Raw genomic sequence first — 144,179 nt, forward strand, 5'->3', positions numbered from 1 at the left:
CTCCATCTCAAGTTTGCAACCGTTTGATGAAATGTTACAAAAACACAAAAAAGGCACGCTTACCTCTCAAGTGGTTCGGGCAGTTTTAATCACTCGTAATTAAGATATTTGATTATATAGTGTGGGCTATAATATTAAATGGTTTGAGTCTATGGTGGGAGATCAATACCTTTGATCAATATTTGTATCAATAAGATTTATTTTTAATAAAACTATTTGAACTTGTCTTTTGCCCAATAAATAAATAATGCCAGACCTAAACCATAAATGGAATGATCAATATACTCTATTGTAAACTGATTGAACATATTTCTCCAGATAAACATTATTCATTGTATGTTCCCCTCGTCTTTGGAGAGCCTTTTCCTGTTTGTTACAGTGAAAAAAAATGTGACTGTCCGCAGGTTGCAAAGAGTCACTTGCATGTTTTTAAATCGGGAACTGAATATCAAATCAAAAACTTCATCTGATTGCCTTAAAATTCTGTCTGTAGCATCTTAAGACCTGGGACAAACACTGGGGCTAAAATTTTTTGTTTCCAAAATACTATATGACGGGGGCCGCTTGGCACCGTCTGTGCTGCTTATAAAATGACCAAGTCTAGCGACTTTTTTAAATCAGCGTCAAAAACACATTAAAGGACACAAAAAAAATCATGTGAACAATTTCGAGAAGATGGATCATCTGAATCATTTTGCAGGAACTTTTGTTGCCACGGAGAATAATCAGACTCTGCGGCACCGTAATAGCCACGCCCTTCGAAGGAAAGTCACAAAAATAGAGCTCCGGCCGGCGTGCGTGGCAGTTAAGCCGTAGAGGAGAATTTTATCTTTATCTTTAAACATTTGCAACGCACATACAGTCTTTTCAGCACTCGTCTCATAAACTAGGTAAGAATTTAGGTGGGTTACCATCTGTGGGAATGCAGTCTGCTGACCTGTACAAGTTCATTTCAGCCTCTGCCTTTAAACATGCTCGAATGCAGTAGCACAAGTACAAACTCTATCAAACATATATCTTCTTTAATTGTAACAGCTTGCTGTTATCAAAACCACTCTTGACTGTGTTTGCTTTGTTCTTGCTTGGTACTTTCAATGGGCTCTGTCTGAGGCGGGATTCGAACCCACGCCTCCAGGAGAGACTGCGACCACGTACTGCACGGTGCCCTTCTGACGAATCAGCGTGGGCGAAGAGGAGAGGAAACGAATCGGTTACTTTACTTTTTTGAGATACTTAGAAATCTATATATGTACATACATACAAGTATATGTATGCGTTTGCTCACAAAATCAACCGGTGAGAAGTTATTGTTCAGCTGTGGTGCCTCCGTGGAAATGCGCTTGTGTAAGGTGTAGCTCAGCTCATTTAGCTTATTATCGTCATTCATTACTTGAATGGGGCAGTGTTTGGAGCGTTAATTTAAAAAGATCGAATAGACCGTTAAATTGTGATGAGTGGTGTCTCGTGCGAGTGTCATCCTAACTGTACAACTAAAGCTAAACCGCTAGTGTGACGTCATTTGCTAGTAGCTAATTGTGACAGCGGTCTGTTTTCCACTCGTATGCATAGCTAGGCATGACATGGAGCGATCTAGGTGTCAACAAAAACACCATAGTAGTGAATGTGTGTGCGTGTGCGTGTGTTAAGCTATTTACTGCGCCAGCTTTCCGTTTGCCAACCTGTGATTGAGGGCTTTACCTGCAAATCAACTTATCCTCATTCTTAATTGAAGGGTTTGTCTCAGGGCCCCAGCTTCAACTTACAGCCCTTCCACACAACCAAACAGGAAGTGTCGTGGGTAAAGACACATTTATTTGAAACAATGCGTCTCCGCTTCCGATATGGCCGTATTTTTTTCTTTTTTTTAGATGGATATTTGGGAAAAACACGCAATGAATTGAAGCCGCAACACGATGCTACGCTTCGCAGGCTGCACAATACGGTCGTGAAAGGGGCAAGAGCGTGACGAACAACCATCTGGGCTCACAATCACACCTAGGTCTGTTGGTCAGAAAGTCCTTAATCCAGATGCGTGTGAGGGCAGGGAGGCCGAGAATAACTATCATCAAGGAGAAACTAATGGATTTTGCCAGTTCTGCAGAAGCTCACAGTATGAGGCCGACTATATAAAGGTGGAAATTTACATTGGAAACGTTTGGTTTAGCTGTTAGATCCGCTCGGCCCTATTGTTTTTCTAGAAAATATTATTACTTTTTTTATTATTATTATTATTATTATTATTAGGGCCTGAGCAGCGACCGCTGCGAAGTCCCTGTTGTTTTTGTAGAAATTATTATTATTATTATTTTTCCGATTGTCATTGACTATGATTGTCTTAGTGTCACACTATTTTAAAAAGATATTTATAACAATTCAAAATGTTTCAAGATGATTATATTTTGGATAATGGTAAGCATCAAGGCGATGGAGACGCTTTGGTTGAGAGGATGACGCTTCGATATATATATATATATACATATATATATATAAGGGACCAAAGGAAGCTTGTGTTCTTGCTAATAATCGACACATTTTTTTACATATATATCTATTTTTTTTTTCAGTTTGACCTTTAAATGCTTGCACATATATATATATATATATATATATATATATATATATATATATATATATATATATGTATATATATATATATATATATATATGTATATATATATATATATATATATATGTATATACATATATTGAATTTTTAGTATGCTGAATAACGTGGTTAAAAAAAGAGTGAAAATTTTTTTAAAAAAAGCACAAGCCAGCATGGGCTTGTTATCAATACAAACCAGCACTGGTACAATGTAAACCACACTGCCATAGTCATGACACACACACACCCACACACACACATAAACGCGGTCATGCACATGCACATGGGCAGACGGACACACGCATACACACACATGCGTGTTACATTGAATCAGTGGTGGGCCGTCAAGGCCTTCTCTGCTAGCCTAACTAATGTAGTTGTTTAATTTATTTAAATTTATTTTATATTAAATTATTTAAAATTTAATTTAAACAATTTTATTTAAATTTATTTTATATTAAATTATTTAAAATTGAATTAAAATAATTTTATTTAAATGCAGTATATATATATATATCTTTTTGTTCTAATTTGAACGACCCACTCGTTTGCGGTACAGTCACATTGACGCCGACACGTGTGTGGATGATCAAGCACACCACCTCGCTCTGAGCTTCTCTCCTCCTCTTCATCGGGTGGGGATTGTTTTTTTAAATTATTTTTGACACGGGCGGATAAAAATCTGATGTCTTGATTGCATCTCTGCCGAGCCTGGCTGGTATTTTGAGAGGAATTCCCGGCAATGCTGGTAAGAATTCGTCATTTATAATTCGTGATGTGAAAAATGTGACACGGTCATGTATGAAGCAATTGGCTGGTGTAAGGTCAATCTCTTTCCTGCTGGGTTAGCTATCTTACCAGTGACTTAGATGTGTATAAAAAAAAAAATAATGATTAATAGAAAATAGTTTAGTGTTGACAAAAGTAGTACTACAGTCAGCTGTGATTTTTTTTTTCCCTTTTGTCCGGAATTGGAGCGTATGTTTTTTTTTTGTTTGTTTGTTTTTGCTTGGCCTGCACATGTTTGCATGTCAGGAGGTTGTTTTTCGGCACTGCGAGGTCCCTATTGTTTTTCTAGAAATTGGACTATTTAACCATTTAAGAGCATTGCGATGCCAGTAAATGGAATACTTCTATTGCTGTTTCCAATTGGTCCACTTTGGGTCACATGGACTACAGTACCCAGCAATTGCTCAGCTTTTGTTTCGTTCGCAGGCTGGCAAGCAAAACATGTCCCGGTATCGTGAAAGATGCAAAGTCCTCTACCTGGATCCACCAGGATGTTAGTGTAGAAAGGCATCCTGAAGCCTGTAAAGTCATTAATTTGATTGTCCAGTATTTCCTTCATGAGATATTGCAACACTTAGAAAAAGTGTACAGCGCCGCATGGCCATATCGCCGGATATCCGGTTCACTGACTCAGTGACTGTAGAAGAAGACACTGTGAGTCAACCGCCCCCTAAAGAACCCTCAGAGTACATTACCACTAGATCAGGCCGCTTAGTAAAGCCTAGAGTCATCACTGATCTATAATATATATATATATATATGTTTGATCAAGTCCAAGCTCATGCGGCGGAAAACGGCAAATCTTAAATTCAATATTCCTTCGGAACATTCCACCTTCAATATTTTATACGTTAGTTGTGCAGCCAAACTAAGACACATGAAGGTCAAATTTTGAGACTCCCTGCTCGGGCACTGTTCGCTAATCAAACGCAATCGGAGTCGGGTTGTTTGGGCTGAACAAAGACATAAAAAAGTGTACTTGGTTGTTTATTTAATGGGCGGGGCTTCGAAGTTTTCACTTAAGATTTCCTTCATGCGACACTCTGAAGAAGGCGAAAGAAAATGTAGTTGTAGCCACATAGCCATCCTAAAATGGCGGAGGGCGTGCCCACTGGTCATCTATTTTACCTGAACCAGGATTCAAATACTGCACTCATCAGAGGTGCCAATTTGGTTTAAGACCAGGCTCGCGCTGTACAATCGCATGGGCTTGTTATCCGTCCACTGCCAACCATGGTCAGGGTTCAGGACCAGCCCGCTTGTATGCTGTTCAGAGATATTTTTGGTTTTGATTTGAAAATGTGACTCTAAGGAGTGTAATGACCAGTTACAACCAATACTTGTCGTTTGCCCATTTCGCCGAGTAGGTTGCGATGAATTTTTTTCAGAACCTGGCCCAGGAGCAGCGGAAACGGAAAGAGCAGACGCAATGGGAGCTGCATGCGTGGTCTGTTACTGGCAAGGTGGGCCTCCAGCCTCCCCTTGTAGGTTGCCTTTGCTAGCTTGATGCCTTTGCATATATATATATATATATATATATATATATATATATATATATATATACGGGGAGAGAGAGAGTAATTGCACCGCACATCCAAAGAGGGTTTGCGCCGCTTTTCTCCATCACATAAATAAAATTAAAAAAAAAAAAATATATAATTTATTTTTACAGTGGAATCGCTAAATATACGCCCATCCATGAATGGTATTTTTTATGCAGGACATCCCTTTGCACTGGAAAAAAATACAGTGATTATTTTGTAGCCTATTCCCGCTATCTTTGGGCAGTAGGCGGGGGACACCATGAACTAGTTGCCAGCCAATCACAGGGCACACAAAGACGAACGACCATCCGCGCTCACACTCATACCTAAGGACAATTTAGAGGGTCCAATCAACCTGCCATGCATGTTTTGATCACCAAAAAATGCTTGGGTTCCACCACAGTATGGAACAGAACTTTAGCTGGCCTCGAGAACACACCCAACGGGGCGTTCCAATTGCGTAAACGGTAGTTACAGCCACAAAAGGCTCTTTTGCCGCGATGCGAAACCCTCCACCGTGCTTTGTCATTCCAGGGTCATCCAATAGACAAACCCTCGTTTTGCCTGTTACTTTAAAAGCATTTGCTTGGGTCTTGGAAAGGATTACACTTGACGGTAGATGAATGCTGAGAGAACCCCATTGTTTTGTTTTCTTGAACATTTTTTTTTGCAGAGGTTCGTTTTTGAAAGTTGTTGCACTTTTTTTTATGTATTTTGCTGTACTCCTGCCTGAAGCGCTTTTTATTTGAATCTGATGTGGAATTCTCGGTGGGTTATGACGCGTGTGGAACCTTACGTTAGCTTAGCATACCCACATGGAAATACAACATGGAACTACCCGATGCTGTTTTAGCGTTTAAGCTGCTGGACACAGCGTGCTTGGAGATGACAGACAGGCAGCTGGCTTTAACAGCATGCAGTGACTTAACATTTGCGAATATGAAGTCGGCGCTGAAGAGGATATTTGGCGCGAATGCGAGTGCTGCGGCGGATGCCATCAGCCAGTGCAGGGATTGCAAGTTGCATTGATTGAAAAAAAAAAAAAAAGAAAAACTACAATAAACTGTCTTTCATATTAATTCATGGTTTATTTGCCTAAAAGCCTAAATTATGAGGCCAAAATATTTATATTTAATAAATATGATGTTTATGTCATAGTTGGTATTCACTAGCAGGTGTTTTTTTCTTATTTTTCCTACAATGAGGGGACTTTGTTGGACGTTCCCAGCAAACCCGCACGGCGGCACCTCCTATATGGACTTCCTTTGCCACGTTCACCGTCATTGTGGTCTGCGTTTGTGCCAACATTAATTCTTGTGCAACTCTTTTCTTTTCAGTGGTCTTTCCGGCTGCCCAGCTGTCCAACGGGCCTGTGTTTTATTGCAGGAAAAAAGCCCCCCGTTTTTCCAAATCTATCTGGCACTTCCTGAGAAGCCACGTTTGGACTTGTTAATACTATTATTATCATTTCTCTCTCTCTTTCCCAAATAGTCATATTTCAGGCGCTTGGATCCATGACCTTGTTCGTTTGGTCACTACCCAAAGCTTGTGACCATAGCTGAGGACAGGAAAATACAATGACTGGTAAATCAGCACCTGATGCAGGGCACGGGCGGTTCCAAGCGGCTATAAGGTAGATTTTGTTCACTCATGTTGCAGCATCGTAAGGAGACTGCGACCTGAACGCAACGCCTAATACCGCTCCGCCATCCTGGCAACTGGTAATGTCCAATGAAAGATTCCACCTTTATATCGTGGAAAAAGACATAAAAGTCAGCTGCGAAATGCTCTTCATGATAAATAATATATGTGCTTTAAAAAACGCTCTGATATATATATATATATATATATAGGCTCGCCGCCGCCTTCGCCTCCACGCCGCTCTCCGCAGAAAATCGACGAGTATACAAACGCGCGCTCCATGCACAGGAAATAAAATTTTCTGCTCGGTTGCCGAGATGAGGATGGCCAGGGCGGCCACCTGGAACAACAGCGGAGCCCTTATCGAGATAATGACTGAAGTTCGAGGGCTGCCCAGCGCACCGCTCTGCCATCCTGGCACCATACTTCAATCCAAAAATACGTAACAAGAATCTGAAAAAAAAAAAAATACTGAAAGGTGATCCCACTTTTAATGTATCGTTGTCGAATTGTAGGCCTTGGAATCGACGGCGAAGGTGCTCCTCTTCGGCTTACTGTGTCGGGCACAGTCCGGTTTCTCGTTTCGACAACTTTGGCCACGAGTATTACTAGGGGGTCTTGAAGGAGGGATTTTGTGGCGATCCATGTTAAGGCCTCAGAACTCATGGTTATCACAAGAGGAGCTGACACCTTTATATAGTGTAAAAAGACATTAGACCGCTCCGCCATCCTGGCACCTAATGTCGAGTGTTTATCAGATTTAATAAGGCACTGTATAGAAATTGCAGCCTGCTCGTGGGGGGGGATCTGGATCGCTGCATTAAGGTTTGATTTGAAGCGTATATTCCTGAGTGGTGCGGGACCCCCGTAGCGGGCAGGGGTCGTCGGCAGCATCTGTTCTGGTGGAGGCCATCCACGAGCAAGGCCAGAGCGTCGCCGCTAACCAAGCGTCTCTTGGAGCAATGAGCTAGGTTTTACAGGAAGTCGGCCATTTTGAATTTACATCAATCCTTTCTATGGAACATTAATTGTTCCTTTCCCTGTTCTGTTTATGCTATGAAACTTATGGAGGCAGCACCACAGGCACTGGTCTTAAAGGAATACACAAATTTGCCACACTCATAATTTAGCAATGTTTATTTGTATTCAATTAGAAAAAAAAATAGCGGACACTCGGCCCTCTTCATTTTTGGTATTAGGTCATACAAGGTGGGAATGTGACGCCATGGAAATAGAGATTAGCCCCAGTCAGCATTTGCGAGCTGAAAATGCATTTTCAGGATCATTTTGAATTTGATCAAGATTTCTAATAATTACCCCTCTATGCCGATTGAAATGCGCCTTTGGGAGACACTAAGCAATGCACAAACATACGCACACACACGCCCACACACACACTTCTATAAGAGGAGTGTCTATGAATAATCAGCCCCAAATATTAAACTCAAAACTCATTCAATCCATAAGACATAAGCCGCTACTATTTTTCTAGATTTTGAACTGTGTGGCTAGTACAAGGGTGCGGCTTTACTGTGGATTTTTCTTTCACCAGTAGGGGGCGCTCTATAGTTTAGAAAATACGCTAAATAAATCTGGATTTATTTTTCTTGGGTCTGTTCTGTTTTAATTCGCAAAGTTGTTGCCGTGTTAAAAGGCACGGTTTTAACAATCTGTTTCTGTATCTTTATGTACATCACAGTACAAAATCGTTCTGTAAAAGCCTGTAGATAAATTGGTCAGCGCCTGGGCCGGAGATTGCTTTGATTTAATGTGCCCGGGGAGGTTGCCGTGACTCCTGTGCACCTCATTGGAACATCATTGATCCATTTCACCTTGTCCCAGATGGATTCATTTTGTGCTTTCTTTATGGCTTGCTCCCGGATCCTTCTCCAACGCTACCTCGCCCTCGGGGCCAAGTGGGCATGGGTTAGAGCTGGTCAACCATGTCTGGTTTATCCTTCATGTTATTGCAAGCAAGAAACGTCACAGGTTTAGTCAAAGGACAGCAAAAAAAACACAAAAAAACACTGCCCAAAGCACACCACTCACATCTCTCTAAACAGCCATCTGATTGGCTGAGGTTGATTGGCTCCCAGAATCCATTGCAGAGATCTTTTTGTTTTGTTATTTTTATTTCTTTTTGGGATATGAATGGCATGAGAGATGCATTTTTTGTGTTTTTCGAGCTAGCACGCGCAAGCTAGCATGTGCCTCATAGTGCTACGCACCCAGATTAGCGCCAATGTAATTGTAGTGGTGTTAAACAAATCCTAAAGCACAAACCATCGACAAACATTGAAATGTTCAGACTATTTCATATCTTTCTCATTGAACGTGTTAAGGAACCCCAAATGTATTCTATTCATTTTATTGTGGTGACCCACAAAGGAGAGATTCACATGCTTTGCCACAAACTGAGCAGGAAAAGGGTTTTTCTCCACTATGTTAAAGGCATGTGGACGACAGGAGCAAATCGACAGCAACAACAACTCAACAAGGTCGCCCTCATATATGAGCGCCGCGTCTCCAGGTAGTCCATGCCCGCCGCGATCTGGCAGGCGAAGAGCCACAAGCGCGCCATCGTGTTGTTGAGGCAGTTTCGGGAAAAAGTAGGCGCCCCCCCGGCCGCCACCCCCCTCGACTGGCTTGCCTGGAGTTGCAGATGTAAGAGTTAAGGCAACATGAAGAAGAGAGGTTAAAAAAATTAAGCACACGCAGTTCAATGAGTGCAATCAGATGAAGCCTTTAGGATCGTCTAACCGCTCCAGCGCCCCGTCGTGCCGCTCGGCGAAACTACAATGCCCCCGAATTTTTGCCTCAAAATAATTGTCTGCAAAGCAGTCTGTGCCATCCGCATCATTCTAAAAAACCAAACTTTTATAACAGCTAAACCAAACGTTTCTCACTTTCACTAGGATGAAGCATTGACCACTGACCTTGGTCTTCTTCATCTTCACTCTTCACAATGCAGAAGGGCTTTAGCTACGTTTGAAGTAAGAACCACGTTTTAGGATACAAAATGATCCATGAGGGTAGACTTAGGGGCCGCTTGGCACCTCCCGTGCCCGGGGAAGGTGCTCCTATTCGGGCTAAGTGTGACAGACGCCGGCCTATTACCCCCGGAGCGATGGAGCTGGGGGGCGGATGGATGAAAGAGAGAAAAATGTGGATTTAATTGCACGCGATGACTTGAAAAGCTTGAAAACATGTTGCAGTTTTCACAGTCTGCCCACGTAGATATTAGCAGTTTAGCCGCTAATAAGGACGGATTTATTCATTTTAATCTCTTCATGAAACGTTTGGTTTAGCTGTTATAAAAGTTTGTTTTTTATGCATAAATAAATACATAAATAAATAAATAAATAAATAAATAAAAAAGCAGTTATTTATTTATTATTTATTTATTTTAATGTGCATTTCTGTACATCAGGACTTTTGGACATGTATGTATAATGAATTAGAGTTTAGAGTTATAGTTTTATTTATTTTTTTAATGTAGTTTTAGTTGGTTTTAGTATTATTTTTAAATTTTTAAAGAAGTGTTTTACTTCTGTTGAATTAAAAAAAAAGAAACACCCTGAAAACTAATTAAATTTAAAATCAAACTATTAAAACTATAATTGAAATTCCAAAACTATAATAAGCCTTCCCCTGACACACTGCTTCTGATGTCTTTCATTCACAAAAAATTTGGCATAGGGAAAAGTGGTTGCAGGGATCGCCTCTCAGGTACATTTTGGAGACTATGTCAGAACCATAAAATATTATTTAATTATTCAATTTTTTTTTTTCTATTCTGTATCCATAAATAAATGGTAAGAAAAATCAACCAGCGTAGAAGCAAAACATTAGCTTAGCTGCCGGCTAGCTTCAACTGTGCTGGTCTTCATCAAATAATCTATGAGTCGCAAGACTACGGCGGGAAAAAAAGCATGTTTCTCAGGGTAACACGCGCCCCCAAGTTCAACCGTGTGGAGGCTCCGGACATTTCACAGGGCACACCGGACGGCGTACCAGCAGGTAAAAGTCGGAGTAATTAAATAAATACAAAAAGAATGGCTGGGGAGCCTTCATCCTCTCTACCACCTGGAGTAGCATCTTGGCGGAGTGAACGGACAGCGGGGGGCGTGACTTGCCTTCATTCTTGTGACAGGTAAGTCACGTCTTTCATGTCCGGGTTGACTTCCACTGAGTTTTCTCATAACACACATACTCACCTTCCCCGGGCACGGCGGTGCCAAGCGGCCCCTAAGTTTAACCGAATGGTCGCGGGTCTAAAAAATATTCGGGGGCATTGTAGTTTCGCCGAGCGGCATAAAAAATGATATTGATTGGCGCAAGGTGTATAACAGAATATAAACATATAGATGTCTTCAGGTACCGACTCTCCTGCACATGCTGAAGTCCACCAGGTCTTTCGTGGATTTGGTTTCTTGGACTTTGCTAATTAAAACAGAACAGACCCGAGAGAGAAAAAAATGTAGATTTATTTAGCGTATTTTCTGAACTATAGAGCGCCCCTAGTGGTGAAAGAAAAAACACAGAAAGCTGCACTGCTGTATTAGCCGCATGGTTCAAAATCGAGGGAAAAAGTAGCGGCTTATAGGCCGGAAAAAACTGTAATACAAATACAGAGTCATGAGTAGACGTTGAATGACTAAAGATTTTTTTTTTTTTGGTAGTTGACGATCTGATGAAAGTCGATCCAAAGTCAATTAATCAATGACTATAGTGTTATTTTATTTTTTATTTTTTTTAGCGACAAGTGTTCAAACATTTTTTTTTTCCTCAAATGTCATTGGCTTGTCATAAATGATGTCCAATATAGAAAATGATTGACCACCCTTAGAAAAAAATAAATAAATAGGTGTAGGGTCATTTGAAAAGTTTGCAGTTTGGTGCAATACTCACATGGGTAAATGTGTAGTCATAAACTTGAGAGAACCTCTGCAGCAGTGCGGGCCTTTTGGATTGGCTGTAGGCCATGAGGAAGGCGTTGCGTTCAGGTCGCAGTCTCCCCAGGAGGCGTGGGTTCGAATCCCGCCTCAGACAGAGCCCATTGAAAGTACCAAGCAAGAACAAAGCAAACACATTCTTCAATGTTTTACACGCGGCAGGTGTACGTCACTCCGCAACATTCGAGATAATGAAGAGAAAGACTCTGCTTTCCGTGGAATTTGCATGATGATTGGCGTAAACCCAGGCGGCGTGGTGCAGGTGATACTTCTTCACCTTTTTGTCCATGGCATCCATTGTCTTTTCCTTGAAACTCTAAATTCTCTTCTTTTATTTTTTTCAGGACTTCATCTTCTTCTGCGATATCCAAAACTTTTTATGGCCTGTAATAGGAGAGCATTTATGTGTCTCAAGGTACAATCTACGCTAATGGACCCAATAGGGCTAATTATTGGGCTCCAACTTTTTGTACCACTGCCAAAAAAGCTACACGTTTGCTCCCAATCTGTTGAAGGCGAGTCTCAAGGGTACAAAAGCAAAAGCGCTAGACCTGAACAGTGTAAAGTCTGAATCGCTATTGTGCATGACCGAAGCAGAGACCCTCGCAAAGATCGCAGCACGCTTTAAAAGAGTCATTCTGGTCGTGTGTTTTGCTGTTTCTTTGGCTTTAAGTCGGGGTCGACAGCCCGGCGGGCTTCATGCTGAGATTTCCGAGCACCGAGACGAACGAGCGCATTACAGGTACAAGTCAATATTGCAAGTATAACAGAGAGTATTAGGTAAAGGAATAATCAATGGAGTGCAGTCCAACAGAACATTCTCTCGTTCATTCGCACTCTAATGGCAATCTATTATTTACCATGACTTTTAAAATGAACTTTATCCTTATTAGTAGCCTCTTTACAGCAGCTTCTTGCTTGGCACATGCACCATTTGTCAGTTTTATGGAAATCAATTGTGTGGCCGTTCCATAATCCTTTACTGTAAAACATTACTTTTCACCTTTGCACTATTATGCTCCGCGGTAGCTCAACTTAGACTCTTGTTCTCCCCACAAGCCGTCACATAAAAAGCTGTCTAAAAAAGGCGACTTGGTAGATTAGAATTTGCCCAGTTTCTAATTTAAACTTGTATCATCATTTGTCAAAGTACAGGGTCCTTCACCTGACTACAGATGATCTTCTGGGGACTTTATTTGGTTTTAATCACTTTTGGGGTCTGTATCTATGCTCTCACTTGTTGCAACTCCTTCTTAACATTACATCGTGTCCAGATCTAATGAGACGTGGCATGGCCCCAAAAGACAAGTGAGGGTGTCGACTTGGAGGAACACTCAGTGGTGGAGACAAGACATGTTTTTGTGTTTGATACTATTTCAACTCTGCCTCGCACACACACATGCAGAGCTTCAGAACATACCAAAGCCGCACGTAGCGACACAGGCAGAAAAAGAAAATTAATTTATTTATTTATGTTTAATTAATTGATTAGGGCACGAATTGTTTTCTTCTTGGTAGGGGGGGGGCGTGACAGAAAATAATTGCGAAGAACCGTGCTAGTCACATACTGCCCTGCTCAGCTGATCAAAACAGACAGAGGCTCCATGGCCATGTCTCTATCGTTTTGGCATCCATTGAATAGTTCTACTGAGAATAGTCTTCGGGTGGTTACTATTAGCATAGCACAAAGCAAACACATTCAAGAGAGCATTACCAGTTGCCAGGATGTACACAGTCAAGAGAGCATTACCAGCTGCCAGGATGGCAGAGCGACGGTCGCCAGTTACGGCTTTCTGGTGTGTAGATGCTGCCGCCCTGATTTTTTTCAGTGCTCTAGCACCTTTAGAAAGGGAGAGCCATCTCCATACTGAACTCTACACTAAGATGTAGCTAGCACCTTCCCCGGGCACGGGCGGTGCAACGCCTTAGACCGCTCCGCCATCCTGGCGGCCTCTCTGATCCAGCGCTGTTGTTTGTTCTCTTCTGTGACCGAGTCTGCACCTCACCAGGAAAAATTGGACTTTGTTCTCATAAGGTTACATGTGCTTATCCCAACAAAATATTATTTTTTCTTGAAAAAAAACCCCAAACAATTATTCTTATAACATGCAAATGTTTCTCTCTAAAATATTGAAGATTGAATAACTTGTTATCGTCACTTAAAGTCTTTTTTTTATGTCCAGGGGGTCTTGGGCCTCAGTTGCCCATCTAATCTTGTTTCCCTTCATTCTAATTCTACTACGCATAAGAATGACTGATTATTGTCCAATATTTCCCTTATGCGCGTAACTGCACATTTACGCGACATTTTCTGCCCGCAAGATGCATGATATCTATATATATATCTATATATAGATATATATATTTATTATATATATTGTATTTTTTTTTAAGCATTTTTGAAGGTGCGCCGCTACTTCACGGATTTTAATGACCCCTGTAAACGGGCTTTGCTGCAAATAGAAGTTCATAGTTCTTAGGGCAGCTGGCAGTAAAGGCTTTGCATTAACAGTTGCCAGGATGGCAGAGCGGTCTAAGGCGTTGCGTTCAGGTCGCAGTCTCCCCAGGAGGCGTGGGTTCGAATCCCGCCTTCCACACCTTTCATTCTTCCTTCGGCCTCACTCCTTTCACCAGTAGTATGCGGAGCGACGCCAAGTTGCCCCTGGGCACTGTCTGAGGTGGGATTCAGAGTGATTTAAAGTGAAAATGATGCAATCTTTTAAGCGACAACCATTACCTCTATGACAGTAATGGAACATGTGGAAGGCCCCATACCAACCACTTTGCCCGCAGTAAGTACCAATAATTAACTGTGCATTGGCATTTCAGGTTCAGCGCTTTCGCTGTTTACACCTGTGTTGAACGTAGAAGAAGAATTTGCTACCCAATCGCTAATGAACTTCACAGTAAGCCGAAGAGGAGCACCTTCCCCGGGCACGGGCGGCAGGCCCGTTCACTCCGATGCGGGAACGTCCCGAACGCTGATTATGAGGTATTGACTTTGTTTTCTTCATGAAATTCAATTGGACGAAACCTTTTGAGGAAGCATTGAACAATCCCCCGTTTTTCTCCTGAAAAAAACCCTCTCTTTATGAATGGAGAAAATATTCTCATTAACAAGATATAATTGAAAACCTTCCCATTATTCTGCTCAGACCAAAGCTCGACCAAATTTCATGGCAACTGGTGAAGTAGTTTTTGCCTTTGAGTGTCCTTACTGACGACTAATAAACAGTTTGAACCATTTGGTGATGCGTTCCAGTCCACAAAAGGAAATCTTCTGCAGGTGTACCTAATGTTGGCTCTCATTCTCTCAATTGCAATGTTCGAGGAATTTCCCACGTCATTCCCGATCGCTGTTGTGTCAAAAACCATAAGATCGCGTAAAATTAAGTTGGCCTGGATGTGTTAAAGCGTAAAGCCTTTTTTTTTAACATGACACCTGTCTACCGCTACCAAACAGGGAATTACTGTGGGTGGTCTGCTAAAGGACTTGGAGGATGATGAGAAGACGTTTCTCAGTTTTGGTTATGACACTTGCGTCTGCTTGCATCATCAAGATTTGGAAACAAGTTTCGTTCTATTTCACAAGAGACTCTTGAAAAGAGGCCAGCGCAACACCTGTTGAGGGTGCTATTTCTGCGCGCCGCCTTGTACACCTACAGCACAACAATGCTGTGGACTTTGAACTTGTTTTAAAAGCTCAAAGTGAAGCGCCGAGGCCGAATCCCTCAAAAAAGCTAATAATGATAATAATAATAATAAATAACAAACAACCTTGTTTGTTGTGCGGATACAAACCATGCCTATGAGTGGACCCACCGAGATGCTGATCATTATATTCGGTGCTGCAGGGTCATCCTGGCCGACCGAGGCTTTTTCTGTGGCATGCAAATGAGATGCGGACCAACCGGCTTGCACGGAGCTTATCCCCTCACGTCTGTGTCGATTTGAAAGTCTGTTCTAAAGGCACAACCATCAGGACAAAACCAAAGCTTTTCTTAATTTTCCCAACATGCCATTGGGATTTTTTCTGTTGTTGTAGTATTACGCAACTTTTTCTTCCACCTTTATATAGTGTAAAAAGACATCCTGACTATTGTGAGAATCAGATTGCATGATGGGAGTACAAATTCGTTGTATGCCGTAATTCTCCGTGGCAGTGGCTGGTTGTTTGTAGAACGGCACATGCAAGAATACATTTTTAATGAGTCGCTCGTGGCGTTCAAACGTATGTTACCTCGAAAAAGGAAATAGGTGGTAGACTTCCACTCGCAGTCACCGGGCCAAATAAAAGACTGAGTCATTAGAGGATGCTGCCCCGGTTACGAATGTTGCCCAACGGACGCACTGCAGGAAGGCTGCGCTCCTCACGCAGAGCTCCGGCCACCAGCGCCACCCAAATCCTTTACCCAAGGATTTGTTCCTCATAATCGATGTCTCTGCCTTCCAGCTTGGCTTTCACTCTCTTCCACACACTGACAGCATCTGATTATCTGGGGTTATCCATGATTCACGTTCCTCCATTTGTCCTTCTCTGGCAACACAACGCTGTGCTCCCATATTGTCCTTGCTTGGATGGATTCTTGCAGATGCGTGCCGGAGCTCTGGTACGGTCCGAACCGCGCGAAACGTTCAACAAGGCCAGCGAATCCCCGGCTCGAACGGACAGGACAGCCTCGCGCTCCGCTCGTGCTCGGGCGGAAGCTGCATTGGCTCCCCGTGTGTTTCAGGATTGATTTTAAGGTGCTTAAATATTTTTACAAGTATTTCTTTTACTACTCAATATTTCAACGGTGACGCGCAGACGGAACGAACGTCGAAGCAGTTTTGAGTAAGCTTGGTGATGAAATGTCCAGTTGAGAATTTTTTTCATCTAACTTCATATGAAGAATATGTTATGAAAATTATTTCTTAAAAATATATACAGATTTTTAAGGCGCTGGAGTGGCTGGGTGGCTACATGCCGGGCGACCTGGTGATCGCAGAGCTGAAGGGCAGCTCCAACTAACAGAGACAAAAGGAGCACACAAAGGAGTCTGATGCCCGCTGCTCTTGTGTCTGTGGTGAGATTTCTCCTCGCCGCATCACCGGCTTAGTTTTTTTTGTTTTTAGTTTTTCTTAATGCTTTGTTTGAGTTTAGTTTTTCTTAGTTTTAATTTGTAAGCATTTTGTGTATTATTTGTATTCAAGATTAAAAAAAAAAAAATCGCATATCGTCATAAAATGTCAACTAAAAATATTTAAAAAGCAACCATTTCCAAATCAGCTACACATACTGTATAATAGTCCACAGACTTATTATTTCTTATACTGAGCAGACAGCGAAATGAATCAATCGGCGAAGAGCGGACATGACAACAGGTGGTCCCGCCTAGTAATTTTTACATTATCTGCTTTGGCAAACACTGGGGCTAAAATTTTTTGTTTCCGAAATACTATATGACGGGGGCGGGGCTTCAAAGTTTTCACTTAAGATTTCCTTCGCCGCAATGGACAAAATGCTTAATAACTCTCCTGCACATGCTGCTAAAAATCCAAAAACGCGCTGGAGCGGTTAGACGGCCCCTCAAACCTGCAGGATAAAATTCAGATTTTATTACATTTTCAAGCCAAGTGGAATCAAAAATCCAGGCTTCAGGATGATATGAGGGCGGCCTTGTTGAGTTGCACGGAGAAAAACATCCAAGAAAATAACTTGTATTAGCTTTTACCAGTTGGTGCACGCTACTGTGACCGTTGGACACATCAAAGCGTTGAAGTAAGAGAAGCTGACGACCTCGACAGATGACCATCAAACTTTTATAACAGCTAAACCGAGGCCGGGGCCGGCAGGGGCCCTCCGATGGCGGGTCAAACTCACCAAACTTGGGTCAGGAAGTTAAGCTTCTAAAATGAGAGCAAATAATTACTCCAAAATAAAGGGGCGGAATAAGCCAAACCAGGTGTTTTGTTTGACGGGAGGGACAAGCATTCGTTAAAAACGACTTTCAATGTTCCCTTGAAGTGAGCAGTCATTGGAATACTTAATAGAGGGCCTTGTGTTGGATCTCATCAGACCTAGCTCATTGCTCCAAGAGACTTTTTTGTAGGTCTTGGTCTTATACATACGGTGAACCCTCGCTACTTCGCGGTTCACCTTTCGCGGGTTCAAGCAGCTGTCGTGTTTCGTTTTCCTTTTTTTTCAATTAAGTTGTACCGATTGAGATAATGCCTCTCATAGCAAATGTGTACAGCGCGAGCTGTTGACCCGGTCACGCTGAACCTCATCATCCTGGTGGCCTCGTGTGGCCCCCGGGCCGTAGTTTGCCCACACCTAGAGGCATCTACTTAATATTGCAGGTCGGCTTACTGTGACGCGAGCATGCCCTCCTCCTCACGAGGCCAAAATGGCGGAAATGGAGACGCTCGCTATGGTCTTGTAACCGATTGTCACAATGAACCTCTTCCGCTTCTCCTCTTTTCTGCCCCCTCTTCCCCTGCTTGGGAATTAGGTGATGGTGACCTGCTATGAAGATTACGGCACTGACCAACCGGGGAGGGAATTCGGGGACCGTCCTTTTCAAATGCGTTCAGGAAGTAACGGCACAGGAAACAAAATTGATTTGTCACAAATGAAGAGCTTCTTTTTTTTTGCCTGTCTCTTGCCTCTGCGGAATTTAGCAATCACAGAGTGGGCACACAGTGGGTAGCCGTTCAATCTGACTACAGGGTGACCGGAGTCCCCAGAAATGGACAGGGCTCATCTTTCAAGACATTCTCGTCGCAAATGACTTCCAGAGTTTCAATAATTTCATTTTTTATATGTAGCCTATAAATACAATTTTGTTCCTCATACAATACAACAGTAATCCACTTATTTTCAGATCCTCGGAGACTTCTTTGCAATGAGGTGCCTGCTCTACTGAACTTCAATACATACCAAATTGTTCCTGGCTCACGAGCGGCACGACGGGGCGCCTGAAATGTCAGACGTTGGCTGTCTAGCATTTGCTGATCTCCCATATCCATGCTCATCTCTCTGCTAATTTCTCTGTCGACAATCAAATTAATGACTTCCCAGGCTTCAGGATGCCTTTATAGAATTTCGTATTGTGACATCCTCATGGCCGAAACAGTCATCCGAGCATATATGAGGGCGACCTTGTTGAGTTGCACGGAGAAAAACATCCACAGTGAGGACAAAGTACAGTGATTCGCTTCCCAAGCCGAGGGGCTGGGATGTCAGGTTCTAAATATGAACGACAACTCGTAAGTCTTTGAATCTTATTTTATTTCTTACATTTTGTAAAGTCTATTAAAACAGGGGGAGGTTAAGTTTTGAGTAGACAGAACAATTTCGAAAGGCACAGTGACACTTGCAACAGGCATATTTGTCTTAATTTGATTGTCCAATATTTCCCTTATGAGATAATGCCTCTCATACAGCGGAGACGATGTGAGCAAACAAGTCATCTGATGGCAGTTACCATTGCAAATGGGTTTAATGTCTGATCATGTCCTTCAATGTCGATTATATGGATGAAATAATGGGCAGAATAAAGAATAAATGCAAAGCTCAAAAAACGCCATTGTGATCGTGATTGGGAATTCCTGCGTTGTTCACATCCCAACTTTGAGTCATATTTGAGTCAATTGAAGGCCATCCTGGCAACTGGTAATGCTCTCTTGACCGTGTTTCCTTTGTTATTGCTTGGTACTTTCAATGGGCTCTGTCTGAGGTGGGATTCGAACCCACACCTCCTGGGGAGACTGCGACCTGAACGCAACGCCTTACACCGCTTCGCGTCCATGCGCGCCGCTCAGTGTTAGGCGGTCATTGTCAGATGAAGTGACGAGGCTCAAACTTGAAATTGTGGATGGTCGGACGTGAACTCGATGAGAAAGTAATTCGGAGCATCCGAGGTGGCGAGAGAAATGATGGTGAACTTTAATTTTTTTTAATATCGGGCTGTAACACTGCAAATGTCCTCCAAAAAAGATGACTCACTCAATCCAAAAGGAACACCATGTGACAAAAGGGCAGAGCGGGACTCAGAGCAACCAAGGCGAACATGAAAGGTCCCGGCTTTTTATGTTGAATTCTTTAATATTCCAAAATGCTGCTCCAGGTGGTAGAGAGGATGAAGGCTCCCGCGTTGCGTTCAGGTCGCAGTCTCCCGTCTGAGGCGGGATTCAAACGAAAATCTCTCTCACCCGGATCGACCTCAGAAAACACAGACGCATGAGGTGAAGATGCATGTTTGCTTTGTTCTTGCTTGGTAGTTTCAATGGGCACTGTCTGAGGTGGGATTCCGCCGGCGCGAGCCCGAAAACGGTCAGTGGGACGAATAACTGATGTCTTTTAAAACTTTGAAAATTATTTTTTTTAAAAAGTATCTTTGACGTCTTTAGCCGTCTAGTTAGTAAGTCAGAAAACATCCCTGGTGGTCTGGTGACGTGCACATTACATTTCTGAGGTAAGTAAGCCGAAGAGGAGCACCTTCCCCGAAAACCACGCCTCCTAGGCAAAAGACTCACCAAAACCTGTCAGTTAACAAAACCTAAAACGATATTGTCTGGGCCGCGAGGCTGCCGCTAAGTAAGTTCCCTGACCGGGAGTCGAACCCTGGCGGAGCGCGGCGGGTTTTTAGGTCTCAGGGTGCAGTTTTAATAACAGCTAAACCAAACGTTTCCAAGACACTGCACAGGCTGGAAGATGCATCACAGGCTTGAATAACCTGTATGTCAGTTCGTTTATGTCTTAATTAATAGGCATGGCCTGTGGCTTTTCCTGTTGGGGCAGTTACTCCTCAAATTGGCGCACCTCGCGTCATCGAAACGATGGTCTCGGCGTTGCTGGACGAAAATTGGAGGAGTAAACCCATTTCCAAGTTGTTGCCATTGAAAATAACTTTTCCTGTCTGTTTTGATCAGCTGAGCAGGGGCGTTTCCCCTCACACCTCCAGACCTTCGAAATAATTTTAACGCCCTTGGCCGGTGTTAGAGCTTACCTCAAGGAGAAGGAGTACTTCGGAATTGCGTACACAGACGAAACGTGAGGTTGAAGTGCGAGGCCACCAGGTCCAGCAGGTCCTTAGCCATTAACTTGGGCTGCAGAAAGACATTCCCTAACATCAGTAAATGACTTTAGAGCACTGCAACATAGGGCTGGGCGATAAACCGAAAATTTACCGTTACCGAAATTTATTACAATGACCGAAATCATTTTGCCCATGTCGGTAAAAACATGTGGGAACACATGATGTTGGTGAGAATGTGCAAGTCAATTAATTAAAATGTGCATTTGAAGCATGATAGATTCTGAGTGAAGTCCATTGGTTAATCCATTTTGATTAATCACACACAAAAAGACCATGTATAGTAAGGCGTTTTTTGCTAAAAAAACGACCATGTATAGTAAGGCGCTTTTTGCCCCAAAAAAACTCAACTCAGCAAAGTAAAGGACCAGCAGACCCGGAGAAACGTTCTCATTTATTTTTTTCACTTGGATGCAGTTAAAGACTTGAGACCTGAGACAGTTCATCCAATTAGCAAAAACTCTTGCATAATTATTTAGACTGACAAAGGGGGACTTTGTTGACGCATCATAAAATAACAGCTAGCATCTAATAATGCACAACAAATAACCTTCTGTCATTACTTTGCTCTAATCTCTCCCTGACTGATGCTAGGCGATTTTTTTAACCCCAATGTGGTGGAATTCACTTGGTGTAATAGAAATGCAACACTGAAATCTAGAATAGATTTATTTTTAATATCATCTATTCTTCAATTTGTAAAAGAAGTTCATCATCAATATGCCCCATTAACAGATCACATGCAAATAATTTTAAAATTGGGTAAAACCCAAGAAAACTGTTAGGTTGAAGATATATTTTATCCCATATTTTACTCTATTAGTATTGCAAAAGAATTGTTCCACAGCGTGACCTATGTTTGACCATATGGATGAGCAGACTTCACAGAGAAGCGGATGCCTGAGGACTGGATCAACGTCTGCAACATCAAAAGAGGTGTGCCGAGACACACCTCTGAAACAAAAGGACTGAGACTTTAGTACCAGAGCACTAAAAGGCATATCTGCCTTTTCAATCAGTGGATGACTGCCATTGATGTCTGTCTTTCCTCTTGTGTCTGAGATGTTTACATATTCCTGCTGCTATCTGGGGATTGTCGTGATACGTTATGGCGTACTAACCAGATTAAATGTCTTAATTAATTGATTTATTTGTCATATTTGCTCAGCTGCAGCATCTCTTGGCATTCACGCTCAATGGCAGTGCTCGAAGTACGAATATTTGGTTTGTGTGTCCTGGAATGCTTTAACTGTCCTCATGCTAAAAACCTCCAGCTAACTGGACCGCTAATTAGCGAGAAGGCCATCTTTGTTTTCTTCAATATGCACGCGCGAGAGCAGGAATCGCGGCTTGATTAGCTTACCCTGGGACCTGCTGGCATATTGAGTTCATCCAAATATCTGAGTTCTTTCATTGCATTGCAGCATTCGGCCAAGCACAATGCATAGTCTTGTAGCCCCTTTTTATCCTCTGCCTTTACAGTAGGCCATGCTGGTACGCCGTCCGGTGTGCCCTGTGAAATGAAAGGTGGCACAGTATTTAATCTGGGTTGTATACATACACAAACAGACACACACAAACACACAGACGGTGCCAAGCGGCCCCTAAGTTTGCCCAAATGGAAGCTCCGGAGGAGGAGTGCGGGCGTGTGTCACACTTGGCCCGAATATGAGCACCTTCCCCGGGCACGGGCGCTACGAGCATGTCCTCTGTCATTCGAGTATTCAGCGTTGTGATTTGATCATGGTTTTAGAAAAATGTTCTGTCAGCAACGCATTCCATTTACTTAGGAATGTAAATACTTGACTCGCTTTGGGTGCTGGAAAGCCGCCGTACACTCAGGGGAGCGTCCATTTGAGTGCACCTGGCCGGCCTGCGGCAAGAAGTTCTCCCGCTCGGACGAGCTGACCCGCCTCAATCTTCAGCCAGGCGAGGTCGCCGCGGTCGCTGCTCGGGCCCCAATAATAATTTCTACACAAAATCTTTATTATCCTTGGCCAGAATAAATCGGCACTCTGACGGATTTCCCCAACTGAAAAAAAAATGTTTCACATAGGGACAGGCATGAGTAGAGGTGCAAAAAAGTCCAGAGAAGTGTTTGAGATTTTGCCACAGCTTATGAGTGGAGCACGTCAGTAAAGTTTGTCGACTGAGGATAGAACTCTAAATTCAAATTCATCGCCACTACGAGGGATTTCCCCAAACCATTTCACATGTGCGCTTCCTGGCCTGGGTGATAAATGAGGCTCCATACCACAAACACACCCTATCTTCAGCCCCCCAACACACACACACAAGTCCTCTCAAGCCAAAAGTGACAGTTTTTCCCATGACACTTGACAATACCTCAGTTTCCCCCTCTGGTCAGGTTAAGACTCGGGGTGTCATCCACTCTCTCCTTTTCATCAGAATTAAATGAAAATCCCCGATCTGCATATTTTCTACTGTGATTTTGTTTTCCATTTATTTATTTTTTTATTTTTTGGGGTAGTGAAGTTTGCCAAGGGTGTGTTCACTGCCATTCATGGATGCACGTGAGGCCCCGCCCACAGTGCACTCTTGCTGGCAGGCCACTGTTAAAAGACCTGGTAGAAGCTCTCTTAATTAACACTATGCCTTTATGGCGTCGGCGACGCCGCTCCCCTGCAGTACTTGGCGCCCTATTCGGGCTGCTCCATGGGCGAGTACTTCCGGGACAACGGCAAACACGCCCTCATCATCTACGACGATCTCTCCAAGCAGGTGAGGTTCTCTTAACCGTCTCAGCTGTTAAGTCACAATTTCATCATAGCGGACAGCTCAGAAGTGGCGTGCAATGAGCCTATTGAATCGGCTCAGTTTTGAGAAATGTTTTGGAGAAAAATGGCTGCAAAGATTTTGGCTGCAGCACAGAAACATATTTTTCAAAATGTTACTCAAGGGGATTTTTTAGATTATAACATAGTAAAGGCACATACAACTCCTAACTGTATTTCATATGATAGATGCAACATCATTTGTACTATTGCTGCGGGGTTGTCACCTTCTGACATTTTTACTGTGATACCCTTAATGTTGCTGTGGTGTTTTTTAATTTATTATACTGTACTCCATAAAATTTACATCGCCTTTAAATTGCAAAAAGAAAAGAAGTACATTTGGCCCTGAGTGACTTTTTGTATGACAAAGTGTCTAAAATATTCGGGGGCATTGTAGTTTCGCCGAGCGGCACGACGGGGCGCTGGAGCGGTTAGACGGCCGGTGTGCGCCGAAGATGAAACTCTAAATGGGAAGACTTCTATAGCGATACGATTTGGAATTTTAAGTAAATTGTCATGAAAATATGACGAGGCTGGATGATTAAAAATGTAAGCGTGGTTTTGATTTTGGCTTCTCACAATCATTAAAACATTATAATCAAAGAAAAACAATGGAGAGCGGCGCGTACGTTCCTGACATTTTATGTAATTCTTTTTGTTTACTTTTACAGTAAACTCCAAGTGGGTGGGCACGAGCGGAGCGCGAGGCTGTCAGTTAGCAGAAAGCAACGCTAAGGCTTAAAAATAGCTGCCTGATGCCCACTTTAGCTGCAGCTCTAGTTTCTTCCTCCACTTGCTTCAGCCTCAGCAGGGAGGCACATTCTTTGATGTTCAAAGTTAACGTTAATCATAAAAGTTCGCAAAGAGCTACACAATAACTAAGACAAAAATCAAAAAAATTCTTAGCGACCTTGTGTGCATGCGCCGCAGATTGTGAGAGCGCCTCAAATAGTACAAATGAACCTATAGCTTGTTCCGGGGTGTCAGATGGCCAACATACCTGACACGCAATTCAACTCAACTGGACCCCACAACACAAGAAAAAGCTGCTCGGCGAAACTACAATGCCCCCGAATATTTTTTAGACGAGCGTTATCAGATATGTGAATGTATCTTTTCACAGCGCAGCAACCTTCTGCCTTCAAAACCCCGGTCATGTCCGACGCGGATCATGACAGTGACATTCAACATCAGGGAACAATTTAAAAAATAAATAAATAAATAAATAAAAGAAGCAAGGTGTATTTGGTCGATGCTATCTACATTGCAATATGCTATTAATTGAAATCGCTACATTTGAAATCAGATATATATTATACTCCTTACTTTCTAGAACAAGCTTGTTACTTTTCTCAGAGCCGAAAGTCTGCCGCTGTTTGCAATTTCGAGATTTAATAACGAAAATAATGTAAAAAATCCAATGAAATTTTTGAAAATCGAGCCCCCAAAGCTCATAATCTTTGGCACCAGTCAAATTAATTATATATATATATATATATATATATATATATATATATATATATACGGGGAGAGAGAGAGTGAAATTCATGTTATAACAAAAAAAACAAATTATTATTAAAACGTATTATTTTTTTATTCCCCAGCCATTCTTTTTGTATTTATTTAATTACTCCGACTTTTACCTGCTGGTATGCCGTCCGGTGTGCCCTGTGAAATGAAAGGTGGCATTCTTTATTTATTTATTTATTTATTCATTTATTCATTCATAACTGACAGCTTCGCGCTCCGCTCGTGCCCGGGCGGAAGAGGTGCTCCAATTCGGCTTAACTGTGACACACGCCCACCCTCCTCCCCCGGAGCTTCCATTCGGTTAAACTTAGGGGCCGCTTGGCACCGCCCGTGCCCGGGGAAGGTGCTCCTCTTCGGCTTACTGTGTCGCGAGCATGCCCTCCTCCTCCTTTTTTTTCCCCCAGCAATCTCTGATTCTTCAACTTGTGATTGATGAGCTCCCTGCAGCATCTCATTCATGCATACTTGATAAAAACTCCAAAAACAAAACAAAACACAAAATTAGCGAGATGAAAGATTTGGGAGCCATTGCTAGATCCACATTCCACAAACAATAAAGTGCCTCCACATGGTTCAAAGCCTTTCATTCTCCAAGTTTTTGTGTGTGATCCAATGAGTTGATCCAGTTAAAGTTCATTTCAATTTACTCTTTAGTAGCATAAAGAAGGTTACTTACAAAAAAAGTTTGGGATATTTGGTCATGGCTTTATTGCCCAGACACATCCCCTTCATATCTGCCTGCTTCCCAGCCACAGTCACGCAGAAACATTTTTTTCCGCTCATTTTATGAATTTTTTCGTTTGAGGCCACGGAACGCGGTTTCAGCCCTTTGATCGGGATTTAATCAAAGCTTCTTTTACCAGCCCCCCCCCCCTTTTTTAAGCAACACAAGTGACAGCTTTCGAAAGCGCCATTTAAAAAGTCACAGACAGCGGACCAAAAAAGTGCGCCTTCAGCAGTTCTTCACTCCAGACAAATCCACTGTCACTAGCTTGGCTTACATGAAACGCTGTTTGTATGCCGGCCTGGTCAGTGTTGTCAGAATGTGTATTGTCATGTTAAGTTAAAAAGGTTAAGAATGTCAATATGGAGCTTATTCGGCAATTGAAAGAAATATTTGACGCCTCCTGCACGACCCTACCACTAACTGGTTACAAAACTACGGGAAAAAGGGAAGAAAGACTACCTGAAGAGTGAGCAGGTGTTGTCCACTCCAATACTGAACACCCCATCTTCTCTTACACATTTTTTGTGAACTGTTCCACCAAAAACTTTATTCATCATCTAGAAATGAAATAGAAGAAAATGTTAACAGAATTGATTTTAGTTTGCTGCGACAACGGCATACAGTACAGTATGGAGAAATATGCTTAAGAACCGAGATCTGACGGCTTCGACCTACAAGCTGCCTGGGAAAAGAGAGCTAATGATGCTTTTATCTCCCTCAGTTAGTCTCAATGTGCCCTTGAAGCAAGATGATGAAATCCCAGCTGAGCCATGAGAGCAGAACAGCAGCTAGGAAAGCGCCTCAGATACTCAGAGTGAATACATAGAACATCTCGTTTGTTCGATAAAATAAATGCCTTTGGATTGTGATTCTCTGTGCGGTATGTTGTATGCAGGTTCCCTCTGGTGGAATGTGAAACAATCACTGCCTGAGTACAGTTGAGTTGTATTTAACTTTTAAGTTGAATACATTTGTATTTCATTTGAGAAAAATGAGGGATGGGCGAAGAAGTCAGTGAGAGTGCGGGAGAGTGAACTGGCAAGACGTCTACTTCCCTTCCTGGCTTCTCCTCCCATCGCGATGGAGAAAAGACAAAACCTTCCCTGGTTATTCCTCTGGTTCTCTGCATTTAAGTTTTCTTTATGCTTTAGAGGAAAATATGTGATAGTCATATAATAAGATAATGGACATATGAGGATGTTTGCGCAAAAAACCCCCAAAAAAACTCACTGCCCTCAAATTTGCAGTTCAGCTCCTAGTTACAGAAAAGCTTATTGTGCAAAAAAAATTAAATTGTTCAAAAGTTTAGTGAAGGTTGAATAACATTGCGCACCCTGAAGCATAAGCTGAAGGAACACTCAGGTGTGACTACCTCTGCATGGGATGAGTGGTGGAACAAAACAAAAGTCCCGGCCGCCATGACAACTAAGTGCTGTCACCGTATGATGGATGGACGCTGCAGACAGACGCAGCGAGGGCGCTGGAGCGGTTAGACGGCCGGCGTGCGCCGAAGAAGAGCGTGGGCGAAGAGGAGAGTGGACGAAGAAGAGCACGTTCGACTTTCCAGGCTTCAGGATGCCTTTCTACACTATATAAAGGTAGAAATTTACATTGGAAACGTTTGGTTTAGCTGTTATAAAAGTTTGGTTTTTTAGTGCTGTAAATGCATTTTCAGCTCGCGCTGTACACATTTGCTATGAGAGGCATTATCTCATAAGGGAAATATTGGACAATCAAATTAATGACTGCCCAGGCTTCAGGATGTCTTTTTACACTATATAAAGGTGGAAATTTACATTGGAAACGTTTGGTTTAGCTGTTATAAAAGTTTGGTTTTTTAGTGCTGCAAGTCGCGGGTGAGAAAGTGTCCCTGGAAATCATGGCGAGGGGACGACCAGGAGAGGCGCACCCCTTGCGCAATGTGTTCACGGCCGCCGGATTGAGTCTTTCGAAATACGGATATCCTATGAAGGCGCTCAAGGCGAGGTACCCCCATCTGTCGGAGTTGTGTCTTGATCAAGAAGAGGAAGTAGCACCAACTATCCTACTTGGGTCTGATTACGCGAAGCTGACCCTCCCAGGGCGAAAGCATTTGCCAAGAATGTTTTCATTAATCAAGAACGAAAGTCGGAGGTTCGAAGACGATCAGATACCGTCGTAGTTCCGACCATAAACGATGCCGACTCGCGATCCGGCGGCGTTATTCCCATGACCCGCCTCGTTCTTCTTCTTCTACTTCTACTTCTTCTTCCTCCTGGGAAATCCAAAGAGCTGACAAGCTGGAGCAGGCGGGAGTGGCCCACCACCTCATCACATGGATTCACAACTACCTCACAAACCGGCCACAGTACGTGAGAACACAGGACTGTGTGTCTGACGTGCTCCTCTGCAGCACGGGTGCGCCGCAGGGAACTGTGCTGGCTCCCTTCCTGTTCACCCTCTACACCTCGGACTACAAATACAATTCCACAACCTGTCACCTGCAGAAGTTCTCTGATGACTCTGCGATTGTCGGCCTCATCACTGACGATGACGATCGGGAGTACAGAGGGGTTACGCAGGGGTTCGTGGACTGGTGTCAGCAGAACCGCCTCCAAATCAACGCTGGGAAATCCAAAGAGCTGGTGGTGGATTTCCGCAAGCGTCTGCACTCTCCACCTGCACCAGTGAATATCCAGGGAACAGACGTTGAGAGGGTCTCAACTTACAAGTACCTGGGTGTTCATCTGAACAATAAACTGGACTGGAGCGACAACACAGACGCTCTCTATAGGAAGGGTCAGAGCAGACTCTTCCTACTCAGGCGGCTGAGGTCCTTCGGCGTTCGGGGAACACTCCTCAGGAACTTCTATGACTCGGTGGTTTCATCAGTCATCTTCTATGGAGTGGTCTCCTGGGCAGGAGGCATCTCGGGCCGAGACAAAAAGAGACTGGACAAACTGGTGAGGAGGGCCAGCTCTGTCCTGGGCTGCTCCCTGGACTCTGTGGACTCAGTGGGGGGCAGAAGGATGACGGCAAAACTGTCATCAATGCTGGACAAACCAGCCCACCCATTCAATGACACTCTGAGAACACTTTACAGCTCCTTCAGTGACAGACTTTTACACCCTCGCTGTACCAAAGAGAGATTTCGCCGCTCCTTCCTGCCAACTGCTGTCAGACTTTTTAACAAGAACATTCGGTCAGGCCTACAAACGGGAGGGCATTAGTGCAATTGTGCAGTCCTAGGATGCAATATTAACTACTACTGTACTTTCAGCCAAGGGTGTACTTAAATATTGACCAATGATGTATTTTGTTTACCATTACAGTATTCTTATTACAATACTTCTATCACTGTAGTATTTCTACCACTGCAGGATGTTCACTATTACAGTACTTTTATCATTGCAGTACTTCTATCATTGCAGTATTTTTCTATCATTGCGGTACTTTTACTATTACAGTACTTTTACCATTGCAGTACTTTTACCATTGCAGTACTTTCATCATTGCAGTATTTTTCTATCGTTGCAGTACTTTTACTATTACAGTACTTTTACCATTGCAGTATTTTCTATCATGCAGTACTTTTCTATCATTTCAGTACTCTTACCATTACAGTACTTTTATCATTGCAATATTTTTATGATTGCAGTATTTTCAATCATTCAGTAGTTTTTATCATTACAGTGTTTCCCCCTCTGTATAATGGACAGGCATTAGGAGTGTTTCCTTACACTTAGATACGTTTATACTGTGTATATTTGCATGCTTTTTCTGAATGTCTGCTGCTAATGTTATACATTAACGGCTACATTACGCCGCCGACTCTGTGTGATCTATATCTTTGCTGCTGTAACACCTCAAATTTCCCCATTGTGGGACTAATAAAGGACATCTTATCTTATCTTATCTCCTCCTCCTCCTCTTGCATCACCCTGGCCCGACTTGGCCCTGGTATTTCTTCAGGGATGGCCTGACTTGGCCCTGGTCTTTCCTCAGGGATGGAGGCAATTAGGACAGGGGGGGTGATGGACGGTCTCTGTCCGAGCACTCCATCCATAAGTTCGAACCAGGGCCAAGTATTGGCAGTAGCTCTCCCTGCCACCCTTCGCCAGTCCCTGGGTTTTTGCAATCCTTTGTGTGAAAAGGGCCGCGACCCGCGAATATCATCATGTTCTCCGAAGAATGTCGTAACATTTAGATGACCCTAATAAGACTCTTGATTGCTTAATTTGTGTAAACATAGAATACTTTAGATACACAATCATAGGTTTAAAGTTTTTCATTTTCTGGGTGTCTTTTGGCAATCATTACCACATCGGGCGCCGCAGCTGAAATGATCCGCGAGAAGGGCCCGACCAGCGTCCAGAGTCGCGGAGGCTCATTGGCGATGCGAAAAGCGGCCTCTTCAGTGCCTTGTCGACTCGGCAAGCCGGGAGGAAGGAAGGAAAATCGCCGTTGCCCTCATTTTTTTCCTAACACATCAGGTTTTCCTAAAAGTCGGGACAGTCCATATTGCGCAAGCGTTTAAAAATAAAGTCGAGAAATAAGTTTCTGAAAAACTTAAAATTTGGAATGTGCAGAATTTGAAAGGGTTCTGCTTAATTAGCACTGGCGCACCCCCATGGGCTCACCAGTAAGAGCGGCCTCATAGCAAATGTGTACAGCGCGAGCTGAAAATGCATTTACAGCACTAAAAAACTAAACTTTTATAACAGCTAAACCAAACGTTTCCAATGTAAATTTAAATGCAGACGTCTTCTCTTAAAATATTTTAACAAATGTTGAATTTTCATATCGTGAAAAGTTGTGGGAGTGGCATTGGAATCTGCTGAGGTGTGTCACTGAGAGATCTGATTTCCACCGATAAAACATTCATTGAGAAACTTGCCAATATAAAACATTTATCCACTCGGCCTCACCTGCCGTCTTTGTTGTCCGCCTGAGCTCTCGCGCCGTCGATGGGCTCCGTGAGATAAACCTTGCTTGTTGCCAGGCTGATTTCGAAAATGTGTTTTGAAGTGAATGTGACAGAATATCCATTCGGTTAAACTCAGGGGCCGCTTGGAACCGCCCATGCCCGATTGGTGAGGTTGTGGCTGGAGAGGATTCACCCCAGCTGTGCTTTCTCCTACTTGAAGAGAGAAACTTGACTCACTGTCAAGCAAGCTGCATTAGTTCCACTTTCCTGGCGTGTTAGCCCGCGTCCCTCTCGTGGCGGGGGAAAATGAAATCCGGCTTTTACTGAAACCTTATGATTTATGGATTTGGCGCACCTTCAAAAATGCTTAAAAAAAATACAATATATATAATAAATATATATATATATAATCTTTGCTCTATTTCGACGTACGCGCGCTCAGTACGCCGCCGCGTCATTTGTTACCCGTTGTTTTGTAGGTCACTTTGAGCATTCCTTTGCAGAAATATGGTTTTAGTTATAGCATCGGCTTTGTAATTGATCCTTGAATTGACGCTGAAAAATGAAAAATCAGAGCAGTAAAAGAACAAGCACAACATGAACATTACAAATCAGCAATCACTGTGATGTGCTTTGAGTGAGTCCCATCGTGATAATCAAGTCTACATCACTTTGTTCCAACGCAATATTAACCAGAATGATGTGTTTGATGACAAATTTCAACAGTATAGGCGCCATGAGTGAATTACAGGACTGCTTTCAAGACACAAACTGGGGCCTCTTTGATCATCTGAAAATTCATTGTCTGCTGGCGCTGTACACTTTTTCGCCAGGCATTATCTCTCAGAACACAGCATGATATTCATTGGTCGAGTCAATCACCTGACCCGATTCTGCATTTCAACATCTCATATGCATCTGACTGCAATAGTATCTCACATTCAAATTTACCCTGCAGAACCAGACCCGCTTCATCCGGGTGGTATCTTGCGAAGTATATATTCAGCACCATTAACTTACTTTTGAGTTTTAATCTGATGTACTTAATTTTCCAAAAATTTGCAATTCCATTGTGCGAGTATCCCAACGAGGCAGTGCCCCAACTTTGCCAGGGCTGCAAGGACCCTTTATGGCTACTTCATAAGGGAAATACTGGACAATCAAATTAATGACTTCCCAGGCTGGTGTGCTCGGCGAAAGGGATCTGGATGAGATGGCTGTCTAATATATTATGTTGCATTATTAAGGACTTATAAACAAAATAAATATATGTTAAAAAAAAATTGTAGACTTGCCAACATTACGGGAATAGGATCCTCAACTTTATCTATGAAGGGTCAGGGATTTAATGGGGTCATTCTTTTGCACCCTGATCCTAAAGGCTTCATCTGATTGCCTTAAAATTCTGGCTCGGCGAAACTACAATGCCCCCGAATATTTTTTAGACCCGCGAAGCACTGAACCCGCGAAAGGTAGAAAAAAATCCACCTCCTGTTGAACCAAACCCTTAAAGGTTACGACACACCAATCCGACGTTGGCCAATTTGGCGGACCGTCGACACGCCAGCAGGGAGACAGTGGTGTACCTGTAGCCTCGCTTTATTGTTTGCAGTTTCTCATTGAAAAAGAAGGGAGGGGGGGGCCTCATTCGTTGCGGATTTAAAACAACCACATCACTTCGAATGTATGCTATCTTAATGCTAACACACGATACAAAATGCCATAGACAGAATAACAAATATAATCGATCACGAGGCCTGATGCTGAACAGATCACGCAGCTTAACAACCCAAATATGGTGTCTAAGTGTTGCAATATCTCATGAAGGAAATACTGGAAACACCAGCAATTTGATGACATTCTCCGGTGTCTGACTAGATCACTGCCTGTTCTACGAAGACTCACAAGGATGAAAATGGAGAACATTTGTGCTATAATTAAAAAATAAGATTTATAAACCTGGGATGTAGTTTCAGCAAATGAGCTTTTGGGTTTCATTTTAAATGTATTAATTTTGATATTGCTGTTCATCCGACCAGAAGAAGAAAGGTTGTTTGAGAATTGTATTGTTTCTTATATTGCACTCGCCAAATATTCAAGATATATATGAAAAAAAAACTAAGCATTATCATTTATGTCTTCTATATTAAGCTGCAGACGACAGTATCCAAGAAGCTCCAGAATCTTCACCTTGCAGGGTCATTCTTTTGCACCCTGATTCATCAGAGAGAGCAAAACTTTGTTGCGGACACGATCGGTGGCGACGGGCACGTTTCATTTTCAAGACGGACAGATGGGGTAGGGAAAAAAGGATTTTATGACATTACTACTTAATACATCATATATATATATATATATATATATATATATATATATATATATATATATATAGCGGCGCCGAGTTTCAATATGTCAGCCAAACTCTTGACTGTGTTTGCTTTGTACTTTCAATGGGCTCTGTCTGAGGTGGGTAAAAAGACATCCTGAAGCCTGGGCAGTCCAAAATAGTCTGATTAATATAAACAATAAAAAACAAAACACACAGTTACCTACCAAGGCCCAGGACCATAGCAAATTTACATTGGAAACGTTTGGTTTAGCTGTTAATGAAGTTTCATTTACATGTCATTTTAGAAAAGGGAATGTGGCAAATAGAAAATTGATAGAAAACAGACCATTTGTTTTCTTTCTAATTAAGTAAAACCATTGTGTTTCAAAAATGACAGATTATATATACAGCACATTTGTGTTGTCCAGAGCAGATCACTGCGATCAAAAATAAGTTGGCAGCCGTCTTCAGGGCCTGAATATCCTCAAATGTGAAAAATTTCGATGTGCTTTATCATATTTGTTCTGTCTATGAGTAAGTGTGCGCTGTAAATGTGAGTGTTGGTCATGAAAATACTATGTGCGTGCCTTACCTCGCCGTCGCAGCTCGGGCCCTAATAACAATAGGGACCTCGCAGCGGTCACTGCTCGGGCCACTCGGCCCACCTCGTGTCCGGGGGAAGGCCGTCCTCTTGGGCCTAAGTTTCACGGTGCCGGCCCGTCTTTATCAGCTGATGTTCCATGAGGGTGTGCCCTGTGAAATGAAAGGTGGCATTCTTTATTTATTTATTCATTTATTCATTCATAACTGACAGCCTCGCGCTGCAGTAAGCAAACAACATTTTGACTGAGCACATTTGGGAGATGACAAATGAAAAAATTTAAGTACACCGAGGGAGCCGCTTGCAGGGCTCATTAGAATGCTGCTGTGTCAGTAAATATTGGAAATTGGCATTTCCTCTGGGTGAAGCATCTTAAAGGTCAGCAGCTCTTCCTCTCTCTGTGGTGTGTAATAGATATAAAGCTGATGTTTCCAACTAGCATGTGCCACAGTGACGTCATACAGGTGGGACAGCTGGGCAAGTCAATAATGTGAGGGTTATTACAAAAAATTTTAGCCCCAGTGTTTGTCCCAGGTCTTAAGATGCTACAGACAGAATTTTAAGGCAATCAGATGAAGCCTTTAGGATCAGGGTGCAAAAGAATGACCCCTGTAAACATGCAAAAAAGGTAATGCCTTTTATGATGTTCACTTGGTGTCACTCGTAGATGGTTACTGACAGTTTTTGCAGAAATAGAAATTTTTGTTATGGTGTGAAAGTTTTGCTTGAAATATTTATATCAGGGGCAGTATATTAAAGCATTCTGAGCTTATCAGTCTTTTGACAGCGCTAAAATGCATTCATTTGTTTGTTTAAAAGGGGAAGTGCGACATCTATAGTTTAGTGTTTTTTTTTTTTAGGAAACAGTGATGCATCTGCTTCCAATAATGAAACTTTAAAGTGCTGTCGTTTGTCATTATCTGCCCGATGAGACTGGCAAGTTTGGTGAATTTTTGTCGACAATTCCTTTCCTGCACATGCTGCTAAAAATCCAAAACTTCACATGTACAACCACTGCGACCCAACTACAATATTTGCTTGCCCAGTTTTTGCAATTTGCAAGCTTCTCTCATTTGTAGTATATCTTTGATTTTAGATGAATGCATCAATTTCTTAGCACACCAGGTGTTAGGACCATCCAATCAAATCTTGCTCAAGATATAGAGTCATGAACACCACCTCATCACCTACCATCTACAATGGTAACTGTTTAAATTCACAACAGGGATGACACAAAACTGCTTAACGAAACCAACATTTAGTGCTAAAACGCATTTTGCTAATTTTTTTTTCCATCTTTAACTGTGTAGTGTGTAATGTCTAAAATACAAAATGATCCAAAAAAGAAAAATGGATTAATGTATTTCAACTTACATCCGCGCCGTGCCCGCCAACAGCCTTCCAGTCTGGGCAGTCATTAATTTGATTGTCCAATATCTCGAAGGTCGCCACTGTAGTAGCTCCTCGTTCAACATCGTCTACGTGTACACGTCAGAGCTCTACCCCACTGTCCGTATGAGCCGTCATGAAATATACAATAATGAGTTGCATTGGAATCCACCACCAGCGTTTGTACACCCACCCGATATTGACTCATCTGGAATCTCTGCGTCTTTCCGAAATATGGGTGTATTTTTAATTATTATTATTATTATCATTTTATTTTTTTTATTGTCATTTAAAAAGAATAAACCGATTAATTAAAAAATGTTGAACGTGTCTGTCCAGGCCCTAATCAACTACAATGATTCACATTTCAAGAGAGCATTGGACCAGAATTTACTTAAAAGGGGACCAAGATTAACCTCTTACCAAAACACACCTGGTCTGAGCCTATCAAGGTAATAAAACTTCTCCTCACACAGCAAAAATGTATCCAAACTCAGGAAATCACAATCTATCAAATTAATATGCAGATAATACTTCACTTTTTAAGGGTGACCACCTAATATATGAATACAGAGAAAAATAGTGGTTGTATTAAAGTGCGCTCAGTAGTCTGGAAATTGCTGTACTTTGTTTTCATCACTGAGCTCACGCCATCAATAATTTAATTCATTAATTCAACCGGGGCGCTTTGATCGTCTTGGCCGCGGCTCATCGGGGGAGATTATTCTGGTCTGGCAAGTGCGGAGACGGTGGAAAATGGCTGCTTTTGACTGCTGTATTATACTGAAGTATATAGCGAGTTCCTTTCCTCAGATAAAAGTAACTCTACTTCCGAGAAATATTCTTTTTTAAACTGTTCTGAGGGTCGATGTCTATGTAAATGTTTAATGGAAATTTCCACCTTTATATAGTGTAAAAAGACATCTAAGACTACTGTAAATGTTTTCTGTATTCCACTAAATATAAGTTCAATGCTACAAATGGCACTAGAGCTGACATTTAGATGCTTTTAAAATATGTTCTGCACATCATGTAGACGCATTGAAAACCAAAACTGTCAATGGACGCATATATATCTTTATATATATGTATTGCACTTCATGCTGAGATGCACATTTGATCTGCCAACAAACTTTACGTTGAGAATTAGTTTTACATTATTATCCCAGCTGACTGCGGGCGAAAGGCGCCCTACACCCCTCCCGTGGTCTCTTACTGGCAAGGTGGGCCTCCAGCCTCCCCATGCTGTTTATACTTGTACTTGTTATTTTGTTATATGTCAAGAGAAAAATAAACGCTTCCAGGAAAAAAAAGTATCTCTCGTCGCTTGTGGTCTATGTCAGGCGCCTGTCAAACAAAAAGTTGAACAGTCGGATGGATAGTTCAAGACCCTGGATGTTATATTTACTTTGATTGCGATCTCTTAACTTACAAAAGCAAAAGGGAGTCGAGCAATGCTGGGAGAAAAATATACTCTATGAAATTTACTGTGTACTGGCACCGAAGCTACTTATTTTCCGAGTCCCATTTAACAATTTCTGAAGCCACATTCATTCAGGAACGACTACTATTCCATCCATGAGAGAGATGCTAACAGCACAGGTTTATTTAAACATCATGTAACGCGCGCGCCTTTTGCCAGGCAGCAAATACCTTCACTTTATGCATCAGCCAAATTCAAAGGGCAATCTGACTTTTCAGCACCGTAATAGCCACTAAAGAAGTCGCCAAAATACTGGACAATCAAATTAGTCTCAAATGAGCGTTTCCATGCAGAACTTGATGTAGTCCAGTACCACTTTGTATGTATATCAATAATACCCTTTTATAAGATCCGTAAGGTATTGGATTATAATATAGTATATTTATTTTATTGTATATGGTATTATGAAATCTGCCTGGCAACAGGAGCTAGCTGAAGTGCATGTTTTCTTCAGGCAGTCATCTTCATACCGTAAATCTAATTGGATCGACTCCATTGATTCCACTCTTTAAAGTCCTGAATCTTCCGCACCTTTGGAGCCTGGTGTTCTAAAGTAGTGTGAAGTGTGCACAGTCCAACCATCACTGCTCAGCTGATTATGACTCATGACTGGGCATCTCGTTTAGTCTTTTAAATTTACCACTACAAAAACAATAGGGACTTCGCAGCGGTCGCTGCTCAGGCCCTAATAATAATAATAATAATAATAATAAAAGTAATAATACATGGACAGAAAAATGTATAACATGCTTGGTGCATGCAATAAAATGGTGAGCTGTAAATCATGCTCGTCTCCTCCACTGCGCACAGCTTCCCTGCAGGCAATGGTCTGTGCTAATTCCGGGTTACGCTCGGCGTCTAACTGATTGTATAGGCAGTCTCATCGGGCATGGCGATTGTGGGGTTGGACAAAAACCGTATGTTTGTTGAAGCTAATAAAATGTCCCGTCTAACACATTTGAGGATGTCTGGCAAGTTCAAAGGGCTGCGGCTGAAACCAATGACTGCTTGTGTCACATTGTAGAAGATGACTCTGCTTTTGTCATCCTTGTTTTTCACCTATATATATATATATATATATATGATCTGGCCTATCCCAGCTGTCTTCGGGCAGTCGACAGACGACCCCGCTCTCTGATCTCGTTCAGGCTCTTGTTCTCGCCCCCGCTCACACGTAAGGCCAAAATAAAATGCAACAGACGGGTTTCTTAGAAAGTTTGCCCCTGTCCACACGGTTCGAGAAATCCTGGACTCTAGGCGCAGGGGACGAGGAGTACAGTACCTGGTTGACTGGGAAGGCTACGGTCCGGAGGAGCGTCAGTGGATCCCCCGCTCCTGGATCGAGTGTCCTTCCATAGTTGTCCCCCCCCTCATAGCCGCGCCTCGGGCACGGAGCTCCGGGTGAATTTTACAAATTTCTTCTAAGTCCCCTTTCCAGCGGTTCGAAAGATATTACACTTTGTTTTATTTCGAGTGTGACGTCACCCAGCCCCCCATTTTCATCCGATTCTGGAGGCTCAACTGTTCCCTTCTTGAAAATGAAGTTCTGGTGAACAAATACAGGGAGCAGTACAAAAATTGGGTGGGCGGCAAAGAGTATGCGAGTAGGAATCCTAAACGCACTCACGTACATTAATTTAAGTAGTCTCTTTTAGACTTGCATTAAGTAAATATTTGTGAATGAGGTCAAAAGAATCAGCAAAAACATTCAATAATAACATTAAGATGGTGCCAAGCGGCCGATTTATATGTAGAGTATATATCAGGTGTGGGGAAACTGCGGCCTGGGGGCCACATGTGGCCCGTTGAATGTTTTAATTCGGCCCGCCGAAAATGAAAAAAAAAAAAAATGAATAAACCTTGTTAATGTTTTATTTTCTAAATACTGTGGTGTGACAAAGACAGATATTTTGTTGTAATACTTTTGTTCATTTTCATTTAAAAATACATGTATTCTTTTCTCCGATGGGGTGAGTTTACACAAACACATCCATCTGCTCCTGGTCCGGCCCCTCTGTCAAATTTTAGAATCCATTGTGGCCCACCAATCAAAAAGTTTTCCCACCCCTGGTATATATATTGCCTTAGCAACCTCTTTTCTTTCTTTCTGGCAGGTTTCAGTGTCACACTGCAGAGGCAGCTAAGCTGGAGGCTGAAGTGACAAAAGCTCAGGACACAATCAATGCTGCCCAGCAACTGATTTCCCAACTGGACGGAGAACACAAGCGATGGAATACACAGGTTGTGTGAAGTATTGATACTGCCATTTCTATTATGGCCATAATGTAGTAAAATAGATGCACAAAAGACTTTGTGTTGACAAAGAGATGGGGCCCTGATGTCTCGGGTCACTTATTTGGCTGTTTAACTTGGCGATTTTGAACTCGCTAACGTTATTGATCTGTCTATGCGCAGGCACATAATGACCCACTTACCCTGGGGGTGAGATTGTTTCCAGCGTATCCCTGGGTTTTATTTTACTACCTAATGTCTCATAAGGGAAATACTGGACAATCAAATTAATGGACTGCCGATGTAAGCCAACTTTTTGGGTGGCGTATCCAGACGTTCGTGCGCGTGTTCACATGTAACAGCTAAACCAAACGTTTCCGAACCGGAGCAGCACAAACGAAAATTTGCGTCACACTGGGCCAGACCAAACCAGAAGTCTGTGGAGTAAACCCCGTCCGTCTAAAAACAATAGGGACCTCGCAGCGGTCACTGGGCGTGACGGGAACGAGGACGTATCTCTGGGCCCGTGTGGCCGACGGGCACGCGACAGGGTCGTCTCGGTAATTGCACATACCTTCCACAAGATGGTAGCAAATAATCCTGTTTTTTTAAAACTTGAGGATGACGCAGTCTCCCCAGGAGGCGTGGGTTCGAATCCCTCCTCAGAAAGAGCCCATTGAAAGTACCAAGCAATAACAAAGCAAACACAGTCAAGAGAGCATTACCAGTTGGGGCTAAAAATATATTTTTTATTTTTGTAAAAACTGATTTGTGACTTCCCTGACGAACCTTGACGTGTGTGCTGACTCGGCATGGAAAAGGAGGCGAGTCAGCAGACACGCTGCGGGGTTCCCCTTCCTGAGGGCTCACTGCGCGTAAGGCCCCCGTGAATGGAAACTGTCACTTCCACTCAGTGCAGCTTGTGATCTGAGCCACCAGAAAGCGCGTTCAGTTAAGTGGCTAATCCCAGCATCCCTGCTGGCTCGACAGCCCCCTGCTGCCATGACAACCCGAGGGGAATTCCGCGCCCCGGCGCGTGAGGCTGGTGCGGAGGGGACGGTTTCGCCCGCTTCACGCCCCCCACGCCCCCATCAAGTTCTCGGAGAAGTTCCAGCGCTACAGCGCCTTCTCGCTGGCTAACGATCTATGATGTCTTCACAACCAGGAACATCAGCTGATAAAGACGTTTCAATCCAGCCACAAAATCTGCCTGGCAACACGAGCTAGCCAATTTTCAATCAGATTCGTTAAAAGGGCACCGGGCACGGGCGGTTCCAAGCGGCCCCTAAGTTTAACCGAATGGAAGCTCCGGAGAATGGCTCGCCATGGCCCACTTCGGGCTTATGAAATGACAACCTTAGTCATTTTTTTCTTGTAAAAATATCATTTTTATCTCAAATGTTGCCTGTAAAAATCTGACATTCTAGTAAAATTAAGATTATCATAAATTTACTAATTATTGTAAAATGTGCATCTTAATTCAAATTCAGATATTTTCTTTCAAAATTGCTACTTAATTTTCAGAATTTTTTACCAGGTACGCAAAGGTCCTCGCTCACTTATCTCCAAGTTTGGTCACTTTATTTTTTTTTCTCTGATGTCTCTGTTTTGATTGTGTATTAAATTTCGGGACGTCATATATCACAAACAAACGGTCAACCAGGGAGTGTGCAGACCTCAGTCGAAGCCAGAATGGTTGCTTAGAAAATGTATACAGTATGTACGAAAATGTTTTTTTTCATCAGCGCAGGGGCAGGGCCCGAAGCTCCCGGGGCGTTAAAAAATTACAATCGTTGCTTCAATGTGAAGATGACCAACGCTGATACGTTATCATGAAGCAAGCATCTATTTATTGCACACAAGATCAGCATCCTTGCTGATTGCCGTTTTGACGCCACCAGAAAGCAAAAAAACAGGATGTGTGAAAAGACTAACTAGACTACGATGGCGATCATATCTTTGACGTGACCACGTAACACCATCACAAAATTATTTCCCACGAACGAGGAATTCCCAGTAAGCGCGGGTCATAAGCCCGAGTCTCTTTTCAGAAGAAAGTCTGTAATTACCCGACTACAAAACACACCTGATCAAAAGCCACAATAGCTAAATTTAGACTTTTGCAGATCTCAATGGCCTCTCTGATCCAGCGAAAAGCTGTAGAAGATCACAAGCCTAAACGGATGCAGGCACGCAGCCGTTTTTTTAGTGCGTTGCCAATATGCAGAATTTATTTATATATTTATTATATATAATGTATTTTTTTTTAAGCATTTTTGAAGGTGCGCCGCTACTTCGCGGATTTTCAGTTTTCGCGGGTGGTCTCGGTCCCCATTAACCGCGATAACCGAGGGTTCACTGTACTCCATAAAATTTACAATCCATTCGGTTAAACTTAGGGGCCGCTTGGCACCGCCCGTGCCCGCGGGCTCGTTCCACCCGCACTCGTGAGCAAGGATGCGGAACTCCACCGAGAGGCGTGGGTTCGAATCCCACCTCAGACAGAGCCCATTGACAGTACCAAGCAAGAACAAAGCAAACACAGTCAAGAGAGCATTACCAGTTGCCAGGATGGCAGAAACTTTTCTTATTTTGCCTTTATCTGCATAAACTCGCCTAACATTTAAATCAAGAAACGTTTCCAAATTGTGTTGCCGTTTTATTTTATTGTGACACGTCGCATTGATTCTCTCATGTGACTTAATGAATGGATGAGAGAACGGTAGCGGTGACGGCTGCAAGATGAGGGAGTTGGGGCGGCATGGTGTCACCCCCCCCCCCACCCCAAAAATGATCAGAACCGTGTAAAGTATGGCTTTCATCCGACTAACAGGCTGTGTGTGAAAGCGTTAATGTGGCAGCGTTTCACACCTTGCCAACTAATGACCAATCAGGGATGGGAAGCATCAATGCTCCCTGAATCTCATCTGAACCTGCGCCAGGAGAGCCACTGACTGTCTCATCTTGGGAGCCACCATTGAAAGTACCAAGCAAGAACAAAGCAAACACAGTCAAGAGAGCATTACCAGTTGCCAGGAGTGTGGCGTGAGAGTTGGACATCTGATATGCTTCGTTTTAGTTTGTTACGGCCAACGCCCCGCCGCGCCCGGCCGCGCCGGAGGGCCGCGGCACACGAAATGATTTTGCAGTTTTTAACCCATTTCTGAAGGTGGAAATTTACATTGGAAACGTTTGGTTTAGCTGTTAAGATGCGGGTTCTGACGTATCATCCGGTTAAACTTAGGGGCCGCTTGGAACCGCCCGTGCCCCCACCGCGCCTCATCAGATGCCTATTAAGATTTAATTTCATTAATTAACAACAATCGAAATGTTATGTTCTGCATTTTTAACATTTCCACCTTTATATAGTGTAGAAAGGCATCCTGAAGCCACCATCTCTTCCGGGATGTTAATAAAAGTGCTCGTTCATTTGTACTGTAATCCAATGTCGGTTAAGTCCACGCAATTTTGGTATCCAGCGGCGAAGGTGTAAATCCAGTTAAAAAGCCGGCTTAGGTGGAAGCACTTTCCACCGTATAATTATGTTATTAATAGTCAAAAAGTTGAAAAAGGTATTTTTTCACAACTCTTGATGATTTGCATCACGCTTTGTGCCGACCATGTGATTATTTTTTTTTCGCCACTGCGATCAAAAATAAGTTGGCAGCCGTCTTCAGGGCCTGAATATCCTCAAATGTGAAAAATTTCGTTTTAGCCATCTCAGGGGCAGCCATTTTGAGACCCGTCTTTATCAGCTGATGTTCCATGAGGGTGTGACTTACCTGTCAAAAAAATGTAGCTGCATACTGCAGGGAATGCTCTGAACGCCCTGTGACAATTCGTTTTAGGCTTCCTGAGGACCTCGAGGGGACCGACTTGCTTAGCTGATGGTGTAGAGAGGCATCCTGGAGCCTGGAAAGTCATGAATTTGATTGTCCAGTATTTCTTTTTTTTAATGCGGATCTTAAGATAAAATTCCATTACAATGGCGGGGTGTCTAATTGTCGGAACATCCACCCACGCATGTCGCGGACGATTTTCCACCACCAACTGGTTAAAACAAATACAAATTATTTTCGAAACATTTCCAGCCGTGGACAGTAAGTTTACATGCATACTTACTGAAATGTCGGACAGTGCGAAGACTGCAATCAACAAGTCAGCAAATTGACATTTGTCGTTCATAATTAGAACCTCATAATCTCGTCTTCCTGTCTCAGTGTGCGTCACACTAATCATAATGTCACAATAATGTGTGCGTGTGAGCGTGGCTGATGCCCCCTCACTTCTGATATATGTTGTTCCATTTAAACGAAGCCCAACTCTTTTTTTTTTTCTTTTTCAGGGACGTCCCTGCTTATTTCAACAAGACAGGCAATTTTACCTCGATAACGATAAATGCACGATAAATTCCCCCTGAGAACCCTCGGTTATCGCGGTTAATGGGGACCGAGACCATCCGCGAAAACTGAAAATCCGCGAAGTAGCGGCGCACCTTCAAAAATGCTTAAAAAAAATATACAATATATATAATAAATATGTAAATATATATATATATATATATATATATATATATATATTGCCGCCTCCCACCACCCGTCCATGAAATATTTCCAGCCTCCACATTCCTGTGACTTTCCTTCGAAGGGCGTGGCTATTACGGTGCCGCACACACCTGCCACCATTTCAAGTGCATCCTCAAATCAATATCAATTAAAATATTTAACTGTATACTTATTATTTTGTTATACACACAGCGCCGCCAATACTGTGTATATTTGCATGCTTTTTATGAATGTCTGCTGCTAATTTTGTGAGAATTTAACAAGTTAGCATTGCTTCAATTGCCCAAATGAACATCCTAAAATGGATTGCTTCTTGTGAGGGATAGTGTGAAGTTCTTTCAAGTTAGTTTTTTTTCTCTCGTGATTTTCTTTTTTTTTTTTTTTTTGGGTGGGAAAACAGAAAGGCTGCAAAATGAAAAGCATCTCTGACTGAAAGCCAGCTGATAACGTCTATTTTGACAAATAACAGAAAATGAACGCAAAGTGCAGTCTAACTGTGTGCATGGGTAGCAGTTTCTTTCTTTTGGAATCTTACATAATCTGAGCAAATCGGAAGTCGGCCGGCTCTTTTGGCCACAACCTTTGAACCCTAGATTCTAATGCAAATGGCTGAGTGGCTGGAATTGTGGTAAAAGGATTGATGAAGTAAAGATAAAATGGAATCAATGATTAGTAACCAACGAAAGGCTACTTAGGAGTGATGAGATCTTATTGAGTTTTGGCTGTCCTCTGGAGCCTCACTCTGTCCGCCTCAGTGCAGCCGCTGTACCAGGTGGAGGCTATCCCTTTTTTTTCTTTTCCCAATTTTGTTTTTTCCCCTCAATTGCTCTCCCCTTTAAAACTTGGCAAATAAAATAAATAAATAAATAAACAAGAAAACTACCACTAAAAGGTGCGTGCCAATCTGCGGGAGTACAGAGGGGTTACGCAGGGGTTCGTGGACTGGCAGTGCGTTCTAAGGCGTTGCGTTGGTGAACTTTTGGTGTATTTAGCCTTAGATGGAGTTTACCACTGAACTCCCTCGGTATATAAAAAGGTCAGCACGCTACCATCACCAATTCTGAAAAGTCCGATTGTACTCTGTGGCAACAAAAGCTCCAGCAACATGACTCAGATGATCCTATCTTCTCGAAGTTGCACACATTTGAGGATACTTCAGCCCTGAAAACGGGGGACACTTGGGAGAAAATCAAATCAAAGAAAGCCCAGATTGAGTTTGCAAAACTGGGGCATGTGCCTCTGAGGTGTCAGAAATGTTACATAACAGATCATGGATGACACGTTTGTGGACAATCAAATTAATGACTGCCCAGGCTTGAATCCAGGGCAGCTAGACAGACTAGTGTTTCCACTCAGCCTAGAGCCCATAGCTTTCTATAAACTTAACAAAAGCCATTCGATTTTGATGCAGAGAAGGAATTTAATTTGCCAGTTTGATTTTCTGGAATTACAATTTCATACAATAAGGTGAAGTTCAGTTCAAGAGCACTGTTCTTACAATTCCGGTCGCTGCTCAGGCCCTAATAATAATAATAATAATAATAATAAAAGTAATAATATTTTCTACAAAAACAATAGGGACCTCACCAAAGGGCGTGGGGTGGGGGAAGCGGCCTACAAATCTAAAATTAAAAAAAAAAAATTAAAAAGCTTTTTGAGGAAGTTATAAGTAAATAAATTATTTTGGTTGGTATATATCTGTAGCGTTGTTAACTTTTGAAAGCCCGGTGACGGCCCACTGGGATATATTCCAGCTACTGGAGTCATGTGAGGGGGCAACAAGTATATCGCATGTCGATAAGTTTCATCAACAACGCTCGTGTTTGCAGTGCACACTTCATATCACGTAAGATGAGTAGAGAATCTAGAGTCTCCAATTAATGCCAGGATGGCAGAGCGGTCTAAGGCGTTGCGTTCAGATCGCAGTCTCCCCAGGAGGCGTGGGTTCGAATCCCACCTCAGACAGAGCCCATTGAAAGTGCCAAGCAAGAAAAAAGCAAACACAGTCAAGAGAGCATTACCAGTTTTGGTCAGCTGACCTCCTTCCTCGTGTCCGACGTATCCTGGTGGTGGTGGGTCGAGGGGCTCAGCCGAGGCAGAGATTATGTATTCGAGGTGGGTTTATGGCTGCAATAGAGTTGAACAAACACACAGGAAAAAATAAAAAGGTGAGAGCCAAGCGTCCACTTGTCATTTGTGACGGAGACGACGCAATGTCAATTATTTTGACAAAAAAAAAGAATTATTTTCTAATGAAAAAGAAATACATTTTTGATCATCCTCCAGTCTCCAGTTCAGATGTGTTTTTAAATCCATTAATCATTAATTTATTAATGATCACAAAATTCCCAAATCATTCTTACAAGACATTCCATAAAACTTTCTGATTCTAGTCTAGTAAAATCTCCTTCTACACACACTTTTATGTTTGACTTTTTACGTCACGTGATCCTCCATTGCTACCACAACTCGTCCAGGCAGCTGACTCGCCAGCGAGAGAGACGACTATTTCTCTTGCATGCAGGTTAGATAACGTTATGAAGCGTGGTGTAGAGTGATCCCTTCCCCCTCAGCCACAAGCAGGAGGGGCCACCACTTGAATTCCACTTTAGACAAAGATAAGACCAAGGACCAATTATCGACTGCGTTGAATGTATAACATTGGCAGCAGGCATTCATAAACGGTGGCAACCATCTGACTTGGGAACAAAGTAGCTGCTTTAACTCGCTAAAGAGCCACATGGACTGTTTAATGTTGGAAGTGTTTGACTCCAACTGAATATGTACATTATATAATTAACCTGCAATACAAGCAGAATAATTTGTCCCGTTCTCTGGCATTTCAAAAGTTCATGTGAGCATTAGCCAAAAGTGCAAAACTAACCAAGTCGCACGCGCATAGAAGAACCAGGATACGGGTACGTCTGCAGGGCCACAGGTTCGTGATGGTGTGCGGTGTAGTTTTTCCTCAAGTCCCACATCTTAACAAACCTTTCTCAATGTCTTTCAGGTTAATCATGTATCTAATTAATCTTAAGTGCGTGGGTTCGAATCCCGCCTCAGACAGAGCCCATTGAAAGTACCAAGCAATAACAAAGCACACACACATTGAATCGCTTTGGAGTTTGCCAAAAAAAGAGACATTCATAAACTGCGGAATACATTGAGTCTTTGGATGCAGGGCTGGCGCCGCCCTTCATCATCCTCTCTCACATCAACCTCTTCATCAAGAGGAACATCCGCAAGGTCTCCTCCGTCAAGATCCACCACTTCAGTCAGTGTTTTCCCGCAGCGATTGAGTCCTTGCAAAGTTAGCAAAGGCGTCAATTGCTCTTTGTGATTATTTTTATTTATTTTTTTTGTCTCATCAGTGTTGCAGCTCAAAGGCAAGACGGCAAACAGACTTATGACGTGGGAAACCATTCAGAAGGAGGACTTCCTAACCGCTCAGAACAAAATCCAGAGGAGCAGCGACTCGGAGAGGCTCAAGCGCATGTCCGCCAAGTGAGGACTGGCTTTTTATTTTTTTACGACTGAAACAATCTCTAGGAAACCTGGTTAACGGCATTCATTTTCATTTGCTTTTCTTTTCTTAAGACAATAAGGTTGCGAGCTGAGCATTGTGACGTGTCTTTTATCAGCTGATATTTCCCAACGCACCTTAGTGTCTTCAGAAAATTGTCTGGACATAAAACTGAATTTTTATGATAACGGTGGCCCCTGAAAATATGAACACTTTGGACGCAACATTTTCACTTTGGGGTGAACTCGCTTTTGTTGTCAGCATTTTAGACATTAAATCAACGCAAGATTAATTGAATTAAATCTTGTTAGTGCACGTAACATTGTCCTCATGGGATCCTAAATTAGCCCCAACAAATTGTGTAATTTGTATGGCGGGGTGGGCAAGGGGTCAGGCGCGGTAGTGTACACACGCGTATTCAAACTCAACAGCTGTAAACAAGGCCATACATTTATACCATGACACCATTGGACTCATATAATAATTCAGCTATTTAAGGTTGTATTTCACACTTCAATGTAAACAGCAGCAAAATATGTCTAAAGCAGCTGTTTAAGTCTGGTAGTTCAGTGCCAGTAAACAGCACTTGTGGCAGCATCTTTCTTAATTGTGGCCTTAAGTGTAAATATCCGAATGTAAATTTCCACCTTTATATAGTGTAAAATGGGTAGATATTTTGGCAGAACACCGGACATGGAGTGGACACTAGACTCATTGAGACTGGAAGAATGGCAAGATATAGGCTGGGGTTAAATAGCTACAATTCCAATGTATGATAAAATCCATTGCACAAGCTTTTCTTAGTCAATCGAAAATATTTCAAACCTGATATAGAAAATATGAATATGTATTGTTTAAATATAGTCTAATTGAACTAAAATTTTTATCTGTTCATCCCCTACACATCATTTACTCCAGTTTGATACTTTGTTGTTTGAGAAAAAAATAAATAAATCAAGATTTATTTAAGTGTACAGCGCCAGCAGACAATGAATTTTCAAACACTTAGAAAAAGTGTACAGCGCCAGCAGACGGAAAGTCTGGAAAAGCGATTCTCTGGTGCAAGACATAAACATACACTCGCTTACGCACCACACATTAAGACTATGATTCAATGAGGTATTTAGCCAACTTCTTCCTGCTTTCAGCGCGAGCTGAAAATGCATTTACAGCACTAAAAAACCAAACTTTTATAACAGCTAAACCAAACGTTTCCAATGTAAATTTCCACCTTTATATAGTGTAGAAATATAGAGAATAACATGGTGTGAAAGACACTTTTACATGAGAACAAAAGGACATGGAGTTTGTGTGTAAATGATTGTACTCATGTCTGTGTTTCAAAAATAATGTGCATACTTTGCGTATATTGTACCATGTTAGCTGTACATCTTTAGCACATCATCCTAGAACAAAACACCGTGCAGAAGTTACCGTTGGGCCTTGCAAACCAACACTGCTGGAGTGTAGTGCTTGAGGGCAGTTTTAAGAATTGTTTCGGAGAAAAAGGCCTGTAAAGATGACTCAGTTTAGACCGTATTCAAGGATCAAAGAAAGTAATTAGAACAGTCTCTGAATTCAATTTACTTCATATTTGGTGATTTTGCATCAATTCCAAGATCGTATCCAAGTAAATTTTTGTGAAAAGCTTCACCAAAAGTAGTAGTTGAAAAATGTGATTAATCACAATTAATCATGGAAATTCTTTTGTGATTAAATACTTAATACTTACATATTGGGAAAATGGATTGATGGCTGGATTGGTCAAAATAAAGCAGTTCCTTCCAAGCATGCTGGGGGCGGAGTCTTTACACGTCCGCCGGCCAGCTCCCGCCTACTCACGCGTCTGTTTATAATACAGATGCGCCCCTGCCATCAACGCAGCTGCAGGCAGGACGACGAAAGCACAATGACGGCGCCCGGCAACACCTACGACGTGATCGTGGTCGGCGGAGGAATATCTGGTGAGGAAAAGGCGTCACTTTGACAATCATTGTTCATATTTTGCGGAACGATTGTGTGTCTTATTCGTCAATTGCCTTGAGCGAGAGTGTAGAGGAGACAACTGTTGCATCGCATGCTCTGTCTGCGTACTACTAGTCACAAACACATGGAAATGACATTTTGTGCGCCTTCATAAGGTTATGCTGTATTATGTGTGCATGATGATGAGCAGCAGCAGTAGCAGAAAGAACGGCGCCTGTTGAATAAGAGCTAATCATCCACGCACAGCAGACTTTGCATTACATAAGAGCAGGGGGAAGAGGGGTGGATGGCTGGTCGGCTCTGCGCTATCCTTTGGATTGTTTGGTGACTAATTACACAGACTTGTCATTGTTTTGCCTTGGGGAACATTTTTTTGATGAAATAGGATCGGTGATGTTGGGATTTCTAAAGTTTGTTTTTTATTCTTACATTAAACTTCATATATCTCCCATAGGACAATCAAATTAATGACTTTCCAGGCTTCAGGATGCCTTTCTACACTATATAAAGGTGGAAATTTACATTGGAAACTTTGACGTACTGCACGGTGCCCTTTTAACGAATCCGATTTGGTATTCGTCTACTCTTTTTGGTCCGTTTTCAAACCAACCAGCTAACTTTTTTCAAGGTTGGATGGAAGCGCTTCAAGAGGACGAAGACATAGGGAGCTCATTGCTCCAAGAGACTATTTTGTAGGTCTTGGTCTTATACATACAGTGAACCCTCGCTACTTCGCGGAACGCCCCGGCCGCGTCGACCCAAGTCCGTACGGGCGAGCCCGGCGGCCGGAAATCCCAGAGGGGAAAAACAGCGCCAAACACAGTTCTTTGATGATGGTGACACGTTGACCCTCAAGTAGGGTAGAGTCCATTTCCTTTTCTATACCTATGGGACCTTCCAGAGTATTGTGAGCAGAGAAATCAAAATTTTGTAGTTTAGATGGTGTTGTTTCTGTTCACGTAGAAACCCGTACCCCAACAACAGGGACCTCTGATCCTTGAGGATTAGGGCGCCCGGTAATGCCATCTGTTATGCGTTGCTATGCCTCACTTCTCCTCTTTTTTAGTGTGGCTGCTTTAATATCATGCTTTGTTTGAGATTCAAGGCGAGCAGGGGGAGGATATGAAGCAATGCTGAATTATTAATGAGTGATGTACTAGAGTCTGCGTCATACGATACGCGCATTAGGGCTGGCATTCCACAGTGGGACTATACTGCCTTTGTTTGCTTCACCTTGGAGAAGGTGTTCACTTCTTTGTCTCCAAAGCGCAGTCGACTGAATCGTGGCATTGTTGCTTTGATTGACCTTCATGTCAGCTTGCAGGGTTCGCGGTTAACTTTAAAAACTGCTTGCCCATAGGGCAAGTGCCACTAAAATTTGCCTTGCCCGAGTGGCCAAATTATTGCCAGTGATTGCTGATTTGTAATGTTCATGTTGTGCTTGTTCTTTTACTGCTCTGATTTTTTCATTTTTTTGACAGGTAAGTCACACCCTCATGGAACATCAGCTGATCTGTGACTTCAATCATGCATTGTAGATTGTTGTGACACATTCAAAAAACCTTGTTTGCTTTTTTTATGTTTGTTTTCAGCAAACTTTTATAACAGCTAAACCAAACGTTTCAAATGTAAATTTCCAGATCTCCACCTTTTCACCTTTGGCCTGGTTCCATGGCTGAAATAGACACCCAAGTGAAGGCGCTAACTTTGGTGCATGTGGTCTATTGCACTGGACAACTTTCTAGTAAAAAAAAAAAAAATAGTTTGACATTGAAATTTGGAGAAGATTTTTAGAATAATCAAGTTTTAATACAATATGGTGTATTCCGCCCCCAGAACCAGTCAATGAGGAGGCATTGAGAAAGGACCACAAGGTGATCGAATTTTAGCAATGTTACGCAGATGAACCAAACTCAGTCGTTTGCAGAGCTGCATTCTGTTCCCCCAGTTGCATAAGAATCTGATTGAAAATTGGCTAGAAAAGACTCCAAGTGTGCCGTAAGTGCCGTTGTTCTTTCCGTTTGATGAATTTGTGTACTTTTGAATTTCATCTTAGAAGAATAACTCCTATTATTACTGAGAAATTGTCACTGTCTGTAGCTCAATATGTCTGGTCTATACTGCCTCCAGGTGGTCAACGTGTGGGGAGAGCGTGATGTCAAGTAAACCGAACATTTCAGAAAACCAGACTCATTTAATGTATTAACTCATGTTTGTTCATAAAAAAGTTGTTATGTTCGAGGAATACCCCACCTATCGCTGCCCATAAATTAATTGATTTGAGAATCCACATAAATATCTGGCCCTCAGACTGTGCATTTTTTCCATGTTAAATCAATGTCACTGTGACTTTTCCACAGCCAAGGTTTTAAAACTACTGTGAGCCAGGACGCAGCATCAATTTTTTTTCCACTGGATACATTTCTCATTATATAACGCTTTGCCAACTAACGTTTTGGGTAATGAGCATAGAGATCTTCACCCGTGAAAGCCGTCGGTCGGCGGGGGCTGTGACACAACTATTGCCATAATTTTCAGGGGTTTGTCGGATGGCGGAGCGGTCTAAGGCGTTGCGTTCCACATTCTTACTCACTTAAATTGCTTGTACATGCTTTTGTAAGAATACCACTTTGTTCGGAATAACACACAAGCCTATGTGATGATTCTGAAGATGATGCATAGTTGCTGGAAATAAATGGATTTGTTGATGACAGATTAAATTATAAATAACAAAATGTAAGCGAATTATTTTACTGACAGGTAAGTCACGCCCTCATGGAACATCAGCTGATAAAGACGGGCCACAAGACACCATCATGTGACACTCTGAAGAAGGCGAAAGAAAACTGGGTTACGTTCAGGTCGCAGTCTCCCCAGGAGGCGTGGGTTCGGTAGCGGCTGAGGCTGGCGTGTGTCTGAGCTGGCTCCGACCATCCTCGTTTCAAGTCAAGCTGCGACGATTACCGTGACTTGAATGACTGAAAATCTACAAAGAAAATGAGAAAAAAAAAACAACTTGTGGTGCTAAAGAAGACAAACCTGAAGACAGCTGGGATAGGCTCCAGCACGCCCGGGGACCCTTGTGAGGACAAGAAGCAGTACAGAGGATTGATTGATTTATTAAAATTAAAATTAAATTCATGTATTTATCTATGCTAAATTTAACAAGGCTGGATGCAATCGGACTTTTCAGAATCGATTTACAATTGTCGGCAAATTTACATGCATTGTATGATATAAAACATACCTCAGCCAGGACAATGCCTCCATTCCTGGAGGGCCAGAACCACGGCCAACAGCTCCCGGTTTCCCACGTCGTAATTGGCCTCGGCGGGGGTTAACAGCCAGGAGCGCGCGCCTCACAGACACCTCGAGCGGGAAGGGGTCGACAAGAAACTGGACCCTCGAATTGATTGCAAGCCATACAACAAATCCCTAACAATAATGCGATTATTACACTCAATGATTACAGAATTTACTCTTATGCAAATATGACGATATCGACTCTCTATACGGCGCGTTTCGGCGTCGCGATGAAGGGGGGGGGGGGGTGTGTGTGTGTGGAGAGCTTTGTTTTGGCCACCTGGCACCTGGTAATGCTCTCTTGACTGTGTTTGCTTTTTTTTTGCTTGGTACTTTCAATGGGCTCTGTCTGAGGTGGGATTCGAACCCATGCCTCCTGGGGAGACTGCGGTCCAGTTTTGTCAAAACAACAACAACAACAACAAAAAATCACCCAAAAAAAAAAAATCTAATCATTTGAAAGTCAATTCTTTTCAAATCATCAAACTTTATTTTTTTTTTTAAAAAGTTGGCTTGTTTTCTTAAAGGTTGCTAATATTAGGAAAAAAAATTAAGATTTTGTTTTTTTTTAAAAGTTCCTTTTTTTCTCAAAGGTTGCTTAGACAATTGTTCAATTCGTTCAAGAAAAAGTTGCATATTTTCAAAAACAAATTCATTGAAAAAAATATCTAACATTTTCAAGAAAAACATTTTTTTAAAAAGTGCAGAAAAGATGCTTCTTTCCAGCAGGACTGAGTTTGACGGACGACTTCATTGAGCGCCTCTCCAGTGTCTTATCGTCTTATCATTTGTCTTTAGTGGCTGCCAAACAGGAAGCGAGAGCAAGTTACATGCTGTCCTCTTGCCAAACAAAAGCTTTCTTGTAACCTCAAAGGGACAAGTTGAAGCCAGTTCACACACGCCAAAAAAAGAGGTTTGATCTCCATTTTCTTTTCAAGGAATAACTGAATATTTTCAAGATATAATTAGATTTTTATATATTATTATAATAAGTCACATTTTCAAGAAAAAACGTTTTCATGATTTTTATACTTTAAAATTCATATTAATAATAAATATAGGGATGCATTTTCATGAAAAAAGTTCCAGATTTTCCAGGAAAAAAAAATATCTGAGTTTACAGTATGTTCACGTCTGGTAATTTTTTCCCCCGTAAATTTCTGTAGATTTTTTTTCTCTAAAATGTTTAAATTTGCGACTTTCTTTGTCCTTGTCACCTGCCAGCACTGGCTCCGTTTCAGCCCAGCAAAGCCTCCCATCTTTGTCTTTTCTCGTTCTGTCTTTTTCCCAGCCTCACACCTGACGGCTGTCACGTCAAGCTTGACCTTCGCAAATGGACTGCAGGCTCGCTAACGCAACAAGCTAGCGTCCCTCGTGCTCACATTCAATGCAAACCTGACCACCGGATGAGGGAGTGCACTGAAATGAAAGAATGTAGCTGGCGCTTTTGCCGCTCCCAAAACATCAAGGGTCAGCGCATCTTTGGTGCTCACCGCGGGGTCACCGCTGCAGCCTATGAAGTGTGGCTGGTATTGGCGAGAAGTTGTCAGGGGCACCTGACAGGGGGCGTGACTTGCCTTCATTCTTGTGACAGGTAAGTCACGCCCTCATGGAACATCAGCTGATAAAGACGGGTCACAAGACAAGGCAAACACAGTCAAGAGAGCATTACCAGTTGCCAGGGTGCAAAAGAATGACCCCATCAGTCATGTGTTCCAATACTTTTGTCCACTTGAGTTCTGAGTTTAATTAAAGCAGAGAAGAAAATAGAAACTACAAAAAACATTGATGTGTACTTGTCCACTTTAAGGTAGAACTGGTTGTCCGAGGTCCTCCACCCCTACGCACCTGCCTGCTGCCTCATAATTAGGTGTCTGCTGACCCAGGATTATGTTATTGTTATGCGCCCTCCTCCCCTGGAGCTTCCATTCGGTTAAACTTAGGGGCCGCTTGGCACCGCCCGTGCCCGGGGAAGGTGCTCCTACGACCCTGTGACAATGGAACAGATGGGACTGCCTTAAAATTTTTTGTTTCCGAAATACTATATGACGAACAGACCAGGGCGAGCCAATCTAGCATTTCACTTTCTTACATGCCATTTGGGAGGTATCATTTTGAAAAAGCGCATTCCTACTGTACGGCCTGCAGCTGATCCTGATTACGGGGATGGTATATATTGGGGAGGCACAAAGTCCATTGTGGTGACCCGCCCCCTTTTCGGCACGACGGGGCGCTGGAGCGGTTAGACGGCCGGCGTGCAGCGCGAGCTGAAAATGCATTTACAGCACTAAAAAACCAAACTTTTACGGGGGACTTAGAAGAAATGAGGAAAATTCCCGGAGCTCCGTGCCTGAGGGCGGGCTGTGAGCCGCGCCGCGTCCGCCTCATTCATAACTGACAGGCCGCATGTGGCCCCCGTCCAGGCCGCAGGTGGGCGCAGTCGGCCATTCTAAATTTATCAGAATCCGAAATCCTTTTATTGTCTTATTGTTTACTGTTTTTATGCTATTTATTTGGACTGAGGTGTGTGCTCGTAAAATGACACAATTTATGTCCAGTCTAAGCGGATTTTAAAACAAGCGCGGCTCATAGCCGGCCCTCGGGCACGAGCGGAGCGCGAAGCTGTCAGTATATATATATATATACTTTATATAGTGTAAAAAGACATCCTGAAGCCTGGGCAGTCATTAATTTGATTGTCCAATATTTCCCTTATGAGATAATGCCACTCATAGCAAATGTGTACAGCGCGAGCTCTGTTTACAGTGGTGTTTGCAGTGTTAACTATTACTACTCCATAGTCTTAAGTTATTTCTTCGCCAACATCAATGTCTCGGAGCGCACACAGACACTTACCTCTCCGTTTCAACAGCAGTTCGAACCAGCTTCCATCTTCACGGACCCGCTGTAGCTACCTCTCCACACCTGACCCAGCAGGCCCAACGCCTCCACAGCCCCAGTCCCGCTATCCTCAACTTCACCCTGCAGAACCTGGGTCTGATATCGGGCTTTTTTTTTAATTAATTCTAAAGCATGTGGTCTTACCTTTATATTTAATGTTATGAAAGCTCCAATTATACAATTACCCACGTCTTTTGTATTATAATATATGAATTTTTAACGAACCAATCCGCGTGAAAATCGGCCGGACCAGGAACAAATGGATGGAGTGTTTTGGTAACCTCACCTCATTGGAGAAAAAAACCACATTTAATTTTAAATGAAAGTGAACAAAAGCATTACAACAATATATATGTCTTTGAAAAACCACGGTATTTAGTAAATAAAACATTAACAAGGCTTATTCATTTCATTTTTTTCAAGTTCGTCTGGCCGGAGTAAACCCTCGCTACTTCGCGGTTCACCTTTCGCGGGTTCAGTGCTTCGCGGGTCTAAAAAACATTCGGGGGCATTGTAGTTTCGCCGAGCGAGACTGATACAAAAGATGTATTTACCACAAGTTCCTATGCTGAGAAACAACTATTGATTCACATTTCATTGATCGAGCTGTTTTCAGCTCCTTCTGCTTGCCATGAATGTCTCCCCAAAGTGTCTGCAATTTGCAATTTGTCATACAAAAAGTCACTCAGGGCAAGAGAAAAAAAATTGTCACTTGCGAGATAATGCCTCACATAGCAAATGTGTACAGTGCTGCATGTCTGGCATAATTACATCCAGACCCAAAGAGTCCCCCCCCCAATCTGACAAAGTTTTTTTTATTTTTGCGGTGCAAAAGCTTACAGCACCTGGTATTCCCAGGCGGTCTCCCATCCACAAAGCAACTTTATCAGCTGCCTGAGATGAAAAAAAAAATGGATTTACCTGTAAATACTGCATCCCGCCCCGCTCCAGGGGGGCGAGGGACATGTGGCGTACGGAAGGCCGAGTTGCCCGGCGCCGCCCGATGGATACTCTGTGTCCTTTAAAGTTTAGAAGGCAAAATAAAAGTTAAAAGCCCCGTTACATAACGTTATGGCCATAGTGACGTGGAAAAGCGACCTTTTTAACAGTATGCCATTTGTCGAGCCCACACCCTTGGATGCACATCTCATTGCCTAGTGTACGAGCCAATCTTTTTGTCATTATTTCGAGTGGTTATCACATTCATACACCCCCCCCCCTCTGCATCAGTCCGTCGGGGAAGATTGCGAAAGCCACGCGGTAGCGAAATGAGGCTCTCTTGTATTTTAATTCTAAAAGAATTGGCGAGGAATAGGAAAAAAATCGACATGCTAGACACTTGGTGCAATAGCTTTAACTCCGACGTTGGGTTTCCATACTCAGGTGTTATTGAATTCATTTCTCATTTTGACCCGACTCAGTTACTCTGCGCTCATCAGTGAACCCCACCTCCAGTGATTGACAAGTAAATCTGGGGAACCCCAAAAGATTTGTACTGTAGTGTTATACCCTTGCTTGAATGTTTTTTTACACTATATAAGGGTGGAAATTTACACCGTTGTGGGCATGTTCGGGGGTCGAAAATGAGAGTGGATCCCACTTTCAACTATGCTTCCTATATGGGCATAGACCCACCACGACCTCTGCACTGTGAGGCCACCGTGCCGCCCAAAGGCTTTTTCAGCACCGTAATAGCCACGCCTTTTGCCCAGTCAGCAACTTTTTCTGTGCTGCTTCATTCCTTAATCCACACACTAGTCTGTCCCTTAGTGTGTCATTTAGCACAATAAAGACATCCCAAATGCCTTTGCTAACTGTCTCATGTGCCTTGTGAGTCACTGGCAACCAGTGTAGACTGGGTAAATTAGAAAGCAGATTATGAATTTGCCGGGTTCGAATCTCGCCTCCGACAGAGCCCATTGAAAGTACCAAGCAAGAACAAAGCAAACACATTCAAGAGAGCTCATTTTCAATGTCGTGCGTGATGAATGAGCCCCGATGATTTTGTGCATACGGCCCAAACAATAGCGAGGCGTGGGTTGAATCCCACCTCAGACAGTGCCCATTCACGCATGCACACACTCTCATACACCACAAAGTGATATGGAGCAGTCAATTGTATAAAAAAATAAAATGAGGTTTCAAAATTGGAGCTGTCAACTCAGACTTTAAGCATTTGTTGTTGTGTCCACTCAGGTGGATGCATAACTGCATATTGTGACATCCTCATGGCCGAAACAGTCATCCGAGCATATATGAGGGCGACCTTGTTGAGTTAAAACAAAATGGAGAGCATTACCCTGTTCATATTAGACGTTAAAATATCAAACACCGCGCGGAGGCTCCGGAGGAGACGGGCCGGCGTTCATGACAGTCAGGCCGAAGAGGATGGCCTTCCCCCGGACACGAGGTGGGCAGAGTGGCTGAGCCAAAGACAATATTCATTGTCATCCAATTTCTTTGCGAGTTCTGCCGTATGTCATTGATGCCATTATTTTACTTATACCAAAGGATCATATTTTTGTTGTTTTATTGCCGAACAGTGCAATGCCACTCCCACAACTTTTCACGAAAAAGGATGAATTTCGTATATTCCCACGACCCTCGAGAGGAGAAGCGGTTCAGATAATGGCAGTGATATCATCTGCGTCTTCATTTTTCTCCATTTGTCGGATTAATGGAAACGTTTCTCCTAAAATTGGTTCATTACATTTCATCGATTGCACGTCAGCATTTTATTCATCAGTCCTATTTACAGGCCCCAGTGACACCCCAGGTTTCTGTTGTTTGTACGAGGGCGGCATTATCTCATAAGGGAAATATTGGACAATCAAATTAATGACTGCCCAGGCTTCAGGATGTCTTTTTACACTAGACACGGGTCTACGTCCAAGGGAAGGTCCTGTCTTGGATTGCCCAAGACTCCTTTGTAGTTCCGCATCTCCTGAGAATGTGCCTATGACCATTGGATCACTTTCTTGTCAGCGCTGGATCAGAGAGGCCATTGAGATCTGCACCGTCACACTTACTGGTCCTCGCCCTGCCTATGTAATAATTTGTACATGATATATTATTTAACCTTATTTTTTCTATTTTTTACAGCGGGCATTTTCAGCATTCGAAACATTTGGGAGTTTTACAGGTTTTTTTTGACCTGCACATCTTTTTTGATTTTATTTTTTTAACTTGAAATACCACGCATTGTCACTCCTCCCACTTGACGCGAGTCGGCTAATCCGATGGTTTATTCGGAGCAGTTTTACGAGTGAACGTGTGCAGGGCGGGAAAGCGTTGAGGAGCGAGTATGTGGCCCAACTCTTCCCTCCCTGGCTTCATCTTCCGTTTCTTCCCCTTTGCTGCATGCTCACTGTCGCGTTACCTCCCTGCCTTGCGTGTCGGTGTCGGTGGTGGGCGTGGTGTCGGCGCGTGAGCCGGCGGTAAGCGGCGATACTGTCGGTTAAAATCAAATATACGTATATAATACATATTTTAAAATTGTTATTTGCTGAGATTTGATTACCCAATCCTTATTGTGACTTATTTCTTAGCTCATACTTCAGAAAAACTAAAACTAATATAAAGCTAATCAAATCTAAACAAAGCTTTTAAAAAAATGGCAAAAATGAACAAACGTGTTCTGAAAACTAACTAAAACTACTAAAAATTCAGAACAGGTTAAAAACAAACAATGAAAAAAATGCCAAAGGATTTTAACCGCGCTTGAGACCGAGCGTACGGTGACAGGACAGCTGTGTTAACGTGCTAGCGATGGCACCTCAATGATGTTTACTTAAAAAAACTTACGTCAAAATCTACAGTGCAGGTTCGAGGGTAGCCAGGCAGGCCGGGACTGAAGCGCCAAATCGTCTCCAGGTGATTGAACAGTTTGCCGTCTGAGCAGGATGCCAAGTCTTGCTTGAACTAAGTAAGGACGGGCTCAGCTTGGCTGGGCCTCATGGGTGCAAGCTCGGACCCAAGGTTTTTTGCCTTCCAGCCGACCTTCCTGTGTGGAGTTTGCATGTTCTCCCCGTGTAATCGATTTGCATATAAAAATGACATCAATGTCATCTGGAGTTTATGGCCACACGTGGAGTAATGACATGCATAATGAATCAATTTAAATGAAGGCAAGAGATCATTGATGGTGTTGAAAATATTTGAAAGGGCCTGTGATTCACTTATAGAGCAGTAGATGGTGCTGGCGAAAAAAAATACAATATATATATATATATATATATATATACGGGGAGAGAGAGAGTGAAATTCCGCCGGGGGTAACCCCGCGGGAGGCCGTCTCCCGCGGGCGCCGCCCGGTCCCCTTAAAAAAATGTTTAAATGAACTCATTCACTACCCGAGGCGGACCGAGTGAGGCTCAAGACGACATTTAAAACAGCGCAAAGGATTATCGGTTCCAGTCTGGCTCTTTGTTACGCATGTCCCCTCAATAATACGGACATTAAATTTTCATACCGTTTTATCTCTCAGCTTTATCAGCAAAATTGCCAGGCTGGCTTCTTGGGTTGGGCGGAAAAAAAAATCCAAGAGAAAATAATGGCGAGGTGGGATTCGAACCCACGCCTGATCACAATAAACTTGCGGATGCCTTTCAAACGTTTCCAATGTAAATTTCCACCTTTAGAGCTATACTTAAACACTTTTTGGATTTTGTAAAGTGCTCACTTGCGTGTGTACACACATACGCTGAGTCTTACAAGAATTGTGTGTGCACACGCATGTGCGTGTGTGTTCCATAGGAAATGACCGGCTGCTGTGTTAAGTGTTGCAATATCTCATGAAGGAAATACTGGACAATCAAATTAATGACTTTCCAGGCTTCAGGATGCCTTTCTACACTATATAAAGGTGGAAATTTACATTTGAAACGTTTGGTTTAGCTGTTATAAAAGTTTGGTTTTTTAGTGCTGTAAATGCATTTTCAGCTCGCGCTGTACACATTTTGCCAACCTATTTTTGCCAATGTCATAATAAAAAAAATAATCCATTAATTCAAATGAATGAGACGAATCCCACCTCAGACAGTGCCCATTGAAAGTACCAAGCAAGTCGCGATCTACCAAAAGTTGTCAAGATAAGCAGATATTTGCTTATAATACGAGGTATTGACAGTTTGAATGGGCAAAACTTGACGGGAGCCCGCAACTTGCTGCCTACTCCATTGCTCACCACCGGAAGACCCGCTGGTGTTTCACATGCGCCAAAACTACATTTTCCATAATGCAACAGCGTACTGAGCGCGAGACGGGAGCATGCTGCGCAAGGCCGCCTCATTTCATTATTCATCAGCAGTGATTATCATAACAGCATGTGTCAATTTTCAGATAATTTTTTTGCAGCTCAAAAAATCTGATGTGTAATTTCACAATAAAAAAAAACCCACCTGAAATACAGACCAATATATGTATATATGCCTGTCTGTCTGTGTCAATGCCAGTGTTAAGACAAATGTCAATATTGGCATCCACCTAAAAAAAAATAAATAAATAAATAAAGAAAACAATGGTCAGTCCATAACTCATTTACTCCCATTGACGGCTAAAGACGTAAAATGTATGAAGGCTTGCTGCTCATCACAAACGTTCCTCAGTTCGCTGGAGGGGTATGACTTCATGGATTGGCAGCGTCGTCTCTGCTCACTCGCGCGTGATACAACGCTGGATTTCTACATGGCGGACATTAATGATTGTCCATGATAGTGAAAATTAGATGTTGTAATCAGAGCTGCTATGAAGAGTAATTGACATATTTCTTTAAATCTTTTGTTTGTACATATGTTTACTTGTTGTAAATGTAAAATGTCAAGATTCTTTTTTTCTCAATAGCAAGTCATATTTCATTATGACAGAGTGGACAACATCCAACACCTCATATGTGATTGCCGAAATGAATCACTTCACCTTACTTCTTTGATAAAAGGTGTCTTTTTACACCTTTCATAAACAAATGCAACTCCGTTTATGAAATCCCATGCAAATCATGCAACAAAACCTACATTGGGGAGACAGGAAGGAGTTTAGACATAAGAAAGAAAGGGGATGTTTACAAGAAGAGCGGGTCAGAGGTGCTGATACTTGATAAACAGAACCAGGTGGCTTTTTCTCTCACACAAAACAAGACACTCAAACACTTTCTCCAATCACTAGACAACTCAAGATTATACAAAATGCAATTTCTAAATGATTATTTTATTTACCAAGGGGGAAACCTCTTTGGTCATATTTGCCCCCTCAATATAATAGCGAGTTTTGCCACCTTTGATGTCACACTTTTTGCACTCTTACGTATTTCTTGGCTTGCCTTATTTCAGGTGTTCGGTACTTTCAATGGGATCTGTCTGAGGCGGGATTCGAACCCACGCCTCCTGGGGTGACTGCGACCTGGCGGAGACACCTAAAAAAAAACAACCACAAAAATAAGGTGAAGTCGGGACTTCGCAGCGACTATGGAGTTAAAAGTGTTAGAAAAGTTACCTGTTGTGGCTCCCCGGTGAATTGAGATCAGGCCGGGAACAAATCATTTGATGAAGTGCCAGAGGCTTTCGCCGCCGTCGTGCTTACATTTGTTAGAGTTTTTTTAATTTATTTTTTTAGAAAATATTATTACTTTTATTATTATTATTATTATTATTATTAGGGCCTGAGCAGCGACCGCTGCGAAGTCCCTATTGTTTTTGTAAGCTTCAGCTTCTTCGTCGTGTGTTTGTGCGTCAAAAACTGCACAAAACAACAAGCATGCTAAACGTGTTCACCTTCAGCAGAGTGGACTTTGTTGGATTGTCATCAAAGAAGACCACGCATGGCGCCGTCTTTGTTTGTTGGCTCAATCATGTCCCCCCCGGGGCCGCAGGGCACTGATCCACCATTTGTTACAACCATTCCCCCAACACTTGACAGACTGACAATCAGTAGGACTTTGCGAAAGGCTTTTGCTGGAACATTTGGCAAGCTGTGGTCACAAATGGCAAACGAGGTTCAGATTGATGTTAAATCAAAACAGTTTGTCGTCGTCTTGATGAACAGTGAAATTACACCCAAAATAAATGAATCCCGCCTCAGACAGTCACTCCAACTGCAGAAGTTCGGGGCTGGGTGACGTCACCACTCGAAATAAAAAAGTGTAATATCTCTGGAACCGAAGCAGCACAAAAAGTTGTACAAAAAATAAAAATACAAATGACCAGAATAATACTAAACTAATAAACTAGTCGATCAAAAATACAAATATATAATATATATAATGAAAAAAATATATGACAAAACTATAAATATATTTTATAAAATCATAAGAAATATATAATATATAAATAACCATGTTGACTTAATGAAGTATAGTTATGGCAACCATAATTTGTTCCTTTCTAGAACAGTCATCAACGACGACATTGAGCAAGCAATTAGAGTACTTTTTTTTTTTTTAATTCATCGTGATCATCTGGCCTCTGGCCCCTTAGCGTCTTGCAGAGGACCCTGAGGTCCACTTATTTTTCTATTTTTGTAATCAACTTCAGAAGTCCAGCTCACATACAATTCTCATGGAACATCAGCTGATAAAGACGGGCCCGAGCAGTGAATATTTCTGATGGCAAATTTTTATGTGTGTGGTGGCACAAATATAGATTTTATTTTTTTTTTTTTAAACCCAGCCCTTTTGTTCACGATCATAAACAGCATATAGCTTGAAAGTTGAATAAACAATAAATTTCATATAAGATTACAAAATGTTTTGTATGTTTTTTTTCTTTTTCAAATGTAAAATATAAAATCAAGTTCACATCAGGCCGAGCAAATTTATCAATATTTTATACGTTAGTTGTGCAGCTTTTTTGAAATGGCTCGCCATGGCCCTCGAGAAATGTTAAAAAAAGCAGCTCTGGTTGAGTGTTTCACCTCGCTTTTTGTACATTTTATGGAGTACAGTGAACCCTCGGTCATCGGAACGGGCTCATTTGGGAAGCTTTTTGAAAATGTCAGACGCTACTGCGGAATGAGAGGCCGCCTATTTTCTTATTAGGCCGTGATACACTGACACAATTGGCCATGCAAATCAGGGATAAAAGAATGCAGTAATAAGAGGCGCGTTTCGTTCGACCAGAGAAGCATTTTCCACAAACTGAGCAGGAAAACAGGCAAGCGCTCGGCTTTGCTTTCTGGCCACATGTACAATTCCAGCTGTCTTCGGGCAGTCGGCAAAAGTCGGACTTTCAAAAATTCATAACTCACTTCCTGTTCATATTAGACGTTAAAATATAAAAATTTTCGCCATGCCCGATGAGACTGCCAAGTTTGGTGAATTTTTGTGCATGTTTCGGGGGTCAAAAATGCAATCGAACAATCGGAAAAATAATAATAATAATAATTTCTACAAAAACAATAGGGACTTCGCAGCGGTCGCTGCTCAGGCCCTAATAATAATAATAATAATAATAATAATAAAAGTAATAATATTTTCTACAAAAACAATAGGGACCTCGCAGCCGTCGCAGCTTGGGCCCTAATAACAATTTCTAGAAAAACAATAGGGACCTCGCAGCGGTCACTGCTCGCCATGGCCCTCGAGAAATGTTAAAAAAAAGCAAAAATTCTGTCTGTAGCATCTGAAGACCTGGCACAAACACTGGGGCTAAAATTTTTTGTTTCCGAAATACTATATGACGGGGGCGGGCATGCGACGCTAATAATAAATAATAAAATAATAAAATAAATATCTGTAAAAGTCCAACATTGAGACAAAATTAGCCAACAGTCTCAAACATGGGTTTTAAACAAGACAATGTTTTTAAATATGATCGGCAAATCAGTGCTGTTGTACGGCATTTGCCAGCCGACCACCACTAGTATGTGACGTGTTCGATGCCTCAGTGTCTGTGTGCGTCCTGAGCCGGCACTCTGCTGGTGACGAGAGGCGGCTTGGCTACCTCAATAACACACGCACACATGCAGTGTGTGCCTTTGGCCTTGGAATATAAGAGTTTGAGCATCCTGACATCTGGTAATGCTCTCTTGAATTTTCGCTTAGCCATCGTGTTAGTCGGACCTTAGGGACGTCCGTCTTGTATTTGCGGCTTTTTGCTCGAATCAAAGCTTTTAAGTGACATCCTGACTTGTATCGCGCCTCAGTGAAGGGAACGTTTTATTGGCTTTCTTTCATTCTGAATAACAAGGCCCTTCGCACTGCATTTGTGATAAACGTGTGAGAGGATCTTCTCAAAGGCGGGGGAACACCACATGCTGTGTTGCTAGCTGCTGACGGCACACTTCAACATGGGCAGCAATTTGTTTCATTCAAATGCTGCTGAACGTTAAATTGGGTATTGCGTCTAAACCTATATTGAAATAAATAAGGCCAAATTGGGTGCACTTATGATCGTATCTAAATTAAATTAAAAAAAAAAAAAAACACACAATGCATCCATTCTTCAGTGTGCTTGGTTGACTGTGTAATGAGTGTATGAATGAAGCACAGAGGCTGGGATGATCCTCTCCTCCCCCAAGATCTTCTTCCCAGCTGTTCCAGGCAGCCGCATTGGACGCGTCATTTCGGATGAGTGGTGTTGGCGTATTCACCAAGGGTGTTAATTTAAATATATCACATAGATATTGCATTTTAAAAATTGTTTTCATATATTCTCATATGCAGAAAAAGCTATTTTTTCTGGCCTATTAGAGAAGTTTGTGTATTACCACTTCGAAAATCCGAGATGAATCTGCACAAAATGACCCAGCGGCTTTCATCGTGTTTAAGAATGAACCCGCAATTTGCACATCCGCACACGCCCACGTGCACTGAATTAATAAAGCCGCTGACTTATCACAGTTCAGTGACAGTCAATATGTTGTATCTTGCTTAATAACTAACACTTTGTCTAAAAAAAAGTTTTTTGTTGGGGTTTTTATTAACTCATTCGCTGTCGTTACCTTCAAAAATGCTTAAAAAAAAATATAGGTCTTGGTCTTATACATACAGTGAACCCTCGCTACTTCGCGGTTCACCTTTCGCGGGTTCAGTGGCTCTAAAAAAAAAAAAAATGTGAGAGTACCAGCAGGTAAAAGTCGGAGTAATTAAATAAATACAAAAAGAATGGCTGTTTGCTACGCTCCCTACAACGGCTTAGACCGTTACATCGACAACTAACATCGACACAAGGCTTTGTCAAATGACACGTCATGACGACATATACAGAGACACAAGGCACAACAGCATATTTTTGGTACAAATTGAACCCGATATGTTAGCTACCTCGTTCCACTTAAAGGGTTAGCGAACTTGTTATGGTGGTTGAGGCGTGGTGGCTACCCAGCTCGTTGAGAAATGTTAAAAAAAGCAGCCTCCCCCCTGGTGGATGAGAGGGTAGCCTCGCATTTTGTTTACAGGCCTTTGTAACTCTGTAAAGATTCATTGTAGTGTTGTTTTAGTTGAAGTGATATTCAACATTATAAATAAATTTTAAGAACTCCACCACCTCTGCATGTCCACCGCGCGAAACGGGAAAAAAAGTAGGAACATGATTAGCAAACTGTGACTCCTGGAAAGAAATCTGACAGCATGTTACCATTAATCTGCTAACAGCTAATTAAAAAAAAAAAAAAACAATCTCAGAATTCACTTTGGATGATTTCTTAGAGAAACAAACGTGTATTCAGTCTCATTTTTGGCCCTACTTTTATTTCATACGTTCAATTACTTATGTCAATAGTTTTGATTAATGAAAAATATTTGTTTAAAAACAATTTCCTCTTGTGGAATTATTAAAAGTAAAAAAAAATAAAAATGTTTGAAATGTTACCCGACCTGCAACATTGCCTGTAGAGTTAATCATTTTCAGCTCGCGCTGTACACATTTGCAACAGCATACACAGTGGAACCTCAAGTTCAGCACATGCTCCTAAAAATCCAAACCACCCTCGACACATATTACATGCATGAAAGAATCTGGCAAAAGGTGACGTTTCAGGGTCGCAAGAGCATAAAAACCGAAACTTCATTAACAGCTAAACTAAACGTTTCCAATGTAAATTTAAAGCCCCATTTCCAGAATGATCAATTTGCATGAGAGCGCGGTGAAAAACAATGAAGAGCAAACATGAGGCCAAAGCATATTCCGTGGATGAAATATTTGGTGAAGTGCTAATTAGCATATTATCAAGCAGCTATGAGATCACCTGACACACACACAGAAAAAAATAAAGAGATCAACTGTCTTAATAGTGACATTTTCCCCACTAGTTATGCCACTTTTGACCTGCGAGAAATGTGCAATTACACTATATTGTTGCATGGTGGAAAAAAAAATCATGTTCCCCAGGGTCGCACGTGCCCCCCTCGGATGTTGCAAAAAAAAGAAAAGTGGACATAGTCTGATGTCAGAGCTTATTTTCTCACATTGTAACAAGTTAAATGTGAACCTTCAATTTAATGTTAGTTTAATGTCAACTTGTACTCTGATTTCAGGGTGAAATACTGAGGTAAGATGAGAGCCCGATCAGCATAAAGTGAAGTGGCTGTTCTGAATTTACCCCAAACTGACTATTTCAAGATCAAAGGCTCAAAAAAAAAAGTTATATATATATATATGTATATATATATATATATATATATACCTCACCTGCTGAAACCCACATTCGGGTATTTTACAAACCAAAAACTTAACACTGTACCGTTGCGGTTCAATGACGATGGAATTTGGTTATATGAACGAATGACCAGACTTTTTTGTTGTTGGTATTTAACAAAAAATTAAGCATCCACCAATACTGCTAAACGCCAATAATGTAGTCGGTACTCTAATTTGCTTGCAAATTAGTCAAGGTCAACAATCGTGAATGTTTAACGCATGGAGTCATCTTTCACAACCAAAAGCTGGATGTTAAGTTAATTTAAAACACTATAGTGTTCATAACACTCTGAAGAAGGCGAAAGACTTTCGTATTGTGACATGCTCAAGGCCTAAACACTCATCCGAGGCAGGATCTTCAACCGCTCCCTGGCTCAAGCAGGATCAAATTTTTCGCCATGCCCGATGAGACTGCCAAGTTTGGAGACTCTGAGCCACCGTCAGGGCCTTGTCATAGCACCGAATGGCCTCCTCAAAGTCTCCCAGGGCGTTGTAACAGTCTGCTAGGTTCCCGTAAGCCTTCCCTTGATCCAGGATGCCCTCCCTGGAACTCAAATGTTGCAACATGGCAAGCTGCTGCTCCAAAAACCCAATGGCCTCCTCAAAGTGGCCACAATCATGAAAAAGCAGACCAGCATCCTGAATTGGAGCTTCACTGTGTTTGAGCTTAACTGCTTCTTCGCTCGCTTTGACTCGTCCCAACCGTCACACCCCCGCACTTCATGCTCTCATTAAATAGTTGAGCTAAGAACCTGCAACATTTTGATTGGCGGGGCACAGTGGGTCCACACAGGGTTGGAGGCGATTTAATGCGATCCATAAACAAGGCACTGGAGAGGGGAGCCCTCTAATCTCGTTGCACAGACGTTGCGTTCAGGTCGCATTCTCCCCAGGAGGCGTGGGTTCGAATCCCACCTCAGACAGTGCCCATTGAAATTACCAAGCAAGAACAAAGCAAACACATTCAAGAGAGCATTACCAGTTGCCAGGATGGCGGAGAGTAAAGAAAAGAAACACATTTTTCAAAATTCTTTGATTAGTCACAAGCGTCAAGGTAAAAAGTTTATTTCCTTTTCACATTATACTTTCTTCACATTTGTCTGATTGAAATTGATTTTCTTTCAGTTCTGATCTTTTTGTGATGAGCGCGGAGGCGCGAAAGAAGGCAAGGCCGACGGCAGGGCCTTCAATTGCAAAGCAAATAAATTGCTTCTAAAGATTTAGCTCGCCCAAAAGCGGAAGTGGCGCAAGTGAGGCGCAGTAATATTCATTTGCCTAATTGTTTGAGCGTCATTCGGACACGTGGTGCGGGCCAGGAGCCAGACGCCGGATGATCCAGTGACTACTTAGTCTGCCTTGAATAAATTCCCGTCATAATGGCATCATTGGGTACAAAATTTGATTTCACTTTTCTGTTCAGACGAGGCCCATGCCCAGTTACAATAACATCATCATGCACCCAAACCCTTTGGCGAGGAACAATTGGAGGGCAAGTCTGGTGCCAGCAGCCGCGGTAATTCCAGCTCCAATAGCGTATCTTAAAGTTGCTGCAGTTAATTGACGGCGTGCATCTACAACAGCGGGTCATTGTCCAATCAATTCAATCACAAAACTGGGGCCTCCTGAAAACAATTTTGGAGGTACAAGTTTTCGGCCGGACATCAGCCAAGGCTTCTTAATGAGAGCGATAAGCGACCGTCCGACGGCTGAGTTTAAAATCATCAGTGAATTTATGGAGTGAGTTGCATTCAGATCTGCCTGTAATTCATGTCTTTATTGTAGCAAATGTCAAGGGAACAAAAAGTAGTTTTATTCATTAGACTTGTATGTTTTTTGTTATTAGCGACACAGCTAGTGACACGTGAGGCAAACCTTCTATATATATATATATATATATTATTTTTAGATTTTTTTGGGGGGGGTCGCTGCTCAGGCCCTAATAATAATAATAATAATAATAATAAAAGTAATAATATTTTCGAGGCGCCCACCACTAGAGCACAAGGAAGAAAGGCTTGATTTTCGTGATATGTAGAACTCCTCTATGCCAATTTTTTGAGAACATTTACATATTGTAAAGAAAATTATGAGTTTTCAAGAAAGCCTATTTTTGAAAAGAAAAAATTGTTGGGCCATCATATGCCATATTGCAAATATCCCCAATATCATTCAAAAATCTCTGGGTAAATTTCATCAAATTAATGACTTCCCAGGCGAAGCCTCGGCAGGCGGACAATTTACATTGGAAAGAGCAGGCTGCAAAACTTCTGTGCTTTTTTTTTTTTCCTTGGGTGAGGGCACGGGGTCGAGAGAAGAATTATAATTATTGCTACTTGATATATTTTTGAAGTAAGCACATCACAGAGATGCTATAAATCTGGTAATTATTTGAAACTTTGGAAAAAACACTAAATGCAAATTTGAAATCTCCACCCTTCATCTTTGGATACATTCAAGTTGAAATCATCTGTTGATGTGTTTAAATGTAGTCAGTTGATGACAAGCTTCAATTTCTGTTGAAACATCAGTGCTACATGCAGATCTCAATGGCCTCTCTGATCCAGCGCTGTTGTTTGTTCTCTTCGGTGCGGATGACCCTGCCCTTCTCCCGGTCCATGATGTGGTTTTACCCTTTTGCAGTGGTCAGTGATTGCTGATTTGTAATGTTCATGTTGTGCATACGTTAGTTGTGCAGCTTTTTTTAAATGTATGAGGGCGACCTTGTTGAGTTGCACGGAGAAAAACATCCAAGAAAATAACTTGTATTAGCTTTTACCAGATGATCCATTATTTTCAAGTCAAGTTTCGCTGGCATTGCAATGGTGACCCTGGATCAACATTGACCAATTTCCTCCAATGTTTGTATAATACATTCGCAAAGTCCTGATATTTAGGTCGCAGTCTCCCCAGGAGGCGTGATAAGCGTTGTGTGTTTTATTTATTTTTATGAGGGCTGCACCACAGGAGGTAAACAAAAAAAAAAAAACAACTACCCTAAACGTTTAACTCCGCCAACAATGAGACCCGTCCGTCTTTATCAGCTGATGGCTGTTGAAACGCTTGTATGTCGCTCCTGCAGGACATTTTGTGATTCTTTTCTCAACAATATCTCCAGTGAACATAATCGACACATAAATTGCATTTGTAAAAATCAGCCAAAACACAGTACAGTACCTAAAGTGTGTATGTGTGTGTTCGTGTATGCGTAGGATATGATGTTACGTTTCCTCCCGGGAGGATCAGTGCTTTCTCATTTCCGGTTCCGGCGCCGCGCGAGTGGCTGCCTGTTTACAGCAGCGTGGCTCGCACTTGCTCTCGGGTTGAATGGATCAGGGCAAAACCACGACGATGATTATGGCCCGTGCCCGGGGAAGGTTCTCCTCTACGGCTTAACTGCCACGCCATTTTTAATGTTTTAATTAAGACAATAAAAATCATGGCAGCCATGTTTGTAAGGTAATGAAAGTACCAAGCAATAACAAAGGAAACACGGTCAAGAGAGCATTCTTTTGATTTTCTTTTTAACGCAAACGTCCTCAATTCATAGTTAGACCCATAACAAAGGACAAGCTTTTTTTCAGCAATCTACGATAATCTTCGGGAATGACGTCATCGCAGAACAACGACTTGCCGATCCCCATTGTATTGCATTGTTAATTGTCCGGGCAGCTGCTGAACTGTCATTGCGTTATTTGGTGAAATGCCTTGGCGCCGTGTGGCATATTATTTATTCATTCATAACTGACAGCTTCGGACAACCACGGAGGGAAAAATGTTCTCGCATTGTCGACTTTCCTTCGAAGGGCGTGTAATGGAAACGTTTGGTTTAGCTGTTATAAAAGTTTGGTTTTTTCACATGCACACAAAGTATTAGGTTGCTTTCACACCAGTAGTTTGTATGAGGGTCACATGACCAAAAACAGACAATGTCTTACTACGAAGTTCACTGGCATTCCATTGACATTTTTTTCATTTTATTTAGCATTTTGTTTACAGGCGACTAGCTCCTTTGCACATGGCATTATTTATATTGTGTCGGCTGGCCTTCTCCGGCGGGCAGTCTCTCCGTCTCTCCTGCTGGTATTCCCCTGTAATCTTGTCAGTGTGCATGTATGTGTGATAAAAATTATACTTTGCTTTATTTAAAATACACATTTTCAAATGAAGGCCACTTTCAAACAAAGCCCACGGAGTCAGCCTCTTTGGACAAGTTTTAGTTTTTAAAGGTGCGACGGATGGACACCACCACGTCGGTGGAACTCGAGGCAAAGGCATGTATTAAAATAAAGGTGGAAATTTACATTGGAAACGTTTGGTTTATATATATATATATATATATATATGTATATATATATATGTATAGGGCCCCGCGGTGCAAGTGTTGGATATCTGTTGTACGTTAGGGACGCTCCCCTGTCGCCTCTGGGCAGTCATTAATTTGATTGTCCAATATTTCCCTTATGAGATATATTGTGATTCAAGTACTTTCTGTGGAAGTTTATCGCTGTGTGACAGTGAAGCCGAATGGGAAAGGCCGACAAAGTTTAGAATTCAATTCATTGGTACCACTTTGTTATTGCTTCTATATATATATCCGAGGTTGGTTGCTGTTGCGTTAGCATTGCTACAGTAGCAAATAAATATTTAGGGTTGTTTTTATGCAAAACAATTATAGTGTTTAACAAATGTATGCGCTCGCAGCTTACCTCAGCGTCTTGATTCTGCAGGTCGTACAAATAAACTGAAAAAATGAGGTTGCCTTACAAAAATGTATTCATTCAAATTTCTCAACACAATGGTAGACAAAATATTAACATAAGCAAACACAGTCAAGAGAGCATTACCAAATGTGGGCATAAGGGCAATATGACACACCAATCGCGTCACAACCATCTGCCCAACTTAGATACAAATTAATGACTTTCCAGGCTTCAGGATGCCTTTCTACTAGCCCAGACTGACCGGGGTAGACCCTACACATAGTGCAGAGGGCCCCGCTTGGAACCGCCCGTGCCCGGGGAAGGTGCTCCTCTATCGGGTGCTTTCTTGCACTTAAATTAATTAAAATCACTCAATCATAGGCTGCACGGAGACTTTTGTCTTGCGCCTTAGACCGCCATAGGCTTGCACGGCTTATTTCAGGCGCTGGGTGCCAGGATGGCGGAGCGGTCTAAGGCGTTGCGTTCAGGTCGCAGTCTCCCCACGAGGCGTGGGTTCTAATCCCACCTCAGACAGAGCCCATTGAAAGTACCAAGCAAAACTCTTAAAGAGGAGAGCTATCAACGTCAATTGACATCAACTACATTTTATTTTGTGTGGAAATGGGCAGAGAAAAGTGCGAAGTTATAAAAGAATCCCACCTCAGACAGAGCCCATTGAAAGTACCAAGCAAGAACAAAGCAAACACATTCAAGAGAGCATTTCCAGATGCCAGGATGGCAGAGTGTTTACACACACACGCACACCAGATATCAATACGAAGTACGATAGAAAATATGAAAGGAATATGAGTTACTGGCACTTATTTTCAACTTTTGTTGTTTATATTTCGCTTATTTAAATGGTCCCTTTGTTGAGTTGCACGGAGAAAAACATCCAAGAAAATAACTTGTATTAGCTTTTGCCGTCGTCCACCACGGGTGCAGGGACCGGGAGTGACGGCTGCGGGCCGTGGCGCGGTTGTGATTGTTTTTATTCCGGTATGAAACAACTCATGCAGTCTCCCCAGGAGGCGTGGGTTCGTAAATTATTTCACACTTCTGGCCTTTGTGTTTTCCTTTAAATAATGTTTGTGCAACCACATTTAAGCACTCCTTCACAACTTCCCCATCACTTGAACGTTTTTTTTATGTTTCCCCAAAATCCTATGTATTTTTTTTATATTTTTAACAGTTCATATTGATATTAAAAACATTTTCGATGAATCGTTACATCCCTAATTAAGAAATTGTTAAAAATAAAAGACGTGATGCAGAATTAATCGGAGCGATGTTGATCGATTTTTGGAAGCAAACACATTCAAGAGAGCATTACCAGGTGCCAGGATGGCGGAGCGGTCTAAGGCGTTGCGTTCAGGTCACAGTCTCCCCCCGTATATATATATATATATATATATATATATTTGTGGTAAATAATTGAATATACGCAACTCGAATGCGTACTGCAAGAAGGTCGGAGGCCTGGGCAGTCATTAATTTGATTGTCCAGTATTTCCCTTATGAGATAATGCCTCACATAGCAAATGTGTACAGCGCGAGCTGAACCCACGCCTCCTGGGAAGACTGCGACCTGAACGAGAACAAAGCAAACACACTCAAGAGAGAATTACCAGTTGCCAGGATGGCGGAGCGGTCTAAGGCGGCTGCAGCGGCCGTTTGGCACCGTGTTGCAACGGTCTAAGGCGTTGCGTTCAGGTCGCAGTCTCCCCAGGAGGCGTGGGTTCAAATCCCACCTCAGACAGTGCCATGTGAAATGAAAGGTGGCATTCTTTATTTATTTATTCATTTATTCATTCATAACTGACAGCCTCGCGCTCCGCTCGTGCCCGGGCAGAAGAGGTGCTCCAATTTGGCTTAACTGTGACACACGGATATTCAGGCCCTGAAGACGGCTGCCAACTTATGGAAGTAGAAGAAAAAAATATAGAGTTAATGATAGTGTCGCGGGGATTGGGAGAAAGGTTTGGAGCCAAAATAAAAATAATCGGGAAATGGCTTACAGCGGGAGTCCGTTTTCGTACCTCTGGAAGTTTACACTTGTATGTGAACATTTCTTTAGGTATTGTTCGTGTCGCGATAAGGCGTCTTGCACTTCTCTTCATTATTTCTATTTCCAGCTCATAAAATGTGGTTTAAATGTTACAATGGTGCAGTTACACATAACCACTGACCGATTGGCAATCATGACCCGCCATCGGAGGGCCCCTGCCGGCCCCGGCCTCGCGCCGGGGTGTTCGGGTGGACGGTTCCTTCGGCCTGCGGGTCGACCTCTGAGCGTTGGCCGGCACCGCAGCACACACAACCACTGACCGATTGGCAATCATGACCCGCCATCGGAGGGCCCCTTTCCTGTCAGCACCTTTACTCCAAAATGCTTTCATGTTTGACCCATGGGTTTGAGCAATGGACTCGACGACCAGCCGCCGCTCCACGTTCCTGCCTGAAACGCGTGAAGCACATAACAAGAAAGGCGAGAATAGCCTTTCTACACTACAAACGAAACAAACTATTTCCCCGTGCAACTCAACAAGGTCGCCCTCATATATGCTCGGCGTGCCAGCAGGTAAAAGTCGAAGTATTTAAATAAATACAAAAAGAAGTAATTGGATGCCAGGCGACAATTAGCATGTCACTTTTCTGCTGAGTGAGCAAAAACGTCGACCAGAGTGCGGCTATTTAACAAAAGTGGGGAAAAATCCATTGGAAAACACCCCCATGTCAAGGGATAGAAAGATGATGTTTGAGGGACGGACGGCTGCAATCACCGGGAACGGTGGTATTGATTCAAATAGAAGTGTTATGACTCCGCTGTTTGGAGTGGGGTCACTTTAATCCTCACACACCTTAATTGACTGCAGTTTTTTTCGTGAAAAGTTGTGGGAGTGGCATTGCACTGTTCGGCAATAAAACAACGCTGATTATGAGGTTCTAAATATGAACGACAACTCGTGAAACTTTACACACAAAAAGAACGCAAGTCTGCTTTACAGTAGCGTGTTAATCGTTCATGTAGCTAAAAGATTGGAGCGAACTGACAATTTGAAGTTTTTTTTTTTAATTCTACTGTCATATTGCAATCTTGTGCTGAGAACAAATGTGCCGAAACGTGGCTACGGGAATTCATTAACACATGCAACACGAGCTGGCAAGTCACAGAGATGTGCTTAATTTTCAAGACCACATTTTGCTCACAAACACATTGACAGAAATAGGGCAGGAGACCAATAAAATATATGCAATTTGCTAACGTGCTCCGCCTGAACGTGAACCTCCGCCTCCAGAGGACAGTCAAAACAGCGCAACAATGTAGAGACGGCCGCCGCGTCTTTATCTTGCATATTTACAATCGTAAAGGCCAGTGGCTTCCACTTGCAAAAGTTGCACCCTCCATAGGGAAGGTCCAGCAACAGAAAAGACACGATCCCCCCCTGAGGCTGCGCTTAGTCCTCAGTACCACCATCAGCATTTGGTCCACAGAATGTTTTAATTTGTGAAAAAAACAATGACACAAAGCTGTAAATTTGTGTTGAGGCATATAGCGGCAGCACATTCTTCCTCATCGCATTTTTATTAATACAAGTAAAAAAATAAGTTAACCTAAAATCAAGCTAAAATCAAATAATCTAACATTTGTGTATTTCTCACAAAAATCTGCACTATATGACTGCAGAGGTCGACTTTAGAGCGTCCACTTTACAAAAAGAACAAGTAACAAAAGTATTTGCTCCCAGCAGTCAATGTTTCAGACTTTATTTCTGGTCTCTGCCTCATTTGCCTCCTTTTAGTTGGTGCAGCTCTCCGCTGGGTGCCTCTTGGGAACAGAGGAAATTACATCCTACCTGATAATTAGCAAAGTTCAGAGCAAACTAAAATCTGCCCTGCTCTCCGAAAGCTCCCAACACTGGCAGCTTTCTCTTAGCAACTAATTAATTCCGCCTCTGAGGTTTGCAGACAGCAATGGTCCTGGATGCTGCAACAGCAGAATTAAAAAACAAAGGAAAGAAGGATGAAATGAAGAGTCCTCCCGGCCCCACCACCGCCACACGGCACTTCCCATGACCCGGGTGGGGCCGGGAGGACCGCTTGGGATGTTAGCAGGTGTGCTCTTTGAGTTAAAGTTGGCTGTAGCTCTGCTAGTAAGTAATTGTTCGATAAAGACGGGTCTCAAGACACCATCATGCGACACTCTGAAGAAGGCGAAAGACTCGCCGTTTGAAATGATTGATGATTTCTGAGGTCCGAATAAAATAAGAATAAGGGAGAACAGCTATTGAAAATATATTCAATCTGTGCAAATATGCTCAACACGCACACATGCCACACACCTGTTTTCCAGTCGGTCGTTATGGTGTAACTTAACTTTTCTGCGTAATACTCCCCCCCCCCCAAAAAAAAAACAAATGTACAAGTCAGCACCCCACCCATGCTTCTGAAAGATGCATACAGGATGAACGTCATTGCTCTGACCTCTGCCAAGGTCATGCCAGGAGCTACCTCGAACCGTCGACGGGTGAGGGGGCAGCCAGAGGGTGCAAAAGGGAGCATGTTCGCAAACACAGTCAAGAGAGCATTACCAGTTGCCAGGATGGCGGCTTTTCCTGCCATATCCTGGCAACTGGTGGACTGACAAAACTGTGTTTTTCCTTGAGTAACAAGGTACTGAACTTGAGGAGAAACAGTCAAAGTTGGGAACACCAGAACACCACAAGTGGGCTCTGTTATATATATATATATATTTTTTTTTTTTTAAACAAGTACATTGCGCCCCATTAATTATTATGCATCACCTTTTTTTTGGGGGGGGGGGGCAGTGGGCCGGGAAACTGTCCTGGGGAGAATGTGCACATTCAGGTCACTTGCAGGTTCATGCATGCCAACTCAGCACTTGTTCCTTTCAGAACATCAGAGCAACTTTCCTGCACCAAGCCACAATGTCAGCGACTTTCTTTTTTTAGTTTGAATGGAAAGTTAAAGGGACGCAAATGTCACATATATTTCTTTAAATCACCATTTTTGGATCATGATAAAGTATTACTTTTATATAAATGGAACGCCTCAACTCAATTCAACGTAGCAACTTGGCACCAAGATGCCACTAGGTGGTGCCAAAATCATCTATGCCAACTTCTTTGATGTGATGACGTCACACTAACGCGAGTTTTAGGAACAAACAGGCACGCCTTCATCAACATCCCGATCAGTGTCAGATGACCCTGTCAAATGTTTCCTGCAAGTCCACCAGGTGTCAGTATTCAGCAACACAGTGTCAACACAGTGTCAATACATTGTGTCACTGTGTCGAAACGATACAGGATGCCTCATCTACCCATCACTAGGCGCTAATCCATAATCATTAGGCCCGTTGTGTTTCACGTTCTATTTTCACATTGGACTCATGATGGATGGCTGCCGTCTTCAGTTGCTCGCAATCCGAACTAGTTTTGAAATCAGAAGCCAGTAATAAATGGCAATAGCTCATATCTCAATGTTGTTAAATGTGAAGAAAATGTGCTAGAAGCAGCAAGTTGAAGCACATGATTTTCCCTTTGCGGGCCACATGTCAGTGTTGCTACTTTGCACAGATTTTGAAAGTTCAAAATCTCACACCCAAACATAGTTCAACACATTTTCACAAATACTTATAATTTAACATCAAACACACATCCACTCACACTCAATCGCTCTGGCGCTACAGGTTCGACGATATTCTTGAATGCCTCGCCACTGTCTTCAGGACTTGAGGCCCATCCGAGCCATCAGCTGTTCGTAGACAGTCCAGGCCATGGCGGCCATCAGAGTGCGGCGGCGCTAGCTGAAAACGTTCTCAAATGCTTCCAAATGGAAAGAAAAAAAATGGTAGAACAGAATGGCAAAGACTCACCATTGATGAGCTCTAATGTGAAGTATGACTCTAGTTAATTTTTTACATCAATTATGTGTAAGTATAGCTGAGTAAACGTCCCACGCGATATAAGTTGATTGTTTCGTCTAATAGATGGAAACCAGCTTCGATGGCACCTATATATATATATATATATATATGTCACATCAGCACAACAGGCCAAAGCTTCAAGTACTGCACAACACTTTAAAACACAACAAGACCATCATTCAATGCTTCTGAACATGCAAGATTAAAAAAAAAAAAAAAGAGATCCGCGCTCACAGTCATACCTAGGGGCCAATTAGAGTGTTCCATCCATCCATTATCTGTACCGCGTCTCCTCACAAGGGCCACTGGGGGTGCTGGAGCCTATCCAAGCTGTCTTCGGGCAGGAGGCAGGGGGACACCCTGAACTGGTTGCCAGCCAATCGCAGGGCACACAAAGATGAACAACCACTCGCGTTCACACCCACACTTTCCATGACGGTAGACTTTTAGTCGGACCGACTGGGGATACGCTGGGTGTCCCCATCAAAGGTGCGAGAGGAAAACCTGGTATGTGTGTGTGTGTGTGTGTGTGTGTGTGTGTGTGTATGTTTTGGATGCACTTCCTGCCAGGACGAGTTACAATGTGTAAATTTGAAAGAAGAAGAGTGAAAACCGGAAGTACTGTGTTTCAAGACCAAATTAGTTTTTGCTGATGACTGTCCTCTTTAATCCTGCTTTATACGCCGACAGAACACGACTCATTGGCTCCAAACCTTCACATGTAAATAAAACGTCCCGACCTGAAGACATCTTAATGTTATTATTTTGTTATACACACAGTGCCGCCAAGTGGAATCAAAAATTTTTTTTTCAACATTGTTGTAGAAGGTACATGACCTCGTAGAGACCTTCTACAACAATGTTGAAGGTAATTTATTAAGCATCTCAATGCCTCTTTTATGAAGAAATGTTCATTATTTTCCAAAGTTGTTCGTATGAAAGCTTGCATCGTGAAAAACTCACGAGTTGGGTCAATCGTATGTCAAAGCACCACTGTTCCTTGGTTTTAAACCATCAACTACCACTCAAGGGTACAGTTGATTTTTAAAATGGAAATGTTGTTACATTCTTGCGGGAGCATGAACAATATTTATCTGGGATGTTCGCAGTTGAAACCCAAATTCGGGTATTAAAAAGTTGCGCAACTTTTTTTTTTTTGCTCATCTGAGCATTCTTTGTGTGCTAGAGAATCTGTAGGTCTGCTTTCTTTAAATTGTAAGGATTATTTTATTTTATAGATAGGGTTTTGTACATTTATTGGTGCAGTTAGCAATAAAACATTCTAAAAATGTTGGGTATCGGATATATTACGCAATTACCCGGAGATCTAAGATGAAATGTTGATCCATCTTCGAATGTCTTCACTATTTTTTAGATTACGTGGACATCGATTTTCATGTAACACCTTGCGCCACCCAGTGGCGACACTCAAGTGCTTTCAACACCATCCAGCCCGCCTTATTTTGTCTCATATACTAATTACATTTTTTGTCTCGCTTATTATTAGTATTGTGTGTAATTACTTTACGTGACGCAAAATGTTTTGATTTACCATTTTCTGAATTTACTTCACACGAGGTCTTTAATTCCCTACATTACACAGAGCAGCCTTGGTTGCTGGTAGTTGTTGTAATAATGACTTCTATTAATGAGTTGGCCTTCTAACCACTACTCTTATGACTCTTAAGCTGTGAGCTTCAACTTTTTGCTGGGATTCGTTACGCATAGAATCTGCACAGACAAGAGGGGCAGTCCGGTGTTGTCATTTTGCTAAAAGTTTGGTTTTTTAGTGCTTCGCAATGGATTTTAATTTCGAAAAGCCATAGATGGGCTAACAAAACTGCAACGGCTCAACTTTGACTATCGCGGCGAGTTTTGAACCGCGATAACCGAGGGTTCACTGTACTCCATAAAATTTACAAAAAGCGATGTACACACACACACACGCACACGCGCGCGCGTGCACGCACACACAACTGCATAGTTTGTCGTCCACTTGGAAAAAAAAATTACACTTGACCTCAAACTGTGCTAACATTTGTGCTTATTTTCAAAACAAATTGGCCAGTTTTTTAGTAACTAATTAAGGAGGAAATGATGCCGTCAAATAGCTGCACTCTTCACAATGAAAGACATACTGCGCTAACAAATCCCACCTCAGACAGGTCGCATGATGGTGTCTTAAAGCTCCCGGTCAGTTCGAGGTATTCTTGTGTCTGAAAGGAATGTGGAGGTGAAATGGTTGATACTTGCCCCACAGAAATCGAGCAGGTGGGGGTCGGGGGGGTGGTCTTAGTCGTCTAGCAAAACCAGGCAGTGTGTGGAAATTATTATTATTATTATTATTAGGGCCCGAGCAGTGACCGCTGCGAGGTCCCTATTGTTTTTCTAGAAATTGTTATTAGGGCCCGAGCTGCGACGGCAGCATCCCTTTATACTGGATATCCTGTTCAGGGTCACAGGGATTTTGGTTATTGTGATGATTAGGGTTGTTGATATTTATGAAGCATAGGCGGGTCACCACAATGGACTTTGTGTAGAAATTATTATTGGGGCCCGAGCAGCCGCGCGAAACGTCGCCCCAAATCGTGCCCGGGGGAACGTGCTCTTCTTCGTCCACTCTCCTCTTCGTTTTTTTTTGCCGGTTAATCCCAGGGACTTGAAACAAACTTTTTATTGATCTATTTTTTATTAATAAAAAAAAATAGGACAATAATAAATGAACATATATATATATATATATATATAAAGAATATATTGAATTTTTAAAAATATATATAAGTAAAATGTGTTCAACTTAAACAGAGACTCAACCGCCAGTTACAGACCTTTTTAATTAAGTTCTAGGAGGAAGGGATGACATTGCTCTTGGAGTCATAATTCAACTTCTTCTGCTTGTTTGTCCCAAGACATGAGGAAAAGTTTTTTGTCCCATTCAGGGGATTTAGGGACAGAGGGACCTGCTGTGAATAGCAGAAATTATAATAACATTTCTAAAACACTTATTTCAGTCAAATTCAGGATGCCTTTTTACACTCTATAAATGTGGAAAAAAATGTTGCCCACTCTGCATGTCTTGGAGGGGATTGGCCCCTAAGTTTAACCGATCAGAAAATTTTCAGAAACGGTAAAAGGCTAGCCAGGCTTGATGGATGCTGAGCTGAGTAAAGCCCCTTGTAAACCAAAAATACAGTTTTTAGTCTGATACGCAGCGGCGGCTTCTCGAGGCATCGGCGGAATAACACATTATGGCATTTTTCATGATTCATCGGTTGACTGTTAAGGACAAAAATGTGTTCAATAGAACAATTTAATTTCATTCAAGTTTCTACAAAGTTTACATATTATTTAGACTGAACATACACTCTATATAAATTGTAAAAAAGGGAAGTATAGTTAATGTGGCAATTAGCAGGTGTGTGTTCTTGCTTGTTAGTTTCAATGGGCACTGTCTGAGGTGGGATTAGTACCCCGGGAGGACGAGAGAGGCCTGTCCTCAGTGGATTGATGCGGCAGCTTATTCCATTTGTGTGCAGCAAAACACCTAAATGCAGCTTGCAAAAAGTGGAAAGTAGAAGAGCTGGTGTGTAAAAGAAAGGCTTTGCTACTATTGACTGACTGATATAAAACTCACTTAAATTTAAAATCAAATTGCGTAAATTAAACATTTTCTATTTTTCAGCAAATGAGCTAAAAAAGATTTATTTTTATAGAATGAAATTTCAAAAAATCATACATAGGGTTGTTAGTATGCTGACGTAGTATTTGAGCATGTGTGCCTTAACCATTTGTGAAATAAAAATGATTTCACATAATTGTTATTGTTGCATACAGGGAAGATGGAAACAGTTTAAAAAATGATTCTTTTCGGTAGGATTCTCACATCTTTTGCCATACTTCTACGTGATATATTTTACCGTCTTGCTGATTCACCGCGAAGCCCGACAATGAGATCCCTAGCCGACTTACATCCCGCAAGAGTTTCATAAAAATGTGACATTCCAAAGTAGGTCATGAGAATGCTCCCACAACTTTTCATGAAAAAGGACGAAGAAGGCAAAAGACTCGCCGTACTCGGTAAGGTCCAGACGTCCCCCAAGGCCAAAAAACAACCAGTATTGAATGGGCATTTGGAAGGTCGGGTGGTGGTGACAAAGTTTTTTTTGAATATTTTTTTAGACCCGCGAAGCACTGAAGCCGCGAAAGGTGAACCGCGAAGTAGCGAGCTGCCTGGGGTTACGCCCCCTACCAAAGGCTCCCATTTCTTGCCCGCCTCGCTCAAATGTGACACTTTCGGTCCTATGCCAGCACCCCGAATAAAATCTTCTAATGCTATGGATGCACAGGCAGCATGCAGCAGCAGGCTCTCGATGGACGAGTGGCATTATTTACTCTTTTGTGGAACTTGACTATAGCCTGAAAACATTTTTGTATACATTTGTACACTATTTACTGACAGGTAAGTCACGCCCTCATGGAACATCAGCTGATAAAGACGGGTCACAAGACAGCATCAATCCTGGCAAAGCGGTCTAAGGCGTTGCGTTCAGGTCGCAGTCTCCCCAGGAGGCGTGGGTTCGAAAGTCCTACAGGATGCGGATGGAAGAACAACTGCAGCGGAACAATGCCAGGGATGTCTGGAGGGGCAATCGACCGAACAATTAAAGAAAAAAAAAAAAAAGTCTTCAAGCTTATCGCCAGACCCAGTAGATGTTTACATCACAACGTACAGTTATCCGTGAACAAATTGACTTGCGTTCATTTCGCAACCAATTTACAGGAATGAGATATTATTTCACAAGCATACGTGTGTCGAAGAGGAGCACCTTCCCCGGGAACGGGCGGTTCCAAGCGGCCCCTTTGACATTCCCGGCCAAAACGTGACATACCTTGCCAGTGTCTTTTCAATTCTCTGGTTGCTTCGCGCTGTACACATTTGCTATGAGAGGCATTATCTCATAAGGGAAATATTGGACAATCAAATTAATGTTATAAAAGTTTGGTTTTTTAGTGCTGTAAATGCATTAGTGATTGCGTTAGAAATAGGGTTCATCTGTCAATCTCTAGTAATGCTAAATTAGAACATGAATTCGATCAAATGGCCGTTTGAATCCCACCTCAGGGCGGCGTGGGTTGCTGCAGCTGACGTGGAGGCGGCGTGGGTTGCTGCAGCTGACGTGGACAGTCGTCACACGGGAGACCACAAGAAGCAAATCCTGAACTCTGTTTGAAACTGATGTGAAGCGGGTATGACACCAATGTAAACACCCTGTATACTTTTGGTCCTCCTGAGCCTTGGGATAGTAATATGGTCCATACGCACAGGTAGCAAGCCACCCAAAACAAAACATAAGCTCATGAATGAAATAAAACTAATTAATTTCGCCTGTCATGGACGTCCTTGACGTGGACATTTCTGCATTTCGAATCAAGATTTTGTGGATACTGAGTTCCAGTGAAGCCCTTCGGGCGCAAATACCTGATGATGTCCAAAATCTCTCATAGCAAATGTGTACAGCGCGAGCTGAAAATAGTGTAGCAATGTGCGACCTGAACGCAACGCCTTAGACCGCTCCGCCAGGATCACGGTAAAATAGCCAATTCACGGCTGGTCCAGAATCACCGGTCACAGCAAAATAACTGCCTACTTGTAATTTATACTTGTTGGACTACAAAGGTCCGCAGCTCATTGAAATGCAGCTGTGGTGCGTAAAATTTGTTATCAAAGGTTCTGGAATGTCAGGAGTTGGCAACTTGATAGCGACTGGAGTCAGCGCTGGTTTTTTCGCTGTGTTTGGCTGGCTCGTATATGTATGGTTCATTGAACATAACTCAAACTCTTCAAATATGCCCTCACATACATTTAATATTTCACTTTCTGAATAAATTTCTGACTTGCTAAAACCACTTTCTAGATTGAGCTCTATCAAGCGTTTGGGGTTTGTTGCTAAGCAGGATCTCACTTCGGAAAAAACGTATCGGGCTGCCTGGGATCAGGATCAAGATTCCCTTGGTGTCCGGTGCAGAACGTCGGTGACGTCATCATCATCAACCCGCGCCCCGGAGCTTCCATTCGGTTAAACTTAGGGGCCGCTTGGCACCGCCCCGGCGATAATAACTCTGGCGCTAAACTCTCTAGTGGTATTCTGGTGTTTCGGCTTAACTGCCACGCACGCTGGCCGGAGCTCTGGTACGGTCCGAACCGCGCGAAAGCGTGGGTGGGTGGGGGTGGGAGTGCGTGTGTGTGTGCATGTGTGTGTGTGTGTACGTGTGGCTGTCCGACTGAAAATTAGTCAGAAAAGACTCAAGACAATGATCTTACTCTCTGCAGACGCCTATTTGACAGGTTTGCATGTGATTAATTAGTTTAATAACGATGTAGTCCGTTATGAAAGCAGACTGATTCTCTTGTGTTCAATCAAAATACAGTAAGACATGTTCAAAAAACTGCTTTTACATGGAGAACAATGAGCAAACCAGTTAATTAATCAATTTGAAAAAGGTTGGCAAATACAATATCAGTCCAAAAAGAATCAAAATCCGAACAAACCAAATTCACCACAATTCTGAAACTAAATATGTATGACCTGCTTCCCATCTGCTCCCCTAATGACTTGGACTATTTTAACCCTCCAGACCGACAACGCAGTGTCGGGTCATTGTTCCTTCTTACCGCTACCTCCGGACTGTCACGACCACGTCTTGTTCCCAGGTTTATAACCCTATTTTGTTCTGCCTCTATAGTTGATTTAGGAGGTAATTCCACTGTTAGCCACTAGATGATGTTAAAACAGTTGGAAAAAGTGTTGTGTAATCGAAGTTGTACACATTTGAGGATACTTCAAACTGGAAAAAGACTTTGGGGTTTTCACCAGAAGCAACCAGTAACGTGGACCACAACAAAAGGATCATCGGCAATTTTTTTTTTTTTTTTGACTGAAATTTCCACAGCCAAGGTTTTTACCCGACCGGTCATGTGACGTCACATTAGTGTGGCATACAAGGAAGTACATTTTCCTTCTCGCAGTTTTGGTGAAGAACAAATGCTGATTGTTCGAGGCTGACATGAATTCCGCACGAGGCAGCCATGTGTTTAGTTAAATACTCCATGGGATGGAGGCAGTTTCGCCTTCTTCAGAGTGTCACATGATGGTGTCTTGTGACCCGTCTTTATCAGCTGATGTTGGACGCGAGGTGCGGGGGACCTGCCCCTGGTTAGGTGACCAGGAGTAAGGGCGTGAGGAGGAATTTGCACTAAGTCCAACAGGAGACTGGGGGCCGGCGTTCGTGAAAGTTAGGCCGAAGAGGACAGCCTTCCCCCGGACGCGAGGTGGGCCGAGTGGCCGTCATCACAATTAAATTTTACATTTAAAATGAGTGGTTCTGCCGTGTAAAGCGCTTTGAGGGCCTTAATCGGTGGAAAGGCGCTATACAAGTGAAAGACCAAAGACCATTAAATAAGACTCAATGTGGCTGTTTAAAAAAAGAATACATTGAGACAGGCCTGAAACAAGAATCTTAACTGATTTTACGGCGTGGGCGAAGAGGAGAGTGGACGAAGAAGAGCACGTTCCCCCGGACACGATCGGTGGCGACGTTTCGCGCGGTTCGGAATTTCCACCTTTATATAGTGTAAAAAGACATCCTGAAGCCTGGTCAATGGTGCAACTCGAAGTGGAGTTTTTATTTTTTCGTTTTGTGCAGTTTTAAATCCATCCGCATTACATCATAGCAGCTAGCTTGTGCTACGCTAACAGCTAAACCAAACGTTTCCAATGTAAATTTCCACATTTATGGGACGGGTCGGCGCTCGTTTGGCCTGCAATGCATGACGCAACGCGAGGTGAGCACCGGGTTAGCTACCGGAGGTTACCTGAGGTGGAGGTGTCAACAAGCGAACCTAGAAGCATGTCCAGCATGACTAAGTTTTTAAATGAAGAGGTTCTCCTAAATTTACACGTCCAAAACCTCAGAGAATTGCTCCTAAAAGGACGAAACACTCGTTATCGTTGGTTCCTTTTTGTGCCTTGACCACCAGCAGGTAAAAGTCGGAGTGTCATGACCCGTGTCTGCCACGTCAGTGTTTTTGTTGTTATTTTCTTCCCTCCTTCCTGCCATGTGCCTTTTGTTATTGTTTTCATCACCTCCCTGCCATGTGCCTTTGTTATTGTTTTCGTTCTCACCAGCTACGCACCTGTTCCTAGTCATCATCACGCACCTGTTCCTAGTCATCATCACGCACCTGCTTCCCATCTGCTCCCCTAAGTACCCGGACTATTTAAACCTTCCAGACCGACAACGCAGTGTCGGGTCATTACCCTGTTTGCCTCCTGTTGCCACGTCACCTCGGACTCTCACGACTTGCGCTTCGCTCCCGTTGTTGTACTTGTCTTCGTTCCCTGTCCGCCTGGCTCGTTCCCGTCTCGTGTTTGGTCCTTGTCATCGTCCAGTTTCTTTGCCCACGCCCCGTTGTTCGTCCCCACCAAGCTCCACAATAAATCTCCTTAAAGCTTCACCTACCCCTGCTTCCTCGCTTCTTGGGTCCACCTCCTCATCGCCGCAAGGCGACTCCTGACAGAATGACCCGACCTCGAAAAAAGGACCCAGGACACCGCCGCACGGACCCCCCCCACCAACCCGCCGATCAGCTCAGCGCCACGTCTGCCACGCTACCCGCTTCCCCAGATTACGAGGACTTGTTCGAAACGACCGCCTACCTTTTGGACTCCCGCCGCGCTGAGTTGGGCGCACGACTGGCCCAGATAGCGGAGCAGGTGGCCTCGATCGCGGAGAAGGGCGCCGCCGCGGTACCACCCCGGGAGACTATCATGGAGCTGACAGCTCAGATGGTGGAGCTGGAGGTCAAGATGGTGGAGAGCATGAGGCTGGCACAGCTGGCCGACCGACAGCTGGCTGAAAGGCGTCCCGCTTCCACGTCATCTGCCGCAACCCACGTCGCCTCCACGTCCGTAGCAGCAACCCACGTCGCCTCCACGTCAGCTGCAGCAACCCATGCAGCCCCCACGTCAGCTGCACCGACCGTGCAGCCTCCGGTGCCTGCCCCTCACCAGCCTGCCGACCAGCCCCGTACCTCGTCTTCCTTTCACGGTAACGCCCTCGTCTTCCTTCCCGACCTTCCTCCACACTGTACCATTGATTCCGATTACGACGACAATTTTGATCACCAGGCCAATTCACCCACTCACGCTTTAGTTGATAATGATTTAGCAGATGATTCTGAGAACTATGCCCCGCACGTTTTTGTCGACTCGGATCACGAGTACGATGCAGACCACATCTACGCCTTGTTAGACGCTCAGCGCCACCCGGACACAGTTAGTACCAGTCACTTTTTCCCCCCCGAACCATTCCTGACACCTTTTTCGTTTGAGTCTTCCAAGACCACCTCCCAATCCACCTCGCGCACTTCACGTCCCAAATCACGTAGATCACGGCCACGTCGTTCCCCTCGTTCACCATCGGTTTTAGCACCTGCTCACGTTCCCCTGGCACCCCCTAGCTCGCGTTCACCAGCCCCTGTAACCTTGGTCCCGCGTGTTCACCATTCCCCTGATTCCCTATGGCGGCAGGCTGATAGGGATCAGGGCCCCCGGTTCGGCTGTGCCCGGACCGACTGCTGCATCCGGCCCTCTGTCGCCCCCCCGCCAGCTACTGAACTTTGTCCCGGCTCCTCTCCAGCCGCAGCGTCCCATCCCGGCTCTCTGCCAGCTGCTGAGCCCCGTCTCAGCTCCCCGCTAGCTGCTGAGCCCCGTTCCGGTTCCTCCCCAGCTGCTGAGCCCCTTCCCGGCTCCCCGCCAGCTGCTGAGCCCCTTCCCGGCTCCCCGCCAGCTGCCGAGCCCCGTTCCGGTTCCCCGCCAGCTGCCGCGCCCCGTGCTGGCTCCCCGCCAGCAGATGAGTCCCGTTCCGGCTCCCCGCCAGATGATAAGCCCCGTCCCGGTTCCCCCCGAGCTGCTGGGGCCTGTTCTGGCCTCCCGAGAGCTGCTGACCCCCGCTCCGGCGCCTCGCCAGCGCTTCAAGTTCCTGTTCCGGCGGAGCACGTCCTGCGTCCGCCACAAGTCCCTGTTCCGGCGGAGCACGCCCTGCGTCCGCCACCAGTCCCTGTTCCGGCGGAGCACGCCATGCGTCCGCCACAAGTCACAGTTCTGGCGGAGCACGTCCTGCGTCCGCCACAAGTCCCTGTTCCGGCGGAGCACGTCCTGCGTCCGCCACAAGTCCCTATCCCGGCGGAGCACGCCCTGTGTCCGCCATCAGTCCCTGTTCCTGCGGAGCACGCCATGCGTCCGCCACAAGTCCCTGTTCTGGCGGAGCACGTTCTGTGTCCGCCACAAGTCCCTGTTCTGGCGGAGCACGTCCTGCGTCCGCCACCAGTCCCTGTCCCGGCGGAGCACGCCCTGTGTCCGCCATCAGTCCCTGTCCCGGCGGAGCACGCCCTGTGTCCGCCATCAGTCCCTGTTCCGGCGGAGCACGTCCTGCGTCCGCCGCAAGTCCCTGTTCCGGCGGAGCACTCCATGCGTCCGCCCCAAGTCCCTGTTCCGGCGGAGCACGCCATGCCTCCGCCACAAGTCCCTGTTCTGGCGGAGCACGTCCTGCGTCCGCCACAAGTCCCTGTTCCGGCGGAGCACGCCATGCGTCCGCCACAAGTCCCTATCCCGGCGGAGCACGTTCTGCGTCCGCCCCCAGTCCCTGTTCCGGCGGAGCAGGCCCCGCGTCCGCCACAAGTCCCAGTTCTGGCGGAGCACGCCTTGCGTCCGTCACAAGTCCCTGTCGCGGCGGAGCACGCCCTGCGTCCGCTACCAGTCCCGGTCCCCGCTGCGCCCGGCCCGCCGCGGCTCCAAGTCCCGTTCTCGGCGGCGTCCGATGAACCGCCGTCGCCTCTCGCCTCTGGCCCTGCGGTGCCAGATGAACCACCGCCACTTCTCGCCTCCGTGTCGGCGGCGTCCGACGATCCACTACCGCTCCAGATTCCTGCCTCAGCGGTGGACGATGACCAGCCGCCGCCTGCCGCCCTTGCCTCGGCGGCATCCGACGAACCGCCGCCGCTCCACGTTCCTGTCTCAGCGGGGTTGGAGGACCAGCCGCCGTGCCACGTTCCGGTCTCGGCGGGGTTCGAGGACCAGCCGCCACTCCACGTTCCTGTCCCGGCGGGGTGCGATGACCTGCCGCCGCTCCACGTTCCTGTCTCAGCGGGGTTGGAGGACCAGCCGCCGGGCCACGTTCCGGTCTCGGCGGGGTTCGAGGACCAGCCGCCGCTCCACGTTCCTGTCTCGGCGGGGTTCGAGGACCAGCCGCCGCTCCACGTTCCTGTCTCGGCGGGGTTCGAGGACCAGCCGCCGCTCCACGTTCCTGTCCCGCGGGCACTCGACGATCATCCGCCGCTCCAAGTTCCCGTCCCGCCGGCGTTCGACGACCAGCCACAGCTCCACGTTCCTGCTTCGGCGGGGCTCGACGACCTGCCGCCGCTCCACGTTCCTGTCTCGGCGGGGTTCGACGACCAGCCGCCGCTCCACGTTCCTGACTCGGCGGGGCTGGACGACCAGCCGCCGCTCCACGTTCCGGTCTCGGGTGCGCCCGGACGTCCGCCTGAGTGTTCACGGGTGGACTTGTTGATCGGGCCTCCCGGACGCCCGCCTGAATGGCCCCGTCGGGACTCGCTGGTCTGGCCCCCTGGACATCCGCCAGACTGGCCTAGTTCGCGGGCCTTGGTCCCGCCTCCCGGACGTCCGCCCGAATGGCCCCGTCGGGACTCGCTGGTCTGGCCCCCTGGACATCCGCCAGACCAGCCTAGTTCGCGGGCCTTGGTCCCGCCTCCCGGACGTCCGCCCGAATGGCCCCGTCGGGGCTCGCTGGTCTGGCCCCCTGGACATCCGCCAGACCGGCCTAGTTCGCGGGCCTTGGTCCCACCTACCGGCCCCCTTCCGCCCACCCTCGTTCTTGGACTTGGTTTCATTTTTGACTGTTTTCGTTTGGGACGTCTGGAAGCCGTCCCTTGAGGGGGGGGTACTGTCATGACCCGTGTCTGCCACGTCAGTGTTTTTGTTGTTATTTTCTTCCCTCCTTCCTGCCATGTGCCTTTTGTTATTGTTTTCATCACCTCCCTGCCATGTGCCTTTGTTATTGTTTTCGTTCTCACCAGCTACGCACCTGTTCCTAGTCATCATCACGCACCTGTTCCTAGTCATCATCACGCACCTGCTTCCCATCTGCTCCCCTAAGTACCCGGACTATTTAAACCTTCCAGACCGACAACGCAGTGTCGGGTCATTACCCTGTTTGCCTCCTGTTGCCACGTCACCTCGGACTCTCACGACTTGCGCTTCGCTCCCGTTGTTGTACTTGTCTTCGTTCCCTGTCCGCCTGGCTCGTTCCCGTCTCGTGTTTGGTCCTTGTCATCGTCCAGTTAGTCTCGGTCAGTTGCCTGTGTTGTTTCTTTGCCCACGCCCCGTTGTTCGTCCCCACCAAGCTCCACAATAAATCTCCTTAAAGCTTCACCTACCCCTGCTTCCTCGCTTCTTGGGTCCACCTCCTCATCGCCGCAAGGCGACTCCTGACACGGAGTAATTAAATAAATACAAAAAGAATGGCTGGGGAATTAAAAAATAATATGTTTTAACGCTTTTTGTAAATTTTATGGAGTACAGTGAACTCTCTGTTATCGCGGTTAATGGGGACCGAGACCATCCGCGAAAACTGAGACCGAGGTGGAATGGAACTGCTATGTGTCTGACAACATGGGCACAAAGGCAAATTTATACTACATTTAAAAATTGACAAATCCAACTTTTATAATTTTATAGTGATATTATGGCCACAATTCTCCACATAGGACATAGAGATGCAAACATACCAAATTGGGCACTGGATTTACTGATGAAAGAAACTAAGTAAATGGAGACTTAGTGAGGGGACACGAAGTAACCCACTATGCAATAACATTAGGAAAGTATAAAAAAAACCAAACTTGGCAGTCTCATCGGGCATAGCGAAAAAAATGCCAGGGGGTGGTTGGCTGACTGAAGGCGGGAGCCGGCGGTCCGGAACTTATGAAGGCCTTGGTGACCCAACGCAATAAATAAATACAACAAAATTCAAATTTCCACCTTTATATAGTGTAAAAAGACTGGCTCTCGGAAAGAAACTGTTTCTCAGTCTATTGGTCCTTGATTTGATTAGGGTCACGGGTTGCGTGCCTGCTGATGTGTTTTGGCTCAGCAGAGAATGCTAAAAAAGGATGCGAGTAGGAAAATACGATGTAAAATAAGTTGGTAGATGTCTTCAGGGCTGAAGTATCCTCAAATGTGTACAATTCGGTCAGTGGTTTATTTACCTGTCCGTTTTTGGAATTCCTCAAACAGGTGTCATTGATCTCATCAGGGCGTGGCTATTACGGTGCCGCAGAGTCTTCTTGTTCACGCGGAAGCGTTCGTATGTGGACACGCGAGGCCGCCATTTCGATGATGGAGTCGTTCATGTCGGGAGAACTCCAGGCAGAGCAATATTTTTCTCTTAGCTTGTCATTAGCATTTTAACGCATATGTAAGCATTACCATAGTAGATTGTGTTAATTGAAATGAAATGGGTTGGTGGATCATTTTGGTCTTTAAATATGCAACGATACCTGTCACATGATCCAAAACAAAGATCCCAGGAGCGTCAAATTTTATTGAATTATTTTATCCTGACTGTCCATTTTTGTTTTTTGTTCGCTTGGTTGATTCTGGCTGACGTGTTCAATGTGGCAAGATTTAGTTTAGTTTCCCGAAGTACAATTTTGATCAGAAAAATGCTCCCATTAAACACCTTTGCCAGTCAAACAAATATAAGGCGTTTATTTCACGTCAAAAGGGCACCGTGCAGTACGTGAAAATTAAAATAAAAACAAATTTTCCCCGCGGGAGGCCGTCTCCCGCGGGCGCCGCCCTCCTCCCCCGGAGCTTCCATAAGTCTTGTAACTTTGGTGATCTGAAAAACTCAATGATAAGGGATCAGATTGTGTTGAGAACCAATATGCCGGATGTAATTGTATTCTAGTTAAAACACGAATTGAATTGAATTGCCGCACAAAGCTGCGAGGGTGTTCCTGCTATAAGAGTTTTCCCATTAGAACCTCATAATCAGCTTTATTTTATTGCCGAACAGTGCATTTTGACAACACATTACAATACAACTTTATTCATATATTGATGGGATAGGCTTGCGTCCGCCCCACAATGCAGGTCGGGAACTTTGAAACATTGTATCCGACCGTGGAAGGCTGTTGGCGGGCACGGCGCGGCTCAAACGGCAACGTTAGCAATTGAGCAGACACAGTTGCTTTCCGAGAGCCATCTCCATTCTGAACTCTCACACACACACGAGAACACCCAGCAATTACCGGTATATCGGTAGAAACCCATCTTCAATATATATATTTTTTAAATTGCATATCTAATATAGTAAACGACTAGCTGTGCCCTCGGCGGTCCCGCAAGCCCAATTCGGCCGAGCCCATTGCCGTCGTTCGACCTCCTTTTACGCTTCTGTTATCTTACGGGTTTAAGTGTTCTACCATTATTACCATAATGACAGAATTACATGAACACATGGAACCCCTCTCCTATTTATCTTACTGTGATTTATTCATAAGGCAAAAATATTATTTTAACAGGTATTTGAACAGGGGTGTGTTGACGGGGGCGGGGCATCAAAGTTTTCACTTAAGATTTCCTTCGCCGCAATGGACAAAATGCTTAATAACTCTCCTGCACATGCTGCTAAAAATCCAAAACTTCACATGTAACTGACCTGTCCTTACAAAAGCTTCAGTCAAATTTTTGCTCACAACGCAAAGCCAAAAATCAAATCATATCTTCGCTCGCAGTGGAAATTGCATTGGTTTGTATATTAAGACACGATGGCGGCCATCTGTTGTAATCGCTCGACTGTTCCGTTAGCAAAAAGCTGTTAAAAAATGTTCTCGAATAATAGCGGCTGCAGCGTCGTTTACTGATCGCAACTTCCCGTTAAAGGTTGATAATTACCATAAGAGCAATGCTCCAATTATCTCCGAAGGATCCCATCACAAGTTCTACCTTCTGGTACACTCAGGCAAGCCTAATGAGACGCAAACGTAAGGCAGTAACCGTGCTTGTTCGTTAGACTTCACTTCGAGTCCGCCATTATGGCCTTTCTCGCTAATGTAAACAATAGCTGCACTAAGTGCATCGTGTATTGGCAATGGGAGAAACTAATAAAAAAAATGAAAAAAAAAAATACAATGGGATTATATAAGTGGGCAATATGGTTATTGGTTTTGGTTTGTGGTCACCGCCCGTGCCCGGGGAAGGTGCTCCTCTACGGCTTAACTGCCACGCACGCCGGCCGATATATTCGGTTCGATACATTAGTGTGGAAAGTTAATGACGAAGCTAAAAAAATGAAAAAAAATAAAATCCCCCCTCTTCGTTTTAGATCTCAAAAGTCTCATCATCCTTTTGTTTTACTCTTCCCATTTCAGTGTAATTTGCTCTATCTGACTTTTCACATTCCTTTCCTTTGCTCCTTTTGTTTTCATTCTGCGGTGGATGCAAGAACTGTCCCCACTTCTGCCACATTTTTCTCTGTGTTCTGTGCCAGAACTAAACATGAAAATAAATAAATGTACACGAGCTTTGACAATCATCTTTTTGTGGTCAAAATTTGGGGATGCTGCGTAAAAAGGGCTTTTAAGTGGTTAAACGGCACATGAATTACTCCCAAAATGACCTCTAGTCTGTTACACTGACAGTCATGGGCTGGACCTCAGCTTCAGGAAAGGGGAGAGGTTCCGGGAGACTGCGACCTGAACGCAACGTGTGTGTCTACTGTCGGCTGGAAGCACAAAAACAAAAAATGGAAGGAAAGTAAACAGAGCGAGACTGCGACCTGAACGCAACGCCTTAGACCGCTCTGCTCAGCCTCCCCTAATCTGACATATCATCCACAATGGTCCCACCTTAAAGCTGAAAGATAAACAATGGCACTGCAGGAAGTCCTTAATGAAATGCAGCAGCTAGACTCTTGAGGAAGACTGGAGAGAGAGAGAGCGAGAGAAAGGGAGAGGAAGGAAACAAGTTTCGGGACGTTTGGTTATGGGCGACCGGTTCCTCTACTGGAGAAGAATAAAAGGAGGCAGGCGGGATTGTGACCCAGATTTATTTCTTCATTGTCGCTCCTTTGAAGGACAATTTCCCCTCCTGTTGTTATCTGCTCTCCGTACAAGCACTCTCTGTTTGCCCGTCATGTGAAGTGCTAGCGACGGCGGGAGCCTGAGCGCGCGCGATGACCTTCCCCGGGCGTACCTCAATATTAATATTTTGGGTGAGTTGAATTTGTGGAATAAAAGTGAATGTGACAGAATATGTTTACTAATATGAGTCACAAATAGTAAAAAATGTCTCCGTTCGTGCCCGGGCGGAAGAGGTGTTCCAATTCGGCTTAACTGTGACACACGCCCGCCCTCCTCCCCCGGAGCTTCCATTCGGTTCTTTGTTTAGAAAAGGTTTTGCCGTCGTGCTCTCTAGAACTGTTTTTTTTTTTTTATTTTGTTTTTGCTTTCTTTACAGTTTTTGGGAAAATTATTCTTTAATAGATTGTATATCCTGGAATAAACCATTACATATAATATTTACAGTATCTGTTTGCTATTTAAGTTAGAAAGCCCCAACCGGTGCTGAAGCTGTTGCTCTTAATAAAGACCACAGAGTACAATCTGACTTTTCAGCACCGTAATAGCCACGCCTTTTGCCAAAACGTCACAAAATTCGGCAGAGAGTAAGATCATTGTCTTGAGTCTTTTCTGACTAATTTTCAGTCGGATTTGTCAAAAGGGCACCGTGCAGGATGTGAAAATTAAAATAAAAACACATTTTTTATTCCACTTGGCGGCGGTGTGTGTATAACAAAATAATAACATTAAGATGTCTTCAGGTCGGGACGTTTTATTTACAGGTGAAGGTTTGGATTTTTAGGAGCATGTGCAGGGGAGTTATTAAGCATTCATTTAATCATTCCAAACATTTTTTATGACCCAGCACGCCTTTAATTAGAAAAGACTATATTTAGTCCCACTAAACAGAGTAAAATTTGGGCTTTCAAACTATGTGTGAAAGTAATGTGTGAGTGTGTGTCTGTTGTGTGTATTTGCCAGCCAGACTGGAGCAGCATAATAGAAACTACGAAGGCCTTAGATATGATCCCTGCAGGACTCCACTTCCAAGGCTGAAGTATCCTCAAATGTGTACAACTTCGAGAAGATAGGATCATCTGAGTCATGTTGCCGGAGCTTTTGTTGCCTGATACCGATCCTGGGGAGACTGCGACCTGATGGGATTTTATTAAGAATGTCTTTTTGATTTGTATAGCAAATGTGTACAGCGCGAGCTGAAAATGCGGCGGTTGACGTAAATTTGTCGCGCATTCTCACAGTAAGATCAGGGAAGGCGCGACCTTGCGTTCGACAGAGGATTTTTACAGAAGGGGTATATGAGTAGGGTGTTCATGTGGATATCAGATTGGGAAATTGGAAGGAGGCGGGCAGCGAGAGGCGGCTGATATAATAAATCTCTGCGAACACTTTGCATTAACGGCAAAGCTTTAATGCTTCCGCGCGCCCCGAGCCATCTGTTTGTTTGCTTTGTGGTGTACTGGCCCACGCCTTTTGCCAAAACGTCACAAAATTGGGACAAATATGTTTGAGTGATAGGCGACAGTTCGGCAATAAAACAACGCTGATTATGAGGTTCTAAATATGAACGACAACTCGTGAAACTTTACACACACATCAGGCCGAGCGCGCGCTCGAGAGAGAGAGAGAGAGAGAGAGGGAATCGTTGAGAATGGCCTTTTTTTTCTTGTGCCCACAACAAGGCTATTTTTAACCGAACCCTAGTTCTCTCGCCCCACGTTAATTTGCAAAACCCAGCCAATACAGGCTACGGCGAGTACCTGAACATGTGACAAGCGAAGACCCAATCACTAAAGAGTAAGTATCTTTTTGCGGAAGTGAGAGCTGCTAAAGCCAAGTAGAGTTTCACATCTTTGTAGGTTACTTTGTTATTCATATTTCAGGAAATTTCAAACTTGACTCCACAAAATTTTCAAAATGGAGCGTATACTTTAAACACTCATATTCAGTTTCAAAACATAGGATTTGAGCTAAGCTTAGAATTCAACATAGGTGTCAAATACTTTTTACCTGACATGTTTCGGCGAGTCTTTCGCCTTCTTCAGAGTGTCGCATGATGGTGTCTTGAGACCCGTTTATCAGCTGATGTTCCATGAGGGTGTGACTTACCTGTCAAAAAAATGAAAAATCAGAGCAGTAAAAGAACAAGCACAACATGAACATTACAAATCAGCAATCACTGACCACTGCAAAAGGGAAAACCACATCATGGACCGGGAGAAGGGCAGGGTCATCCGCACCGAAGAGAACAAACAACAGCGCTGGATCAGAGAGGCCATTGAGATCTGCAAGCGAGGCATAAAAACCATGAACAGAGACAAGGGAGCCTTCATCCTCTCTACCACCTGGAGCAGCATCTTGGCGGAGTGAACGGACAGCGGGGGGCGTGACTTGCCTTCATTCTTGTGAATGGTAAGTCACGCCCTCATGGAACATCAGCTGATAAAGACGGGCCACAAGACACCATCATGTGACACTCTGAAGAAGGCGAAAGACTTTCGTATTGTGACATCCTCAAGGCTTAAACACTCATCCGAGCAAATATAAGGTAGATTTTGTTAACCTGCCCGTGCCTGTGTGGGTTTTCTCCGGGTACTCCAGTTTCCAGATTCATCTTCGGCTCCTTTACTAGTGCGCTATTTGCCATCACAACTAGGACCGACTATATCTAGTCAGAACTTCTCTGCCTTTATCGCATCTCTCCAAGCCTTTCCCCTCCTCTCTCGAGCATGATGGGCTCACAGTGCAAAGGTCCAGGACAAATAGGTGTGCGGGTTGTATGGACCATGGGGGCATTTCACAAAATTACGTCCTACGATGTAAAATCTATTTTTAGAACAGGCCCGCGCGTTACTTTGTGGACCTTGATGCAAAGGCCCGGAAAATACGGTATTTGCGCCCCCCCCCCAGCACCCTCTCTTCGTCGCAACTATAAATAATACAGAATTGAAGTTATATCCTCCCTCCTGCGAGCTCCATTCCCACCGGGACGACTGGCTGAATCAATGAAGCTTTTGATATTTTGGCAATCAAGAGCAGTGTTGTTTTTGTCAACGATAACGATATGCAGACGTCAGGCGCGAGGGGGGGGGGGCTGGCAAAAAGCCTACTGATATGCATCCAAATGTATCAAGGACCCCAACAGTTCAACCTCCGGGGAGCTAATCGTGTTCAGATTTCAATTTAATCTCATTTTTCTTCTTTCAAAAATGTTAACTTTTAATGCAGCTTTAGTCTAATAAAACTAAGATTTAATCGGATACAAATTGATTTGCATTAATAAACACAATTGCATGTGAGTACATCAGAAACGGTTACTCTGAATTGGCTTTCTCGAGGGCCGGTGTGGCTTATGACTTAATCGCCTGAGTCAACTTAAGGATCGCCAATGCAACAATTTGCTTTCTCTAATGAGTTCCCCCACGTTGCCGGCACGCTGAAAAATCCCAAACTATGCATGTGTGAATGGGACACAATTCAGATTTTTTTTTTCCCCCCAAAACATTTTTTATTTTACATCGTAGTAGTAGCGCCACCAACTGGTAAAAGCAATGTAAATTTCCACCTTTATGTAGTGTAGAAAGGCATCCTGAAGCCTGGGCAGTCATTAATTTGATTGTCCAATATTTCCCTTATGAGATAAATAATATTTGATCTCTGCACTTGTAGCATCCTGGACCGCGGGATTCGAACCCACGCCTCCTGGAATATGTATATTTACCCTGAAGCAGAACTTTTATCTGCACGGTGTGAGGCCAGGCTGGGTGTATGCTTTATTTTTTTTTTTTAGGGGGGGGGGGGCAGGCGAGCTGAAAGGCAGTCCGCGCGCCGCGGCCCTCCGGCGCGGCCGGGCGCGGCGGGGCGTGACAAGATGAACAAGCTTGTCAATATTGGAATTCAACTAATGCCACTTCCATGGCCCGTGTTCTCACCTCTTAATGGTGATGCAATCCTTGATGGCGGGATTCGAACCCACGCCGTCCTCATGAAAAACTCATTCAAAATGAGCTTTGACAACACTTTTTCTTTTGAATATTTTTTTTAACTTCTCTTAATGAGAAAAATGAGTTTGTTTCTGAGTCGAGTGAGAATGTGTGTGAGGCAGCATGTCAGGCGCGTGTGCGTGATTATATAATATATGATTTGGGGTCCTCACCCTGACAGAGGTCATGACTCCCAGATTTAAGTCACTGACCGGTGGACAATCAAATTAATGACTTTCCAGGCTTCAGGATGCCTTTTTTTGATTACAAACAATCATTCAGGTAGATTAAAAAAATCAAAATGTTACTCTTATGTGTTCTCAACCATCTCACAGGTTGTTGTGGCGGTGAAGCAAGAGAGCCAAGGATGCGGCTGGCGGTGCTTATTTAAAGTTAGCCAGCTGAGGGAGTCGCCCCGTAGACGTAATTGGGCAAATGATAAAGCCTCAAAATTCATAATTGGACACCCGGTGGGCAGAGCTGATAATTTTGATCTAAGCATTACCAGATGCCAGGATGGCAGAGTGGTCTAAGGCGTTGCGTTCAGGTCGCAGTCTCCCCAGGAGGCGTGGGTTCGAATCACACCTCAGACAGAGCCCATTGAAAGTACCTAGCAAGAAAAAAGCTATATTTCTGTCTGTGCCTGAGAAAGAACTCCTCGTACTAACGACTATTCTCATAAGCTTACAACTGTTTTCCCTATAATATTCCATTTTTAAATTTTCAATTTAATTAGTATCAATCCAAACTAAGCTTTATTTTATTTGTAGAGAGTGTCCAAGTGAGAGTATTCGAGAGCGTAGTACTATTGTTTTTATCAATTTAAGATAAACCACCACTTGCCACAGAAAGTCGTATATCATCAATCGTGGCGTTTGATACGACTTGTGTATATATACGTATATATTAGGGATGGGCAAACTTTTTGTTCACCTCTTCGCTGAGTTTCGGGGGTTCCAGCACCCGCCTTACATGACCTCTAATCTCCCCTTTTGTCTCCACTACACTCTCAGTTGCTGCTCTGCGCGCCCCCTGCAGGCATAACGGGAGGTGGAGCCCCCTGCCTCCTCCGACACGCCACCGCTGACGGCTGACATGTGACAATCAACAAGGTCGCCCTCATATATGCTCGGATGACTGTTTCGGCCATGAGGATGTCACAATACTCCAGGCGAGCCGCTCTCTGTTGAAGACTTCCCTCTCTTTCTCCTTTTGCTGGTTCAACAGTCCTTGGAAATCACAATGTCCCATCACTGGTGAGCTATTTCTAGAACAGAGCCATACTCGCCATTGACTCATGTGGTCCTTGGGGGCGACCTGGTGCCAACGGGCACGATGTTACTTTACACACACATCAGGCCGAGCAAATTTATCAATATTTTATACGTTAGTTGTGCAGCTTTTTTGAAATGGCGAGCCAATGACAGGGCACACGAAGACCTAAAAAAAAAAAATTTTAAAATCCCCATGGCGAGTAGGAGAAACTATTTTCCTTTTTCTTGATGAACACTCACTTTTATTCATTGTGTGTTTGTAACAACAAATTGTGAATTTGGATTTAAAGATGTCGAATCAGCAATAGGGATGTGTAAAAGTATGGAATCATTGACTTAGTGTAAATTAAATAAAAGGAAGAGACGGGGGTTGTATTTTCTGTTGTATACCAATAATTGCATAATAACTTAAAAAAAAACTAACAAGCTTGCTCTATTAAAATCATTTAAACTAACTGCCTTAAAATATTCTATGGAGGGATTTAAGTGAATCGTGGAAACATATTCAAACTATATTAGATGTTTGTTTTTTTTATTAATTGTATTATATGAAGCCAAACAGACAATCTTTGCATCCAAAGACAAATTTCTTGAATGTGAGCCGAGTGGCCCTCAAGTTCAACCGCGTGGATGCTCCGTCGGGGACGGCCCGGCGTTCGTGAAACGAGGTTATGATAGTTTGGGAGAGACTTTGGCTGCAGCTCCTTCTCATTACTGTTTGACGACATCGAAACGGAGATGTGTCCGGCCGCCCCAGTCAAACTCCCCACCTGCCACTGTCCCCGGAGCAGGTCGCGCCCGCTGGGGAGAGGTAGCGAGAGAAAAAGGCGCAGGGGTGCAGACGTTGGTCGACCGGGGAACAGAAACACACATCAACTCGATGGTGTTGTGAGAGGCAGTCGACATCAACAATGGACGCCAGCGGCGTGTACGTGCGAGAAAGAGGCAAGCTGCGTCGTGTCAGCGACATCGTGCTCAAGCCTGTGGTGACCTCCTCCTCATCTTCGTCTTGTTCCTGTCGGCGGACCAACCCGCTGGTGCTTCGCAAAGAGCACTTCGTGTTCACGTATAACGCGGAGGGCAGCCTACGCTATAGCAGCAAGTCGCTGCGCCCCTTTTCAGTCAAAATGCGGCCTAAATATGTGACTTCCTTTTTTAACAGCTGCATCTCATCGGTTCAGTTTGATGACGCATTATTTGAAATTTGGGTCAAGTGTGTTAGCAAGTGACTGAACAAACAGCGTCAGTGCCGCGTGACGGTGTGCGCTGTAGTCTTGGTCGACTGTGATTTAACGCTGACGCAACACACCTCTGGCTACCCCGTGACCCACAGCCGCACATTTTTTTGTGGCCCACACGCGTCTCTTGTGACAGCTTTTATGCCATGTAAAAGTGTTGGCTGCCATGTCAGGACATAAACACTCACTTTCCTGCGAGAACTCGCCTCCTTCCCTCGCTCACCGCACTTTGTATAAAGTAAGGTTGGATTTATTGGATGCACTGTATAAATAATGTGTTACATAAAATTAATTGTGTTACACAAAAGTGCCTTGAGAGGAAATTGTATGTGTTTTGGCACTTTGTACCTAACAAAAACAAAATAACTCTCAGCATCCTATATTGCAAGGAAGTGGATATTCTTCACAAAGTGTCCTAATTCTTCTTTTGTATCAAATTGTAATTTGTCTTGACAAGCTCAATTGTATAAATTGCTTCAATACAGTTTTTCAGGGAACTTTATGAGCTTAATAACTCAACAATGTTTTTTTTTTTATGTAATCCGAATTTGAAGTCCATTATTTGTTCTTCCATCCTCCCTTTCAGACCAGTCCTTTACATGAATGTCATTCGTCATGCTCCATTTAAAAATTGCAACCACTCACTGCATCCACACTGGTTGGTGTGCCAAAAGCCACATAGTCTATTATATTGACACTCCCAGTTACAATGTATTAGACAAAATATGGTCACGCATATGCCTTTATATTTCCTGGGTCAATTGGATGTCATCTACTTTGATTCCTCCCAACAAATATATGCTGCACAATGCAGCTGTCACACAAGCTTGCAGGCCTAATTATATAGAGAGAAGCATTAATTTAGCAGGGATGCATGGTGGGCGACTTGTTAGCACGATGGTCTCACAATGCAGAGGTCGCGGGATTGATTCCGGCTTTCCTGTTTGGAGTTTGCATGTTTCCCACACCGTCACGACGAGAATAGACATTCCGCGAGAAACCAGGTAAGGTGTTGTTTAAAATGAATCTGCTGATTCGTCTGTCACCGTGCATAATGTGAAAATTTAAATAAAAACAAATTTTTGATTCCACTTGGCGGCGCTGTCTTACTCGGAATTAGTGCTTTACCCCCTCACCCACCCACTCTCGTGTCTTGTGGATGCCCGTCGTGCCGCTCGGCGAAACTACAATGCCCCCGAATATTTTTTAGACCCGCGAAGCACTGAACCCGCGAAAGGTGAACCGCCAATAGTATTTAGTTAAATCATTTTCCCATTTTTTTTATATAGAATGAAAGGACAAACATTCAGAGAAACCAATTCACAACCCTCCATATTTTACTGCATCTAAGAAGGTAGCCCTCTTGTAGCACTTCGATAATGCTAAAGAGTGTCATACAAAGTGCTGGCAAAAACCTAAGCCTATTTGAAAAGCTGACAGGCAAAGTGCGAAATGCATTTTTCGTTGTTTTGTCCAACATTATGTTGGAACACAGCCCAAATAGAAAATAGAAATGGACATCAACTTGTTATTAAATTACAATACCTCAAATGGGTATAACCCTGGTTCCAATAGTCAACCTTTAAAATTTTTGTGATTTTCGCTAGGTAGTCCGTAAACCCAATTACAGCAGGACTTTATCAGTAGTTAACACACTTTTGTTTTTTTCAGGGAAAAACCCCACTGATGACTACCTCGAGGCCATGATGAACGAAGCCCCGGGTCCCATCAACTTCACCATGTTCCTCACCATGTTCGGAGAGAAGCTGAATGGCACCGACCCCGAGGATGTCATCCGTAATGCCTTCGCCTGCATAGCCGGCCCTCGGGCACGGAGCTCCGGGTGAATTTACGAGCTGTTGGACGTGAGTGGTACTTTGTCCATTTAATGGACGCATCGACTGACAGGGCGCTTTGTTTGCTTATGACTGCGAAAATACGGTAATTACTTTTATTCATGCGTTGAATCTGTACAAATGAAAATATAGACCATGAAGTCTCAAAGACAAGCTGTTAATAGGGTCTGATTCCAATAGAAATTTCTTGTATGATTTGATTTAGAAGATTTAAAAATTGTGGATTTCCTATTCGGAGGAGCAAAATGGCGGCACTTCAAACGCAGAGGTCAGACTGGCCCACGTATCAAACACAGAAGCGGGACCGGGCCACACACCACAAAAGAAGGTTTGCTGGGCCACACACTCGACAAATTCAATTTGAGACTAGCCCTCCTATTGCCGCTGAGGGTCCCAATCTCATTCACCCGGGTAGTGCGACGTAGCATGGCACCTTTCCAAGCTTTTGTTTCTTTCCTCATACAATGGAGCATTTAAGATCGAAGGGTTTGTTTGTGGAATCATGTTTGAGAAAATTGTCCTCTTAATGTTTGAATAGATTTTCCCCAATTTATTTAATGTGTATTATTTAACTTTAATCTCAGCATCCAATATAACTTAGTACAGCTCTGCTTACCTTGCACGAAATTTAACCATCACAGATTGTCCCCCCCACACAGTCAAACATATGATAACTCCTTTCCTGTCCAGACCAGGTGCAGCCGTACCTGCTAGAATGCGAGGTCCGTGCAGCCGTATTGATCCAGAGCGCCTGGCGAGGCTTTCTCGCCAGACGACGCATTGACTCGCTGCGACCTGCATTGAGACCGCGCTGGACGGAGGCCAAATATGGCCGCGAGTCACGCACCACGATACAGTGCGGTTGCCCACTTGGCGGCGCGGCCGCGAAGCAAGTTGATGGTGTAGGCGATCTTGGCACGCTCGGTAGCGTAACTGTGGGGCTGAAGGTCGAAGACCAGGGAGGTGCTGAGCAGGAACTGGCTACACGAGCCCAAGTCCCCGGAGTAGGGTTCGGGAGTAGGAACGTGGGGCTCTCGACCGCCCGCGTAAGGCCACGCGGCGGCCGGGGGAGCCAGGGTCGCGTCCCTGGGGAGGTTGGGGGGGGAAGCGAGTGAACCCACCTGGTTAGAGAGGTGCGAGAGCTGGTGTTGGATGGCCTGGAGGGAGCCCGGAACTTCCTGCAGCATCCGCTCGTGGCGCTCGAGCACGCTGCCCTGGTGGGCGAGCGCTTCTCCCAGGGGGTCCGAGGTCGCGGGGTCCATTAACTTGGCCGGATTATTCTGTCGCGGTTCCCTGAACCGTGTGGGAAGGAAGGAGGACCCAAAGGCGACAGGTGAGGGGGTAACAGGGTTTATTAAGGAATGGAGTGGGCACCTTCATTCCTCCCACCGAAGAGAAGAAATCCAAGGGGGTGTTTAATTATGACGGTGAGAAAACAGTTCTGCTTATAGACATGTACATTTTAAGCATTTGCAACACCGTGGTGCCTTAACATTAGTGATGGCTAAATGAAGCTTCAAATCTGCTTCATGAACCATTTGTAGTAATTTTGGACTCCTCTAGATGGTGCACTCTGTTCAACATTGGGCTGATGGCACTGTTTGTTTAAATAAAGGGTTTTAAAAAATGCAATTGACAATTAAGTTTATTTAAACACCTAAAAAATCACATGAATGAATTATGCCAACACTCACACACCCACACACTTAGAAGTATCCTCAAATGTGTACAACTTCGAGAAGATAGGATCATAGGAACTTGAACGTGTGGAATGTGCTCGACATATGCATAAGTGTGAGGTGTGTACATATATGATATAAACACGAAAAATGAGCACTTGTCAGTACTCTAAATGTGAGCGGTCTAAGGCGTTGCGCCGCACTAATCGGCCCTATTCAAATAAAGTTGAAATACTACCTGAATACAATTTTAATTTTGCAAGAATCGAAGAGGAGATTGGACGAAGAAGAGCACGTTCCCCCGGACACGATTATATATATATATATTTTAAAATTTTAGATAAATATTTCTTTAAATTTAAAGATATTAGGATGGCAGAGCGGTCTAAGGCGTTGCGTTCAGGTCGCAGTCTCCCCAGGAGGCGTGGGTTCGAACAAAGCAAACATAGTCAAGAGAGCATTACCAGCTGCCAGAGTGCGTATCGTGTTCGGTGCAATAGACAGCCTCGCGCTCCGCTCGTGCCTTACAGCTGCAAAGAAATATGTTGTTTCAAACCGTGATCGCTTGTCCTAAAAACTTCACTGAAACGGCGCAAATGGAACATGAATGTAGGCAGTCGAATAGGTCATGTACTCTGTCATCAATTTTTGATCAAATCCAAATTTGAAGTCTTGGCGCATTGCCAAAAAGTAATGCCGAACTTGAATGGAATTGAGTGGGAGCGAGCCAAAATGGGAAGAAATAGATCCGATTGAATTCAACACAATGACAAAACATTGTAAACAAGACACATTAGAACCAAGCAGACAAGAATTGAGACAGCTGGTCACAGACAGCATGCCAAAAAGACCCCAATTTTTTTTGAAAATGTAACGACACAGGGGAGCGGGCACGGGCGGTAGCGAAATGCCTCGGCGCAAACGGCAGAATGGATGAAAGGAACACCCTGAAAGACCTGAGCGTCTCCTGAGCGCGACTGAAAAAGAAAAATGTGGAAGGAGTAGCATGCGGGACTGAAAATGCTGCAACACTCTCTTTTTTTTTTTATCCCCGAGTTTGGACTGACAGGGGGAAAGACGCAAAGAAACCGCCGTATGTTTCCACGATGCGAGCGTTTACAGGCACATGTTGGCACATTTCTTCACAAGTTCCCAATTATTATTATTATTGTTATTATTTTTATTATTATTAGTAAAATATCCACCTACCACGAGAGGCAAAAATAATATTTCGGACAGAAATAGTTATAAATATTTCAAATCTGAAACCTAAGTCTCCAAGTGTCAATAAAAACAAAGGAAATTGACATGGCACGGCACGGGCAATCGTCACAATGACAATATGTTTTTTTATATTTCGCAGCAATGGACGGGCGGTCGTCAGAAGGATATTCTTTGGCTGAATTTTAGTCCAGTACGTACCCTTTCTATGACGTGCCATCTCGGGTGTTGGATAGCCGGCTACGATGAGCCCAAGTTAAAGTGGACTCAAGACCAGGGATGGGCAACTTAAATGCTGGACGGGGCCAAAGGTTTTCATTAGTGTTGACACAAGTGACAAAATACTGAACACCCCCGTTATTAATCGCCCTGGTCGGCAAGCACCGCCCCTCTACGTAACTTGGCCTTGCGGCGTGACAACAGAACGAGCCTGGAAAAGACCAATTGGGAACGAAAACGTGTGTGTGTGTGTGTGTATGCTTTTACAGTGATATGCATTCTACAGATGATTTTCAGTATCTTTCAAGAGAAACATTTCCAGTTCCAGTTGCGCATGTGCTTTTGCTTTGACTTAATATAAAGACATTCATGTTGTAATGTTGAAGAGGAAAACACAATAACAAAGGAAACACAGTCAAGAGAGCATTACCAGTTGCCAGGATGAAAAACAATGTATTTGTTGATGGGTAGAAGTTTCCCTTCTAAATTTATTCCGTTGAATAATCTGTTACAGTTTTTTGAAAGTAAATCAGTTACTAGTTGGGTCTTTGTTTTCCAAAGTAAAAGCAGATGTTTGCAAATGCCAGTTGGTGGCGCTACCACTGCGATCAAAAATAAGTTGGCAGCCGTCTTCAGGGGGGGCACGCCTTGCCTCCGCTCCAAGCTCACGTTTTGGCAGAACACGGCGCGCAGCCGTGGAACACCGAGCCAGCTGACCCAGGCTGGGCTCCAGCGCTGCCCGAGCGGTCCGTGTCAAAAGAGAGGAAGAGCATGGTGATATGATTCACATGTAATTTATATTCATCTTGTTGAGACATGAAATGTGGCTGCAGGAATTGATTTGTGGTTTCCATAGACGGACAGCGCAAAGGATTATTGGCTGCCCTCTGAGATGGGAGATGACCAACGATAGCGGGAATTTAAGAAAAAAACAAAAAAAAAGAAAAGTGGTGACTTATAACAGCTAAACCAAACGTTTCCAATGTAAATTTCCACCTTTATATAGTGTAGAAAGGCATCCTGAAGCCTGGAAAGTCATTAATTTGATTGTCAATCTCAGAGAATGGTGTTGAAACAGATCCCGACTGAATTTGGATAGTGAATACATTTGCATGTTTCTATTAAAGATGTTAGTATATTTGTCAGATTTTCATCTATATTTTGTATCAGTATCTGTTGTTAGACTTGAATAAGCATGATACCGTGCTCACTAAGTGACAGACATGCCCTTTCGGCTTTGTTCTTGCTTGGTACTTTCAATGGGCACTGCTCAACCTAACCCTTAATAAATCATTCTATTTATATATTACATAATATTGAAATCCCCAACAAGAAGCACTTACTGCTTCAGAACACAAGTGAGTGCTTAGTTTTGAGGAAGCTTGGTGAACGCTATTGGAGTAATAAGGTGTCTATGTATTCCGAGGCACGTCACGCCACATCGCCCCTCCGGGAATCCCACCAGCACCAACACAGACGACCGTGTCCTGTGGCCCGATATCAGTCTGCATGACAGAACAGTAATAGAAAAACAATAGGGACCTCGCAGCGGTCACTGCTCGGGCCCTAATAATAATAATAATAATAATTTCCACAAAAACAATGGGGACCTCGTAGCGGTCGCTGCTGCACAACGAGGGGGTTTTCGGAGGAGCCCGCGTGACACAACGCTATTGCACGCATTTCAAAGGCCCTCTTTACATTCAATTGGTCACTCTGCAACAGGCAATGCTTGGACTGGTCGCAAGGCAAACGACTCCCAGTACATCAATGTATTATCAACCCGCTTACTTATACCGTCATGGAGTGCCTGAGACTTTGATAACGGACAATGGACCTCAGTTTGCTGCGCATGGCTTCGCCACCTTTGCTGCGAGCTCCAACGAACGAAGTGTCGCCTCAGAAAAGGAGGTTTGTCTGATCTCGAAGATGGTTTAACAGCGATCTTTGAAATTGCCTCTTTTCTACCGACTGCAACACAAACTCGATGTGTGTAAGATGTCTATGTAAAGGTTGGTTAGATGTCCACCATTAATAAAGGAGCCAGCATGGCGATGTTTCAAAAGCATTGTTATTTGGTGTTTCCAGGGATCGAGTATCGGCTGTCTGCGTGTACGACATGGATTCCATTCGCAAAGTCTTTGTATTTCAATCAATACGTATCTAGACTTAAAATAAGATGACAGCTACATTAGCAATTTAGCAGATGCTCTCAGACCAGAACACATAACCACGACGGATGACTGAAATTTATGAAAAAATATTAAAATTAAAGGACTATGTACTGATTTTTACAGATACAGAGGAGGCCTGGTGGTGGCAGCATCATGCTCTGGGGCTTTTTTTTTCTTCATCTGGAAATGGGCGCTTAGACAAGGTGGAAGGAATTGCGAACACTTCAAAAGAGTAGTCGGGGTAAGCACGAAAGCTTCGGGTTTCTACTTGAAAGCTAGATAAATAAATAAATGCCAGGAAAAGCTTAATTAAACAGCTGGAATTTAATTGGGGATTGATTTGAGGCACTTTCCGTTGAACATTGATTTGCATGTGATTGGAGAGGGTGTGCACACTTATGCAACCGCCTGATTTCAGTTATTTTTAGATCTGTTTAAGAAATTATTTTAAAAAAAAAAAACATATCTATTGAGTTGTACAATATATAGGTCAAATATAGGTGAGAAAAGTTTTGAAATGATCAGATTCATTGGGAAAAGATTATCTTTGCGCCTGCGTCATTCTCTGTAATTCCCTCTGTAAACTCTGGAATAAGCTTGCTCTCAGATGTTTTCTGACTTACCTGCTGCTTCCGAGATGATTACAGACCGCCATTGGGCTAATAGATATCGTTTACTGAGATGTACGCACGCAATGAGGAGGACTGCGCCATTTGACTGTCAAATCAACACGTGCGTTAAAACGAATAGCAAAAAGAAAAAAAGGCTTCTGTAGAGGAGGTCCTGGAGGGCGGGCGTGTGTCACACTTGGCCCGAATAAGAGCACCTTCCCCGGGCACAGGCGGTGCCAAGCGGCCCCTAAGTTTGCCCTTATGGAAGCTCCCTCTGCTCTTCTATACTTTTATAAAAAAAAAAAATAGAAAGATATGCGTACTGTCCGAACCGCGCGAAACGTCGCCACCCATCGTGTCCGGGGGAACGTGCTCTTCTTCGTCCACTCTCCTCTTCGCCCACGCTCTTCTTCGGCGCACGCCGGCCGTCTAACCGCTCCAGCACCCCGTCGTGCCGCTCGGCGAAACTACAATGCCCCCGAATATTTTTTAGACCCGCGAAACACTGAACCCATTGTGGCCCCCCCAATCAAAATGTTTGCCCACCCCTGGTCTACATGGTCTGATTGGCTGACAACTAGTGTACATTACCGCGCCATGGCCCTCGAGAAATGTTAAAAAAAAGCAGCTCTGGTTGAGTGTTTCACCTCGCTTTTTGTAAATTTTATGGAGTACAGTGAACCCTCGGTTATCGCGGTTAATGGGGACCGAGACCAACCGCGCGCTCGCTGATGTGACAACATAAATGTGTGTTTTCAGTTTTCGCGACAGTCTGACGGGCATCTTCCTGGTTGCTGCGACGACCGGACTCGCGCTAAACTAGCTGGCTACGAACGTTAGCTTCCTCCGGTCCAGCCCCAAATATTGGGTCAAACAATTCAATCGCAAAATCCCAATTTATATGATTGAAAAAGAAAAACGTTTGTTTGTATTTGATTTCAAATACCACTCATACGTTCCACTAATAACACCAGTTTATCCATCAAGCTTTATATCACAGATATGTTTTGGTTGTGAGGGTCTGATCTTTGCCTGTGTGGAGTGATATTTTTGAAAAAGCAGGGATAAAGGTCCGGAAACACTAGAATACATGACATAGACGCTCTTTCGTTAGGAAAATACGCTAAATAAATCTTGATTTTTTTTAATTTTTTTTTATTTTTATGTTTGTTGTGAATGATGTGAATGAAAGGAACACGACCGAGCATCCGGGAGCTTTGAAGGGTATTTTAGGGATATCAGATGTATCCTCTGTGGACAGTTCTACATGTTCTGCAGGGGGCTCAAAGTCTGAAAAAGTAGAGAAGACAAAATATTAAACTACAATTTCCATTTCACTACATCTTCCATCATGATCCATGCATTTCTATTCATTTCATAACACTGACTCTTGATGTTTTTCACCTTTTCACAGCGTAATGAAGGCCAGAGCATTCAACTTTCTAAGTCACCATAGTGAAGTCGTTTTCTATGCCCTGGAGCTGTTTGGAGACCTTTTGTTTCTTTGTTATCGTTTCCTTTGTCGATATCACATCCTGGTTAGAATTATTAATGATTTTCAGTGTCTACAGTTGATGAAAAAAGTCTACACACCCCTGGAAATGTCAGATTTTTGTTAGAAAGAGGTGCAATGTTTTTACAGACCATATGATGACATTTGCGGCATGGCCTCCCAGCGGGAGATGACGAGGCCCGAGAAGCTCCAAGTGGAGTTGTGGTTCTGGATGAGCTCCATTTGTCAGGCTTGTCAGGCGGTCTCCCATCCAAGTACTAACCAGGCCCGACCCCAGGAGGCGTGGGTTCGAATCCCGCCTCAGACAGTGCCCATTGAAAGTACCAAGCAATAATAAAGCAAACACAGTCAAGAGAGCATTACCAGTTGCCAGGATGGCAGAGCGGTGGAGCGCGAGGCTGTCCAAAACTTTCCAAATGACCAATTTGTTAACCTGTGAAATAATCTATCTTCAGAATTTAACGGCAAAACCGACGCCCCTCCAGTAAATTTCCACCTTTATATAGTGTAGAAAGGCATCCTGAAGCCTGGAAAGTCATTAATTTCTTGAGTCTTTTCTAGCCAATTTTCAATCAGATTCGTTAAAAGGGCACCGTGCAGAGGCCCATTTCAACAGCTTGACAAAGCCCAGACATTTATTGATGTGCTCCGAGTGGCCAGCTCTCAAGTGGACTGATCATATTACCCAGCAGTCAGTCTCGGGCGGAACGGTCCGACAGACAATGACAGAGTTATCCTCTCAAGTGTGGAGATTTACATTCGTGTTTGCGTTGGGATTCCTGTTTTGCGGCTTATCGACCAAACTCTGAACCTCACACATTGACTGCCCAGGCTTCAGGATGTCTTTAATGCATTTACAGCACTAAAAAAACAAACTTTTATAACAGCTAAACCAAACGTTTCCAATGTAAATTTCCACCTTTCTCGAATGGAAGCTCCGGAGGAGGAGGGCATGCTCGCGTTTTACAGGGTATGTAAACTTATGATAAACTGTAGTTCCTGTATCAGCAATTATACATTGTTGTATAAGTCTCTGTACCGAAATAATAAGGTCAAAAGTCTTCATGGAACAGGTGAGCCATGATTGGTCGTTTGCTGAGCAACTGTGATGTCATTTTCAGTCGACAGCAGGTGGCAAAATGGCCGCCCCCTCGGTTGTTTGTTCGATTTTGCTGCTTAATTCATTTCACACAAATGCAAAATAAAAAATAATGTGATTCGACTAGTGGGGCTGTAGAGGATATTTTTGTAAAGACATTCTTGGGGTTAGCCTACCCTATAAATATCTATCAAAAGGAACAGACACTATGTCCTTGTTCAGACTGCCGAAAGTAAAGATTAGGATATATATATATATATAAAATTCAATTATTGTTGTATTGCATTGGAGCGGGATAAAATTGTGAGATTTTTTGCCGAACAACCTTCTTTGCGCAATATCTTATTGTAAGTGTGTATTGTAACTCTTTAAACGGGCGGCCATCATCTTCCATTCTTGTTTTTGGGTCATATTTGATGTTTAATGTGGAAGAAGACGAGGGGGAAAAGACATTTCTCTGCTGCATGTTTTTAAGCCATTTCATGAATTAGCGATAACTAGACCTGCGATTATATTTTAAAAAAATGCCCGCTGTCCGTTCACTCCGCCAAGATGCTGCTCCAGGTGGTAGAGAGGATGAAGGCTCCCTTGTCTCGGAGGGCATCCAACAGTGAAAATGTGCCTTTAGTGTGGTGCTTCTCCCGTCCAGCGAACGGGAAGCGGTTCCCCCCCGAAACATGCACAAAAACTCACCAAACTTGGCAGTCTCATCGGGCATGGCGAAAAATTTTATATTTTTTAACGTCTAATATGAACAGGAAGTGCTTTCCAGGCTTCAGGATGCCTTTCTACACTATATAAAGGTGGAAATGTACATTGGAAACGTATAAAAGTATTAATATTTTCTACAAAAACAACGTTGTCGTGGACGATTTGGAAGTTCTTGATGGAGGCCTGAGTGACGCGACGTACCCGTCCTGGTTGAGTGCTTTGTACCAGTTGACGTCTAGGGGCCGCTTGGCACCGCCCGTGCCCGGGGAAGGTTGGCAGTCTCATCGGGCATGGCGAAAAATCGGCTGGGTCTTATCCTGGTGTTGATTACTTTTGTTGAAAATCTTTCAAATTTCTTTTGAGAATGTCCTGACGGAGGCTTGAACAGAGCAATGTGCTCGCATGAGGACAAGAAAAGAGAGACAGCAAGAATTAATATGAACCATGTTACACAAGGCATGAATTGATTGTCGGACGATATACTTCTCAGTGAATAACCATCGAGTAGGTGAGAGGTGAAACTCTGGAAGGCCGAAACCACAAATAATGGGTTGAATTGTAAATGGAAAATTTCTGATTAAAATTAATATCCAATCACAAGACGCGTTCATCGCCTTCAAACATTATCGCGCGCGGATCCAAATTAATAATTAATCAGTCAATGAAACCATCCCCGGCTATGAGCCGCGCCGTGCCCGCCAACAGCCTTCCACGCATTTGGGATAATTTAATATCACATAGCACAATGGCACCCGATGCACACAAACGTAAATTGGTACTGTACACGAAAAACAAAAACCCAGCCCCTGTTTGCGTGTATGTGAGTGGGGAGCTGACCATGGTGGCTTCTTCCAGCGTGGATTCCCGCCGTTGAGACTGGCCTCTGGACGACAGGCCAAGCAACCTCCGGGGAAACTTCACACTGAACATCAGGTAGATGCAAGGGTTTGCGCAGCTATTAAGACTGGCCAGCAGCATCAGGATGGTGAAGGTTGCATCTGGTAACGTGATGAAATTCAAAGTAAGGGTGACAAGTACACACGCTAACTACTTGAGGTTTAAAAAGAAGGTTAATAATAATAAAATGAATCATTTTGATTGATGTCGACTTTAAGAAATGAAATGATGAATTGAAATCTCTGCAAGCTGGAGCTGGTGGACTGAACCACTTGAAGTAAATGGAAAGGGGGGGGGGGGGCGTTGAGAAAAGTTCCTAAAAATAATACACTCACTGCTGACATCAATTCATTGGAAATTAAATATATGGCTAATTGTATGTTTATTACTTAGAATCATTATTTTCATTGAGCGGCCTGACTTACTGCGCCCCTGGGAGTGTATTACCACTCCTCGCTCCAACTAATCGCCTCCTTTGTCCCCCTCGATAATGGATGGAGAGACGCAGATGATGATGTGCTCGTTGTGATCTTTTTGTGTGCGCGTGTATGCGTGCGCGTGCGTGTGCTTCTCGGTTTGTTCAGAATGAACTCAGATTAAAGAACAAAAAGTGAATGTCAACTCTTGTGACTTCTTTTTTTGTGTGTGTGTGACTTTAATTCTTTTTAGGTGTAATCTTAATGCAAGTAAGTTCTGTACGGGGTTAACATTTTTCGGAATCAAAAGAGCCAAAGACGCATCCGTGTTGTAAAAAAAATAAGATTGATTAAACAAGCCAGTTGTGCTATCATTTGACTTAGGAGGCGTGGGTTGAATCCCACCTCAGACAGTGCCCTGGTTCCAAATTGGTTCACGAATTGTTGCGTAGCTGATGTTCCATGAGGGCGTGACTTACCATTCACAAGAATCAATCAAATTAATGACTTTCCAGGCTTCAGGATGCCTTTCTACACTATATAAAGGTGGCACACGGACAACAAGTGAACATGAAAAATGTGATTTGAGGATCGTCCACACAAAGCACACGCCAGCAAGCAAAATAGTCACCCATGCAGTGATTCTGTTATCTGGACAATTTAACATATTGTAATGAGTTTTAATGAATTTGATTGAAGCCTGGGCAGTCATTAATTTGATTGTCCAATATTTCCCTTATGAGATAATATTATTGATATTTGTAATGTTCATGTTGTGCTTGTTCTTTTACTGCTCTGATTTTTCGACGCCGACCGCTCGGGGGGCCGCGTAACTATTTAGCATGCCGGAGTCTCGTTCCTCATAAGGGAAATATTGGACAATCAAATTAATGACTGCCCAGGCTTCAGGATGTCTTTTTATGGCTTAATTACAAGAGTCAATTTTTTAAAAAACGTTTTCTTCAGAGATGCAATAAAAAAACGAAACTTCATTAACAGCTAAACTAAACGTTTCCAATGTATATTTCCACCTTTGCACTGTCGAAGGGAGCTCTCCAATCTCGTTGTACAATAACAATAAAGGGCATTCTTAGGGACCTCGCCGCGGTCGCTGCTCGGGCCCCAATAATAATTTCTACACAAAGTCCATTGTGGTGACCCATCCATTATCTACCGCTTATCGAGGGTCGGGTCGCGCAGGCAGCAGCTTAATAATAACATTAAGATGTCTTCAGGTCGGGACGTTTTATTTCCCTCCATAGGTGTCACCAATTTCGCACAAAATCAATTCACATGTACACATGGGGACTTTTACCTGCTGGTACGCCGTCCGGTGTTCCCTGTGAAATGAAAGGTGGCATTCTTTAATTATTTATTTATTTATTCATTTATTCATTCATAACTGACAGCTTCGCGCATTCAAACTTGCACTCGTGCACTTAAGTTGGGTGGCAATCCTTTTACATGTACTGGACCTTTAATATGCTGAGCACTAAAAAAGCGCAAATTGTTTTCTTCTTGTAGGGGGGGCGGGGCTTCAAAGTTTTCACTTAAGATTTCCTTCGCCGCAATGGACAAAATGCTTAATAACTCTCCTGCACATGCTGGTTCAGGTCACAGTCTCCCCAGGAGGCGTGGGTTCGAATCCCACCTCAGACAGAGTGACGAGCTTAATTGAAGACGATATTGCACGCGAAACTACAATGCCCCCGAATATTTTTTATTTTTGTGACTTTCCTTCGAAGGGCGTGGCTATTACGGTGACGCCCCATTTTAACAATGTAACAGTGTTACATTGTTAAAATGGGGCGTCATCATCATTAAATTCGCGAAAACTGAAAATCCGCGAAGTAGCGGCATTTTAAACATTTATGGGACAGAATGTCAATTATTTAATTTAGCAGGTTTATATTTACTGAATAGCTCGCTTTCGGACCTTGTGTAGTGGACTACGCGTTCTATATAAAGTGTATGAGCGCCTTCTCCTTGGCCGTATCAGCCCCACGGTAGAAGAACATCGGGGAATTAAAAAATAATATGTTTTAATAATAATTTGGTTTTTTTGTTATAACATGAATTTCACTCTCTCTCTCCCCGTATATATATATATATATATATATATATATATATATATATAGAGCCAACTGGCGGCGTCTCGTCAACTAGGAGTCGTAATATTTTATTTCTAAACGTGATGGGCCTCTCTCCGGTTCATCGGACTCTTGATGTCATAATGCAACGTCAGTGGTTGTGGATGACCACACCTCTCCATAAAACAAATGGCTTTTGACTTGCCAGTGAAGCACTTTCTGTTGACCTGAACTTTCCAAGGTTTGCTGAGCACACGTTTATTCATACAGCCTTTTCAAATGAAAAGCTGTCACAATAAGAGTTTTTCATTCATCAGATTGTGTCATATTTACACCAGCTGTAACAGACTGCACACCGGGGAAGGTGCTCATATTCGGCTTCACTGTCAGGTGTACTATAGTCACATCATAGTTTGTTTATGTAACTCTGGGTTGTTCCCACATATAACACAACAACAAAAATATGGAGGAGGAGTGCATGCTGTGTGACAGTGAAGCCGAATAGGAGCACCTTCCCCGGGCACAGACGGTGCCAAGCGGCCCCTAAGTTTGCCCAAATGGAAGCTCCGGAGGAGGAGTGCATGCTGTGTGACAGTGAAGCCGAATAGGAGCACCGTCTGTGCGTTGAGGTTTTTGGCAATTTTATAAGTTCAACTTCAATCACCCCCCCCCCCCAAAAAAAACAAAAACAAACACAGCATTAGGCAAAGATTTCGTTGTGCCCACATTAAGCTTACAAACAAAAGCTAAAATTGAACCAACATTTTCGTTAAGTGCCGCCAAGTGGAATCAAAAATTTGTTTTTATTTTAATTTTCACTTACTGCACGGTATAGTGCTTTGCAAATTTGAATATTTACATTGAGAAAAAAGTTTTTTGTCTAAACCTGCATGTTTTATGACCACGAAAGAAAACATAAAAATCTATCTGAACACTCTGATGCCAAAGGTTTAACAGGTGCAGCGGCGTAACTGACTCCACCAGAATTATGGGATATTCCTTCCTGTGCCCATCTGTTACCCCCCGGCCACACGTCTCCACGGTGACGCTCACCCCACAGGATGAGTTCTTTCAATAGCGTGATCTTGAACTCCCAACAGTCTATTCTTTAAATTTCAACGCATTTGCAGAAGTAATGCAGCACAATTCAATGAAATATAAAATCTTTTGATAAAAGGAGACACAAATGTTTTGCCCTGACTCTGAGAGATGAAAGAAATATTCCGTTGATGTCCCGTCGGCTACCTGCTGCAAACAAGCACACAGAATGCCAACGGCCAATTCCGAAGCCGCTCCTGAAAGACTAACGCTTTCCCGCGAGACCAGGCGTGGGAAAACTACGGCCCGGGGGCCTCTCCGTGTGTGATGACGTAGCAGATGTTCTTGTAGTCCACGTTGCCAGCCACATCAGGGGGGAAAGCAGCCCACAGGTTGGTCTTAAGAAAGTGCAGCATAGTTTGTCTTCTGTTTTAGTGAAAAAGAACAGTCCTCCCCTCCAGCCAGCTGGACAGCCATCGTTTGTTCAAGTCACTCAAGCATCTGCCCTGTTTCTTTTTTTTTGTTTTGGAGTTGCGTTCCATTTTCAGCACTAAAAAACCAAACTTTTATAACAGCTAAACCAAACGTTTCCAATGTAGTGCGTCGCTGTGGAGTGGAGTTCCAGTGGAGCTGCCTCCTTGCCATTTAATTGACTCTTTTGTGTCATACAGCTGAAAACACGGATTAATCCAAATATTTATCCTCCCTGGGAGACGTCTTTGCGTCCAACAGAGAAATGTGTGCATGTGAGGCCTTTTTTCTGCACGTAGTTTATTTGAAAAACGAATGGTCCCTGCTGAACAATTTGCACCATCCAGCACTTCCTTGCACATAGCTTTTGCTTCCGATACAGCGGTTTCAGTGCAAAAAACACACAAAAAACAATCACATATCAATGACGTTCATGTTATGTCCTTGATGAGACACCTGAGTGGCGAAGCCGCCGAATCTCGGTCGTGGAGGGACTACAAGTTACATGTATTCAGTTTAATGCAATAAACATATAACAATAAGAACTGGAAACTGAAGTCTAAAACACGAAGGGGCGGGAGGTGAACTCAGTTTGGGTATATGAATTTTTACTATTTCAGACTCGGAAAGAGCAGGTGACGATACTGTTTTAAAGATTACCAAGGCTTGTTGTGGACCTTTCTCTGCCACATAAATTACAGCCCTGAGAGACCGGAACCGAACCTGTGTTGCTGCGGCACGCGACAGGGTCAGTGTAAAAAGGCATCCTGAAGCCTGGGAAGTTAGCGTGTTGTCCTCAGAAGTGGCCGGAGAAAGTGCTCCCAAAATGTAAAAATCTGTTATAGTCGGGGTCACTGCAATCATCTGGCGAGGGCCATCTCAGCATTCACTTGTCCCAACGAAATTGTCCAGTATTTCCCTTGAGATAATGCCTCACATAGCAAATGTGACGCCATCAGGGTGGGCCCGCTGATGTTTATTGATGACGCACGCGAGTAGCGAGAGCGCCGTGCTAGTGCTAGCGTCGTGACGTGTTCTACCACCGTCGTCTTCCCTGGGCTGGCGGAAAAATGGTTTGTTTCTGAAATTAATGTTGTACTCTCGAACACCAAGTTTATTCTTTATTTATTTATTCATTCATAACTGACAGCCTCGCGCTCCGCTCGTGCCCGGGCGCTTGCCACTAAAAACGGCTGCAAAATGGGACGCGCGTGCTCGTACGTTTACCACCAAATACACAAACGACATTTGGCGCAATGCGGACTTGTATTTGGAATGATCGGTTTTCGTTTGTGTCTTTGCCTCGACTTCCAAATTTGGTGGCACTTCTTCAGAAGTGAGTCTGAAGTATTGTCTTCTCCTTTTTGTTGGCCAGCTTTTATCTTTCAAGGTAATCGACGAACGCGAGGCGGGGCTTCGAAGTTTTCACTTAAGATTTCCTTCGCCGCAATGGACAAAATGCTTAATAACTCTCCTGCACATGCAGCTAAAAATCATTTCTTATTGCAACAGTCAAGCCAGCATTTTTTCGCTTTTATCTTTCAGGTGAAAAGTTTTGAAGCATGACATTGGACACCCCCCCCCCCACAATAATAATAATAATAATAATAATAATAATAAAAATATATGGCGTTTGTTTTCAACAGAATGTATTGTGGGTCTCAGGTATTAAACGTCACACTGGGTACATTGTCTGCTCCGCCTCAGAAGCTGGCAAATGTCTGTTTCGACTAACACCCCATCCAACACACAAAACAACGTGCTGGTCAAAAGGCAAAAAAAAAAAAAGACTGGTCAGATAAGGGGCCACTTTGGGCCTGATGCCAATTTTGGTTCCAAACTACATTGGTGCTTTAGGGTGGAAGGATTCTTCTGTTTACTGTAAGTCTGCTTCCCTTCCACTCTTGCTGATCGTCAGTTTATCTAACTGCTTTTTCTTTCTCTTCATGTTGCTCTTTCCCACAACCCCATCTGTGAACCCGTCTCCTCTGGTGCTCTTTCGGAGCGCTTGAAAACCTGCTGTCGCAACCAAAGTCGTACTTTTCTTCCCATTGCCGTGTGACTTGGACCGATCCATCTTTGCTTTCAAAGCGGCGGGAAAAACTAAAAAATATGGTTTCTTACATCGAGGGTGGGTCTGGAATTCCCACAATGAACTTCTCTGCATTATTTTTCCCAAAACGTTTTCTAATTCTATGAGAATACCGTTCATATAGTATTTCGGAAACAAAAAATTTTAGCCCCAGTGTTTGTCCTATTTTGCGAGGCACTTCATACATATTAGTTTTATTTATTTATTTATTTAATTTAACTTTATTTAGAGGATAAACTAAACAAAACGAAAATCCTCGTTAAATCAGTCTTTACAGTCTCCGTGATGGCCCCTAAGTTTAACCGAATGGAAGCTCCGGGGTCCGCCAACGTCTGCACTTCCTGAGAGTCCTCAGGAAATTCAACCTGGACAGGTTTGTGGCAAGAGGACGCCCACCAGCGAGTTGGCCCGACCTGAAGACATCTTAGCGTCTTGTTAAGGGCAGTTATGACAAATGGCAGCAGCTGTACAAACTAATCCCTCTGTAGCTTTCACACATGGCGGGCGTCGTCTTTGTCTTTTGCGGCCACGCCATCTTGTGAGACTGTTAAAATCAAACTGTAAAAATAAATAATGAAAACTATTGGCACGTTCCTATGCCGATTCCCAGTTATTAGGTACACTTTCAACAAATTAAGTAAATAAATGGCGCCGTTTGCCCGCATTTTGCAGCAGTGAAAGTGACTGCTTGGGGACGCCGGGGCGCCGTCCCCCAGGTGGCGTGGGTTCGAATCCCACCTCAGACGTCAGATTGCTTTGATAGCTGAAAATGGGGATTATTTTTCTAATTTTTGCTGATTTGTAATGTTCATGTTGTGCTTGTTCTTTTACTGCTCTGATTTTTCAGACCTCCTTCTTCCTTATTCTTTTAGATGTGTGCACATGAAAGCATTTGCCTGAAACCAAATGCAAGGGGAAGAAAAAAACTCCCCATTTTTCCTCTTCTTCTGAACAACACGATCACGCAGGAAGATGACATTAATTAAGAGTTAATTGACAGCCTGGATGACAAGCCGCCACCACCGGACGTGGGGGCAGCTGATGTGTTATTGTCTGGAGGTGCTCCTAAAGGCGCCACACCGTTCTTTTCAAAGACAAGCTTTTGTTCACTTTCATTGAAATCATATATGAGCGTTCTGTTTCTCATGTATTATCTTCAGTCAGATTCGTCGAAAGGGCACCGTGCAGTACGTGAAAATTAAAATATTTTTCTTTTCCCAAGTAAATTATTAATTTGTTTTTATAAATGGCTGTCTTTGGCTTGTGTCTAGTCAGTTTTTTTAAAGTTATTATTATGTATTTAAAGTGTTAAAGGTAATCAAATTAAGTCCGTTCTGCTGCTGTTGTGAATTATGCACTCTTGTTGGTAGAAAAGGGGGTTGTGACGTTCTCCCTTTTGAAGCCCATAGTAAGCCAAAGATGCAGATGCATTCCTTGCATGACGGCCGCTCTCGCTTTTTCCTTTGGAACAGTCCAAACAAAAGAAAAAGAAAAGGACTGTTTTGTGTGACGACAGACCTGAGGTGAGCAGGGCATGAAGCCCCTGGTCGCCTAAGTGGATAATTAATATTTTAATTAATAATTTGATCACATATTCTATCTATTCCACGATGTAATCAGAAATCAAAACATAATTCTATTTTGCTCCACCTACAGAATGCACGCATGAGATCACGGACCAACTTCAGACACACACACACACACACGCAGTCACCAATGCACTTTTCACCTCTTTATTGAACTTCAGGGGAACTATAAAATACCAGAGGCACACTCACGACAGCTACTGTCAGCCACAGCTCACGCCTCGGCACTCACGTGCAGTCCAACACCAGGCCTCACCACTTAAAGCCACGCTTCCCTGCTGAAACTGCTGTTGCTGCAATCCGACCCCGGATAATCAGCCGATGACAACACGTTATTCCGTCCAGCAACTCCAGCATTACAAAGTTGAAATGTGCACAAAGACGCCACGCCTTTTGCCAAAACGTCAGGTTCATTTTAATTTGAGTTTTGTAAACTAAACTATTTTCCTGTTTTTTTCCCCCCATTGTTAGAAACCGTTTTAACCGCTGCGGTATAATCGCCCCCTCGTCCGGGGTTCACCGGGACACCTCTTTTCGACAGTTAATAAGTCCCACAATGGGGCTAGCTGATGCCAGTCTGTGTTGGCATTGACTTCTGAGCTAAACTGCATGGATAAACACAGTGTCCCTCGATCTGGAGTTTTTCTTAATTGTTATTTTTAAACTATAAGTAAAAAAAATGATACAAGCAACAATAAACAAACGTCACACCAAGCAACAGGCCGATAATCCACGTCTCCCCACTATCACGTTCCTAAATCGGTATTTGGCACAGGAAAAATGAAGCTTGCTTCGCTTGGTACTTTCAATGGGCTCTGTCTGAGGCGGGATTTGAACCCACGCCTCCTGGGGTGACTGCGACCGAATCCATGAGACTCCAGAGGGGTTATTTTGAAGGGGAAAATTGTAGCTTGAAGTACAGTATTTTTTAAGACACCGCTGCACGAGCTGTGTTTGCGGTGCTGAAAGGTCCAAAAGGCCGCGAGGAGACGGGACGGGTCCGTCCGAACGTCGCTGGAGCGATGAGGAGGAACAACTACTCGGCTGGAGTCCTTCAGATGCTACAGACAGAATTTTAAGGCAATCAGTCAACATGCGAGCCTTTTACCTCCTTAACAGAAACAAAACAGTCACTTGTGCTTTTTTAAAGATATTTTACCTTGCTCAGAATAATTTTTAAAGACGATGTTTGAGCAAAAGAACATGAACTACAAAGTGGGTTGTAAGCACCTAAACACCGCTCTGCCATCCTGGCAACTGGTAATGCTCTCTTGACTTTGTTTGCTTTGTTATCGCTTGGTACTTTCAATGGAGCGGTTAGACGGCCGGCCCCGGCCTGGCTCACGTTCCACGTCCAAGGCTGACCTTCTCAGTCAGGCGGCAGTCTCTCCGTCTCTCCTTCCCGAGGAGGGCATGCTCGCGTCACAGTAAGCCGAAGAGGAGCACCTTCCCCGGGCACGGGCGGTGCCAAGCGGCCCCTAAGTTTAACCGAATGGAAGCTCCGGGGGGGTCTCCGCCAAACTGTTCACAAAATAACAGGTTTTGCGCCATTCGAACTATTAAGCGTAAAAACAATAGGGACCTCGCCGCGGTCGCTGCTCGGGCCCCAATAATAAATGAGTCGGAATGGAACGGCGCGTGGATGTAACCTGAAATATGATGTCAATGTGGAACGTTACAAATCATGAAATGGCTTCATGAGTGTCATGTCTTTTATAGCGCGGAAATCCAAAACACTTTGGCCCAAAATAGAAACAGAAGCACCATACATCAAAACCATACCATAGCCCAAAACAAAACCAACAAAAAAAACGAGCTCCTTTTTGCGTACTCCACATTGTGACGGCAGTTTAACGCGTGTTTGCAATAATAAGCTTTTCTCAAATGACCATTAATTATGTTATTTTTCTTAATTAATGATATTTTTCCATGTGGAAACACTGATCAAAATATCTTTGCATAATAAGTATAATTTTGGATTTAACAAAGTAGGAAACTGGTATGCCCGCGTTGTTGTTGCCCAGGCTGCCCCCCCCCCCCCTGCCATCAGATATGCTCTGCTAGCAATCACAGCCCAGTCACATGCAGGCCAGTGGAAAATGTCAGATAAACATCACAAGGCGAATGAGTTTCCCCTCCCGTCTGGCGGTCTTAAGTGGTTTAAGAATAGCACAAGAGATGGAGCTGCTTATTTTAAGTGGCACCTGGAGTGTCCAGAGGTCAAATGAAATATACAAGGTCACGAGTGACAAACCCGAACCTGGCGACCCTGGTCGCATAAACATCCCACCCCTGGTCGCCTAAGTGGTTCAATCGGATTCGTTAAAAGGGCACCGTGCAGGACGTCAAAATTGGGGAATAAAAAAATAATACGTTTTAATAATAATTTGTTTTTTTTTGTTATAACATGAATTTCACTCTCTCTCTCCCCGTATATATATATATTGTGAGCTTCACAATGCGCTTGTGTGTGTGCGCTTGTGTGTGTGCGTGTGTGTGTTTGTGTCAGTTATCGATCGGTCGGCTTTGATCTTGGCGGCGACCTTGGAGATCGCAAAAAAAATAAACGCTACCCCTGGTCACCTAAACGTCATTAATTTGATTGTCTGACATTTCCTTCAAGAATGATATTCCTCAAAATGTCACAGAGTTCCTTCGTAGCAGAGGTGTTGGTGGGTAACTTTTGCTTATTTTTTGCATCAGGAATTTTTTTAAACAATAAATAAATAATAATGATGATAATAATAATAATAATAATAATATAAAATATATATATACTATGTGCAAATTGTCCAACAATGTAACTTACAGTAAGATGTCATTTTTGAGTTTTTGTTAACAAGAACTTCCTCGTCGTAAGGAAAAACTTAATATGTGCTCACTTTTATTAGGCATGGGAATTTTACCGAAAGAGCGTCCTGGGAAGTGTTTTAGCCCCTAATCATGCCTCCTAAGAAGGTCAATTCGAACCTCGAACACCTCGAAACTCGAACTTTGTCCCTTGGCCTGTCCTAAACTCTGGAACCATAAAACTTGCAAGCGAATTAACTGACGGTACAAACAAGCTGGCTTGACTTACACATTCTTCCCGTAGGACACGGTGTTTAAGAGGATGAATTACCAGCTGCTGCTGTCATGTGACTCGCCATCCTTGTTGGCTACATTGGGGCTAAAGTTATGAGTCCATATAAAAATATTAGATGTGTTCTAATTTCACCCGTTTCTCGTCAGGATGACACCATGAGTAGCTCCGCACAGGTGCTGAGCATCTGGCGTCTCCACACTATGCAGGTAGGAAGCAAAAAGACAAGCATGTTATAGAACGCTGAGCACCAAGAAAATTCCCTGTCCCAGCTACAACAGAAGCCTGGTCAAGGTGTTGGGAAATTCCTGGTGTCATGGTTCGGCTCTCAGATCTGTTGTCTTTTTGTTTTGTTTTTTTGAGCATCTGAGTGAGTGGGGCGCTACGGTTCATTTTGTCTTCTTATTATTGATATTTGACTGATTCATTAAAAGCAGACAATTATGTTTTAGGTTAATTTTTTACCTGACATGTTTCGGCGAGTCTTTCGCCTTTAAACTTAAACTTCTGAAGGCACCAAGGTACTTGTCTGTCACTTGTTTTAATTTATCTTAGTTTTATTAAACACAGGTTTTATGACGGCCGCCATGGCCCTCGAGAAATGTTCAAAAAAGCAGCCCTGGTTGAGTGTTTCACCTCGCTTTTTGTAAATTTTATGGAGTACAGTGAACCCTCGGTTATCGCGGTTAATGGGGACCGAGACCACCCGCGGAAACTGAAAATCCGCGAAGTAGCGGCGCACCTTCAAAAATGCTTAAAAGAAAATACAATATATATAATAAATATATATATATATATTTTTTAAAAAAAAACTTAATATTTTGTGTTTTATCCACTAAAATTGATCAACCGCCATTGATGTTTTCGCCGCAGTGTGCACATTTACATGTTTTGAGCATCTGGGCATTACATTATATGAAATGACTGTTGACATTTTATTTACTTTTATCAGTAAACTGCAGTAATTTTATTTTTTGTTTTCAATTGGATTTGGATTTCATGTATTTGTGGCCGACAGGTCAGCACGATGGCCTCACAGCGGGTGTTACGATAAATTGCAGCTTTCGTAGATTTTTTAATGTGCGCACCCTGATCCATTGGGAAGCGGAAAAAAAGGCGTATTTTATCGTTCAAAGCAGCCATTTTTGCGGAGGGTTGGAACGTGCAACAAGCATTTGTTTTTGTGGAATCCCTTTGCGTTCAGGTCGCAGTCTCCCCAGGAGGCGTGGGTTCGAAAGGTCGCTGTCCGCCGGAGATGCCTGCGGGGCACTGGCTCCCTCTAGAGGAATATTCCTGACAAGGTAAGTCCTGAGCGAGAGCCGAGGCTTGCATGCTTCTGTCATATGTTTTATTTGTATTTTTTTGCAATGTAATATATATTAGCTCAAAATTTCTTTATGTACATTAGCATGTGTGTGTTCTACTTTGGTGACTTCAGGGACACGCAGGCTAAAATGGGCCGTCACCGGTTAGCGCGAGTGCTAGGCCGCTAACCATGCTGGGCCGCTAACCGACGTCTTGATTCATCGGCGGGTCAGTGCAATGTAGGTTTTGACCACTTCCTGGTCAAAGATGGCGGTTGGATGCAATGTTCCAAAACCGGCTTCGCCATCCTGGCAACTGGTAATGCATTTTGTAATGTGTGAGAGACTTTTATAGAGATAGGAGATGTTTTTGGTCCTATGTGAGGTTTATGGTAAGAACGTGAGGCTTTTGTTGGGTGTGAGGGTGTTTTAGGAGGGTTTAATGCAATACATTTGCAATATAACGCAATAGCTTATATATTTTCTTCCACAAAAAATGTTTCCATAAACTAATGGGTCCCTTTGTTTTTAAATGACATTTAGCCAAATGTCTTTAGCGCTAATATTAGCTTATGCGAATGTAGTTGGGGTGATCGTTAGTTTAGTGACAACGCTTCAAGTTCATGGAAATAAATGTTTTGATTTTAATTACTTAAATTCTAACTGTAACAAAGTGTTATACCATTTCGGGCATTAAAATGGGAGCGACAGCGCTAAAAAAGAGCAAGAGGAGCAAAGTGATGGCATAATTTTAGCAATTGCTTTTAATCAGGAGGTTTTTCACGCCCCCCGCTGTCCGTTCACTCCGCCAAGATGAAAATTATTTTTAAAAAAACAAAACAACAAACGATGATAATAAATGCAAGTGTGAGTGTAGTTGGTTTGTATGTGTGCGCATCAAGCAGCTAATGAGGGAAGTCAAAGAGCTTTATGAGAAGAGTGCAGTGCAAACAGGCCAAAGGGCTGGATGTTTTAGTGGTCATGCCCAAGTTATTTGTAGAGCCGCTTTCTGAAATGTGTGCATTTTTATCACAAAATTCGGCAGAGAGTAAGATCATTGTCTTGAATCTTTTCTGACTCATTTTCAGTCGGATTCGTCAAAAGGGCACCGTGCAGTACGTGAATTCATGTTGGTAACAAGTTCATATTAGACGTTAAAATATCAAATTTTTCGCCATGCCCGAGGAGACTGCCAAGTTTGGTGAGTTTTTGTGCATGTTTCGGGGGTCAAAAATGCGATCGAACATTTTTCGCCATGCCCGATGAGACTGCCAAGTTTGGTGAGTTTTTGTGCTGCGAATTCGTAAGATTATTATTCTTATTTTCCCTAATCCCGCCCCCCCCCAACACACACGCGTCTGCTTCCACGTTTCGCAACCAATTCAAATCTTTGAATGGGAGGAAGGTCAAGTCGCGGTTTGCCGAGTCGGGTACATTAGTACGAAATGTAAAAGAAAATTGTGGTGGGGGGGTGCGAATTGTTTTCTTCTTGGTAGGGGGGGCATGACAGGAAAAGCGTCATCATATTTCTCGGCATTCTGACTCAGTAAGATTAAACCAGGTCAACATGTTTAGTACGCAATCAATAAAAATGGCTGTCCTCATGAAAAACTAATTCAAAATGAGCTTTGACACCACTTTTTCCTGAACGCGGCTCCTTAGACCACTCGGCCATCCTGTTGAGGTTCTTGTGAAATTGAAACGTATTTGGCGACCTGAGCAGGAAACTGCTTGCCATTTTTTGGGTAGTTTTGCTCCCACTGGGTTTCCCCTCTGAGCCTTGAAGTAGAGCCTTCCGGAACTCTGGGTGGATTCGCCTAGGATCATCTGAGTCATGTTGCCCTTCACTCACGCTGTTCTTGCTTTCAATGGGCTCTGTCTGAGGCGGGATTCGAACCCACGCCTCCTGGGGAGACTGCGACCTGAACGCAACGCCTTAGACCGCTCTGCCATCCTGGCAACTGGTAATGCTCTCTTGAATGTGTTTGCTTTGTTCTTGCTTGGTTCTTTCAATGGGCTCTGTCTGAGGTGGGATTCGAACCTACGCCTCCTGGGGAGACTGCGACCTGAATGCAACGCCTTAGACCGCTCCGCCATCCTGGCAACTGGTAATGCTCTCTTGACTGTGTTTGCTTTGTTCTTGCTTGGTACTTTCAATGGGCACTGTCTGAGGTGGGATTTGAACCCACGCCTCCTGGGGAGACTGCGACCTGAACGCAACGCCTTAGACCGCTCTTCCATCCTGGCAACTGGTAATGCCCTCTTGACTGGGGCCCGAGCAGTGACCTGTTTATTTTTTTTAAGCATTTTTGAAGGTGCGCCCGACTCTATTTTTGAGTGAAAATTGCAAGAAACATCTCATCGAAATACTGTAAAATAAGTTTGGACCTTGGAACAGACCCCCGCCTATCTAATATGGTGATTTATTTCCCTGCAGTGCTGCTACTGGAAAACCTGAGGTCAAAACCGAATTTGGAAAAAAAATCCTAAAGGCATTTGTGCACAATCGTGCGGTAGAGTTTGTGTGCGTGGGTGTGTGTGTGTGTGTGTCGCCCCCCCCAAAAAAAAAAAATTCAATTAAGTTGTTAGGGTATAGTACGGAAGCGTATTGCTGCCACACCAGGAAACTTATCATGTAAAAACGTGCAGCCATTATTTTTGTATTTATTCAATTACTTCTTTTTGTATTTATTTAATTACTTCGACTCAAAGGGTCCTCAGCCTTCTTCACCGCTGCTCTACAAGTAAAAACTCCTTGGAAACAAAACGTTTCCAATGTAAATTTCCACCTTTATACAGTCCAATATTTTTGCAATGACTGATTGATTTTCCATCTTCTCACAGCATTGCTAGTCTTTTTCATACAGCAGACTGAAGAGAAATTAAAATAAAAAAAACTAAGCGTCGACATTCAATGTTGCGTATTGTAGTTGAATGATCATTTGGGCAACAAAACACACTTGTCAGCCACAGTTGGAAAATTAATTGAATTCAACAAAGATGTTGCCTTTGAAACCCGACATTATTGTTCCTTCAATACAGTAATCCCTCGCTCTATCACGCGGGGGGCGTGACTTGCCTTCATTCTTGTGACAGGTAAGTCACGCCCTCATGGAACATCAGCTGATAAAGACGGGTCACAAGACACCATCAGAAGGAAATCTGCAAGTATGCAAAATCGAACCATTGTCTCCGCTCTCGAATGTTGTGGGCGTGTGTGTGTGTGTGCGTGTGTGGGTGGGGGTGTGTGTGCGTGTGTATGAGAAATTTCATTTAGAGCCGCTCACTGCTGGAAATAAGGGCTGCTGAATACTGCAATGGGACGTTGAAATGTCGAGTGAAATCATTAGTTGTCTTCAATTCTAATGAAGTTGATTTTGGATATTTAAAATCACCTTTAAAAAAAAACCCAAAACATTCTGTTATTGCTGAACTAATTGTCTTTGTCTTCTGATTTCAAAACTTAGCATTAATTTTGTTGTCTACAGTAAATTAGTATTATAAAAAGATTATATAGCAGTGATCGTCTCATCATATAGTTTCCGGAGCTGTAGATACACCTCAGGAAAAAAATGAAACCACTACAAAAGTGCAGGTCACACAAAGACAAACAAAATATGGGACGGAACTATCCGGCCTGCCGGACGCCCATTTTTTTTTTTCGGGGGGGGGTGACGAATTTTAAAAAAGTGTTTGAATAACAAAGGCACGAGGTTGATTTTAGTCCGGCCCACAAATCGGCCCTGAAATCGTATAGAAAGTCATCAGTACTGGAGGGTTCTCATCCTCAACTGCCCTGAGCTGTGCCCTCGTGACAAAGCGGTGGGCGGATTGTGGCGTAATAATCCCTCGCAATGTTCCACATCTGGGGGTGAGACTAACCACCTTGTCCTCAACTAATACAGATTTGTGACAAACGTGTGACCCAAAATGTATCAAATCAATTATTTTAACAATTATTATTATTCAACAATTTGCAGTAGAAATAAATTACTATTTTCTTTATCATGATTTTGTTAACCTCAAGGTACTCCACGCCCCTTCATCATCATCATCATCATCATCAATCGCCGATCAGCATCATGTCTCCTCCAGCGTCGGCTGCGACTGCCAGACTCTCATGAAATGATCCTAAATTTCCTACGGAGATGAAAAAAAGGACTCAAGAAGGATTCTCTTTTTTTTTTCGCCGGTACATTTTAGAGTAGGTTTTGATTTTTAAAATGTACTTTTGTAGAGTGGCACTGTGTCACAGCCTTTTGCTTGATTGATTATATATAAACTTTAAAAAAAAATTTTTTGCCCAAATTCAAATGTCAGGATATCTATCCAAAAGCATTTTTGAGGAATATCTGGAATGTTTATCATCATTATTTTTCTAATGATAAAGTTCCTTTCCTTCGATAAAGGACAACTCTGCGATGGGAAAGCGTGATCCTCCGCTCCTCAAGAACAAAATGTAAATGAACTAAAAAGTGAAATAAAATGAAGAAAAAGTCTGGTTCCATCGTTCAAAATGAAATATTAATACAAATATGTTGCTTAGCCGATGCTTTCGGTTTGGAGCTTGTCGCAGATTATCTATTTATTATCCAAGCCGTTTATAAATCCACCGCAAATACGTATCACCTGCGTTGAACAGCGGAGCAATTATATGTGGGCGTAACGTAAATGTTGCGCCAAGCGGCCTTGGCTCAGGAGACCGATTCCAAGGCTGGATTTGAAGGTCGCGCGGCGACATTTGGCTTCGTTCGGGACCGTGCGTGAGCTCCGAAGGAGACCGGCCGCCGTGTGTGGCTGTCAAGCCGAAGATAAACAACTTCCGCCCGGGCACTCGCGCGGCGACATTTGGCTTCGTTCGGGACCGTGCGTGAGCTCCGAAGGAGACCGGCCGGCGTGCGTGGTAGTTAAGCCGAATAGGAGCACCTTCCGCCCGGGCAACGGCGGAGAGCGAGGCTGTCAGTTATGAATGAATAAATAAATAAATGAAGAATGGCACCTTTCATTTCACTGTCATGATCCGTGCCTGTCATGCCGCGTGTGTTTTTGTTTTTTCGAAGCTCCTGCGCAAGCACAGATTGTTGCAAAAGAATCAAGTTTGTGGCAAGCAAGAACAAAGCAATGGGAGTGGAAACTTTTACTTTCGATTGGTACAGTCGTACGAGCAAGCAAGTCTTCGGCGTCAATAGCAACCTCCCAGTCACATCTGCGCATTTCCCCAAAAAAGGATGACGGCAGACAAAGAAGCGTAATTGTCATTGCGTCTGAGCGGAAGAAGCGCCAAGGGTATATATATATATATATATATATATATATATATATATGTAGCGCTTGTGGGCAGTTTCGAAAAATAGGAAGTCCGGTATAGACTGACGATGTTGCCGTTCAAGACCAAACAGGCAGCTTGACACGGGAGGAAAAACACAACTACAAGAAGCGGCGCGCTTGGTTTATTTCAGTCTGCTGGCTCGCATTTGGATGACACAGGGTCTCGGTCAGAGTATTTAATGCATTGGCCAGTCAAGGACGCCTGAACATTCATTGTCTGCTGGCGCTGTACACTTTTTGTCCATTGCGGCGAAGGAAATCTTAAGTGAAAACTTTGAAGCCCCGCCCCCGTCATATAGGACCAGGCTGTGTTGATTCTGGGCAAAGGGAACTCTGCTTTTGAAACAGCCCAGAGCATTTTAGGACATGCGAGTCGGGTTCACATGGTCAGTCGCAGCCCTGTTCGACTGGCCTGGCAAACACATTACGTTGGAGATCTCAGGTAGAGTCACACACCAAATTTTGTCTTTATTGGTCTATCTGATTATTTTAATACACAATGAATGATACATATTGTGCGATATATCAGCCATTTTTTGGTCATTCATTAGCACATTTATTGATTCACATTCAGTCATTCAAATATTCTCCCAAGAAAGAATCTAAAGAATTTCTAAATACTGGTAATCTGACATCAAAACAGGTGTGTGCAGACTTTTTCTATTGACTGTACCCTTGTCTTGATGAGACCATTGTGCTGTTTACAAAAAAAAATACCATGAGAACATTTCTTGGGGCTGAATTTGCCTTAGTTCATGCTATTTTATAAATATTTTATTTCTCGTAAGTTATTTTATGCAGATTTCTCATTTAATATTGTTTTAAATGAAGTGATATTGTTCAGCAATATCTTGAATTACGCGAACCACGTCAATATTAACACTTGAACCCTTAATTTAATGACAAATAAGGTAGATTTTGTTAACCTGCCCGGAGAAAAACATCAACGAAAATCTCCATAGAAGATGACTGATTGTGTCATTTGCTCAATAATACATTAAAATTATAATAAATAATATGGAAGCTCCGGAGGAGGAGCTGCCAGGAATGACAATTTCCTTGGCTGTATGAGAGCAGTGTGTGTGACGTCAAACTTTGGAGGCTGCCCTTACAGTGAACCCCACTTAAAATAACAAACCAGAACAGATCATCATGGTTTTGTTGTGTTTTCGTACTGGTTTTGCTGATGTCACCAGCAAGAACAAAACAGCAGCAAAAAAATTATATATATATATATATATATATATATATATAATGCTTAAAAAAAATATACAATATATATAATAAATATATATATATATATATATACATATATATATATACGGGGAGAGAGAGAGTGAAATTCATGTTATAACAAAAAAAACAAATTATTATTAAAACGTATTATTTTTTTATTCCCCAGCCATTCTTTTTGTATTTATTTAATTACTCCGACTTTTACCTGCTGGTACGCCGTCCGGTGTGCCCTGTGAAATGAAAGGTGGCATTCTTTATTTATTTATTCATTTATTCATTCATAACTGACAGCCTCGCGCTCCGCTCGTGCCCGGGCAGAAGAGGTGCTCCAATTTGGCTTAACTGTGACACACGCCCGCCCTCCTCCCCGCATTGCGAAAAATTTGATATTTTAAGATCATTGTAAGAATATGAACACAGCCTTTAGGGTTTGCTTTTCATCCAACATTGTGAATTACTGCCACGCACGCCGGCCGGAGCTCTGGTACGGTCCGAACCGCGCGAAACGTCGCCACCGATCGTGTCCGGGGGAACGTGCTCTTCTTCGTCCACTCTCCTCTTCGCCCTTCGATCGCATTTTTGACCCCCGTTTATCTTTTCCTTCACCAACTCGATCTGTGTTAACAGGTGCCAACAGTCAAGACTGCCTGGTGAACTTTGGCCAGGACAAAAGTGGATTGGCCGGGCGGGAGTAAGTGTTTTCATTTCGGCCTCAAACTTTTTACACAGTCATATCTATAAAATCTTAAGCGCAACAGGTCAAAGAGGTCACTGCCCGGAGTTGAGTTGTCCTCGATAATGTTTGCTCTGCTGAGGCAGCGTGAGGTGCAAATGTCCTTCGAGGAGGGGCGGGGCCACCCAATTATGATCCTCTGCGCTGCCTTTCCAACTCTCGGTCGACTCACCCTGTTAGCAGTCGATCAGCAGCGACAACACTTTCTGTGTCGTCGGGAAACGTTTGGTTTAGCTGTTATAAAAGTTTGGTTTTTTAGTGCTGTAAATGCATTTTCAGCTCGCGCTGTACACATTTGCTATGAGAGGCATTATCTCATAAGGGAAATACTGGACAATCAAATTAATGACTTCCCAGGCTTCAGGATACCTTTTTACACTCTATAAATGTGACCCATTTACCAATAAGGTTATTTCAGCTCAGTTATTTCATCAAAGGCCAATATCTCTTGTAAATTTAGGAGGACCTCTTCATCTAGAAACTCATCTGTTCCTTGATCAGCCTCTTTAATCCTGTTTAGATGCTTCCTATCCTAGTCATGCTGAAGGTTGCTTTTTCTCAGGGCAATCTCTTGCTATATGGCCTATGAGGGAGGCATTTAAATGATGCCTAAACTGGAAAGTGGCTTATTTGAACTTGCCCCGTGTCAGGAGACGTGTGTGGCTCCGTAGCTACACATTAGGCATATATTCTTTATCCTCTGTGGTAAAAAAATTGTTAGCCTTGCGTCGGTTACCATAGAAACCAACCAGTCGGGCAGCCTCTCCACAGTTTTTTTTAAAGCCCAATTTTACCGAGAGACACTTTTAGTATTAATAAACACATTACAAAAATTGCTCTTTTATTTTTTTGTGAGCGGGCACGCAAGCCCAATTCGGCCGAGCCCATTGAAATGAATGGGGGAATTTTCTACGTTTTTGCCTTTTTTTCCGCACCTTCAAAAATGCTTAAAAAAAATGACTCTGTGTTTAGCGCAGAGGAGGAGCATGGAGGAGTCCCAGCACCTGGGATGGGAGTTGGAACAACTATCGAAGAGCATATATATATATATATATTTATTATATATATTGTATATTTTTTTTAAGCATTTTTTTTCGCAATGCAGTAGATTGCAGAGACAATGGTGGCTTTGTCCATCACGTCAGTCTCCTGACACGCATTTGCAAATCAGCACACGCATTTGCGAGTCGTCCGCGGCAGGAGGCGTGGGTTCGAATCCCGCCTCAGACAGAGCCCATTGAAAGTACGCACTGTATCAAAGGGCGCAGGAATTTGAAGAAAAATATCAGGTACGAAGGGCCATCCAGCAGATGATGAACAGACGGACCATGAGTCATTACCACAGCATATGGTTGTTTTAATTAATTTTATTTTTTATTTTATAAAATAATACAAATTCCTAAAGGGGTTTTTGTACCGCCAATGTAATGAAGGCTTTAAACACCAGCATGTCATTTGCCTGGATGATCATTGCAGGGGGGGCTGGGGGGAAAGCTGATTTTAAATGCGGGTCTTGCAACAATGAAAAACGGAGTTATTAAGCATTCATTGGAACCTGCTGGGAAGCATTGCATATATATCCTATTTATATTTGCATAAGCAATTTTGTAAATCACACAAATTTGGCAGAATTGTTGCCCTCTCAATCAAGTGAAACCAAAACATTTGAGGATACTTCAGCCCTGAAGACATCTACCAACTTATTTAGGTAACAACCAATCACAGCTCAGCTGTTTTCTGAAGTTGATGATTGGTCGTGAGGTGAGCCCTGAGCAACTCTGATGTCATCTTTTGTCAACAGCAAGTGGCAAAATGGCCGCCCTCTGAGATGTACAAAAATGGATGGATTTTACGGCTTAACTCATATTCCACAGACGCGATATTAATCAGAATGCCGTTTATTGACTAGCGGGGCATTCAGGTCGCAAACGCGGCGTGGACACATCTTAACGGTTTGGGGATGGTTCGGGGCAAATGAGAAAAATTTTTTTAGTGCTGCCAATTTTCAATCAGATTCGTTAACGTTTAACGGGCCGCATGTGGGGTGCTCCTATTCGGGCCAAGTGTGTCGGACTTTTCAGCACCGTAATAGCCACGCCTTTTGCCAAAACGTCACAAAACTCGGCAGAGAGTAGAGAGTAATTGCCTCGCATGAACGAGGGTCCCTTGGTTCCCTTTTTTTTTTTTTTTCTTCTTTTTTTTTTGGAGTGCCTCGGCTATGTATTAGTATGCGTGTGTACGAAGAAAACCAAGCAGGCGTGTTCCCTTTCGATCGACACGGGGCGACGTAGGCCATCGCCCCCCATGAAGCCTTTAGGATCAGGGTGCAAAAGAATGACCCCTGTAAACATGCAAAAAAGGGCAAAAGTCGGACTTTCAAAAATTCATAACTCACTTCCTGTTCATATTAGACGTTAAAAATGTTCGGCCAATTGCATCCCTGAACGAATCCTGACTGTGTTATGGGTTTACAACCGGTCAAGTCCGATTGTACTCTGTGGCAACAAAAGCTCCGGCAACATGACTCGCCCTCCTGATCTCATTAGAGCGAGTTGGTCTCGAATGTAATATCAAATGGATTTTAAAAGTCCTTAATGTAACTTGCCTTCAACAGTAGCAACCCTCTAAGAAAGCGTTTTGTTGCAGCTCCAGCTGTTGTGAAAGGCGCTAGATCAATAAAGTTGCACGAAAAAGGATGAATTTCGTATTGTGACAAACCACGCCTCCTGGGGAGACTGCGACCTGAACGCGGCCGGAGGTCTGGTACGGTCCGAACCGCGCGAAACGTCGCCACCGATCGTGTCCGGGGGAACTTGCTCTTCTTTGTCCACTCTCCTCTTCGCCCACGCTCTTCTTCGGCAAGAATTTGATCGACTGTGTGCCTCATAGTCCAGGAATTACGGTACCTGCCCATTTCGTTCATATATGAATTCCCCCACCCAACCACCACCCCCGAGTGTGCGAGTAGGAATCCCGACTTGAGACGTCTATTTTTAACGTGAACATTGAAAAATGCCTGCAAAGATGTCGACAAATCACTCTGGCAGAAAAGGGTAAATAGGCCCTCCATTCTACATGAACTAGCAGCCAAATACGACAGATTATTTAAAAAAAATAAAATCAAGGAATGAAAGAAAGAAAAAGGGTAAACAAAAGGAATGGATCTCCTTTGTATACAAAGGAGCCCTTGTAATAGAAATTGTAGCTTAAACATTGGTGGGTCTAACTGCCATTTCTTAAAACCTTTATTAACTGTCCAGTCAATGTTTTAAGCTACAAAAAACAACTAAGAATGAGAAGGTTAAGGTCAAAGCGACTGATCCCATCAGTCACAATCAAAAGTGACGTCAAAAGGGCACCGTCTAAGGCGACTCGGCTGCAGGTGGCCGTCCAGGGCGGGGTGCGGCTAATTTTCTTGGACCCAAACAGTTGGTGATGGAGTCAAAAACAATATTCTGTGGAAAGAGACTCCATTGTTGTGACGTACTCTGCACAGTGCCCGTTTTTCTCCGTGCAACTCAACAAGGTCGCCCTCATATATGCTCGGATGACTGACGGCCCCGGTGCTCCAAGGGTCTAAAGCTATCGGATTCCGCTGAATGTTAGGCAAGCCCCCTCTCTGTCCACTTTTAAAACGTTTTGAAGACACATTTTTATTCTTTAGCTTTCGACTCAACATGTGATGGCGGACCTTCTTTACCACTGCTGTATGCGACTTCGGATCCGCTCCGCCGACGTGCAGTTTTACAGGTTAAACTGCCTGCAGTCTCCCCAGGAGGCGTGGGTTGAAATTTATCTTTGCTATATCATGTTGTACTTTGACCAATGCCGCATTGAAAGTATTGCATTACTTAGCTCCAATGTCTTGTCACCTAACCAGGGGCAGGTCCCGTTTGACGTAGGCCTCCGAAAATTGCCAGGCACGTGTAGACTTCAAGGACAGTAAACGAAAATAATTTGTATTTGTTGGTGGCGCTACCACTGCGATCAAAAATAAGTTGTGTCCCGGCTCCCCGCCAGCTGCTGAGCGAGGGGGGGCACACGAGGAACCTGTGACCCCAAACACGCCTCACTTTTGCACGTAGCAGTCAAGGACGCATGCTACGACCACGTAGCGCCCCGTTCATATTTTGTTTATTAATATTTCATCGCTGTCGGGCGGCGGACCACGGCACCGTCCGAGGCTTCGATCACCAGCTCGTAGGCGCTCCTTTTTGGGCAAAAGGAGAAAAATAAATATTTCAGCGCGATTGTTGAAGCACGTTAAAATATGTCTCAAGTTTGAATTGTTTTGAGCCGGAAATGCAAAATCGTGTCGCAACGCCTTAGACCGCTCCGCCATCCTGGCACCTGGTAATGCTCTCTTGAATGTGTTTGCTTTGTTCTTCCTTGGTACTTTCAATGGGCTCTGTCTGAGGTGGGGTAAATTTTATGGAGTACAGTGAACCCTCATGGAACATCAGCTGACAATGGCATCTCCGTAGTCCACATAGGGACTTCCAGGCAAATTTTAGTGGCGTCTAAGGCGTTGCGTTCATTTTTGTTGAGATTTTTTTTTTTTTAAAAAAGCAGTTAATTTGGGCTCTTTAGATTCAGACAAAAGAGCAGCAAATAACCGTAGCACCCTAATTACTAAAAAAAAAAAAAAAGTCCTATCACTTGATTCCATGTATGTCATTAATTGCACTCAATCACCCACACAAGAGTCCATTTCACCACAAAGGGACTTCGCAGCGGTCGCTGCTCAGGCCCTAATAATAATAATAAGCGGTCTAAGGCGTTGCGTTCAGGTCGCAGCATGGATGTACTCCGTGGTGGCGCGTTCGTCACACATATTCCCAGCGACATAAGTTTAAACATGGTATTGTGCAGGCTTGTCACAAAGGGATTTCTTATTTTAATACAATCACTCTAATCCTGAAGAAATGGAACCCTTTGTTTTCACGTCACAAGAACTAATTTCCAAAACCTGCAGAAGGTAACGCCGTGCTTTTAATTCTCGTTGGTGTCGTTGTCTTAGTTGTTGTTGCCAGTGGAGGAGAAGTTCACCTTTGTTATTTTGGTATTTGTTGGTATTTTGCTTAAAAAACAAAACAAAACTTTATTTTCTTAGTTCATGTTATTTGCAGCAGGAATGTTTTTATTTTTAATGTTGTTTTATGTATTTTATTTTGTTTGTTGGAGACAACGGACGAGGTGATTCGGGGCCGCTTGGAACCGCCGTTGCATGTTATTTAAACCAATCGGGAATTTTTTTACAGTCAGTTAGGACCCTCAATCGATTCATTTTTAAATATTAATTAGACACAGCGGTAAAAATTATTCTGATATCCAAAAATATCGAAGAAAATGTTCAAAACAAAAATTTAACAAACAGCTGAATTTTCTTGGAATTTTGTTGAAAAAAATTGTCGAAGACGGCATCTGACCTAATAATTTACAAAGAGCCCAGCAGATCCGTAACGGCACAGATCCAAAATCAATTTTCCCCAGTTCTTTTTAAGATTTTACTTTATTTCAAATTTCAATTTAAAAATGGACTTGCTCAACCTTACCTCACTGAGCTCCCATTGCAGTGGGTGAGCCCCACTGGGATGCCTCAAAGCATTGCAACCTATTTTGGAAAGAACGTACCAAGCAAGAAAAAAGCAAGTTGCAAAACAAAAGTTCACCTGCCTAAAAGTTAAATGGGATTGCATGGCTTAATCTTTGAGACAAGCATATGCTACAGTCATTTTTCTTAAGCACGGCACACGAGTCATTTCTTTGCCAATCGTCACTTTTTATCATTTCGGCGATTAAAATTATTATATTATATTAAATTATATCTATTCGGCTAAATATCTGTTCCCATTTAGTTATATGCAAAGTACGTTACGATCGACTTGTGTTCAGGATGAAAGAAATCAGCCTGTTGCGACAAAACAATAATAATAACAATTCAGAAGATTAACATTTTAAAGACCTTCAGTAGCACACAGTCAAGTGTAATGCACGTATAAGGGCCTGATAAAAGCTCCGGCAACATGACTCAGATGATCCTATCTTCTCGAAGTTGTATCATCCTTTTTCGTGAAAAGTTGTGGGAGTGGCATTGCACTGTTCGGTTTTATTTGACTAAAATCAATAATAAAAAAAACAAATGTCAGACCCAAACCTCAGAATTCTGAGTCTGGTTGGAAAGGCCACTTCAACAACAATTGTGAAACTCGGACAATGGGTTCCGGAGAAATTTATTTATCTATTTTTTTTCGATTGTGTCTTAGGTTTTGGTTTATCTTTGCTACACCGCCTGACTCTATTATTATTGGCTGGCTATTCAAACAGTGTTGATGACGTGTCCCTTGCAGGATAATATGACAGAGTATGACTGTGCGTGTGGCTCATAATAAAAAATAAAAATAAAAAGACAGCAAGCAAATCTGGATTAAAACAAGAGAATAAAGGGTCGGTCGGGTCATGAGAATGAAAATGCTGTTCCGGTTTCCTCCCACATTCCACTTGCCTCAGTCGAGCCCACCCGGACGCGCTACACGGACAACGACTGAAAAACTCTTCCTCTCTCTGCGGCGCCTGAATGCATTTCTTATGTGCCTTAAGTTGTTTTATGAGAAAGAGTTATTTTGCAAGAATCTGCATTTTCAGCTCGCGCTGTACACATTTGCTATGAGAGGCATTATCTCATAAGGGAAATATTGGACAATCAAATTAATGACTTCCCAGGCTTCAGGATGCCTATTTCCACAATATACACACACATATATATATACACACACACACACCCCCACCTCTATATATATACACACACACATATATATATGATAAAGTCGACAATTTGTGCCGCCGCATTTCAAACAACACACTTTTATAAATAACCTTTACAGCGACACTATGGGCAACTTATTATTATTATACCACCTGACTTTGGGCAAGAGGCGGGTGACACCCAGGACTGGTTACACGTGCACAAGAACTCTCGTCTCACCTCGCATGCTGACAATCCATGGGGAGGTGTAGATGGTACTTCGTCATCACAGGCTTCAGACTCGTCACTTGAGCACAATACGAAATTCGTCCTTTTTCTTGTAAAGTTGTGGGAGTGGCATTGCACTGTTCGGCAATAAAACAACGCTGATTATGAGGTTCTAAGTAGTAGAGATGGACACATGATCCAGGAGCGAGGGATCCATTGCCGTTCTTCTGGGCCATAGCCCTCCCAGTCGACTGCTGTAAATACATTTTCAGCTCGCGCTGTACACATTTGCTATGAGAGGCATTATCTCATAAGGGAAATATTGGACAATCAAATTAAATTAATGACTTTCCAGGCTTCAGGATGCGCCATCATGGAAAACAATGACTTTGATTGTATTATTTGGGGAAATCATCCTCAAATCAGGCGGAAGGGGAGTGGGGATTGCGGGGGCTGCACGCATAGCAAATGTGTACAGCGCGAGCTGAAAATGCCCAGTTGCCAGGATGGCGGAGCGGTCTAAGGCGTTGCGTTCAGGTGACAGTACCCCAGGAGGCGTGACAAGCAGGTAAGACCCAGAAGGGGGGGAGGCTTCCGAAATCTTTAGTATGATGGTGCGCACCGATAGTTAATGTGATTCTCCAATGTACCAACAAAAGACCACAGTTGGAAAGAGGGTTTTCCGTACCTGCAAAGCACGACTACCCAAAACCTGTAAAATGCATACTCATTTCCAACATCTGAGCTTGCTTTGCTGTGGATCAAAGATTTGTGGCCACCTGCACACACAACGGATGCGCCAGGGTTTGTTTTCCAGTTCATCATGGCAGGTTGCACGATCTCACCCCTCCGCCAACGTCTGCACTTCCTGAGAGTCCTCAGGAAATTCAACCTGGACAGGAAGACAGTCGTGATTATTTCACGCTCTCTGCCTCATTCTTCTGAAACCATTTGTGCTGGAGAGCGTTCAATCAAGGAAATCTAATAAAAGTTAGAGAAAAAATAAATGTCCGTTTGGCCCCCACTGCCTTCAGACACCAAAATTACATGAGAACACCTGCGCTGCAAAAATTTAATTTGCATTTTGTCACCGAGATGTGCTAGGGCCGTGGCAGGAATGCTGCTCACTGCCGTCAGTTATTTGTCAGAGCCAGACACCGCTTACCGAGGTACACTTGGATAGTTGAGGAGTCAAAAATTATTGATCTGGTCCAATTTGTAATGGCTGGGATTGTTAACATGCCTTCAATCATTTGTTTCCAGGCAATACAAGCAATAAACCCTTTTGTGTTATTTGGTAAAAAGTTGAAAAGTTACAAATATAAGGGGTGGTTAAGGCGTTGTGTTCAGGAAAGACTGACTAAATGGAAATACTTTCATAATTTCGGGAATGAAATGAATGTACTTTTTGACTTGTTGGTCTATTGGAGTACAAGCAAGTAGAGAGCGCTCATGCTGAGTCGAAAACCATTCTCTCAATTAGCAAACTTGCTCGCTGTTAGCGAGGGTTCACTGTATGTATAAGACCAAGACCTACAAAAAAGTCTCGATCATCGGGCTCAAATATACATACAGTGAACCCTCGCAAGAACAGACAATTAAGGCTCCATTATCAGATGCGGTATCCATTGCGCCACTCGCCCGATCCCTACCAAAGTATGTTCTAGAGGCTTGTGTCAGAAAAAAAAGTACACATTTGCTATGAGAGGCATTATCTCATAAGGGAAATATTGGGCAGTCTGCAGTCTTCAATTAATTATTTACGGGTCCCACATTGCAGCGTTGAAGGTTTGAATCCTCCTCGTGAATGGAAACATATGGAACGGCAGTCTGGGACAGACGTGAGAATCTCATTCAGGGAGGGGGAGGGACAAGGGTCTCTTCTCTGGAGGTAAAAAAAGAAACGTTGCCGTTGTCTTTGACCAGGATGAGCAGTCGATGCTCAGCATTATGGGTCACAAATAACTAAATGTTGGGAGGGCTTAGTTTATTAACAAGTTTCCCTCCTTGGGCCATTGTGGTTTTAAAAAAGCAAGAATAGATTTTACATTTTTTTTTACGAACGGTCCCTTAATCAGAACGCAGTCTTTAGGCTATTGGAAAGAAAAGATTCGACTTCCCCTTTAATGCTGGTGGAAAAAAACTTGCCAGTCACCTAAGGAAGAAAATTAAATTTAAACATGACAAAAATATTGTCATTATTTGCTTTTTTAATAAGCAAAGGAGGGGAGATTGTTATTAAAAAAAAAGAAAAAAGATTTAGGTTTAGAATTGAAACGCCCCTTTTCCCCGCGCCGCCCCCCGCCACGAGAGGGGCGCGGGAGCCCAGGCCCGCGTCAGGGGAGGGGGGAGGCGCGGTGGAGTGGGGAATATGTTTAAAAAAAAGAAAAAGAAAAAGCGGGGCTTAAATTTGATTGCAAAAAGAGAGAGTGAGAGAGTCCAGAATTGCATGATGTATAGTTTAAAACCATCGCAGTGTGTGATATGATGTATTGTCCACCTACACGTTCCGAGCGGGCATAATTAGGGGAAAAAGAAATGGAAAGCCATTGCCAATAACCGAGATATGCACGAGTGGAGTGAGAACAAGAGCAAATGTTGTACAGCATCCATGCTCGAGCTACCTCTCCTCTGAATCATTCTGATGTAAATTGCATGCTATAAAAGCTGCAGGTTGGAAACATCTTTGTGAATATTTGTTCAGGTTTTTTTTTTTTGTTTGTGTTCTAATCCAAAAAATAAGTAATCGTTTGAATAGTCATGATTTAAATTTTTGCTACGATAATTGCAATTAATATTTTGTTTTCATAATCGAGCTGCCCTGATGTGAGCTCCGATAAACAGCATTCTTTACTATCAAGCGTTAGCTGGTTTAGTTATTCCCGGTTAGTGCATATTGCTGCCAAGAAGCTGAGTCATATTGTAGCCCAATGTTGCTTTTGATTTTACGGACCTTTTTGTCTGACTAATAAAATGCATCACAATTAGAGGTAAGAGCTTTCAGCCTTCAACAACAGCCGCAAAACAATAAAGCTTTAATCATTTATCGTACTTGAAATCATTCTTTAAGGAGCATATACAGCAAGTGAGCGAGGTAAGACGACAACAATTCGGGTTGGAATGTCATCACTTCATCTGTGTGTGCCATTATCCTTTGCAACATGACTCCACCCCAACACCACCTTTCGCATTAATGCAGACCAGTTGGCTAATGGTGGCGGCTCGCAGACTAGGAGAGTCGAAATGTTCTCCCAACGTCTCATTCCGAAAACCGGGGCTGCCACGTTTCCAGGCGTGCCATGAAGCTGGTGGTAAAAACTGTACGGATGAAGGGAGTGCGAGGAAGACATGATTACGTTTCTCAGCTCTTTGCAGTGTTTCGTAAGTCACGCCCTCATGGAACATCAGCGTGTGTACAAAGGGCAGGGACTTAATCAACGCGGGCTACAAATGGGGAAAAGGGCTTTATCATCTTTTCAGATTTCACCGCTTCATTAGCCTGGTTTGACCTAAGTCTGTGTACTTCTTCGGCTTGTAGGGATGGATCGTCTGGTGACAGAACAATATAATTTCGTAATTCTGTGGGAGTTCATTAGGGGAGAGATGGAAGAATAAAAAAATGCTTTCCAAGTGACTGGCCAACCAAATCGTGAGCTGGCGCGCGCTAGCTCAGCTAGAAGATACGAGTTCAACCAAGACACCACACTGATTTTTTTTTATGTTCGTGCATCTTCCAGTATTTAATCGTTTCTGCAGAGTGATCTTTAACAGCTAAACCAAACGTTTCCAATGTAAATTTCCACCTTTATATAGTCTTGGGCCAGGGCGAAAGCATTTGCCAAGAATGTTTTCATTAATCAAGAACGAAAGTCGGACCGCTGCGGGCCTCCACCAGAGTTTCCTCTGGCTTCGCCCGTACACATTTGCTATGAGAGGCATTATCTCAGGTGAAGAACCAGCTGAGGAAGATGAAGGCGAGTAAGGCAGTGGGTCCAGATGGGATTAGCTCCCAGCTTCTCAAATCCTGCGCAGACCAGCTGTGTTTGGACCGGCGCAAGACGGGCCAGGGCGAAAGCATTTGCCAAGAATGTTTACAGTAATACACCTGCTTTTTAATGGTTTCATATTTTACATTTTAGTATAAAGAGGTTGATGAACTGTTGTGAATAAATTAGAAGAAAAATATTCAAACAACAACGTGATTATTGCGCATGCTCACATCACAATCATGATGCTCAAATAACACTACATATTTACGCTCGCTCGCAGTCATAGGAATGAATTCTCCTGACTTTACCCCATTGATAGTACCAAGCAAGAAAAAAGCAAACACAGTCAAGAGAGCATTACCAGGCCACATTAAAGTTATAAATGACTCCATGCGGTTTAACGGCCATGTAGTCATGACTTTTTCAAGAAATTTCCGAATATACGGGAGATTTCTAATATAATGACCTCGAAGGTTGTTGAAGTCGTTTGTCATTGCCTCGGCCCCGCAGCGCTCGCTCAAAATAGACGTCACATAATTTTCTCCGTAGCACTTCATAAGACATAACCACACTATAGTTGTTTATACAAAGTGTAAAGGGGAGGAGGGTGGGCGTGTGTCACAGTTAAGCCGAATTGGAGCACCTCTTCCGCCCGGGCACGACGGGGCGCTTAGCCGTGTTGGTTTCAGGTTCGCGCTAGCGCGCGCAAGCTAGCAGCCGCAGATCACAGTTTGTGTGAGCTCATAAAATCTCTTGAATTCCAACAGTTTGTAAATCATTTGGGGTTACTGTATGTGTTCTTGCCCTTTTCCCGACAGAAGAAAATTGCTGGGAACCGTCCCCAATTTGCACCTCCTTGTGGATTTTTTATTACTTTCATAACACCGATGGCCAAAATCAGCGCCAATTAGACAAAGCAGGTTTTTATTTTCTTTGTGTGTGTGTGTTCGCGCGTGCGCCGGGGCCGGCAGGGGCCCTCCGATGGCGGGTCATGATTGCCAATCGGTCAGTGGTTATGTGTCTTTTTGTAATGGAATTATTTGTGTTAGTTTCTTAACAGGAAAAAAATAGACCAAAATTTGAACATTGTTTTATATGGACTCTTTCATCCTTACTTTGGGGTATCTGTCCATCTTCTCCTTCATCTGTGTTTCTCGAAGAGCTTTAGTCATCATCGGCGCCTCCTCCAACAAAACCCCCGGTTGGTCAGTCATGAACTGCACGGTTATTCAATCATTACCCTGTTTATGCTATAATTTTTTTATTACAGTTGGGTTGAAAATTTGGGAGGTTTCTGTAAAGTTTTCGTTCAAGTTTGTGTTTGGAATAATTGTTATAGTTTGCGATGGGTTTGGGATTAGGACTGAAAAACAATGGAGGGGAAAAAAATGAAAAAAAGGTTTCATCGTGGATGTTATTACTATTTTGGAAAATATGGTGACATTAGCAAGAGACAGGAGACACGTTTAATTGATCCGTTAGCCCTGCTGTTGTTCATGGTTCAGATAAATCTGTGGAAGAGAGCGCACCAGTACTAGAAGTCGCATCGCAAACTTTTGGCCCAGGGCTCCGGTTAACATCGATTGATGACGTCAGCGCCAGTTGCGCTCATCCATCAATAACGAATGCAGGGGGATGGCTCCCAAGATGGCGGCTTGAAGAGACGGTGATAAACTGTGCACGGCCAGCTGGCTAACGGGCCCCGACTGACGTCTTCCAGCGCTGGCAGGACGAGTGATTAGCATGTCTGTGCTACTTTGCAAAAAGCCATGGGAACACAGGAAGTCATTTCGCCTAAAAAGCAATTGAGTCGTGCCGCTCGGCGAAACTACAATGCCCCAGTGCTCTGAATGTCAAAGTGAAGAAATTCAAAGGAGTGCGGGCGTGTGTCACACTTGGCCCGAATATGAGCACCTTCCCCGGGCACGGGCGGTGCCAAGCGGCCCCTAAGTTTGCTTCCCACTCCATGGCCGTCTC

General features: G+C 43.4%; 1 long non-coding RNA gene across 1 annotated transcript; it reads left to right on the top strand.

Annotated features, from left to right (window-relative positions):
- Positions 1-48,590: 48,590 nt before the first annotated feature.
- On the top strand, positions 48,591-102,336 carry LOC148316137 (uncharacterized). Its single transcript, XR_015840269.1, has 3 exons — positions 48,591-48,661; positions 98,386-98,628; positions 101,556-102,336. It is a non-coding gene; the product is annotated as an uncharacterized LOC148316137 (long non-coding RNA).
- Positions 102,337-144,179: the final 41,843 nt, after the last annotated feature.

Source organism: Idiotropiscis lumnitzeri, chromosome 22 (genome assembly GCF_059441095.1).
Source record: "Idiotropiscis lumnitzeri isolate Australia: NSW breed Sydney's pygmy pipehorse chromosome 22, RoL_Ilum_1.0, whole genome shotgun sequence".
Taxonomy (NCBI): Eukaryota; Metazoa; Chordata; class Actinopteri; order Syngnathiformes; family Syngnathidae; genus Idiotropiscis; species Idiotropiscis lumnitzeri.